This window comes from Saccostrea cucullata, unplaced genomic scaffold, assembly GCF_032062105.1.
Source record: "Saccostrea cucullata isolate Sc308-1 unplaced genomic scaffold, CSIRO_AGI_Scuc_v1 ctg4458, whole genome shotgun sequence".
In the NCBI taxonomy this organism is placed as follows: domain Eukaryota; kingdom Metazoa; phylum Mollusca; class Bivalvia; order Ostreida; family Ostreidae; genus Saccostrea; species Saccostrea cuccullata.
In genome coordinates this window covers 43,126-175,871 of record NW_026920784.1, presented here as the reverse complement: position 1 = coordinate 175,871, position 132,746 = coordinate 43,126, and the positions used below count along the sequence as shown (strand labels likewise).

The 132,746-nt window shown below is 32.8% G+C and overlaps 3 protein-coding genes, 1 long non-coding RNA gene and 1 pseudogene across 8 annotated transcripts; 4 read left to right on the top strand and 1 right to left on the bottom strand.

Annotated features, from left to right (window-relative positions):
- Nucleotides 1–35,349: 35,349 nt before the first annotated feature.
- Nucleotides 35,350–49,106, top strand: LOC134257727 (collagen alpha-2(VIII) chain-like). The gene is made up of 3 exons (XM_062740329.1): nt 35,350–35,587; nt 47,776–47,865; nt 48,652–49,106. The coding sequence occupies exons 1-3, from the start codon at nt 35,356–35,358 to the stop codon at nt 49,044–49,046; spliced, it is 717 nt and encodes a 238-aa protein (XP_062596313.1). The 5' UTR covers nt 35,350–35,355; the 3' UTR covers nt 49,047–49,106.
- On the top strand, nt 44,755–123,505 carry LOC134257739 (complement C1q tumor necrosis factor-related protein 3-like). 5 transcript variants are annotated; one of them, XM_062740358.1, is made up of 4 exons: nt 44,755–44,840; nt 99,759–99,842; nt 100,432–100,492; nt 123,076–123,505. In XM_062740358.1, exons 2-4 carry the CDS (start codon nt 99,771–99,773, stop codon nt 123,468–123,470), a joined length of 528 nt encoding a protein of 175 aa, XP_062596342.1. In that variant the 5' UTR covers nt 44,755–44,840; nt 99,759–99,770; the 3' UTR covers nt 123,471–123,505. The 5 variants fall into 5 exon arrangements, with proteins under 5 accessions (XP_062596342.1, XP_062596327.1, XP_062596349.1 ...); XM_062740343.1 differs by having other exon boundaries at nt 100,429–100,492; XM_062740365.1 differs by lacking the exon at nt 123,076–123,505 and adding an exon at nt 101,386–101,840 and having other exon boundaries at nt 100,429–100,492.
- On the top strand, nt 70,567–72,339 carry LOC134257661 (uncharacterized). The gene has a single exon (XM_062740256.1). The coding sequence runs from the start codon at nt 70,567–70,569 to the stop codon at nt 72,337–72,339; it is 1,773 nt and encodes a 590-aa protein (XP_062596240.1).
- Nucleotides 74,089–77,960, bottom strand: LOC134257705 (uncharacterized; annotated as a pseudogene).
- On the top strand, nt 111,687–122,123 carry LOC134257701 (uncharacterized). The gene is made up of 3 exons (XR_009989983.1): nt 111,687–111,741; nt 121,118–121,201; nt 121,855–122,123. It is a non-coding gene; the product is annotated as an uncharacterized LOC134257701 (long non-coding RNA).
- Nucleotides 123,506–132,746: the final 9,241 nt, after the last annotated feature.

Here is a 132,746-nt window from a genome sequence, read left to right as displayed (position 1 = left end):
GTAAACTAGAGCAAATATTGTTGCAAAGCAACGAGTAGGTCTTCTGTCCTGTTCGACCGCAAGAAACTTTTAATTTAAAAAGAAATGAGTAATGGCCTCTCCAATGATCTAAATAATCCAAATATAATGACTATGTCAAAGAAAGCCATTTTTGGTTCGACCGGAAGTGACGATGACGGACGGAAAATTAAGTTTTGGGTTTTCATACTTCAGTGACATGTATTACCTGAAAACGTGTCAATAAGGGCAAAAATATGCATTTTCTTACAACTTCAGGTTAAGCAGGAATTTAAGTCATCAGACGTATTTTGATTATCTGAATAAATTTATCTTGACATTTTGAACAATTTTGCTTCTTTTGTGTATAACAAATTGTCGATTCTAAAAAACTTCAGGACCCACTAAATCCCTCATTTTAGGGGTCAGTTCTTTTTTCGAGATATCATTCAAAAGATCTTGGAATTCTACACTTCTTCTGTTGTATATGTTTAAACAAAGTATGTCCAGGTAAAAATATATCGTAGAAAAGGGTTTACAAAATTTGAAATTTGTGATAGGTCTATTTTCGGGCCATAGTGAGCGCCAACGTGCGTCACTTTCGATATAAATGAAATACCTTAAGTTACGCATATCTGTAGACTTAGTTCTATCATGCCTGAAAGTTTTATTAATGATATTATGCGAAAGGAAAAATAAAATCTTAAAGAAGGCATGTCTCACGAGATTGTCATACTTGTACAAGAAGGAATTCGATTTCGATATCGATAATATTCTGTCAATATCGTATCGATATCGATTATGATCATCACTATTAATTGGAAATAGCTGGTACTATATTTGAGACTCTATATTATGTCGATGTCGTCGATATCGACAATATCATGACGACATCGTATCGATATCGATCTTATTTGCACAATTTATTTTCACAATGAGGTAAAACATAATTTACAGTCACAAGTGAAGTCAAAATTGATTCATTCTTGACATGAATATGAAAATAAATTATGATTAAGAAAGTATTAGGGTTGCTATCATTTTATATTAGTTAGGGTGACAATTCTTGAAAATTCTTTAACAATCATAATTCGATATCGATACAATATCGTCGATGTCGACGATATCGACAGTAAGGTAAAGTTATTAAACACAGAAGTGATGTAAAAATAAATAAAGTTTTTGTATTAGGGCGAAGGTTTGTAAAGTAATATGCTTTTAACAATCATGTTTCGATATCGATACAATATTTTCAATATCGATGATATCAATGGCAGGTGCGGAAAATTTTCGTAAAAGTAAAGTAATTAAACATAAACACATTCAAAGTAACAGGGAAGGCATTTACCAAGAACTGAGCAAGCATGATTCGATATCGAAGCGATATCGTCGATCGACACTACAGGGAAAATTTTATAAAGAAGGTTTTAAGTAACCGTTATTAAAAACACAATATTAAGAATGGGAACCATATTTCTTGGAACAACCATGATTCGATATCGACACGATATCGAGGATATTGACAGTAAGGAAATAGTCTTAAGAAAAAGAAAGTATTTTAATAAACACACAGAATAGAGAAATATTATAGAAAACCATAAAAAGAAAAATGTAATGTGTTGATATCGTAACTACATCGTGTCTTGGACATAACTCAGTTCTGCTATCTGACTCATCATTTAATACACATGTACAGTTTTCAATAAGCACTACAGGTTTGCACGGCATCCCGAATTCCAACTTTGTTCCAAAATGCAGTCGCAACCTTGGTTTCAAATTTGTTTCAAAATAGTATCTTTAAAGTGACAATACGGCGCATCTCTTCAAAAACAGACTTGTTAAAATTTTCCTATAGAATTTGAAATTTTTTCATACTCAAAAATGTTTACACTTTCAGAAAATTACAAATTTCATAAGAAAATAATTCTGATTATTTCATTAGAATTAATAATCAGGATTATTTGATTTTATATCAAATAGTCTGTATTAATTTTGGGACACCCTGTATTGAGTTATCCTACAAGCTTTAACTACGTACGAGTTCATTATGCTCATTATCCGGTATACCCCTGCTGAGAACCCCACAAGTTTTATGATTTTAGAAGCAGAGCATGCTGCCTGTAAAAAAAATAGACAGAAATAACTATCGAAAGAGGCCTACGGGTTCGCCAGCTCGGACAAATGGAGGAAAAAATCGCCACTGCCGAAGCCCCGCTGAGGCATATATTCATAGTGCCCGGAAGTGGTGCCAGTTCCCGAGGAGTCCAAAGGCCACCCCCCCCCCCCCCCCTGCAGACGTGAGCATCTCAACAACAGACCCCCCGGGAGTTACTCATTCACATGGCAGGTTTACCACATCAGCAAACTTCCTCTGCGGGCAGTATAGCCGCTCATGTACCACATAAGCTAAAATTGAAAATATGGGAGTGTCAATTTATATAGCTATTCCACTTGACGCCATTTTATCTAAAAATAGTAACCTATGGAAGATACAATTCGTTCGAATTTGTTATGTGAAGTAATCATTGATATGAACGTGAATACACTGGATCTTAAAAATGTCAATTGGAAGTAACTTATTAAGTAAGTAGCAAGAAGTTTTTATAATATATATTATTTCTCTTATTGAACATAAATTAAAAATCAGTTCATAAAGATAATTTGATTGATTGATTGATAGATTAAATATTGTTTAACATCCCTCTCGAGAATTTTTTCACTCATATGGAGACGTCACCGTATGCCTGTGAGGGGCTTCAAATTTTGACCTTTACTCGGCACTCAGGGCCATTGAGCAGTGAAAGAAAGAAAGAATTACAACTCAACTGAATAGCTGGGCCTTTCACACAACCCCCGTCTTTGCGTTTCAAAACCTCACCACACAATTACAGCATGCTTACTAACAATATTAAGCAAGACTTCCTTTTTTGGCAAGTTTTACTGCAGTCTATAATGGTGTTTCAGTGATCAAAACCCAATTTTTAGATAATCAAACCATCCAACTTTTCACTGATTGTGCGGGGGGAAGCAACGGAGGTTTTCGGCATTTATTTTTGGGGGAATAGGCATTTGGGTCCTGGCCTCAGTCCTGGGCTAATTTCGGTATCATCAGAGACATGACATTTCTTGAAAAGTTTCCAGTCATGGTAGCTATTACACTGTGGCATGGGTGTTTACAAAACACAAAAAATCCTCTTTATTATTGACAACACGGCAGTAGTTCATGTCCTCAACACACTATCGTCTAAATCAGACAGAGTTATGAATAGAGTTATGTCAGAGAGCTTGTATTACTTTTACTGCAGAATAATATTCAGATAACAGCAAAATACATACACATGCAAAGAAAATTGCATTGCTGATGCATTATCTCATTCTCAGTGGGCCAGATTTCGACGACTTACACCAGAGGCAGACCTGTGGCCTACACTGCTACCACGTCACATTTGGGACATTTAGAACAGGAAGCTTCAAGACTTTTGTATAGGTCGTTAGCACCCAATACTCAACAGGCTTACATGTATAACACTGCATTTAGACTACAGCTGACAAGTCCCAGTTTATCAGCTGTTACAATCTGTTGCATACTAGTCAATCAACAACTTTCATGTACAGAACTATATGCCTATACATAAACGCAGTACCGTATTATCACAAAACCAACGAGCTTCAGCATATATAATACAAAAATTTTAGTGTTACAAAATCTGTTGAGGGTGTGAGGAGGTCACGTAGTTTAAGTAAAGACATGCGAATCCCCATATCATTTCAGTTGTTTGGATAATTATACACACCCTGCATATCAGTAAGCCTCTTACCATTCGAGACTTGGTTAAGACCCCAAAATATAGATACATTGTTTGTTCATGTAGATGGCACATTGATTAATCGTTTTCAATTTCAGGCAGTGTTAGATAAGTCCCTCTCATTTCTCTAAGTGCAAGGTCACTATAGGTCTGATAGTTTCCGTATTGGCATGGCCACGGAATTGGCAAACGGCGGAACCCCTGATACACAGATTAAAGAAATGGGGAGATAGAAATCCGACTCATTTTGACTTGCATCCGCCCGCAATAAATTGCCAGCATATGAGTTCACTCTACATATTACAACTGCAAGGTTTTTACACAGATGCCACGCATACACCACACTCACACTCCAAAAACACCATACAAGCAACACACACTAAAACTGTGTTCAAGTAACTTTACAAAAGCATTTCGGATAAAACAATATGAATAGTTGGATTATCAATCATATACTGGGCCGGACTGGCTGTAGCTTTCAGGCTGGGTGGGAAGGGGAAATAAAATCAACAAAAAAAAACGTATCAGAATCAAATGTATGAGAAATTTCATGGCAGGCCAAGTGCAGGGTCTGTACATTAGCCACAATCACAATATTAAAGCCTCAGAATTAGTGCTTTTCCGAACAGATGGTTCACACCTGTGGGCCATAGGCAACAACATATACTTTAATATTATTCAAGCTGCCTTAGAACATTTTATTGGGGGAAGGGGTAGTCATTACCCACCATCTGACCTTAAATTCAAATTGCATATTTATCAGCCATATTAGAGTTCTTAAGATTGATCCATTTAATCTAAATTAAATACAAAGTCAGGACACAGGTAACTGTGCCATGTAAATTAAATTAAAATATACGTATACAAAGTCAGGACACAGTTAACTGTGCCATGTTGTCAGTATTCTAATGTTTTTGTCATAGTGGGGCCCACACCGGGTCTGGCTGGGGCCACATTCAGCTCACCTGAGTGAGGAGATGCTACGGGCTGGTGCATGTAACAATTGGCTTGTGTATGCCTCTCCGATGCAAAACTTAAACCAGGTAGCACTACAGGAGACAGGGCGAGAAGGGCAGGTCAAGCCTGCCTCCTTAGAACGCTGGTGATCGTTCAGGCTCGGGCACTGATGTTCACGCAGGCCCCCAGTGTGTCCCTTACATGTTAAGTTAAACTGGCGCATTGGTAGGCTCCCCAATTTCCCCACAAAATATGTTAATGCGGTCAACATCCACCAATTATTATTATTAACGCAATAAATGTTGAAATAGTAGCTTGTTTTTCAGTTATTTCTTTGTAATTAGTATGTAGAAAAATATGATAACCCTAATGTAGATTTTCCAAAGGGTTTGGAAAAGTTTTGGATTTCCATGGAATTCCAATCATTTCTATACCAAACTGAAAAGTTGTCTGTAAGTTTTTGGAATATTTTGGAATTTGAAAGAAAAAAATTGGACTTAGACATTTTTTGGTTTGGAAAGTAGTGGAATTCTTTGGAAAAAATGATAAAATGAGAAACTTAGCATTTTCTGCGCTGGAAAACTGTGGAAAATTACTTAGAATTTTTTAACTGTCGAATAATAATACAATAACATCGGGATCGAAGTCGGGCTCGACGAACAATTAATTTAAACAACACGCCGAAATTCAAAAATATCGAATGCCATGTTGATGTTGGAAAAAGAGCACCAAAGACCCAGATTTTGACATCATTTCCTGGTTGAACAAGATGAAGCAGAGTAATAAATGGGTAGGCTTTACCTGATTGGCTGAATTGAGGTATGTAAATATTTTCATTTTAAAGCAAAAATATTAATGTTTGAAATAAATGATGGAATGTGGGAATATTACAAAAATTCTAGAAATACCAGGGGAGATTGTAGGAGTGGGGATTGATATTTTTGGCAGGGTGTCATTTACTGCCGATCTCTGTAAGTTCTAAATAACTGCAAATTTGACCTATAAACGCCGCGGAACGGTATATTTTTTTTCGTGTTTTTAATAAGTGCTTAGAACGAACTTTCAAATAATACCAGTGATTTGTTTGAACGGGAATTAGTAAATTACTTGGAGGGCAAAAGGTTTGTATAGAGTTCTATGGGAAATTAATTGGTACTCTTTTCCCTATAGAGACCCCATTTTTTAATAAGTAAAGTGAAGTGAAAGTCATGAAAAGTTATTTTTAGCAATTTATTTGAATATTGAAGACATTTCGAGAGAAAAATTAGCAAAAATTTGAACTGTTCATTAGTCTGGACACCACATATAAACTGCCCGACGCTGAAATCGTTAGTTCTCTATTTCAATTTTGTAATAATTTAAGATCATGGATTTTAACTCGAATTTCCTCATTTCACGTTTGGGATCGAACTGATGTAAAGCATTAAGATAACATTTACAGAGTATGATGTACAATGTCATTAATTATATATTTTAATGCATGTTCATGATCATTTTCAGCTGAGACGATCCCCACAGCGATGGCGTTTGATAACTTGGTGGATGTAGATGCTAAAGGTAGCCAATCAGTCACTAGGCTTGTGAATATGGTGAGAACTATTTCAAATTATCATTCAAACCAAGTAAACTAACTTTGATTTTATTAATCCATGTCTATTAGCATAAGATTAAAAAAAAAATTATTGCAAGTTTGCCATGTAAACAAAATTTAAAGGTTTATATTCTTAACACGCTTATATTCCTTATTCTAATAATTTAAAACAATGAATTCTGACAGGTAATCTAAACATGCTAACTGCACAGGCATGCATAATTATTTTAGATCAAACAGCAATCATCTACTATGAAGTATCCATCCATTCTACAGGAATCCCGATGCTCACAAGGAGAAGAGCTGTATGAAAAAAAAACCCAAAAGGTCAGATTTCTTAATTATTTTCTAAATCAATAAAATCACATAGTCAGGCATTGAGCTTGAGCTCTAACCTTTTCGTTTTAGCTCATCTGAACCATTTTAAGGCCTAAGTGAGTTTTTTGATCAGTGTCTGATGTTGTCTGTCATCTATAAACTTTTCATATTTTTACATTTATCAGAATTAATCCTAATTTGAACAAAAAATTGCAAGATAGTGAATTCATATTCTACGGTAATTCGGTAAACTGATTTGCCAGGTCAAAAAAAAAAATTGTTTTGTATAGTTTTAGTTTATTATTTGTCATATATTTATATGGATATCAATAATGATGCATCTTAATGGTCATCTTTTCTTTCAGAAATTGTGCAAGGAAAGTTTGAAGTGTCTGTGGGAATGATCATCATCCAACTTTCTGAGCCTTCGTACTGAAAGTGAATACGTTTGTGACACCAGTTATCTGTCAACCCTATAACATAACCATTTACTAAATTCATGGGATATCAGTGAGGAAGTGATTCTCTAGCAAACACGTCAGAAGTTTTGGATCTTCATTAATTGGGATCTTTGGCACGTACGTTGGGGGAAAATGCTTTAGCATCTGTTGATTTTATGTAGTGATGGAACGATTGTTGCCGACAATCGATTGTCGGTCGTTAGAAGCTCTTCGATGCTACTAATCGATTATAAAATAAATGTCGCCGACATCGCCAACAAAAAATAAAATTGTCATGCTTTAATTTTATTACCAAATCCAAGTGCAAAGAGCATAAAAGTAGTGATGAATGTTCAAAACATGGAAGGATTCCGTGTCTTGTTGATACTTTTACCGCCATGATTAAATATGGGGTCAGGCTAAAACCAGGAAACGGTGATTTTGCAAGGTTTTACTATACTAAGGAAAACATAATTAGTCTAGTCAATCTTAAAACGTAATTATAATCAGAAATACAAGTCTTACTTCTGGATAACTACTTTTAAAACTTGCAATTTTAACTAATTAAAACTAATTTTAAGAAATAAATACATGTATTAAATGAAAGGTGGGACTAATATCAGTAAAATACCCATTGCATGGACTTTATTTAAAAAAAAATTCCATTCTGTTTTTAATAGTCCTATATTGTTAAAAGTAAACAAATTATTATTTTCCACTTTTTAAAAAAGAAATTTCAATTAACATTTTAAAATATTTTATGTAAGTAAATGATTTTTTTTTTGTAAAAGTCTGACAGAAATCTGAATAAGTGTTAACCTTTCTATATTGATTTCATTCAAGTTCAAAATTTCGATTATAATCGATTATTAATCGATTATGCCCAGCCGATTATTACCGATAATCGATTCTGATTTTTTTCCGATTCCCCATCACTAATTTAATGGGATCTTTGTATCAATATAGTTGTACATATTTTTTGCATTTAATACATGTGTTTGTCACTCTAGTCATTAACTTTGTACCAGTACATAAGCCACTGGCAGTTCATTGTAAATGTATACTCTGTTGAGGTTTCAATGACCTCTCCAATTCCATGTCCAATGTCATTTAATAAAACTAACTTCTTATTTTAGAAAATGCAGACTGGAGTATACTAAATACATGTATATCTTAACATGATTATCATTAATTTAATCAAGGTGATTCTCCAGTAATCATATTCATCTCTGGATATTTTTGTAAATAACCTTTGATGTAAAATACTTTCAGTGAGAATACATTTAAAAAGTGTGCTTATATTGTACATCTGAAAGTATATGCAATATTTGTTTGAAAAAAACATTGTAAAACAATGAATTTTTTATTTTGAAAATATAGATTTGATCTATGAAAAATTGTGATGTTATCAATTTTTTTTTGTAATTATTTGGCACTTATTATTTCAATTTTCATTGTACATGTATTTGGAATTTGGAATCTTGGAATTCCATGGATTTCCATGGAATTCCTTAGATTTACAAATATCCTGGAATTCCATGGATTTCCTCCGCAAATTTCCATTCTGGCATTGTTCCGCTCTTTTCCAGGCTAGATTAAAAATTCCAAATCATTCCGAAAAAAGTTCCGTCCCAATACTCCGGAGAATTCCTAAGAATTCTGCGGAACAAAAATTCCATGGAATTCCATGGAATATGCTTTGGAATTCCATGGAAGTTGCGGAAAATCTACATTAGGGAACCAAGTGAGTTAAAAAAGCAGTGTCTTATGGGAATTTTGTGCATTTGGTGAACTTAATAATTAATTATATATTGTACATAAACATATACATCGCAACGTGTTTGAGGTTCCATATTCCATGCTATACTCACATGCGTATAGCGTTCATAAACAAAACAGCATGGTAGGAGAGAGAAGCTGACAAAGACGAACAAAACGAAAAACAAAACCAAAAATAGGACTTGAAAATAAAGAGCAACTATCCTGAAAAAATTTAGTTGGGATATTATTATAATCATTGGATGAAGAAAAACGGGATCTCGGCGACATTCACGTGGCGCTCGAGAAGGTTCTACCCTACAGTTTCGTCTAGTAATACACCACTGAATTAAACCTTTCCTTAAATCTAAAATTAAAAGAGAACCAGACTTAATTCAATGAACTATACTCATTTCAAAAACATTTTTTGAAAGAAAAAAAACAATAAACAAACAAAAAAACCAAACAAACAAACAAAATACGTTACTTTTCTCTATATATTTTATGAAGCATAAAACTGTGATCAAGGAAATTAGTGTAAAAATGTATATGTGTAAATCCGGGACAATGATCAAAGCGCCTCCGGGCAGACTAAATTTAAAAGGTGTCATGGACTTTAGAGTTAAAAACTTGAGTAAACATTTATCTCTGGACAATGCAAATAAATGATTAATCGAGTGATAAATAACTCTATTGTAAATATGTAATTGTATGCAATTTGCTGTTTTGTACGAGGGTTGATCCAAAAGTCATGTCACAATGTCCATATCTTTTATATTTGGCGTCATATTATCAAATACAATATACCAAAAGATGCGCAAATATAAATCTAATTAACAATGAAATTTTGATTTAATAATCTTTATTTGAATTTTTTTTTTATAGATGTTTAAAACATAAAGCATAGGAGGTGTCGCCGCGTCACAACGGAACGTCATGTCTTAAAGTGTATTTTTCTCAGAATGAAAAAGTCAAACATATTAAAAAGATTCTAAAAAAGCACAAATACTTCCAATTTTTTAAAAGACTCAATTCTCGTCATTTTCTAGTCTTTAATTGAAAATTAAATGACGACATTGGTATTTGTGATCATAAACGTTGTTTTACTCTGTTATATTTAAACAAAGGGATTGTCGAAATGGGAAAAAACGACTCGACGAGTTGTAATGCATTTTTGCTTCAAAATATGGGAATCATCAAAAGCAAGATTTACGTTAATTAATCAGACTCACAGAATAAAGAATGTAAATAAGAGACATCTTAATAGATGGTTTCAGCTATTTTGGGCGGGTGATTGGTCACTGAATGATCAGCAGAGGAGAAGAAGACCGAAAGATAGGAGATCGGACGGAAACGTTTAACGGTGTCTGACGTTGTCAAAAAAGACAGACGAAAAGAGTGACATGTGAATTTTTAAGCTTGTCTTATGCTACTGTTCAAATAAATTTTGACAGAGGGCTTAATTATGAAAAGAGTGGGTGTATAATGGTACCAAGGATTCTTAAAGAACGTGGAATTGGTGTAAGTGTTTGCGAATCACAAATATTTTTTAATGAAACGAAGGGGAACCGCTTAAAAGTATGCTTAAAAGTACAATAAATAGATTTAACGAGGAAAAGCATTTAAAAGGTTGATTCTAGAATTAATGTATCAATGGGGAAAATCTAATTTAATTCCCTTAAAAATCTATTTTTTTTCTAATATTGGTAAAAATTCTGATTTTATATTTTAACAAGCAAATACACCTGTCCTGTCCTTTATAGATGTTCATTAATTATTGTTTATACAGTAATTGTATGTTTTCATATTTGGGGAGAATCCGGTCTTTTCCGCCCTCTCATTGCCAGCGAGTGCCTACCCAGTGACGCAAATTCCCCAATATCAGCGTAATGGAGGTTCTCCGGCCGGATAAATTTTGTGCTCACACCATTGCAGATGCGGATCCTTGGCTTCAAGTGTTCAAGCTGTATGGATCACTTCGGCAATGGAAAGATGTAGAGGTCGTAAGAGCTTTCCCATTGTTTTAGAACACTCGGCCATAGTGGGGTATATGGGACTTAACGCGAAAGTTAAGAGTAATTGTGAACATCTATTCAGGACCTTCTTAAATCGTTACGGACCAACTTATTTTGACAAAAGCGATGCTATACAATACTATTTCCAGAACAGAATGAGCCCGCGTCTTATTTGGCTGGACTCGAAAGATACGCGCTATGGCCGGAGAAGGAGCACACAGATGCCTGAGCGCCGCGCTTACAAATGGACTGCGACCAGAACGTCGGCAGGATTTTTATCTACAGTACCACATGTACAGAATCAGGATAAACCAGATGCAGTGAAAGTAGCCCGACATTCTGAGGAAATTCGCCGCTTCCAAGATGACACTGAGCGGGAGAAAAAAGAGGAGACAGAAAAAGCTGTCATTGACGCCTGTGCGAATGCAATAGACAAACTACACTCCCATATGTGTGATCAAGATGAAAATAAATGGAGTAGCACTAACATTGATTCTTAAGGTAAGTCACTCCTGAAATTTGTTAAATCAAGGATTTTTTGAGAAGTATATTTTGGATAAGTACTCATTAAGTGTAACTCAAAATCGCAAAGAAAATAGGGGGTCAGTGTGCGTCCTACTGATCTACGGTACAATTAAATTGACCTTTTTGCACTAAAAAATAACATATTTGGGGTATTAAAAAACTTAATAGGCAATAAAAAATTTTCTTATATCAAACTTTTTACGACTTAAGTGCTGATCAGTCACAAGTATCGAGTAGTTTAAAATAATGAAAGAAAAAGGTGGGGTCAGTGGTGTTAATTTTGAAATATTTGTCAAAATATGTGATTTTCAGGCAAGAAAATGTAAATTTGATCTTGACTTCTTTAATATTTTTTCATTTTTTGGAAAAGTTTGTTGAGGGAAGTAGTAAAACTTAGTCTAAAAATATAAATTAAGACCTATATTAAATATTTTTAGCAATATCAAAACGGAAAATATTCTCCGAGTAAAATTATGTGAGGCTAAATTTCCATTACATTAAATTCTATAAATGTGCAGATTTGCTGAATTTTCTGCTAAGTATCCTTCTACCAAAAGAAATAGTCCCTCATAAATCTTGCTTCTTTGTAGATTTTTGAGCAGTTTTTTCGTTGAATGTTAAAAAATTTACATTGTTGAATTTAAATATGTTATAAAGATCGAATTTTAGTAAGTAGTTTTGAAGTAAAAGCTTCTGCGTAAACTTTTCTAAAAAGCTGACGAGTGACATACTTTAATTCCAAAAAGTTCAGATGAAAACTAAACGTAACTCTGCTCAAAATGGGCAAAGTCAGTATACTCAGAGTGTAGCAGCTGTGGGGAAAGCACTTTGAAAAAATTACGCACTTTGAAAAATTTTTTCAAAGTGCGTTAAAATTGGGACAAAATCAACGCACTTTGAAAAAAAATTTAAATGTGCGTTAAATTTGGAACCAACTCAACGCACTTTGAAAAAAATTTTCAAAGTGCGTTAAGAGTCTATATCAATATATTTTACCATGGAGACACTTAACGCACTTTGAAAATAAAAATCATATTTTAGTAATGGAGATATTTTATTTGTTATTTATTTTTCAAAAAACTAACCCTAACCCTAACCTCAAAAATGAATTGATTTACTCCCGTCGGAAAGAGGAGAAGACGGGTGTAAGATCCCTAGCCTCAGTCCAAATCTTTATCTTTCCAATACATAGGTGTCAGTAACAAACGGGGGAGGCGAGCAATAAACCCAAAGGGTGTAAGCTGCATTTTCAATGCTTATACGATGTATTATATATATATATCCAAAATAATTGAGGGACTTAGCCCCCCCCCCCCCCCCACCTCCGCTGGCCCTTCGCCCGGCCTCGATGTCTATGTTATACTCAAAACATTCATATAATTATGTATTTACCTAACTGGTATGACGTTGAAAACTTTCAATATTAAATGAGTTAACTAAAGCAGATTTTTAAGTACAGTTAAACGTATGAGAGAGAAAGAATTTTCATAGTTTTGAACAATCAAATTGCCTCCTTTTTATTATGATAAATGCTAAGTTGCTAAAAGCTGTCCACTGTTAGTGCCCCTTTACACTTTTATATTTATTTATCAAAGACTAGAATTTAAAAATAAAGAAACGAATTAATGATCTTAAACAATCGTCACTCTTTTTTTTCAAGACCCTTTTCCCTTTTACTTTATCGAAACCTCAAATATTTAAGACGTTAATATCTCAGGTCCTAAAGTGACTTTAACATAAAAAGTTATCCAACCAGGATGTTATTTATCATACCGATTATTTTCTAGAAATATTGATCAATCTTTACTTTTTTTTCAAATTGCGTCAATATGGTCGATATTAAGGCACTTTGAAAAAAAATTATTTTTTCAAAGTGCGTAATTTTTCAAAGTGCGTTGTAACACAGCTGTGTCAGGTGTTTCTAATTCAATAAAAATGAACGAAAAATGAGTCAAAATGAACCTATGAAATTTGTACATGATTTCCTTCAGAAGCTTACAAAAGCATCTCAAATTCCAAATATCTCAAAACAAAACGAACCCCCCCCCCATTATCTGTAGATTCAAGCAGCACTGATAAATGCAAAATAAGTGTAAAAATTGGGGATCAGATCTTGTCCGCTCTGGTTGATAGTGGTGCTGTTATTTCTATTCTGCGATCGCGAGAGACCTTGTATAGAAGGTCATAAACCACAATTTTACATGGTCAGAGGTGTCAGTGGTTCAGTCAAGAGAGAAATAAGAGCAGTGTCCCTACCAATTCGCAAAGGAAATTTAGACATGGTGCAAGAATTTCACTTTATTGAAAATTTAGGCATCTCAATTATTCTCGAACGAGATTTTCCGAAAGCGCCAAAAGCTAACTTAGACTTTTCCAAACTTTAGTATTAAAGAGTGGTATTACAGAGGTCCAACTATTGGACACTCAGTCTAACGAGGATGCCTTAAGTTTAGCCAAAGTCATAGCTAAGGTTACCTTGGTCCCAAGGTCACGCATATATATATGTGAAAAAATTAAAGATATCACAGAAGGTCACGTGACAGGTGTCAAAGAATCTAACACTAGGCTTATTGTACACAACAATGTCATGGCCGCTAGGTGTCTGGTGCAATCTCGAAGCTCAGTCAAAACGTGTTTGTATTGAATTGCTTAATCCGACCAATTGAAATGTTGTTTTACCAAAGAATTGTGTTGTTGGTAATTTCTAAAGAGTTGAAAATGAAATGCTGGAAGGTGAACTTCACGACTCTGCTGTTGACATAGCAGTTGTGTCAAATACAAATGAAGACAATTGTCTATACTTTCAAAATGTTGCACGCGAGCTAGGCGTAGATGTAAATAATTCTGACCTCTCTGTAGAACAGAAAAGTCAGTTACTGTCACCGATAAAAAAAAAAAAAAACGCTTTTGCTAAAGATGTTTCAGAGTTAGGGAGTTGCAATATCTGTAAACACCAAATAGAAACTTCCCATAAAAGCCCATAAAACAATTTCCGTACCGCGCAAATCCTAATGTTAAGGAAGAAATTTCAAGACAAATTGACGAAATGGAACAAAACGGTTACATTGAACAGTCTATTTCGCCGTGGCAGAGTCCTGTCATTATGATGCATAAAAAGAATGGTTAGCTGCGGTTTGCTGTAGACTACCGGAAGTTAAAATCCGTTACCCGACCTATTACTTGTCCGTTACCGCGTTTGGACGATGCTTTAGCCACTTGGGGTGAAAGCAAAGATAAAATTTTCAGCGTTCTAGATATGAGGCAAGCTTTCTGGCAGATAGAGCTAGATGAAAACTCAAACAAACAAGAGGCCCAGGGGCCACATCGCTCACCTGAGCAATTGGCTAGGAAAAAGCATACATCAGATCAGAACTGAAAGTTTACTGGTGAGGGGGAGGGCTTGAATTTCAACCCCCCAGGGAGTCATGATTTGAACAAACTTGAATCTACACTACCTGAGGATGATTCCCTATATATATCACTAAGCATAGGTTAAAAATACTTGAAAAAAAGATTTTAAACGTTTCCCTAGATATTCCTATGGAAAACTTTTATCGGCCATTTGGCCCCACCCTACTTTCGGGGGTCATGATTTGAACAAACTTGAATCTACACTACCTGAGGATGATTCCACATGAGTTTCATCTTTCCTGGACCAGTGGTTCTTGAGAAGAAGATTTTTAAAGATTTTTTCTATATATTCCTATGTAAAACTTTGATAGGCCATTTTGGCCCCACCCTACCCCAAGGGGTCATGATTTGAACAAAGTTGAATCTACACTACCTGAGGATGATTCCATATGAGTTTCATCTTTCCTGGCCCAATGGTTCTTGAGAAGAATTTTTAAAGACTTTTCCTATATATTCCTATGTAAAACTTTGATCGGCCATTTTGGCCCCAACCTACCCCCAGGGGTCATGATTTGAACAAAGTTGAATCTACACTACATGAGGATGATTCCAAATGAGTTTCATCTTTCCTGGACCAGTGGTTCTTGAGAAGAAGATTTTTAAAGATTTTCTATATATTCCTATGAAAAACTTTGATCGGCCATTTTGGCCCCACCCTACTCCCAGGGGTTATGATTTGAACAAGCTTGAATCTACACTACCTGAGGATGATTCCACATGAGTTTCATCTTTCCTGGACCAGTGGTTCTTGAGAAGAAGATTTTTAGAGATTCTTCCTATATATTCTTATGTAAAACTTTGATCGGCCATTTTGGCCCCACCCTACCCCAAGGGGTCATGATTTGAACAAACTTGAATCTGCACTACCTGAGGATGATTCCACATGAGTTTCATCTTTCCTGGACCAGTGGTTCTTGAGAAGAAGATTTTTAGAGATTCTTCCTATATATTCTTATGTAAAACTTTGATCGGCCATTTTGGCCCCACCCTACCCCAAGGGATGATTCCATATGAGTTTCATCTTTCCTGGCCCAGTGGTTCTTCTGAAGAATTTTTAAAAGACTTTTCCTACATATTCCTATGTAAAAATTTTGATCGGCCATTTTGGCCCCACCCTACCCCTGGGGGCCATGATTTGAACAAACTTGAATCTACACTACCTGAGGGTGATTCCATATGAGTTTCATCCTTCCTGGCCCAGTGGTTCTTGAGAAGAAGATTTTTTAAAAATAGCATGAATTTTTCTCTAATTCATAATTATCTCCCCTTGGAAAAGGACATGGCCCTTCATTTGAACAAACTTGAATTCCCTTTACCTAAGGATACTTTGTAGCAAGTTTGGTTTGTAACGCACAGAGGCATTCATCAGTTTATGCGACTTCCGTTCGGACTAGCAAATAGTCCATTCTCTATCCAGAATTATTTTCCTCTACGCTCACAACACCTCCGTGACCGATCGCGAGTAGATTTAGACGGCACTAGGATTTTGTCTGGAACTGCATCCGTTGTTTGCAGAACGAATGGGGTGAGGGAATATTGGCGTAGAGGGTACGAGGTATAAGGTAAAGGCGCCGTGTGGCCGTAAGGTAAAAACGAAGAATATGTGTGCCGTATTCCCGAGAGGTTCACCAATATACATTCCAGAGATAAAACAAATGATGGAGGATTCCGTATTTATTAGATAAGTCTCAACGATGGCAACAGTTTATACTAGATGCTGTCATGAGACAGTAATACCCGCACTAAGGTGTTTGCCTCTAAATACACGCTCCTACATATTGGGCGGCTTTCCAAGGAAAAAGTCAAAATAATTCTATAATTTACATCTATTCATCAAATTGAGTATGAAATTCTCAGACCCTGTGACCTATAACTCAGAACCTCTTATATTTATTTTACATGCTTAATTCATTATATACCAGTTTGAATTCTATTAATGATGTAAATTAGATTTTGATAAATGTTTTGCTCATAATAGGACCTTTTTAAATTTACTAATCCCCCCCCCCCTCGACACTACAATCACACAGCACATACTTTTTGGAATAGGCCAGATGGAAAAGTTTTGTTAAAACATCGTTTGTTATGAATTAATTTAAAATATACATGTTAACATGTAAATTTCTACATCACATCACGCTGCGTCACCCATTATCATATTTTTAGATTAAACACCATTTGGCACATCTCGGCCGATTCCCACTTCATCTGATAAGGTGACGGAATCGGCCGAGGTGTGCCAAATGGAATTAGCACATGGCTGCAGTCTGGTGTGCATTGGATTAATTCATTTTGTGTTATAATTGGATTTATTTTTCATGAAGTTGACGAGACCTATGGCAGTCGGTAAGTACAAGTTTAAGTATAGTGGGGGGTAAAATAAACCCAAACGATTAGGTTAAAGTTCAAAAAGGGTCAAAGATCATCGCATGCACCACTAGACGAATTTCATATTGTGAAGTTATCTCCCGTTGTCGATGTGACATTCAGTTACTGCCAATACTGGTGCGGATCCAGAATTTTTTTTTCAGGAGTAGGGAGGGGGGTTCACATCTCAGTCAAAAAATTCCAGCCCAGAATTTCCTGACAAGCAGGAGAAAAAAAACTGAAAACAAATAAACAAAATAAAAAAAATGATAGTGGGGTGAATGTTTTCTAAGTTAGGGGGAGGATGTCCAAAGTCATTTTTTATTTGCTTCAGTATATAGTCTTGTTTAAATAACAAAGCAAATTCCGGGGGGGGGGGATGGGGGGATTCCAATCTCCCTACCCACTCCCTGTCCCTGAAATAACAATCTATTTTGTGATTCCAATTAAATAGTATATTTTTTTCCATTTGACTAATTATACATATTTTGTTTCTTGTGTTTATATTATGTCTGTCTAAATTATAACTTTGCCCATAAGTTTTAAGTGGGATGGGCTATACAAATGGCTTCCACATTTTATAGGTTTATTTCTTGTGACAATTAAGACCTTTTATTTGGGTACCATTAATTTTTACCTCTGATCGCTTGACCTAGGATACACATTTTTACAAGAAAAATACCAAACTTTAAACTTGGCCTAAATTTTGATCAGTAGGTGCTAGGGCTTTAATGCTTAACATGTGTATTCATTGTGAACTGTCAACAGGTATAAATATGTTTGACCTTGACCCTAGAGTTGGAACCACTTAAAAAAAAAATTAACCATGGCAATTAACTTTTGAACAGGAATTACTAGGGATTTCTTTATTTCACATTTGCATTCCTTGTGACAAGACTTTCTTCTGATACTAACAATTTGAACCCTTTGACCTTGACCTTTGAGTTTGACATATATTTGAGAAACTTCAACCTTCGCCATAGGCTTCCATACAGGGACATCAGTGTTTCACAAACACATCTTGTCTTCATTATTATTTGGTGGTGTCACCATATGAGGGAAAAATTCCCAAGAGAGATGTATTCACAACAAACAAACAAATTACTAAAGAAAATATAAAACATGAATATGTTGGTCATGCATATCTCTGCATGAAAAAAACAGCTTTTCAAATACTGCAACCATATTGTAACCCTTTCAAAACACTCATTTGAGCTTTTCTGGTTTCCTTAGCATATAACGTCTGTCGTGACGTATCGTCCATCTGTTTGTCTGAAAACTTTTTACATTTTTAACTTCTCTAGAACCACTGGGCCAATTTTACCCAATTCATATAGAAATATGTACATTTGTATGTCAGACTGTCCATCTGTCTCAATAAATTTAACCTTGGTCATCACGGTCATATCTACTGAATGAGAAGAGACATTCATATTAAACTTATGTATTAGTATTTACCTGTGAGAATGGCATGGTTTTTTTTTTTTTACATGTGACCTAGAAGTTTGACCTACTTGCAAAAAAATTAAATTGTTATAAATTCATCATTTTGAAAGAGAAAAGTTAGGGCATTCATATCATAATGCATGTATATTATTACCTGTGATAAGACCTTTCCAAATAAATCATGACTTTTACTCTGTGACCTTGACCTTGAAGCGGTCAAGCCTAACCTACTTTTCAAAAATGTTGCATTTGCTTATAACTTTTGATTGAGATGAGATATGACTCTCACATCTGACATGTACATTAATTACTCATAAGAATTCAAGGTGTTTCCCAGCATGCGATGCTTTTTTACCCCTTGACGTTGATGTTTTACATAATTTTCAAAATATTTAACTCTCCTAAAAGATGATTAGGCTTCTGAGGAACATTAAGGAAGACTTCAGGGAAGACAGGGCTTTTTGCACAAAAAACGTCATTTTTCAACCCACATTTGACCCCCCGGGGCAAAATCTAAATTCCAAAACCTTACTGCACATCTACCTGACACCACCAACCATCTCCCAAAAGATGATTAGGCTACTGTGTAAAATGTAGGAGAAGTTCAGGGAAGACGGGGCTTTTTGCATAAAAAACGTCATTTTTCGACCCACATTTGACCCCCGGGGCAAAATCTAAATTCCAAAACCTTACTGCACATCTACCTGACACCACCAACCATCTCCCAAAAGATGATTAGGCTACTGTGTAAAATGTAGGAGAAGTTCAGGGAAGACGGGGCTTTTTGCATAAAAAACGTCATTTTTCGACCCACATTTGACCCCCCGGGGCAAAATCTAAATTCCAAAACCTTACTGCACATCTACCTGACACCACCAACCATCTCCCAAAAGATGATTAGGCTACTGTGTAAAATGTAGGAGAAGTTCAGGGAAGACGGGGCTTTTTGCATAAAAAACGTCATTTTTTGACCCCCATTTAAACCCCTGGGGCAAAATCAAAATTCAGAAACCTTACTGCACATTTACATGACACCACCAATCATACCCCAAAAGATGATTAGGCTGCTGAGTAAAATGTAGAAGGAGTTCAGGGAAGACGGGACTTTTAGCATAAAAAACATCATTTTTCAATCCCCATTTGACCCCCCAGGGCAAAATCAAAATTCCGAAACCTTACTGCACATCTACATGACCCCACCAACCATCTCCCAAAAGATGATTAGGCTGCTGAGTAAAATGTAAGAGGAGTTGAGTGAAAACGGGGCTTTTTGTATAAAAAACGTTATTTTTCGACCCCCATTTGACCCCCCGGGGCAAAATCAAAATTCCGAAACCTTACTGCACATCTACCTGACACCACCAACCATCTCCCAAAAGATGATTAGGCTACTGTGTAAAATGTAGAAGGAGTTCAGGGAAGACGGGGCTTTTTGCATAAAAAACATCATTTTTCGACCCCCATTTGACCCCCTGGGACAAAATCAAAATTCCGAAACCTTACTGCACATCTACATGACACCACCAATCATCCCCCAAAAGATGATTAGGCTGCTGAGTAAAATGTAAGAGGAGTTCAGGGAAAACGGGGCTTTTTGCATAAAAAACGTCATTTTTCGACCCCCATTTGACCCCCCAGGGCAAAATCAAAATTCCGAAACCTTACTGCACATCTACATGGCACCACCAATCATCCCCCAAAAGATGATTAGGCTGCTGAGTAAAATGTAGAAGGAGTTCTGGGAAGACGGGACTTTTTGCACAAAAAAAACGTCATTTTTCGACCCCCATTTGACCCCCGGGGCAAAATCAAAATTCCGAAACTTTACTGCACATCTACATGACACCACCAACCATCTCCCAAAAGATGATTAAGCTACTGTGTAAAATGTAGGAGGAGTTCAGGGAAGAAAAGTGTGACAGACGGACGGACGGACGGACGGACATGAGTAACAACAATATACCCGAACTTTCTTTAGAAAGTGCGGGTATAATAGATCAACAAACAGACATATAAAATGATCGAGTCGGATATGGCCGAAGTGGCTCCGGACTCAGATCTAGAATCCCGACTAGTCGGACGTGGCCGAGGTTGGCCTCCGTTTTTTGAACGGATTGAAAGACTAAAGATTGAAATTATACAGAACTGTTTATAAGAATGTACATAATGAGTAAATAAATGACAGGTGCTGACATTACGTAAAATGAGTGAAAGATTCACAGGTATGGAATAATTAAATAAACTCAATACTCTTTGACGTTTGTACATGAAAAACAGATAATTACACAATGTTGTTATTAGATTAACAGTTCTTGAGACATAGCACTCTGTCTTTTTTTAATTACCGATTTAGAGTCTAAAAGTGTCGCTCGTAAATTAAACAATTAGATTCACAAGAATGTTGAAAGAAATAAAATATGGCAAAAATATGAGTTTGAAAATAAAGTTTAAAATATAGTTTATACTTTTAGAAACGGTGAATTTTTCACTGTGATACCTCTATCAACGCTTGCTGTACAAAATTGTTGTACAAATTTTAAACTGCAAAGATTCTAAATTTAAATAATAATTAGTTATTGTGAATATTAATAAAGATGATAATTCATTATTTATTTTAAATCTATAATCACTCAGAAAGACTTATTTTCAAAGATTTAAAGGATCTACTTTGCAGAGTAAAAATTAAAATCTTAATTAAAACATGCTTTTAAGGTGAAACAAATTAAAATAAATAATGTTTCCCGATAAGAAATATAACTATAAATACAACTTTTAATCAAAAACGATTTTTCCAAGAATCTTGTATAACAAGTGTTGACAGATGTGTATGTGGGAGAGAAGCGGGAACGACAACTCTGGATAGAGAATGCAAATTATCCTGGCACTTTTTCAATTGTCATGAATGAGGTTTGTGCGATTTGAACTGGAAATGCGCCCTTGTCTATGTTGACGATATTCTCATATTTACCACACAGTTTCCAAACATTTATTTCATCTATCAGCTCTTTTTAACAAACTTCGAGAAGCAAATCTAAAATTAAATCCTGCAAAGTGCAAATTCGCATGCAAACAAGTCGAGTATTTGGATCACGTCATTTAAAAAAAACGGCATTGCGGTTGATACTACACAAAAAAAAAAAAATGCAGCCCAAACATCCATACATTTCCGCGACCAACAAATGTCAAAGAGGTTCACATGTTCATGAGGCTTTGCAATTATTACAGAAAGTTAATTTAAAAAATCGCTAAGACTGCAACACCTTTATATCAGTCATTATCAAAAGACCAATGGTATAAAGAATGTCAGTCAGCTTTCGAAACCCTAAAACAGAAATTAGCCTCTCCCCCAGTTTCTAACCAAGATTTTAAAAAGGAAGTCATTCTAAACACGAATACACACCTCGGGTTGCCAAAGGGAACGTTCTGGCTCAAATAGATGCGAGTGGACGCGAACGCGTAGTAGCTTACGGTGGCCGTGCGCTTAGGCCGGCGGGGGGTAAGTGGGATGTCAAAGATCGCGAATGTTTACCACTCGTCGAAGCGATAAAACAATATCATGTGTATCTTGCGAATGCGAAACACGTCTATACAGATCATATTGCTTTGCAGTATTTGCACAAATTCAAAGAGAGTAGGGATCGCTTGAAAAGATGGTCGATTTTTCTTCAAAATTACAATTATGAAATTCATGATCGTCCTGGCGAGATCAATTTAAATGCAGATGCGCTCAGTCGAGTTTTTATGCTGAGCCAGTTTCGGTAGAAGCAGTTCAGTTAAACGATAAAAAGAATGATTTTATGAAGCTTGGATGTGCGCAGGGTACGGTCCGACGGCGCACGGTCCAAAAACGATCAAAAACAAGATTTATTTGAAAATACACCAGTATTTAGTCAAAATAAAAGTCTGAAAAAGAAAAGACTGGGGTAAAAATTATGCTAATTTGATTCCATAATCCATTTTGTCGGCTTAAAAAAAAATTGGTTAATTTTTGACAGATTCCCATTTGAAATTGGAAAGTGATAAACACATACTCTATATTTTATAAAAAAAAAAAAAAGATATGATAGATTAACATTTATTAATGTTTTTCACTTAGTGCGCCCATTATTTTTGGGAAAAAACGCTTTTTTTCACGATTTTACCAAACAACCCTCGTACCATTCAAATACTTTTGACCTGAAAGCAGGAGAAAATTACAGAAAATTGTAAGACGTTTGAAAATTGACATTACAAATAAGAAATCCCGCATGATGTAGATGTACATCACCATCCCCATCCACTTTTTGTAAAAACCTGAAAAATAAAAATTTCTCAAATAATGTTATTGACGTTTATAAGAAACTTTATACATTGTTATTTATTTTGTACTTCAGATGATCTTATTTAATTTGCATGAAGGATAAAAAGTTATTATACATAATTTACAAATGAAATGAAACTTTACGTATGAGATGATGATATGCAGAGGAAAAGAACAGGATTCTTACAGAGTTCCATTAAACAGCTGTATCTATAATGATAAAGAAGGGGAGTATATTGTCACTTATTTTATTGCAATTGTGGTGCACAATTAATATTTTTATTCCCCCGAGATTGAAGATCGGGGAAATGTTATTTACATCTCTTCTTTCTATCCTACAGTACAGTCAAAAACCTTCATAACCTCACAAAATTTAAATGTTACAGAGAAGAACTTATTTAATTAAGTGAATTTATAGATGTGTATGAAAGCTGAAATATAATGTATTCAAATCTAACTTTTTAATGCGAAATAGATTGCACTTCTTTAGGAGGTGAACATATTTCTCGGGCATGTAGAACACCATAATGACTTTAGATATAACTCTTTAACAGCCTTCTTCCTTTGCAAGGAGATGCCAGTATCTTATCACATTTTTTTAAACGTCGTATACTAGGGTTTAAATAAAGGATTTCCTTTTTAATCAAGTTTGAATTATTAGCATTAATCTTTACATGTATATATATATATATATATATATATATATATATATATATATATATATATATATATATATATATATATATATATATATATATATATATATATATATATATATGTTGACGTAAATATAGTTCGTAATGAGGACCTTAGAACACATTTTAAAAGGTCCTAAATATAGGGAACCCCGATCCTTCAACTGCCGTCAGAATTTCATAAATATTATGAATTCTGTTGAAAATTACGCCAGTAGATGGGCCAGATATGAAAAAGAAGACGTTGACACCTTGTCAGAGTGGACAAAATGTATCAGATCCATGTCAAAGTCACGTATTAAAAAAAATTAGGGGCAAAATGAAAACCATCTATCCTTCTGTGTTCAATAAACCAGAAGTGAAAAAAGAATTAGATAGATTACACGATCAGTACGTACTGGTTCCTGCCGACAAAGCAGGTAACAACACTGTCTATGTTTGTAAGGCTCATAATATAAATTGCATTCTAGAAGAACTTGGATTTAATTCTACAAGTGGTAATCCTAGTTATAATCATACTTCCCTTCCTAAGGAAGACATTCTTCAAAATCACCTGTCAGTTTTGAATACTTATAAAATTCCTTAGAGCCAAAATTTAATGAATTTGAACTACCTTATATATATCAGATTCCGAAACTTCATAAAAATCCTTACAAACAAAGATACATTGCAGGTTCCAGTAAGTGTTCAACCAAGCCTTTTTCGTTACTCCTAACTAAGATATTGACAGTACTGAAGGAAAAACTTCAAGAGTACTAAGCAACTATATATTCAAGAAGTGGTGTGATTCAGATGTGGATACTAAAACATTCTAAAGAACTTTTGGACCATTTGAAATCACAAGACTTTACAAAAATCAACAGCTTAAAAACTTACGACTTTTCAACTTTATACACAACCATTCCCCACGACAAATTAAAATCCAGGCTTTTTGATATCATTGACAGCTGCGTCTTCAATAAAAATGGAACTCGTAAATTTACTTATTGGTCATTTGAAAAATTATTTTGCTTAAACAGATTCTGATTGCACACATACATGTAAGTACTCTGAAGTTGACAAAGAAGATGCTTGAGTTTCTGATTGACAATATCTATGTGGTTTTTGAAGGCCAGGTATTCCAACAATCTATTGGAATTCCCATGGGTACAAATTGCACTACTTATTAGCAGACTTATTTTTATATTCATATGAAGCAGAATTTATGCAAAAAACACTTGCTGTGGCCTTCAACTCGACATTTAGATATATCGACGACGTATTGTCAATTAATAATGGTAATTTCCATTCCTACGTCGATACGATATATCCTGCTGAGTTTGAGATAAGAGATACCAAAGAGTCCGAACTTGTGTTTCATACTTGGATATTTTACTTGAAAAAGACACAAATGGTAATCTAACAACCAAGCTATATGATACACGTGATGACTTTAACTTTTCTATCGTCAATTTCCCTCACTTATGCAGCAATATACCTTCATCACCTGCATACGGAGTATATATATCTTAGTTGATTCGATACGCAAGAGCATGCTCTACGTATGAACAATTTCTAAAACGAGGTAAATTATTGACAAGCAAGTTGACAAAACAAGAATATCAGCAGTCTCGTTTAAAGTCATCATTTCGTAAGTTCTATGGTCGATACAATGACCTTGTCAGCAAATACAGTTTATCATTGAGTCAAATGTTGACTGACGTTTTTCATACCAATTGTTAGTCCATTATTTATACACTGAATTGACGACGGATTTTTCCGTTATTTCCTGACAAGGACAAGGAGCACAAGGCGGGTCTGAACGGTCAGCAGGGGATGCTCACTCCTCCATGGCATCTGATACTACCTTTGATGTTTCGGGGGTCCGTGTTTCCTCTGTTCTAATTTTTTATTTTTTATTGTTTTATGGACTTTGAGATTGAATACTGTTCGTTATATCCTTATCCTTCCTTAAATGAAGAAAATGAAACGGTTAAACTTGATGTTTGTTCTGTTACCCAGTGACAGTTAGCTTGGAGAGAGATATGTGCTTTGTGAAGTAATTTGACATGTAATATCGCCAACTTTCAGTTAGAAAAATTGTTGAAAACAGTATAATTTTTAAATCCCTAAGATATCGTTTACATTAAATTTCAAACATATCAGATATGATAAGGAGGAAACATCCATACTTTACCACATTGTATGAACGGCGCTCCAAAAACAAGAACTTAGGTTATGATAATAATCTTACTCAATCAGGAAAAGGATATCCTGATCCGAGATTGTGGCTTTATACGACAATTCTAATTTTTTGTTTTGACTTGCATGGTAAAAAAAATAAGAGTCGGAAAAATGGTTTAGCTTCTTTACATCGTTGGAACGGTTACAGATTCACGTTAATTTTGGAGAGGACTGCTTTTGAAAATTTTGACACTAGAACAATATATCATTTCTTTTGGGTCAGCGATCTTTTTGAACGCCCATCGTGTGTAGCAATGCGCCTAAATTAACTGCATATATCTCCAAGTCGATTCAATACTCAAGAAAATAGTCCATGTAAGAACAATTTTTAAAACAGAAGCAAGCTTTCGTCAAGGAAGTCGATGAAACAGGAATATAAGCAGTCTCGTTCAAAGTAATAATATGGCATTTTTTTTGCTCGTAACAACAATTTTTTTTATAAAAAATATCCATCATTAAGTTGAATGATGACTGCGTTTTCATACTTATTGTGGTGCCATTAAAATACTTGAATATTAGATTAACTGCGAATCATTCCCTTTTCCGACATTAAGCACAAGGTGTATGTGACCAAAAAATTAAGGTATTTTTTAAATTTTGATTCAACTATCGGATCATCATTTTTTATCACTTGAAGAAGTTTTTTTTTCTAAATCTTATGAAAAAATAAAAAATTTATTATGAATTAGTATCATTTATTTTATAAAATTTTAATAATTATTTAAAAATATTTTAAGGTACCCGAATTTAATCACGATAAGATTAAAGAAAGGACACAATTTACATTAAATAATAAATCTTTATTCAAAATGTTGCTTCATTGTTAAGGGAAAATATCTTATTATGAATTACGAAAAAATCGCTAAATTTAGACTAAAATGTTACTGAAAGACGACAGAAGGGTCACTGAAAATCGACAGAAAGGTCAATGAAAGTTGACTAAAATGTGTCCGCTGAATGGTGACTGAAAGGAACCTGAAATGTGACTGAAAGGCAACTGAAAGGTCAGTGAAATGTACATGTATGTGCCACTGAAAATTCACTGAAAGCTGCCACTTAGTTTTAACTAAAAAGTCTAGTTTCTTTTTGTGAAAATTAATACCGCCTCAGTGACAGAAGTGGAGAAAAGGTATTAAATGCAATATAAATCTAAATATTGTATTCATAAGTACATGTCATCATTACTTTGTCTTCTTAGAGGGACAAACAGGTAGAATTAAGCCTAATGTATAAAGGTTTTTAACATCATCAGACATTACTTTATAAAAATCTTTTCTCTATATCCTCAATAAACATTGTACGAGGTTTATCAAAAAGAAAGGGGAATATTTTCAATACTTCTTTGCGTTACATTAATATTTTAATGAAAAAAATTGGCAAGCTTTCATAAAAACAGAGTTTTCATATAATGCAGAAAAATTTCAGTAGGATATTTCTATGAGTAACATCTTTCCCTCTGGTAAACAAATCAATTCAAAATAGCTGCCGGAGCAACACCGACGTCGTCAAAACGTCCCTCAGGGAAATTTTGAATTTGTTAAGGATCTAATCGTGCATCTTTAAAAATTCTATAGCATAAATATGATACGCATTTTATTTTATTTTACTTACTGAGTTATGCATTTCAAACATACTACAGTTAAGAATAATTCATGGAATAAATTCTTTTATAGACCATTTCCTAGTCCCGATCATAAATCTAACTGCTCGAATACTTAACGATGATCTCCATGCATGAGTCCAGCTGTATAGCTTTTTCAGTTTATCTCAATGTTTGTTGGTCAGCCAAACACTTCTCCCATCGGATAACGCATTAAAAATAAGCACAACGTCGCCATGTAGGCAATATCTAAAGAATAATGTTAGGGCATATAACGTCATATTTTTATTATTTATGATTTCAAAGCATTGATATTTTAATTTACACACGAGCACTCTAGATCATAAAGTTTCTAATGATATAATGTTTGTTAAATTAGTTGTCCGATTAGCTGTCAATGCTTTTTAACAAGTCAAGAAATTGCCGTGCCCCAAGCACCGATAATAAACACACTTAAATTGTTGTTTATCAATGCATATGGCATTGAAATCTTACATATTATGCAGCCAAAATGACCAAAAAGAAAATATTATTCCAACATTATGCCAACAACAAAACAAATAATTTTGGTCGGGTAGTTTATGAAACATTTAAAAAGTTCACATTTTTCTGGGACAACCCTCGTATATCAAGGTGGGATTCTTCTCATATTTTTTGTATTTAAAAATTAATGAAATTTTCACAGAATCAAGAAGACAATATCAGTAAGTGACAGTATCAGTGAGATTAAATTTGACCGTTTTATATTAAATTCAAGGTCAGGTCAAGGTCATTATCTTTTTCCTTGACATTATGAATAAAAAAGGACTGTTGCCAATTATGTGATGACTACTTCTATTTCAAAAAATTAAAGATTGTTTCTTTTTCAGAAAACCGTTTACGGTAGCTCAGTCGGTATAGCGCTCTCTCCGTGAGCGTGAGGTCGCGAGTTCGTATCTCGGCTGCGACTGACCCAGTCGATAAAATGAGAAGCAACTGTTCCTTCGCCATGCGCTCAGGACTTTGAAGTAAAAGTTGCGGGTCCTTCGGATGAGACCTTAAAAACCAAGGCCCCGTGTCAACGACAGGCGTTGGCACGATAAAGATCCCTCAATGCTCAATGGCCCTGAGTGCCGAGTAAAGGTCAAAATTTGAAGCCCTTCACCGGAATACGGGTGTCGTCTCCATATGAGTGAATAATTCTCGAGAGGACGTTAAACAATATACATTCAATCAATCTTTTTCATAAAAAATTAATATATATGATCTACAGAAAGATATTACCATATTAAATTTACATAAATAATTTAACTAATCTGGATACTCGTTAATCCGAATTTTGTCTGTTTTTCTTATTTTTTTTAGGATATATTTGTTATTTTCTTATGCTTCCTATATTTAACTTTTTCTTATTTTCACATATAATAAAGTTGTCTTATAAATGTACATAATTATACAAAAACAAAAAGTTTTTATCGTTTACTTAGAGAGAAAAAGTACTTTTTATGGATTTTTAGCTCAAATCTGTACTTTGATAGGAAGCGCTTAAAAGCCTACATAGTTCTAGTTTGCTTGAAAATTCATATTCATTTGATATATTTTGAAAGTTTAGTCCCTTATACTTACATTTGAAAATTTCTTCAAGTCTTTGATTGTATAATAATTTTAACTAAATTCATTGTTCTATCATAATTTTGAGAGGCAGAAAAGAAGACATTTTCATACGCCACCTTTCCGCCAAAAATATAGTCCCTGCTAGTTTTCAAAGTCAGTGTATTATTTCTATCTAAAATTGTACAATTCTGACCAGAAAGGAAAACTATGGTCTTTTAAATCCTTTACACCTAAACATATCAGACACATAAGCAAATATCCTTTGAATGTTTCATCTAGTCTGAAACCACAGATGAATCCTACCTTAAGTAACATGTTACATGTTTGTTCAATACTTTAAGTTTTCAGAAATATGACTCAAACGTTTACATTGATAGTTTCAGTCGATACGTCTTTTATTCAACTGTTAATGTTTTTGAAGCAGGTTGTTTTTGAAACATACAATTAATATTAAAATCATTAAGCAGACCAAAATAATTTTGATCCATAGAATATTATCTTTTATTTCACACGCACAAGTAACAGGTGGGTAATTTTACAAAATTAAAAATAATTGAAAAACCATCAAATTTTCCGGCAAAGAAAAACGCTTTGCATAATTAGTATGAAATAAAACAAATTTGTTTTGATCTAAATATAACACATATGATAAAAGGTACTATTGATAATAAGGCAGCAGGTGGCAGAAGAAAATGCTTGTGAGTGGCAAAAAGTATGTAAAGTGAGTATAAAGTATTAATCTTAAGTTAAATCTTATTCTTTTTGTCATCTTACTGTCTGTTTGGTTCATCATTTTCCTTTATTATCCCTTAATTAAGTACTTAAGAAATGAATTCATGTTCTTTAAATTCGTATCAACGAAACATTGACAGACTTTATCAATGTGAGACGCATATTTATGAAAAGAGGTTTTCAATGTGTGTTTTAAAACCTTCACAATTCTCTTTCATATCATTAAATATATGTCTTTCAGTGAAATATTTCAACAAGAAATAAGATGAAAAATGAATAATTGTCCAACACGTAGTTTCATTTTAATGATGTTTTTAAGTAAATATGCATCCTTATATTAACTGACAAAATAAAAACCTCAAATAATGGAACCTGGGAATTTTCAACGGAAAGCAAATCTAATCAAAATTAGATGTTCCGAATTCGCCATAGTTCTCAAACTAATTAGAATTAGATGTTTCGAGTTAGCTACCGCTTAAATCCCAGGCACATTTTCAAAAACGACCAACGGCCAACGGGTTTTGAAGCAAAAATGGGATTCTTCGGGTGATAGTCGTCAGTTCATCGGCCGTTGTCTTGGCCGATTTTTACCTATTTCTGTCGGCCGACCAATTTTATGTTCATCGGTCTAAGTTATAATTTTTCATGCGTCGGTGGCCGATTTCTTCAAGTGTTATCTGTCGACCAACCTTCGATCATCGTCCGACCATCGGTGGTCAGTTTAATTTATTAAGTCGGTCATCCGTTGTTGGACATTAATGCCTAGGTCACATTTCCCGGCCGGTAGCCGTAGACCGGTGGTAATCGGTGGTAATCCGTAGTGTTAACGATGCCCCAACATCGGTCCACATCGGCCTAGTAGTCCTTAAAGTATCAGTTACATTATCCAGCGATGGGTATACAATGGGCAGCCAATGCGTTTTATGATAAAAATGGCGTGGTTGCCGGCCGGACTTACAAAGGCCCAGCGATGCATTGCTAATCAAAAAACGATGTTCCAGGATAATCGGCCGATGTATATGACATCGCTCATACATTGGTGAACATCGTTCGTACATCGGTCGACTACGGGCCAATGTTTGGTCGAACATCGACCGGTGATCGGCAGTTATCTGTTGAACACGACTCAACCCCTTATTAACCTCTGATTCAGCGGATATTGGACGATGCTCGGCCATACATCGGCCGATCCTTGAAAGATGTGTTAATGATGGGTTACCGATGAGATGCGATGTGAGGCATCGTTGGAGACATCGCTAAATTTTAACTACGAATTATTTCCTACCGATGTCCCCACCGATTTGCAAAACGGCCTCAGTCACCGTCCGATCACTAGTGGTGCCCGGCCGGCAACCATGCCATTTTCATCAAAAAACGCATCTGTTTCTCATCGTATACCCCATCGCTGGATAATGTGACTGATACTTACGGGTGTTGAAAATTTCGGCCGACGATTAAAATCAAACTGTAGCTCAGAGCTCGATGATCGGGCGACTATTGGCCGATTTGCGAATATTTAACCTATTAAGGATACATAACACAAATAAAATTTTGATGCAAGAATTGATAATTTTTTTTTGAACGGAGATAACATTAATAATTAATCCGTAAGATATAAAGAAATCTTAAGGATTCTTTGCTGCTTAGATATGCACCATTTGTCGTTTTTATGTAATTCCATACAAATTTTGCACACATTTGCAACATTGAGTCACAATCTTGAAAAATCCTGCCACTTTGCCTTGCAAACATTACTCACGTCACCTATCTGAATATAGATATATGAAAAAATATTGCTGATTTCTAGAGAAAAGGATTTTTTGTTTTATTTATCCAAGTCATCGGTGTCCCTAGGAAATAATGTGACTGCTCCGTATCGCCCGATACTGTGTAGGCCGATACTGTTCTTTCAGCCGACAAGACCAGAAAAATTTAGTCGCCCGACCATCGGCTTAACTATGACCTAGGCAATAGCGGATTCGGAACAACTCATCTTAGATTGAAAAACAGTTTGCATTTCTTAGAGAGTGACCCACAGACATGAAAACCTTTAAAGAAGCGTCAAAATATATCAAATGTAAGCTTAAAATGCCTTCTCTTTACTTAGACCTAAAGTATCTTTACCAGTAACAGCATCGAATACATGTACAGTGAACCTTCAGATATCCAGACGCCAGATATCCGGATGCTTCAGTATCCAGACGATTTGTCATTGGAACGGATCTTTTTAATGTTATTTTGTCTTGTTTAACTGGTGATTCAGGTATCTGGACGCTTCACTTATCCGGACAAATTGACTGGGAACCAAAGCGTCCGGATAAATGAGGGTCCACTGTATACAGTATAAAACCCAGGTACTGCCTAGGTCACATTTCCCGGCCGGTAGCCGTAGACCGGTGGTAATCGTTGGTAATTCGTGGTGTTAGCGATGCCCCAACATCAGTACACATCGGTCTAGTAGTCCTTAAAGTATCAGTCACATTATCCAGCGATGGGTATACGATGGGCAACCAATGCGTTTTATGATAAAAATGGCGTGGTTGCCGGCCGGACTTACAAAGGCCCAGTGATGCATTGCTAATCAAAAAACGATGTTCCAGGATAATCGGCCGATGTATATTACATCGCTCATACATTGGTGAACATCGTTCGTACATTGGTCGACTACGGGCCAATGTTTGGACGAAAATCGACCGGTGATTGGCAGTTATCTGTTGAACACCACTCAACCCCCCGATGACCTCTGATTCAACGAATATTATACGATGCTCGGCCATACATCGGCCGATCCTTGAAAGATGTGTTAATGATGGGTTACCGATGAGGAGCGATGTGAGGCATCGTTGGAGACATCGCTGAATTTTAACTACGAATTATTTCCTACCGATGACCCCACCGATTCGCAAAATGGCCTCAGTCACCGTCCGATCACTAGTGGTGCCAGGCCGGCATTCATGCCATTTTCATCAAAAAACTCACCGGTTTCTCATCGTATACCCCATCGCTGGATAATGTGACTTATACTTTAAGTACATGATCATTCCTGACAGAATGCTGCGCTCACTATCACTTAAAGATTTAGATCAGATAAAAAAAAACTACAAAGGAATAGGCTACCTACTATCAAGGTAAATTTTGTTTTGACTTTGTATCAAATAATGAATTTATTTGAAAGCTGGTTATTAAAAGAGGTCAATAACTCTGTGTTCAATGGAATGAACACAACACCAAAAACCAAAAATTTTTTAGACATTGTTTAAATTCAAACATGCATTTTCAATTGAAGGATAAATTCATCTGTCCCTGAAATCACTACGACTCACTACAACAAAACAGTGTAGATTAAAAAAAAATTTGAAAGATTTTTTTAACCTTAAATCTGATGAAAGAGATGATCAATATATTCAGCGGGTAAAACAAAGAAATGCTCTTTAAAATATGTCCTGTTGGTTCCTATGAACGGTTGCTGAGTTATATTTCCAACGGAAAATACAACGCTGCGATTCCAATAAATTGCTTAAACCAGGTGTTTCCCGTTTCAAAATTTATTTTATAGGAATTGAAAGATCGAGTCTATTAATTTTCATAAGTTAGGAAATCACATGGAATAAGAGCATGTGATAGTTTCAGTGAAATGGAAAATTGCAGTGTATGATAGTTTTCTAGGATGGGAAACTACTTGGAAATATCTAAATTTACCACTAGTTTTCTTGAATTTGGTAACAGCCTGGTATTGGAGCTTAATAGTTTCTTGCTCAACAAACTTGAAGGGAATCTTCCTACGCCTGTTTCAAACAAAATGAAACTACTTTTAGTTTAATTGAAAAAGGACACTTTATTGAATCATTATATATTTGTTTCCATACCTTGGACATAAAGGGAATCTTGAGCACTCCCATAATGAAAAAAGGATGATTCATAAGCTTAATATGTCATATTAATTTCAGAAAGACAACATAATATTTGTTAGACTGTCTTACCTGTGCCTGGTGGGCTTGGTTTTGTTCGTGACTTTGAAGACAGTTCTTTTGGAAAGAAAGAAAGAAAGAAAGGAAGGAAGAAAGAAAGATGACTTGAAAGATGCGTGAAAACTAGTAGTTAAAGCGTTCAAAAATCCTGTTTAAGAAAATGTTTAGGTATCCATGTGCTTATAAAATATGAAATAGATATCGATGAATATTCTGCAAAAAAAAACTGTTGTAATACAAATAAAAAAACAAAAGTCACTATTAAAGTCAGAATGAAGAGCATAACTAGATTATTGTTATGTAATTGATAATAATATCTCACAGTTGTTTTCATATGCATCCTCTCGCTGACAAAGTTCTTATGCATCTGTTTATTGACATACACAGGAAGAAGATGTAAAGAGTCCTGACACCAGTGCACTTTTTAAAAGAAAGTTGAAGAGAGAGGTATGTAAATAGTAAGGGCGTTCGAAAAGCTTGTTTCAAAAAATGTTTAATGTGTTCTAAAATCATGAATCATAAAGAACAATGATATTCTGCAAGTTTACTGTTTAAATACATTTGACAACAATGTACAGTCAATTCTCGAATTATCGCCATTCGATTCATCGCCATTTTCGCAATACCGCCATGATTTCCCAAGAACGTTTTTCCTGCTATATAAAATTCTCGTTATAACGCCAAATTCGCATACCGCCATCCGCCACCCTGTTTTCAGAACAAACGTCCATTTTTAAGTGTCAATTATCTCGATGTACCGCCACAGGTGTATGTGGTCAGTGAAGCGCGGCTAATTGGTTGACACTATCCCTGTCGTAAAGCATGCAAAGTCAGACGAGGTTCTTGCAATTATATAATTAAATAAAAATTAAATAAACAATAATTTTAACTTGAACTGTTATAATGATTTCGTTTCCTGTTTAATAAAAATCATTTAGTCAGGGCTTCGCCACGAAAGCAGTTGTTGTTAATTTTCGCCAGTAATGATATAACTTTGATTATCTCTGCTTTAAACAATGCAAAGTTTGCTTAAAAAATAATTATATGGTAGAAATTGTGAACGTTTCATTAACTATGATGCCATAAACAATGAATTTATTGAAGAATTCATTTTAAGTACTATCCGCAATACACCACGACGATCGAACCAACATGTTTTTTTCAATATCAGACGTGCAGATTTACATGCATTCACATGTACTTATCTTTATTTCATAACTGCATATTTTGTTTTAGCGAAATTGTACATAAAAAGTACTAGAAGTATTTTCAAATTTAGAGATATGTTTTTATATACATGTACATGTAATAATAAGAATAGATATGCTTAATGGTATTTCTAAGAACGATGATTTTACTTCTTGTTTCCTAAAAGATGAGAAATTCAATTCATCGCCAAATTCGTTATACCGCCATGATTTCTAAATTACAAAAGGTGGCGGTTTAACGAGAATTAACTGTATTTATTAAAGTCACATTGGAGAAAATAACTAAATTATTATTATTATTCTCTTATTGATAATATATTTCACAGCTGTTTTAAAATGCATCTTTCGGTGACATTTATAATTTTCTAATGTATCCTGTTTGTTAATATACAAGAGGAAGACAGTATGGAAACTCCTGACCCCAGACCTACTTTGAAAAGAGACAGCATTGAAACTCCTGACGCCAGACCAACTTTGAAAAGAGACAGACTGAGTATGGAAAGTCCTGACGCCAGACCAACTTTTAAAAGAGACAGACTGAGTATGGAAACTCCTGACGCAAGGCCAACTTTTAAAAGAGACAGACTGAGTATGGAAACTCCTGACGCCAGACCAACTTTTAAAAGAGACAGACTGAGTATGGAAACTCCTGACGCCAGACCAACTTAAGGCGGTTAAGGTGGAGAGGTTGTTTAAGCAATTTTATCACTGATAAAGTGCACACTGTAAAAACTGCGTTTAGAAAATAAACACTTCCATTACATGATTAGACCTAAACATGTTTAAGATTGTGTTTAACGGCTAAACACTTACCTCTTAGCATGTATTATATCTAAACGTGTTTAGATTTAAGACATGTTTAGATTTAAGTGTTTAGAAATTGAACACTTTCTGTGACAAACAGAATTATCTTCCCGGAAATGACGCGTAATATATTTGAACGTTAATAGAGCGGTTATCGAAACAAAGGAAATTCCAGTGTAAGCCAAAGAAGATGGATTAAAGGTAGCGAATCATAACCAAAGTGATAACCTGGAAGGGATTGTGAGAGGCATGTGAAAGGCAATATTACCACAATAAAAGGTCTGCTTACCTTTATTATTTTGACATAAATTGACTAGAATGAGAAACGTAAATAAACATGCAATTACACAATTGTAGATCAAGATTTCCTTCTTTAATTTTTGCATTCTGAAAGCTAGGAAGAAGCTATATAGAATGTAATTGAAAATATCTCTATCGATATCAGTATTATACATGTGTATGTACATAATAGTTAAATGGATTTCAATAAAAGTTGCATAATATTAGTTAGTTTAGCTATCAGTCAGCAAGGGGCATATTTTTAGTATAATTTCATTCTTTCTGACAGGATATGGTCCAGATCAAAGCAAAAATACACGTCTCAGAGTAGCTGGGTCCATTTCCAAGTCCACGCAATTGTTGGTACATCTTCAGCACTTCTTGCATTTTGGAGGAAACTGAATTTTGTTAAGTCTATTGTTTGGTATAGTTTTAAACAGCCACAAAACATTCGTATAATGGAAATGGATTCCTTTCTGGCAGTCTTGGACGAAAACATATGATCGTGTGTTTCCAGTGAAAGACTTGCAGGAAATTAATAAAGTTGATTAAATTTAATTTGTGAAAGACATGAGGAATTGCATGCTTGCTGAGCTGAATAATATGTAAACGAGCAAAAAAAAATTTACATGTTTGGACCTATATGTACATTGAATTTAAAATTCTTCAAAATAAATACAAGTTTGAATATTCAATAATGTTATGGTTAGCTGTTTCTTTTTCTGAAATATGGGTACTTTTCAAGTTCAAAGTTTGGTTTTTGTACAAACATGTAAACACCAGTTCTTAAACATACTAACGTATTTATAGGAAACTTATTTAATAAATATAAATGTTTTTCTTTTAAAAATATGTTTTTCTGCGATAGTTTATAAAATAAACTATTGCGTTGGATCTAATGTTGTGGAACTAATCATGTTTAGCAACTTAACACTTAAATGTTGATGTGTTTAGAAATGAGACGTGTTTAGGGCTAAACGTGTAAAAAAAGTGATACAAAAATGTGTTTAGATATAAGTGTTTAGGGATTAAACATGTTTAGCAACTAAACACATGAAGTCTAACGTGTTTAGAAATGAGACATGTTTAGACCTAAACGTGTAAAAAAGTGATACAAAAAATGTGTTTAGATTTGCGTTTAGATTCTAAACACAGTTTTTACAGTGCATATCAATAACAAAATATCTGTATGCTGCGTAGTCCATATACAACATCTGAAATACAGTAAATATTTCAATGCATCATTTCAAATGAATTTGGTAGAAATGCAAAAAAGATTTCTTAATTGAAATTTGGTTTTCAATGCACATATCATCATATGAATCACATTGTTTGCCATATTAAAGTATTTATACATCTTTTCAACCTTGAGATCAGAGAATGAAAGCAATAAGCATTGGCGTTTATATTTGCGTATTGTAAAGAAGTCCGTTTCTAAAAACCATAGTTCAAAGACTAGTACGCTAAAAAATGTGAGACAAAATAAAAAAAAAAATCAATATTAAGCTTTATCTCAAGAATAATTTAAGTAGATAAAATATTTATAAAATATTATATATCTATATGGTATTAAAAAAGAAAGAGAATTAATCTCAAAAGACGAAAAGATCTACAAGAAATATAAATCTGAACATGTAGTTTATATTCTAGGACATGGCAGCTGATCCTATTTTTTATCTTTCGTAGGTCCATGCCTGCTCTGTTCCTATTTTATACTATTTTAGGGACTTTCAAGCTCGAATACTCTTCGCCATCCCCACATGTTTCACTTTTAAAAAAAAATAATCATCATAATTAACCTAACCTGGCTTTTCTATGAAATATGTATTTTTGTGTCTTAATCACTATCAAACAATATGCATATTTATAGGCTACGATTCGTGTTTTGTTTTTCTAAAATAATAAGAATTTTTTTTTAGGAAGAAAGGTGGCCTTCACTGCATATCTCGGTAACTAGAAAAATAAAGAGTAACAAGCAAACCACAAGATACTCTCGAATAAACCTCAACATAGGGAGAGCGTACAGACGTGGTATTTTCCGCGCCCCCGTATCTGGAGTGTACGTCTTCTTCTTCACATCCATGCCACAACGAGGCAAAGGAGACGCTCTTTGGTTGATGAAAAATGGAAGACGAGTAGTCGAGTCTGTGTCTGAAAGAGTGCGATTAGCCTACAACATGGGTAGTAATATGACAATCCTTTACCTAAGGCGAGGCAACAAGGTTTGGGTTCAAACTTCCCCGACTTGGAAATTATCAAAGATATACAGATACCAGTAGGCAGCCAATTCCTTTTCCGGCTTTCGTCTGTTTTAGTCAGTACTGTGACAAAAAGCTGATGCACAATATAATAAATGACTGATCATTAAAAATAAATATTTGTTTCGTTTTATTTGGTAAGAAAATCTTTAAAACTGTAAAAGTTTTATCTGATCTCTAAGATCTTATAGTTTTTATATTTTCATTAAAGAATATGTGTAAAGGAAAGATACTACTACCGAAAAAGATGTGTAATTCATAATTAATTTGAAATTGTGTTTTAATGGTGCTTAGACACAGATTTGATATTTTCACAATCTTTTCGTTTGAATATCATGTTATGATAGCAATTAAAATGAAAATATATTGATATCTTTTTCTGGAAGTTACTGAAATTTTGAATTACTTAACGACTTTGTATCGATACATCTTTACACTTTCACAAGTTTTTATTTTATCATTAATACTTTAAAAGAGTATGAATTTATTTGTATTGATGAAAAATACACTGTATTAAAACTATCACCCATAATATTCTGAGTGGAAATGTGCGAAAGCAAACCATTCCTCAGGAATGTCAGCCCATGCTTAATGTTGTGTACAGAGTTTAATAAATTGAATACACCCATGAAACATGCACATTTTTCGTGAACAGGGCACGAGCTCAGCTCTGTTAATGTTGACGTTTTACCAGATGTATTTCATTTGTAAAACTCTGCACGCACCACTGACCACGGACTGACAAAACTGATTTGTTGTTTTTTATTTTTTACATTTCTACTTTTAATTTTCTGGATGATAGTTTTTATATTTTTCATTCATACACAACGAAATTGGTACATTATTTAAGTATGAAGAATAAGATTAAAAAGAGAATAAAATTGTAAAGGTTCAAGGATGTGTTAATCAAATGCGTCTAGAAATTCAAAGTTTCAATAATTAACTTTCAGAAAAATAACATTTGGGTTATATTTTCGCATGAAATTCTCAAGCAACATAAAAGTTTCGAAATAATAGAAAATTAAAGAAAATGTTAACATTTAATATGTGTTTAAGCTCTTTTAATGTTAAATTTGAAAGAAATATGCATCATCTGGCCTGATTCGTAGTGCACTCTTTGGAAAAAAAACACACTGAATCAGAGGATCATGAGATTTAATTTTAGGAAAAAGGCCTATATATTATTGGAATACAATGTTGCATATTTTGAGTGATCAGAAATTTCTATTTAGAATTTGTTTTAACTGTAACAACAAACCATATCAAAGTTTTAAAACTTTATATAACTTGTCATTATGCTTAATGGAAATACATTCTGTTGGCGTCATTATCTCTTGACACAGCCAAAACACTTTTACTTTACCTCTGGGCAATGGCTGAAGAAGCTCCATTCAATAGCATCAGCCCAATTTGCAAAATCCTAAATAATAGTTACATATACGAGGGGTGATCAAAACGTTCGCTAACTAATTGAATTACTTCCAAAATAGAAATGATACATTGCTTCAGTGTTGAAAATTTTTCAAAATAGCCCTCCTTGTACGCGGTCAAGTCACGTGCTCCTTAGCTTTCTGTCAAAGAAGCTTAAACAATTTTCCGCCTATTATATACCTTACTATTCAAGTTATTTTTTTCTGTTCATGTCCATTTGTCAGAAATGGCCAAATCTTGGCAGTAGTATGGGTTGAAAATGATATCCTTTTCCAGAATTAGCACGTCTAAACCTAACCTCTATCTTTGGATCGTAATTTGTTTAATGTGGAGTATGGATTCACAACATAAGAAAGCTTGCACATTTATAACTTTTAATATGCAGAAAAAGACACAGACAATAAATCAAAATATGGTGGAAAAGGTGGCATATAAAATATTTGTGGGGAACTGGGGAGGCAGCCAGTGTTCCAATTTAACTACCCAATGTAGGGAACCCACTGGGAGCCCTATGTGAACATAGGTGCTCAGAGCCTGAACGAGTCATCGCGTTCTGAGGAGGGTAGTGATGACTTCTTGCCCGTGTCTTCAGAGCTATCTGGTATAATGCATGAAAGGGAGGACCCAGTAGACTGTCCTACGGTTGCCTCCCAAAGAACATGCCCCAGCCTGTAGCATCCACTCCCTCGGTAGGGAGGTGGATGAGGCACCAACAATGGACTAGCTGTGAGCCTCTCTATTACAATTAACCTTTAAGTACTGATTTTTTACAAACATTTTCAACCTACTTGATAGTAAACATAATACATGCCCAATTTTTTAGTAGCAGGTGGGAGGAGACAACAGGTTTTGAAGCAGAATTAGTGATCAGCTACCGCAATGCGCTCCTCAGTCCCGCCACAGACATTGAACAATATGTCCCCTACAAAATTATAACAATGGTCTGTGTTTAACATAAAAAAGTAAATTATTTAACTATGAATATAAATGTCTATGCTCTAACCATCCATGCATTTACTACTGTTTGCATATCGGGAAAGAAAAGTCTCTGTTTCACTGGCTTGTGGCAGGAAAAATTCTTGCGTTTTTCCTCAAGAAAAACTGCATTGCTGCTAAGAGATAATTCAAAAATATTTTGTTGCCTACATTAGATAAGTGTGTGCCATCAGTACGGTAGAGGTCAATTTCTGTTGCTTTGATATTATGATCATTTTTAATAACACATCCCTGTACTTCCTTAATCATATTTTTTTTATAAACTTAATTATTCCAATCCTTTTCATATTTATTTTTGACCCGTCCCCAAGAGTTGCATAATGCCAATAACGCCTTGGTAGTAAACATGAACAGACTAGCTTAGTGTTAGGCCACAGTGCATTGTATCTGAAAAATGTGCATTGTGCCATATGTGAGAAAGATTTCGAGGTAATGTCACCAGAAGTCAGATCATTGGACCCGACATGAAAAAATAACCAATCAGGGCGAGGAAATTTAACAGACAAAGTTGCTATGGTTTGTTCAACATGATGCCACTGAAGTCCCTTTACACCATTCCAAGTCTTTGAAGCTGGTAAGTTCAAATTAGTACCCCCAGGCCTATGTTCTGCTGCTACTCCTGCCCAGTATGGTATTTAGGATCCAATTATCTAGATGGACACACCTGGAAAGCCTTTCTAAAATTAGTAGGGACTAAATGTTTAAAGTGTTAAAGCATATCAAAAACTATAACATTCTGAAATATAATTCTACAATTGTTAATTAATAATAAGTTGTTCCCAACTGAGACCTGAAAATCCGTGCGAATGTAGGTTTGATAAGCATTTGAATTCCATCTTACACAGAAGGAATTGCCATCATAATGTCACCAGCTACTGCCGATGCACTGACTGAATGGAAACCAATCTCATCAAGGATTATGACAGCAAGATTCCACTCCAAATAAAGAGAAGGAACTGTAATCTAATGTTACTCACGAATAAACTCTGCAAATGAAGAAACAATATTGCAAGCAGCAGTGGCCAAGACACCAACGCGACATATGAAAATCTTGATGGATAACATGAATACAGAGATAAAGACCAGTAAAAGGCAAGGAAGACAAGGCTCTAACAAAGGAAGAAGATCAGAGAAAGCACTTGGCAGAACATTCCAGAGAACTCCTAAATCGCCCAGCACTAGAAACAACACAAAACCTACCACAAAGACATTCTGAACTAGGAGTGATCACCGCCCCTCCCATAAGGGATAAAACTATCAAGGCTCTGAAGAAACTTAAGAGTGGAAAAGAAGCTGGACCTGACGGAATTCCCCCAGAAGCCCTTTAAGCAGACATAAAGACTTCAGCAAATATGCTACTACCTTTCCTGCAGCGGATAAGGTCCGAGAGGAAGGTACCAGTTGATTGGAAAAAGGCCCCCTAGTGAAGGTACCAAAGAAAGGAGACCTGGGACAATGCAAGAAATGGCTTGGCATTATGCTTCGCTCGATCCCAAGCAAGATCCTAACAGAGAACAGGCAGGCTTTAGAAAAGACAAATCCTGTACAGACCAGATCGCCACTCAAGGTATAATAATCGAACAGTCACTGGAGTTGCAGTCAACACGCCTCCTACTTCTATCAACCTCATACAACAATTGTATGGCGAGGCAACATGCTTAGTCATCCACGATGGAAACCTTTTGAGGTGCAGACAGGGGTTAGACAAGGCTGTCTACTGTCATCAATGATTTTTTTTCTAGTGCTAGTGGACTGGATCATGCGAAAGACAACTAAAGATAGTAAGACAGGAGTCCAGTGAACTTTCACCCATTGTTTGGAAGACGTCGACTTTGCAGGCTTCATGTCCCAGAAGTATGAGCATACACAGCTCAAGACAAATAGGGTTGCCAAAGAAGTAGCAAAGAGAGGTCTAAAGGTGAACATCGAAAAGACAGAGGTAATGCGGCTCCATAACAAACAGCAGACACCAGTTACGCTTAGAGAGCACAACCTTTAAGATGCAGACTCCTTTAAACATTTAGGCAGCATCATCACAGCCACTGGTTGAATAGATGCATCGAAGTAATAAAAGAAAGAAGAAGACACTTTAAAAGGAACAGACGGAACCATAGGGAGTTTCTACTATGGTATAAAATTTAACTGAAAAAGCCCGGCACTTCTTGAAATATCGTGCGGAAAAGAGAGTTTAAAACAAACATTATTTATCATTTTTTTAACAATGACCTTTGAACTTTTGATCTCCGTATCAATAGGGGTCTATTTTAGGCAACAGGGAGTTGTCTTGTAAAATTTCTTTGAAAAAGCAGGGATATCAATATGTATTTGAAGCACGTTTATCAAGATATTGCGAAGAAACATAAGGATCACTGACAGAAGGGCTGAAGGACGGATAGACAGACAGACTAAAATTAATACCCTTACTTTAAGCAAAACGTATTCAATGCAATATAGATCCAAAATTATATATACAATATATAGGTTCATGTCACCATTGCTTTGTCTTCTTCGAAAGACGAACAGGTAGTATATTAAGCCTAATATAATAAGATTGTTAACATCACCATTACTTTATTTAAACTGTGTCTCTATATCCTCAATATACGAGGTTTGCCTCAAAATATGCGAATAATTTCAATATTTTTTTTTTGTTTTTCTTATGTTATAAAGTTAAAAGTTGATATGCTTTAAAACAACAGTTTTTGATAATTCTCAGAAACTGTAAAATATTTCCTTAAATGACATTTTTCCTTTCGGTAAATAAATCATTCAAAATAGCTGCCGCAGCAACAACGATGACGTTAAAACGTAGCTCAAGAGATTTTGAATTTGTTAAGGGTCGAATTGTACGTCTTAAAAATTCCATAATATAAATTCGATTCCGCATAGTATTATTTTTAGTTACCGAGTTATCAATTTCACACGTACTACAGAATAAATCAATGAATGAATTTTTTAATAGACGATTTCCCACTCCCGATCATAAACCTAACTGCTCGAATACTTACCCTTGATCACCATGTATGACGTCTAGCTTAAAGTCCTTTCAGTTTGTCGCCATGTTCGTTGGTCAATCAAACACTTCTTCCATCGGATAACAATACATCTTTAGACCTCTCTTACAATATGTTAAACAGTGATCGATAAATGTATTTGGGCCGTTCCCTCGTCCTAAGCTATTTTTTTCGTGTGAAAAGGAGTCAAACCCTGCTCTCTACAACAATGAGTAAGAATTAAGATCGCGGCATTATCGCTCAAAGACTCTGTTTTAAGCAATATCTAATTAATAGTGTCAATTACGGTATGCATCGTCCTATTTTGACCATTTATGATTTAAGAGCATTGATATTTTACACACGAGTAGTCTAGATCATAAAGTTTCTAACGATATAGATTTTGTTACATCATTTTCCGCATAGCTTTCAATGCCTTTTTTTTCAAAATCAAGATATTGTCATGCGCCGAGCACCTCTATTTAATACCCTTTTAATGCTGGTTTTAAATGCATATGGCATTAAAACCTTACATATTGTGTAGTCAAAGTGACACAAATATCATTCTTCAACATTATGCAAAAATTTATTAATTTCGGTCGGGTATTTTTTATGAATCATTACATGTATAAAAGTTCACGTTTTTTCTGGGACAACCCTCGTATATTCATAAATGTAGTAACATGCTGTTTATTTCCTTTTTGTTAATAAAAGAAATATAACTCAAATGTTAAAAATGTTTTAGTTTCAGTCGATAGTCTTTTATTCAGTTGTAAATGCATATGAAGCAGGTTGTTTAGAAACGGACATTTCATAATAAAATCATTAAACAGACCAATATAATTTTGATCCGTTGAACAATATCCTTTATTTCACGTGCACAAGTAACAGGTGGGTAATTTTAGAAAATTAAAAATAATTGAAAAAACCATCAAGTTTTCCGGCGAAAAAACACGCTTTGCATAATTAGTATGAAATAAAATAAATTTGTCAATTAGTTTTGATCTAAATATAACACATATAATAAAGGGTTTTATTGATGATTAAACAACAGGTGGCAGAAGAAAATGTATAAAAGAAAGTGATGTTCTCTGTTCATATGAGTTGCTGACAACCAGAGAAGAGACGGGTAAATATGATATTATTCCACTTTTTCAGAATTTTAACTTGATATTTTCAAATGGTTAAAAGTATGTAAAGTATCAAATATTAACCTTTAGTTGCTTTTTTTTGTCATCTCATAAACTTTTTGTTTCATTTTTTTCCACTATTTTCCCCTTAATTAAGTACTTAAAGTAACACAATGAGTCAAAACCATGTGTTTATTTTACGATATCTGAAGCATACAAACAAAAACTTACGAGAATTATGCGTATATAGCTCAGATATGACAATTAAACTGCAAGAAAAACATGTAATATAACCCGGAAAAGTACAAAAGTTGTATTCCTACAGAAGGATTTAAATTTCCCGTGTATGTCAAGTTCACGGCACTTTTATTTTTAAATTAATGTGTATATTACATTCAATCGGGAGCATGCAAAAATCAAAATTTTATTTTAAAAAGATATAATCTTAAATTTAAAGTCCAAATACAATCATTCCTGAGTAGAAAACTGAGATTGTAAAAGTATGAATAGAAAAATTAAATGTCTTTTGTCAACTTTTCAAGTGCAGCATACTTTCATTTTTCGAGGAAGAAAATGAATGTCAATATTTTTGAATTCCTTGTGCAAGAAATTATTTTAACTTTTATTTTCTTACATGGTAATAATTTTTTTAGGTTTAGTAAAATTGTAGCGGGATTTTTTTAAAATAAACTTTTAGGAATTGAAAAAATAAACACTGGCCAAAAAAAGCTTCATTTGTCAATTTTCTACCTACTGTGCAATGGTGTGTTTTGTTGATTTGTATTCCTTAATTCATTTGAAAGTATCTAAAAAAACATTGACAGAGGCCTATCATCAACTCTCTGTTCATTGGAATGAAAAGAGGTTTTCAGTGTGATTTTTAAATATTAACAATTTTTAGACCTTTCATTGTTTTTCAATGATAAGAAATGAATATTTAATTAATTGATAACATTCATCTTCCCTGATAATCAGTTTTCACTACAACAAAACAGTGTACAATAAAAAAAAACTTCAAAATTTTTACGTTAAATCTAATGAAGGAAATTTTGATCAATATATTCAGCTGGGTTTTTGCAGAACTGCTCTTTAAACTATGAAAACTTTTTTTATGAACAGTTGCACAAAATATCAAAACAATTTAAACATCAATGTCCAATAAGTTGCTTAAAATATGCCAACTTTCCGCGGGTTCAGTTAATTGCTATTTTACAGGAATTGAAAGAGTCAAAACTTAAATTATTTTTATAAGTTTTTTAGGAAACCACATGTAACAAAATCTTGTGATAGTTTCAAAATTTAGAAGGGATTTAAGAAATTAGAATCAATCCTTTCTGTAGTAAAAATGGTTTTACATTCTAAATGCAAATTATGACGTCTATTTTCCAGTATTTTTCTTGAGTTTGCTAACAGCATGGTATTGAATGTAACATTTTTCCTTGCTTTACAAACTTAAGGGAAAAAATGGTTTTTTAAACAAAATTTAAAACTACTAATTTTTAGTTTAATTGAAAAAAGACACTTTATTGAATCAAAATATACTTGTTTCAATGTCATAGAAACTTGCAGATTACTCCCATATTGGAAAAAAATGAATTGATAAGCTTTATGTGCCATTTTAATTTCAGATAACAGCAACATAATGTTTGTTAGAGTGTTTCCTGTGTTATAAAAACTTGATAGTTTTGTTCTTGACTATGGAGTCTGTTTCAAACAAAAGAAACTACTTGAAATATGAACTGAGAGATGTGTGAAAACTATTTGTTAAAGCATTATTAAATCCTGTAGAAAATGTTATTTCCCATGTGCTTTTTAAATATGAATTAGATAACGATGCATATTAAAAAAAAACCTGTTGTAATACTATTAAAAGAACAAAAGTCACTATTTTAATTTCAGATAATCAACATGATGTTTGTTATTTATTACACACTTAGTAATAAATACAGGTTTTTGGCATATGGAGACAGTTCTGGCTAACGAAAATAACCGATAAGCCCTGGAGGATGCATGAATAGTTAAAGGGCTGAAAAACCTTTATCAGCCCCGCATGTTCAGGTACCCTGCAGGCTGAAAGTTGTCAATCATATATAACGATATTATCACACCCTTAGTAAATTAAACCACAAAAAGAGTACGCTTTTGATCATACACAATTTTTGGTGGGTTCATAAATAGATTTTAACTTTTTGAAAATAAGGTAATAATAATTTACAAATACATGTTTTAGGTTATTTTCAAATTTTCTAATATATCATGTTTGAAATAGAAGTAGAAACAAACCCATATAAATGGACAATAGACCATGTGCACCTTTATATGAAAATTGAATCCATGTATGATTATTTACTTAAAAGCTTCTTCTCAACTTAATGTATGCTGTATTTTATTACTAAGTATGTAATAAACATATTAATAATACCCTTTTCCACATCACATCCTTTATCATACATATACATTTGACAACAATGAATTGGTGTCTGATACAAAATGTGATATGGAAAATGGTATGTATTATTCTCTATGTAAATGATAATAATAATATCACAGCTATTTTGACATGCATCTTTTCGCTGAAAAATTTCTAATGCATTATGTTTATGTTTATTGATATAAACAGGAAGAAGATGAAAAGAATCCTGACACCAGCGCACTTTTTAAAAGAAAGTTGAAGAGAGAGGTGTGTAAATAGTTAGGGCGTTGGAAAAGCTTGTTTCAGAAAATGCTTAATGTGTTCTAAACACATGAATCATATAGGATAATAATGATATTCTGCAAGTTAACTGTTTACATACATTTGACAAAAATTTTACAAAAGTCACATTGGAAAAATGAATTAGATTATTGTTCTGTTATTGATAATATATTTTACAGCTGTTTTGTAATGCATCTTTTCGCTTTATCTGAAGTAACATATTTATTAATATACAGGAGGAAGAAAATACGCCAGATCAACTTTTAAAAGAGACAGTATAGAACCTCCTGACGCCAGACCAACTTTTAAAAGATTGTTAAGGAGAAGAGGTTGTTTTAGCAATTTTATGTCATTGATAACTTGAATATCAATAACAAAATATTAGAACTTTTCTGTATGCTGCCTAGTCCATATACAAATCTGAAATACAGTAAATATTTCAATGCATCATTTCAATCGAATTCTGTAAAAAAACAAAAAGACTTCTAAATAGAAATTTGGTTTTCAATGCACATATCATCATATGAATCACATTGTTTGCCATATTAAAGTATTTACATATCTTTACAACCTTAAGATCAGGGAATAAAACAATAAGCATCGTCGTTTATATTGGTTTCTCAATTTTTGAAAATTATAGTTCAGTGACTAGAAATGCTGAAAAGTGTCAAAGACAAAATTAAAAATGAATGTTAAGATTTATTTTGAGAATTATTTAAGAAGATGAAACATTTATATTTTATATAATAATATAATATATTTATATAGTATTTAAGAGAAAAAATAATCTCAAAAGAAGAAAAGATCTACAAGAAATAAACATCTGAACATGAAATTTATATCCCAGGACATGTCACCTGATCCTATGTATGATGTTTGGGAGGTCCATGCTTCCTCTGTTCTTATTTTAAACTATTTTATGGACTTTTAAGCTTGAATAATATTCGTAATCGCCAGGCCATATATTTCAGTTAAAAAAACATAAACATGATTAGCTTAAATTTGCTTTTATTTGAAAAATACATTTTTGTGTCATGATCACTATCAAATAATATGCATACTTATAGACTACGATTTTTAATTTGTTTTATTAAAATAATAAGGATTTGTTTCAGCAAGAAAAGTGGCCTTCACTGCATACCTCGGTAATCAGAAAATAAAGAGCAACCAGCAAGTCATAAGATACTCTCGTATAGCCCTCAACATAGGGAGAGCGTACAGACGTGGTATTTTCCGCGCCCCCTCATCTGGAGTGTACGTCTTCTTCTTCACATCCATGCCACAACGAGGCAAAGGAGATGCTCTTTGGTTGATGAAAAATGGAAGACGAGTAGTCGAGTCTGTGTCTGGAAGAATGTCGTCAGGTTACAACATGGGAAGTAATATGGCGATCCTGTACCTAAGGCGACGCAACAAGGTTTGGGTGCAAACTTCCCCGAATTGGAAATTCTCAAAGATATATAAATACCAGTACTCAGCCAATTCCTTCTCCGGCTTTCGCCTGTATTAGTCAGTACTATGAAAAAAAGCTGATGCAAAATATAATAAATGATTGATCATCAAAAATAAATATTTGTTTCGTTTTTTTTGGTAAGAAAATCTTTACACTGTAAAAGTTTTATTTGACCTCTGAGATCTTATAGTTTATATATTTATTTAAAAAAATATGTGTAAAGGAAGGATACTAATACCAAGAACGACGTGTAACGTATATTTGGGAAAAAATTGTATTTTACAGTGTTTTAATGGTGCTTTGACACAGATTTGATATTTTCACAATCTTTTTGTATTATTTCTGGAAGTTATTGAAATTTCGAATAACTGAAATTGATGCATCCTATCACCTTCACAAGTTTATACTTCATCACTAATGCTTAAAAAGAGTAGTAATTTTTTGTATTAATGAAAAATACACTGTATTAAAACTTTCATCAAGAAAATTCAGAGTTGAAATGTTCCTAAGTTATGTCAGCCCATGCTTAATGTCGTTTGACAAATTGAATACACCCATGAAACATAGTTACACAGTTTTCGTAAACAGGGCACGGGCTCTGTTTTTGTTAATTTTTACGTTTGCAATTGTAACAACAAACCATATCAAAGTTTTAAAACTTAATATAAATTGTCAGACTGCTTAATAGAGATACATTCTTTTGGCATCATTATCTCTAGACACAGCCAATCACTTTACTTTTAAGTTACCTCTGGGAAATGGCTGAAGAAGCTTCATTCAATAGCATCAGACCGATTTGCAAAATCCTAAATAATAGTAACATATACAACGGGTCATCAAAATGCTCGATAACAAATTAAATGATAAAACAAAATAACAGAAAAGAAATGATACATTGTTTCAGTGTTGAATTCTTTACAAATTAGTCCTCTTCCATGCGCATGAACAGATCGCATGATATAGGCGGTCACGTGACTTGCTCCGTAGCTTTCTGTCACAGAAACGTAAAGATTTTTCCGATTTTTATAATTCTAACCATGCAATTTATTTTTTGTAAGAGAAAATAATCCATTTGTCAAAAATGGCCAAATCTCGGCAATAGTATGAGTGGATAATGATATTCGTACTTTTCCATAATGAGGATGGTGACTGTCGAAACCCTGGTCCTTTTGTCTGTGGAGCGTCGTTTGTTTTATGTTGAGTATGGGTGCCTTCATTTTATCACTCTGATATGTTTAGAGTTTAAAGTAAACGATATTTTATGGATTTAATAATTATATAATTGTTAAGATATTCAATGTTTTTCTAACCAAAAGTTTGCGATATTATATATCAAATTCCTTAACAAAGGATACATCTCCCCCAAGTTTGTTTCTACTAGGCAACAGAGCAAGCATCATTTTTAAACATATCCCTTAATTCAATAAAACAATCAATCCAATGGTTAATCTTATGTCCTCATAAACCTTGTACAATTTAGTATCTGCTTCTGCAATTAAATTTCCAAGATATACGTTTAACTTTAAAGCCGTTTGTTGCACGAATACGACTGAGTCAAGTCAACCATATTTTGTTTCAAGTGGTCTACACTTTGGCGTCATTATCACAAACACGGGTCAAAACATTTTACTACATATGCTTTTTATAGAACACGTGTCTAACTCTATATACGTCAAATTTCACTCTGATCTGAATTGTAGTTTTGTAAATATAGAGATAACTTTTTAATCACCCTCGTATGTAAGCATTACATTCATGCAGAGAAAAGTAAATAAATACAATATGCAATTATAATACATGTACAACTACATCTAGACTCTAATGCAATAATGAGAAATGGTTCTCGGAAATTTGTTCGCAGCAAACTTTCACCTATACAGTGGATATCTCAAGGCATAATCCATCCGAATAGGGTATTGCTCTACACTTTGATTTACTTTTCGAGGATTCCTAAAAAAAAGTCGAAAACCAAGGAGATTTCTCTTACACGGTTTAATTATGAAATGACGGTAACTGTCATCAATTAAATGTCAGATAGTTCTCTTAAATTATACAAAAACTTTTATTTTTTAAAGACTAACTCCTGTTTTTTAAATGGTGCTTAAAGACGCATCGAAAGAAAATGAAAATTTTTAGCATGTTAATATGAAAAATAAGTAAAAGTTTTGTAGAAATAATTATTGTATGTGTATATGTTTGGACAATTAATAAACAGGTGTATTTCGTTGATAGAATGGACATGAAAGAGTGAAAGTAATTTTTACGGATTTAATTAAACTTGAGGCATTTTAAGTCCTATAAAGCTTCGATTCGGTACCACTAAGTATTAACTGACATACATGCATCTTAATTCTGCTTCAAGGACAATGTACAAAAAATCACAAAATTACGGTTTTTCAAATAAGTAAACATTAATCGCGAAACAATAGGCTAATGTTTTTATTTTAAATACGCCTGAAATTAGGAAAATATTTTAAAATGTTAATATTTTCACAAATGTTAATGTGATTTGGTAATTATATTTTCCAGTCTCCTGGAAAACATGTCCTGGTGTTTCAGAAAGGCACATTTAGAATTAGAAAGAAATCCTCATTTAAATGGTGAGCACTGTTTGTATTCACGCACGAAGCTTCGGGGGACATGAGGGTCTGTCCCAACTTTTTCCAGACATATTTTTATATTGAAAGTGGAGGGGGGCTGTCCGAGATGAAACACACTCAAATTAAGTCCCGAAACCTGAGAAAAATACTAACCTAAAGAAGCTTGGCACACCAAAAGAAGGAGGATTGGGGGTAGGGTTCCAACTTCTTTAAACATTATATTTTCTTATATTATTTGACAATACTGCAACAAATTAAAGGGGTGGGGGGCAATTGAATATTTTGTGAAAATTTATAAATTGCTTTTTAAACGAAAATTAGTTTGTTCTAGTAGATTTAAATTTTGCATGATGTATTTTTAGATTTCTGAAAAATTCTTAGACCCTGTTTGATAAGTTCTTTATTATGCTTTTTATATTTAAAAAATGGCGGTGTAACGACGAATAATGGCCCCCATAGAATGTGGATAGGGTGTCATTTTTCTACGTAGAATATTGATCCTCTAGTTTGAGATGTTTTACTTAAATTATTCAAATTATCGAACTTTTTTTTACCTTACTTTAAAAAGTCCCAACTTGTGACACAATACAATTTAATTCAATCGAACATCCCTTTTATTCATGGATAAGAGAGCATGAAACTGATTGTTGCCAATGTCAATTCAAACCTTTCCTATGTACTGAACAGTCATGAAATCCGATGAAGACTATTCTTACGTCCTAAGTTACTTTGGAGAGGTTTGGATGTACTTTTCAAACACTTTTGATCTGAAAGCAGGAGAAAATTACAAAATATTATAAGACGTTGGAAAATTGACATTACATATAAGATGATGATTTGTTGACGAAAAGTGCAGGATACTTTCAGAGTTCCATTAAACAGCTGCATCTTTAATGATAAGGAAAGGGTGTATATTGTCACTTATTCTATCGCAATTGTGGAGCACTATTAGTACTTTTATTCCCCCGAGATAGAAGATCGGGGAAATAATGTTTAAATCTCTTCTATCTCTCTGTTCTACAATTATTCGGTCAAAAACCTTCATAACTTCACTAAATGTAATTGTTGCAAAAAAAACTTATTTAATTAAGTGAATTCATAGATGTGTATGAAGGCTGAATTATTATGCAATCAAATCTTACCATTGCCTATTTTTGGGACAAGGCGTATTAAACTAATGCGAATTCTACTACAATTATTGCCGAGATCAAAGAAATGCCGCAGACATATTTCTCCAATGAATTAAGAAAGTCATCAAATAAGTATCCGATCAGAAACATGTATCAAAACTGTGCAGTTGAAATATACATTTGAGTTAAGAATGAAATACAAATTTAAACTACATCGATGTGTAGTCTTTTGCAATTTAAACACAGTTTATTGCAGAAAGTAGCTGATGAATGTAGGTTTCTAAAGCTAAGTGGGACTGTTTCACGAAGCTCCCTAAACTCCGTGTTTTTACTGATAAAGTGGTAAAATAGGAAACTGATTTTGTTATAAGTGTTTACTTAAAAAAGATTTATCTATATAAGCTACGAACAGGTTTCTGATGAATAAAAGGATATATTTAATGCGGGAAAAGCCCAATCCGTCTGCATTTTATTCACAGGTCTACAAACAAATTTAAGCACCGGTGCTAAACGGAACAGAGTTATTGCAGCATGATGAACCGATTCGTTTCTTTACAGGGAAACGATCAACCGTATTTTAAAGCTGATAAACACGAAAACTTGAAATGGTGACATGATTTGTCCTTGTTTCTAGTGTTTCAATGATATTTTATTATGTATAGTTATATTAGATAAAAAGTAAAGTAACTTAAAATGATTTTTATCATAAATTCTGTAGTTATTATAACTTGAAAGAAAACATGAATGATCACAACAAATTTGAGTGTCCATGTCTGAACGTAACATTTGTTTTGTTTCATAAAAAAAGTTTTTTCAAACAACTAAGAAGTATATAATATATGTATTTAAGATACATGTGTTTTCAATACCACTGGCTCATGGTCTATTTTGTTTTATATATATATATTTTATTTCTTTCAGATTTACAAGAAGTGACTGAATTATGTTCGTAAGAATGACACAAAGATCCATAATACTCGAAATAGAAGACCTACATGTAGTATGTTTAGCCATTCATCTGACAAATTACTAATCTGCATTTATTCTATTTGAAAGCTAGTCTATCATTGAGCTTTGAAATACAATATTAAAAGTATTAAAGACAAGTGTTCGACTGTCTTGTTATCTTTTTGTTCCTTTATAAAGCCTTAAATTCAGAGTTAGGTGTCCATATTATTTACATAATCACTCCTTTTTTGAAACTTTAAATAAAAATTGTGAAGTTTTAGATAAATTCCATTTGATTAAACATTAAATATGTTCTTGTTATGAAAAGAAAGGTATTGTCACAAGAATTAAATATGTGAAGTATGAAAGCACTAGCCCTAATCCTTTAAAAGTTATGGTGAAGGTTTGCTTATTTAATGTAGGTCAATCTCAAAGGTCAAGGTCAAAGGGTCAAAGTTCTTGGTATTTAATGAAGGGTCTTCTCACAAGGATTACATATATGAAGTATGAAAGCCCTATCCCTTACTGTTCAAAAGTTATGACACAGGTTAACGTTTTTTCACAAGTACAGAAATCTACAAGGTCAAGGTCAAATGGTCAAGGTTGTTGGTATCCAATGAAAGGTCTTTTAACAAATATTACATATGTAAAGTATAAGTATAAATGTCCTGGTATCTCCTGGCCAAAGTAAAAGTTTAAAATGTTCATGTAAAAGTTGGTCAAACTCCAAGGTCAAGTTCGAAAGGTCAAATTTGGTGGTATTCAAAGAAAGGTCTTGTCACAAGGAATACACATGTGAAATATGAAAGTCAAAAGTCATAGCTCCACTATTAAAAATTATAGGCAATGTAAAAGTTTTGCGGAAAACAATTCCAGTTTTTCAGTTTTGGAATTAAAACACCAACAAGCAAAAATTCCTTGACAGTATCCATATTTAATATTTGGGGGCACAGGCATAAAGTAGCTATGTTTTATATATTATAGTACAGTAAAACTTCTCTAAACCGGCCAACTGCCGGACTGAATAAAATGGCCGGACTAGAGGGGTGGCCTGTTTCCCGAGAATCTAACATACTGAAGAAATGCAGAACTTCGTGACAGTTGCTAGGAAAAGTATATAATTAATGTCTTTTATAATTATTTGTCAACAAATTTATTATTTATCGGCAGACAAGTAATGTATTCTTAAGGTCTAAAAAATGGAAATTATTATTAGTGAGGATAAATTCGACATACATATTGATTTTTATAAAAAGAAATTAAAAAATAAGAACAGGAAAAACATGGAAAGCTACTTTAATAACCATTTGCGAAGAAATAAACCAGACCCTTTACCTTAACTGAACTCTATACAGAATACTGCATATGTGTATCTGTGTATCGCTTACATTATTTCATTACATGTTTTCATTAAAAAAATTGTTTGTACTTCAGTTATAGGTAAATAATTAAAACATTTCTGAGCAAAACTTTTGTTAAATTTGTTTAATTATGAAACGTATATTTTGGTAAACATTTAATTTTATTTTTTTTTCTTAGCATTTTTAACAGTGCCCAATTTTAAGGCCGCTTATGTGTATTTTAAAAAGATGGTGCAATATGGCGTGCGACAATTTGTATAATTCATTCTGTGATTTAAATTTATTAGTTGCTTGATATATTTAATATTTTATTAATTCAAGTTTAATTGATGTTAATCATATGTACACAGCTAAGACCGGCCATTTACGTAGTCTTGCATGATGACTACCCCTTCAAGACGGCTAAACAATGGAAAAACCTGGGAGGCCATATTCAGTTTTTCACATTAGGTCAGAAAAATATTGAAATTAACAATTTATGTGGAATTCTTGACAATATTAAAGAAGAAGAAATCGATCTAGATTTTGTTGACAAAATTGTAGACGATACCTGTAACATTCTTATATCAAGTGCAAAGGAAACATTTGGGATAAAAAATAATCGAAGAAAATCAAAGATAGATTTTCACCAACCATGGTTTACAATAGAATGTTACCACGCACGACAAACATTTCGTAAGGCTAAAAAACGCTACCAGAGAAATAGATGTAAAGATCTCAAAGACGATATGTATAGTAAAGAAAAAATATATAAAAAATTGTTGAATATGTGTGTAAATAACCATAAAAATCAAACGAAAAAAAAATTGAAAAAACTAAAATCAACAAACCCGAAAGAATATTGGAAAATAATAAACTCTGGCCAAAAAAATAGAAAAAATGTAAATGCATCTGCTGAGGAATTATATGAATTTTTTGAAGATTTAAATATGGAAAAAAATAATGAAATACCTGACTTTGTTTTATCAAATGAGGATATAGATATTCTTTCTAATTTACAGTGTAATGAGTCTATAAATGAATCGATAACTTGTGATGAAATAATGCAAAGTATAAAAAGTCTTAAAAGAAACAAATCATGTGGAAGTGATGACATATACAATGAATATATTAAAAGTTCATGCAACATAATGGTGCCCCTCTATCAAAAAAATATTCAATAAAATTTTTGACAGCGGTTGTTTCCCCTCCGATTGGTTGTGTGGTGAAATAATCCCTATCTATAAGAATAAAGGTGATGATACTGAACCCAAAAATTATCGCCCAATAACTCTAATTAGTTGTATTGGAAAGCTATTTACATCTATTTTAAATAATAGACTTAATAGATATTCAGAAGAATTCAAAATAATACAGGAAAACCAAGCTGGATTTCGTAAAAATTATGGTACAACTGATCACATATTTACTTTGCATACAATCATCGAAATATTCAAAAAGATAAAAAAAAGAATTTATTGTGCCTTTATTGATTTTGAAAAAGCTTTTGATTCTGTATGGAGAATAGGACTCTGGAATAAAATACTATTTGATTGTAATATAGATGGAAAATGTTTTAGAATAATTAAGAAAATGTATGAGGGTATCAAGGCAAAAATTAGAGTAAATGGTGTTCTTTCAGATACTTTCCCTTGTCAACTTGGTGTAAGGCAGGGTGAAAATTTATCCCCTTTTTTGTTCTCGCTCTATTTAAATGATTTAGAATCATTCCTCACCATGAATGATATAACTGGTTTAGAGAAAATATCTGAAATGACTGAGACTGAACTTCATGTGTATATTAAGCTTTTCGCTCTGTTGTATGCTGATGACACTGTTTTATTTGCTGAAAACCCTGAGTCATTACAAAATATGTTGAATTGTTTTCATGAATATTGTATAAAATGGCGGTTAAAAGTGAATGTTGACAAAACAAAAATAATGATTTTTGGAAGAGGTCGAATAAAACAAGATTTATATTTTACATATGATGGTTTAAGTCTAGAGATTGTTGATAGTTATAAGTACTTAGGAATATATTTTTCAAAATCAGGTTCTTTTAATCAAAATATAAAAGAACAATACAATAAATCTGTAAAAGCTATGTATGGAGTGATATCAAAATGTAAACAACATAATCTTTCTATGGATTGTCAGATAGATTTGTTTGACAGAATTGTACAACCAGTTTTGTTATATGGATGTGAAATATGGGGATTTACAAAAAATACTTTAATCGAAAAACTTCACTTAAAATATTGTAAATATATACTAGGTTTGAACACTAAAACGCCAAACTACATGGTGTATGGGGAACTTGGCAGATTCCCACTTATCATTAATATTAAGGTGAGAATGATTTCTTTTTGGGCAAAACTACATTTTTCTCAAACGATGGATAAATTTGCTACAAAAATGTATGTTCTAGCTTCAAGGCATAATTTGCCTTGGGTTAACTATGTTAAAACTATTTTAGATGATTGTGGATTATCTTATTTATGGACAACACAACAAATGTACAATGTAGCATGGGTAAAAAATGAAGTAAAAAGAATACTTGTTGACCAAAATATCCAAAACAGGCAAAGTAATGTTTTTAACTCATCAAAGGGTGTAAATTATCGTATTTATAAAGAAATACTAGAACCAGAAAGATATCTCGTTAATCTACCTAGAAAATTTTCAATTTTGTTATGCAAATTTAGATGTAGCAACTTTAAACTCCCTATTGAAACTGGGAGATGGTTTGGTATTCCAAGAGAACAAAGAATTTGTACTTTATGTGATTTTCATAAGATTGGTGATGAATTCCATTATGTCTTTGAATGCACACAAAAAGAAATTAAAGAGGCTAGGTTAAAATATATTTCAAACTCTTTCACATGTAGACCAAATATAGAGAAATTTAAACAACTTTTTACAACAACAAATTGTTCAGCATTGAAAAAATTATGTAAATTTTTATTGATTGTCAAACAAATTATAGATGAAAATAATTGACATGAACTTGAACATGATACTTTGTACTGTTTATAATGCATGTATTATATTTTTTGTATTGTGTTTGTACATTTTCCTACCTCCTCTCTACAATGTATGTTCGTACATTTAAGAGAATAAATCATTGTCATTGTCATTGTCATTGTCACCTCTAACTTCTCGTTCTATTTTTCACACCTCCAGCCGTCATTATTACCCCTCTGGCAAATGACAATTAAATTTCTTGCAATCAAAAAAGTGGCCGGTATGATGAGGGGGAATTTCCTATGTTTCTTAACTTTTGTTCCTCGAAAAGTGGCCGGTGTCCGGTTTTCAGATGTGGCCGGTTTTATGAGAGTTTATGTGTAATGAAATGTTAAGAATTTTGCCGGGACTTATAAATTTGACCGATGTTCAGGGAGAACCGGTTTCCAGGGGGCCGGTTTGGAGAAGTTTCCCTGTATACAGTTATTGACTGGGTATGAGGGTAACATATGATTTGTAGGACCTGAAGGTGAAAATGTTGCCCGAGACCGCAGGCCAAGGACAACATTTTCACCTTCAGGTCCAACAAATCATATGTTGCCCGAATCCCAGTCTATATATAACTGTTTTGTTAAACCCTTCACTGCTCACTTAAGATTGATCAATTTAATCAATACACGCTATATTATCAATTACTTTATATGAAATATTATGGCTTCTTCAGTAAATATAAAACATCAAGCTGAGAAAGAACAAAATCAATTATATATCTATTGCATATCTATCGTATCACAAAAATAATTTATCACAAAACATACTCTTCCTTTCTTCCTTACCTTGCTGTTAGCAACAATTCTTGTAGATCTAAACTTTGAATGATTATTAATTAATTGTGACGTAACAGACGAGTGACGTTGCAGTCTAACAATTCTTATGTAAGACCATTCAATAGTGATATTGTTAGACCGTTGTAATAAACGGTTCTTTTTGGACTTTTTATAAGTAATAAATACATATGATATTTATAAGGGTATAACATTATTCTATATGTATATACATGTATATGGACTTTTCCTAAGACACTGACTTTGACACATCCCTACCATAGGCCTTTAGATCGCTTAGAAAAACAAATTGAGGTGTTGAAAAAAAAATTAAGGTATGGAACTTTCTTCATCGGGTACCTACTTTCGCCAATAAAATTCTTTTAAATCAAATGCTTTACAATTTTACTTTCTATCCATATTTATATATATATAAACAATCTTCATTACTTCCAAAGTTCTGTAATGTTTGGTCATTTCAAGTTTCCATATTTTATTTGTATTTAGAATACAAATATTGGCATATTAATTAAATCCTATGAATGATTTATAATTTGAGTAATTTGACCGCATGTATTGTATATTTATAAGGTGATGTTCAAAAATTGGATTCACAACTTTTCATGTCTTCGTATGCAAAGTGAAAGTAGAACGAGTATATGTAATACATGCATGTCCTTTCGTATTTAATAATGTCCTTGTTGAAATAATTGCATAAATGTTGTAAAAAGAGTAAGATCTACTAGATGTTTTGATTAAATTACGTTTTTCACTAATATTTTACCTGTATTATGCAAGCACATGTTGTAAACTGCAGACAGTCTGTTTTCTATTTACATGGCGGCGCAATGCATTATGGGTGAATTTTCGTTTACTTCTTGATCCGCGCATCTGATATTTATGCGCTGACCGATTTTTGCCTTTACATGGAGAAATGAGCTTTAAGGTAATTAATTATGTTTTATGATGCATTAATGAATTCGAGTTATTGTTTATTCATATTTCATACTTGTTAAAGTAATTTTTAATAGACGGGAACTATTTTCCGTTGTATTTTCCTGCTGGAATTCCGTTGCTTTCCAACGGATTCCGTTGTGTTTTAGAACGGGACCGTTTCCCGAGGGTATATAAGTGAGCTACCGTTGTATAACGGGGACTCCGGATTATTTTGGGTTTAAGATAGGATGTAGGTGAAATTTTAATAACTTTGGGGAAATTTTCTCAATCTTTTTAATTCAGTAAATTGGAGAAGTAATATTTTAGCATTTATTTATTAGAGTCGTTTTAGAAATTAATTATGTCTTAGGGAAGCTCAATATTTTTGGGTAAATTTAGGGTTTAGGGACGTCTGCAGCCACTTTGATTTTTTTAATTGTACTTTCTTGATTGAATCTTGTAAGTGTTTGAACTTTAATTGATTTGTTTGTTAAGAGATTAAGTCAAAATAAACCATCATCTCAAGATATTTGAATCTTATTTTAATTATTTACGGAGTCCATCATTTAATTTAAAAATCAATTGGTTTAAAAAAAGATCAGAAAGTTGTCGGGGGTCAAAAGTATCATTTATTGAGAGCCATCCAGTTACTTATATTTACGGTGTCAGATTTAAGCGCTATCTCGCTACATTTTATTTGGTGTCAGAAGTGGGATCCACTGTTTTAAGGCGTGGATCCAGCGATACGGACTTGCTACAAATGTTAAATTTTTGATTGTATGGCAATTCAATTATGTTTACAAGACGCCAGGCAGCTTTGAGAGAACGAATGGACACGAGACAAACCAAATTATCTGTCCCACGGAAAAAGGGAATTTCACAGAAGAAAGTGAGGAGGAATTTTTAACAGAATATGATGAGGACAACTCCACATGCAACTCAGATGCAGAGGATCATTCAAACACAGAGGATCATTCAAACACAGAGGGTGTACATGTACTGTACCCTGAAATTATAGTACAACCCCCACAAAAAGTCAACAAATCTTCAATTGCAAGTCCTCTCATTTCTAAGAACAAGAGAAACAAGACATACACTAAAAGAATGTCAAGACCCTCAAACCTCACACAAGATAGGAATACTCAAAATGAAGGAAAAGATCCTGACAAGAATGAAAACTCAATAAATCAAAGCCAAACAAATATGTTAGAAACATTTGCTCAAATGATAAATGGAGCACTCAGCAAGATGACCGAGACCATAGGGAATATTTTCAAAACTACTTTAAAAGATTTCAAAGAAAACCCCCATGTCAATAAAGAACACAACAAATCACAGACAAAAAGTATGCTCAACAAGAGTACCAACAAGGACTCAAACAGTGATGAGTCAAGTGATGAGTCTGACTCAGGTGACAATGCAAGTTCTGTGTCTACAAACAGGATTTTCAAAGAAAAACAAGTTTCAGTAAAACTACCTGCTTTCAAAGGAGACCCAGATGAAAGTTGGAAAGCCTACATCAATAGATTTGAGGCTGTAGCCAGTCACAACAGATGGACAGACAAATAAAAGTTAGGACAGCTCTTGCCGAGATTACAAGGCACAGCAGGCGAGTTTGTTTTTGAGGAGCTAAGTTCAGAAATTTTGACAAGCTACAGGAAACTGAGAAGGGAACTTGGGAATCGTTTTGGGGTTTATGAATCTCATAAGACCTTTCAGACAAAATTCAGGAGAAGGGATCAAAGAAATGGAGAATCTGCCCAGTCTTATGGAGCAGCATTAAAAAGCCTCTATAGTAAGGCTTACCCAAATAGAGATCATGTTACACGGCAAGAGGATCTAGTTTCACGGTTTTTACTAGGTCTCATGAATGAGAAGGCTAGAATTTATGTCGAGCTGAACAAAGACCCCTCTACCATTGAGGAAGCTGTCAAGTTTATTATTGAGTATGAGGAGACAACTAGGTACCCCAGAGCAGATGATGAAAATGACCGCTATCACAAAAGGAAACAAATACGACAAGTAGGTCAACAGATGAAACCAGTTAGCTCTCCAAAGGCCACAGACAAAAATCCTAAAATGAATCCTAAAGAAACAGAAGGCCAACAAAAACAAACTCCTGAACAGGGCAGTAGAGTCAAACAGAGTCAGAAAAATTCTGATTTTATAACCAGGGCAGAACTAAAGGACATCTTAAATGAAGTCCTCTCCTCAAAATCCTCTTCAAACATTATAGAACAGCCCCGTAAACAGAAGTACCCCCTGATATGTTACCGCTGTGGTGAACAAGGGCATTTTGCAAGGAATTGTTCAAGCGAAAAGAAGGTTCAGAATGGAAATGTGGAGAGTAAACTTAATCCTAGAGCTGCTGAATTTAAATCTTCGTCAAACTAGAAAGGGTCAGCTCTGAGGGCCAAGGGATGACCCGGTTGAATTTTAAAAATGGCCAAACTTTTCAAAATTGTTGTATAAATGAGAAGCGAAATACCTGCTTTGATTTCTCTGGAAGCACAGAGGCAGTAGAGGATAATTTGCAACAAATTAAGGGAGATCACTGCGATTTAGATGAAGATATATTTTATGATGCTGAGAGTATAGGTAGTGGGCCTTGTAAATCTCATGATCAGCGAAAACTTTGTGAAGTGGAGGAGAATAGGGTTGTTGGTTGTTTGGACACACTTGGAGACAGTTTGGTGGACTGTGATGTGGTGCCCATTGTTAACCCTAATTGTGAAACTCAGACATTTAGTGAGTCTGATACTCAACTTACATCAAGTGAGATGCTTGATACAAATGCTAGCAAATTACTTAATATGCGTGAGTCTGACACTCAACTTACATCAAGTGAGATGCTTGATACAAATGCAGGTGAATCCCTTAATACGAGTTGTTGCACGGATGTTGTTACTAGTGTTTTAAGACAAATCAATAGCTGTCCAGGAGTATATAAATGGATCTGTACAAGGAGTAGATTTGGTATGGACTACAGATACTGGTGCGACAAGATCCATTATATCAAAGAAAACTTATGAGAGAATTCCTCAAGACCAGAGACCAAAGTTAAATAAATCTACATTGTCAACAAGTGTAAGTGGAGAACCACTGAAAGAGTTTGGAAAGGCCATTTTTGAAGTTCAACTTGGTCATCAGACCTGCCAGGAGGAGATAATTGTGGCAGAAATAGAGGACCAAGCACTTTTGGGATTAGATATACTGTTAAAACCAGAAAATGGACCAGTCAATATAAACTTGCATGATAATACTATCAATTTTGGAGGAACAGAAATTGAATTTAGACAAACACTCGACAAAACCAGGAGGGTTATAGCAGCAGATGATTATGTCATTCCGGCTTACTGTGAGAAGCTGATAGATGTTTTTATTGACAGATTTGAGTCTGACAAGGATTTACAGAGTACTATCTTTTGTATAGAACCTACAAGTGATTTCAATAATCGGTTTCCTCTTTTAATGGCTTCTTGTTTGACAGACATGGAGAATACAATTTCAGCAAAAATTAGAGTTTTAAATCCATTCAATACAGAATCCAAGATACAGCAGGATGATGTTTTAGGAGAAGCAGAACTTGTCCATCCCTTAAATATTACAGAAGTCTTGTCGTCAGAAAACAAGGATCAATTAAGTAGAGAACAAGTTAGGAAACTACAAGTAGATCACTCTGACAAGGGAGACAACTCTTCAGAGTCAATTGTTCCTGATCATCTTTTAGAATTATATAACAGAGCAATTCAAAACAAAACTCATGAAGAATGCAAAGAAATTGCAGATCTACTTTCTAATTATCAGTCTATCTTTTCAAAAGACGATACCGATTTAGGAGTCACTACACTTGTACATCATGAAATTGATACAGGGAGTGCCAAGCCTATTAGACAGCCTCCAAGAAGAGTGCCTTTAGCATTTGCAGAAGAGGAACAAAAAGTGGTCAAACAAATGATGGAACAAGGAATAATCAGAAAGTCCAGTTCTCCTTGGGCTAGTCCCATAGTATTAGTTAAAAAGAAAAATGGAAAAACCAGATGTTGTATTGACTATAGACATCTTAATACAGTAACTCTCCAGGATGCATTTCCACTTCCTCGAGTTCAGGACTGCTTAGATACAGTCCGAGGAGCTGTATACTTTTCTACTTTTGATCTTACATCCGGATACCACCAGGTACCAGTAAAAGAGGAAGATATTCCTAAGACGGCCTTCATTACCAAATACGGACTTTACGAATTTACTACAATGCCTATGGGTTTAAGTACAGCTTGTGCCACATTCCAGAGACTTATGGAACTTGTTTTGCAAGGATTAAACTGGCAGACTTGTATCATCTATCTCGATGACATTGTTGTTTTTGGATCATCTTTCCAGGAGCACCTGAAACGAGTTGAAGATGTATTTTTAAGAATAAAAAGTTCTGGAATGAAACTTAAGCCAGAAAAGTGTAATCTTTTCCAAACAAGTGTCACATTTTTAGGCCATGTGGTATCAGCTGAAGGAGTGCTGCCTAATCCCGATAATACTTCAAAGATTTTACAGTGGCCTCGCCCAACGACAGTTACTGAAATTAGACAACTTCTAGGGATGGGGAGCTACTATAGGAAATTTATCAAAGATTTTGCTAAACTAGTAAGACCTTTAGTAGAATTAACTAAGAAAGGGAGGCCATTCATTTGGACAGAGGAATGTGAAAAAGTATTTACACAGTTAAAGGAATCCTTTTCTAGTCCTAACATTTTGGCATACCCTTTAGATGAAGGAGAATATATCCTAGACACAGATGCTAGTGATGTAGCAATTGGAGGCGTCCTGTCCCAAATACAGAATGGCACTGAAAAAGTTATTGCATATGGGAGTCGTTCATTGAATAAGTCAGAGAAAAATTATTGTATTACCGACAAGGAATTACTTGCTCTAAGATATTTTGTAGAGTATTTCAGGCAATATTTGCTAGGACGTAGATTTACAGTGCGAACTGACCATCAGGCACTTGTCTGGTTATTCAAACTCAGGGAACCAAAAGGGCGTATTGCCCGTTGGTTAGAAATTCTTTCTTACTTTAATTTTTCAGTACAATATCGCCCAGGTCACAAGCATGGGAATGCGGATGCTATGAGCAGATGTGAAAATCCTGCAGACTGTACTTGTCCTGAAACAGACAACTTAGAATATTTAAAATGTGGACCTTGCAATAAATGTCGGAAGAGATCTTTTGAAATGTGTAGTTCTTTCTTACAGAAATCCAGCATGGAACAAGATCCCTGTTTCCAGGCTTCTGGCCAAAGTTTGGAGGCATGTGATCTTGGGGGGCAGGATCAACAAATCAGGGCAGTGAATACTAGACAACAAACACAGAACAAAGAGAAGGGTTATACTACATTTTGGACAAAATACGGTAGAAGTCAATTACAGAAAGATCAGCTAAATGACCCAGACATAGGTCCCGTGTGTGAATGGGTGAAGAACCAGACTAGGCCTGATAGGTTAGAACTTTTAATGCAAACACCAGCTGTTAGATACTACTGGCAGATGTTTGACACTCTTCAAATTAAAGATGGACTATTACTAAAAAAATTTCACAAGAAAGACAATTCTGGATCTCACTTGCAATTTGTAACCCCCAGAAAATTAAGGAAGGAAGTAATTACCTTAGCACATGACAATTTACTGAGTGGTCATCTGGGAAGGAAAAAGACCCAAGATAAAGTTTCTCGGAATTTCTTCTGGTTTGAAATGAAAGAGGATATTACAGCTCATGTGTCAGGTTGTAAAGTCTGTGAGAAAAACAGGAAACCATACCACAAACCGAGAGCAAGTTTAGGATGCATGACTGTAGGAGCTCCTATGGACAGATTGTCCACTGATATACTGGGTCCATTGCCAGAGACCCCAAGAGGAAACAAATATATTTTAACGGCAACTGATCATTTCAGTAACTGGGTTGAAATTTTTCCTATTCCAGATCAGACAGCAGTCACAACAGCTAGGGTACTATTAAATGAGGTTATAAGTCGGTTTGGTTGTCCAGAGTCAATACATTCAGATCAAGGTCGTAACTATGAAAGTAATCTTTTTCATGAATTATGTGAACTTCTTGAAATAAAGAAGACTTGAACTACCCCACGTCACCCTCAATGCAATGGGAAAACTGAAAGGTTCAATAGAACACTCCTCAAAATGATTAAGTGCTATATCAAAGATGACAAAACAGACTGGGACTTGTATTTAGGATGCCTTGGTGCAGCATACAGATCAAGTGTACACGAATCAACAGGTATTTCACCAAATCTTTTGATGCTAGGACGCGAAGTGCGAATTCCTACAGAGATCATTTTTGGCAGTAGAACAAAGGAAGATAACTCTGTGGTAGACTATGGGGAATATGTGGAATCACTAAGGGATCGTTTACAACAAGCACACAAGATAGCTAGGCAGCACTTAAATAGCTCTGCAGAGAGACAAAGACACTTCTATAATCTGAAAACTTTTCTCAATAATTACAAGGTTGGAGACAAAGTTTGGGTTCTAAATGAATTTGACACAGGGAAACTTAGTAATTGTTACTGGGGACCTTGTACTATTGTGGAGAAAATCTCAGATCTTACTTACAGAGTGAAATCCCTTGACAAGCATACCCAGAAAGTCATACATCATGACAAGCTTAAGCCCTATCATGACTAGACACCTACGGATGTTGTTGCCTGAATTATCCTTCCTATGAGGAACATAAACCATGAACTACAGGTTCAGAGGGGAACTATAATTTCAAAGAGATGAGGCACCTAGGAGATTGAGATCACCAGACAGGAATTCATGAGATGAGGAACCTGGAAGATTTACGAGCTCACCCGTTAGGAACTACAGAAAACAGCCCCTTCCAAAACTACGGACCAATTAAGAGATTCAGGAAGTGAAATGTGAACAGTTTAGTTGAAAGGTTATTAATTATCACAGAATGTAATATGGATGTTTATTTTTATTGTTCATCATAGATTTTTTTAATGTGTTAATTGATTATGTACATTTGAATTAACAGGGATCAATTTGACAGTTTAGATGGGTTGGTGGGTGGTTTTTAACTATTATAAATTATGTGCCATATTTTGAAAGATGTGCCATCTATGAATTTCATTTTTAATTAATTGTACTCATTAAAAGTTGAGTTGTATGCAGTATTCATGGTATTTGAGTAGGGCGAATGATGTATTCATTATATGCAGTGAGTTCACTGATTATGTATCATATGTTATAATTTGTTATAAAAGTTTGTTGTTATTGAAATATTATATGATTTAGTGTTCATGGGGACATGAAATTTTAAACGGAGGGGTAAATGTAATGTTTGGTCATTTCAAGTTTCCATATTTTATTTGTATTTAGAATACAAATATTGGCATATTAATTAAATCCTATGAATGATTTATAATTTGAGTAATTTGACCGCATGTATTGTATATTTATAAGGTGATGTTCAAAAATTGGATTCACAACTTTTCATGTCTTCGTATGCAAAGTGAAAGTAGAACGAGTATATGTAATACATGCATGTCCTTTCGTATTTAATAATGTCCTTGTTGAAATAATTGCATAAATGTTGTAAAAAGAGTAAGATCTACTAGATGTTTTGATTAAATTACGTTTTTCACTAATATTTTACCTGTAATATGCAAGCACATGTTGTAAACTGCAGACAGTCTGTTTTCTATTTACATGGCGGCGCAATGCATTATGGGTGAATTTTCGTTTACTTCTTGATCCGCGCATCTGATATTTATGCGCTGACCGATTTTTGCCTTTACATGGAAAAATGAGCTTTAAGGTAATTAATTATGTTTTATGATGCATTAATGAATTAGAGTTATTGTTTATTCATATTTCATACTTGTTAAAGTAATTTTTAATAGACGGGAACTATTTTCCGTTGTATTTTCCTGCTGGAATTCCGTTGCTTTCCAACGGATTCCGTTGTGTTTTAGAACGGGACCGTTTCCCGAGGGTATATAAGTGAGCTACCGTTGTATAACGGGGACTCCGGATTATTTTGGGTTTAAGATAGGATGTAGGTGAAATTTTAATAACTTTGGGGAAATTTTCTCAATCTTTTTAATTCAGTAAATTGGAGAAGTAATATTTTAGCATTTATTTATTAGAGTCGTTTTAGAAATTAATTATGTCTTAGGGAAGCTCAATATTTTTGGGTAAATTTAGGGTTTAGGGACGTCTGCAGCCACTTTGATTTTTTTAATTGTACTTTCTTGATTGAATCTTGTAAGTGTTTGAACTTTAATTGATTTGTTTGTTAAGAGATTAAGTCAAAATAAACCATCATCTCAAGATATTTGAATCTTATTTTAATTATTTACGGAGTCCATCATTTAATTTAAAAATCAATTGGTTTAAAAAAAGATCAGAAAGTTGTCGGGGGTCAAAAGTATCATTTATTGAGAGCCATCCAGTTACTTATATTTACGGTGTCAGATTTAAGCGCTATCTCGCTACAGTTCATTTATTCTAAACTCAATGAATTTTTGCTCATTTGCATTCAAGCTTTACAAGGTTTTTCTTTAATTTGATCATATGGTGTAACTAAGTTACAAACAACATTTTAGCGGTCTAATTGTTTTGAAAATTGAAAGGTATATAATGCATTCCTGGAAAAATTCGTTCTACCATGGCTTCATTTACATTCATAATCAACATGGCGGTAGTTTTGATGTGGACGTTTTTAAAATAATTTTTCTCGAAAGGAATATTATTACGGACTTAACGTTAAAATCTGGAGTAAGAAATCAACTTTAAATTATTGAAAGATTTTGCAAATACTATGCAACTCTTCGCCGCACTTCAAACACCGTCTGTTTACATGTGAATGACCAAGGGCCTAAGCTAATGTCGAGTAAAAGAAAGTAGTTCATTTTTGAAATTGATTTCAAAATATCTCAAGAAATATATGGAATTTCGGAATGAGCTTTGGTAGAATTGAAGAATGTTTATCTATAAATAGATTTAAATAGAAAGTAGAATTTTAGAGCATTAGAATAAAAAATATTTTATTAGCGAAATTAGGTGCCCAGTGTAAGAGTTCAATACCTTTATTTTTTTTTTTTACACACACAATTTTTTTAAGCGATCCAAAGCCCTGTGACCCCTACTAATGTTATTGTGATTTAAACTAAGACACGTGGTTTAGGTTTACCTCAAAGGTTATAAGGTAGATCCGGTTTTATAAAAAAAAATTGCAGTAAACAGGAAATTGCTATAGTCTGTTTCTTCTGAAAACATGTCCTGTGAAAAATGTGTGTAAAAGGGGGGGTTTAAAATACAATAGATACAACTTATAGTTAACTGCAAAAATTATAGCTCACAAACGACCGAAACGCTCTTACAAATGTGTAATTTCATGTGCACTGACAAACCTTTGTTTGCCTTATATGGCTATTGCTATTAATGCGCACAGAGGATCTTACCATGAGCAACTGACCAATTGTTGATTGAATACGTCTACGCCAAATACATGTTTACTCGTTACTTCGAACACGTGGTTCAGGTCAAACTACGAGGGGGTATTTAAAAGTTCCTGGACTAGCGTCATAAAATTAAAACCGCTTTAGGCACATCAATGAATTTTAAAATATCTAGTAAGCATCATACTTTCTTTCTATAGAATAAAACTCAAATCATTAATTTTATTTTATAATAAATTAGTGATGTTTTTGTAAGCAATGTTATGTCCAGGCGGCGCAAACTGAGAAAAAATCTTTTGATATGAACATTTGACCTCCAAAAATCCAGTTAATTCAGGTATGTGTTGAAATGCTATCGTTCCATAAAATATGGAATCTATACCCGATTCTAGAAGTTCTATAGAAAATTATCGTAAATTTTACATGGAGTGTCCAAAAAATAAGGCCTTGAAAATGACGTCAAAAAGGGAGAGGGGTTTCCTTTTCCGATATTCTATAAAGTTTTGCCGATAAAAAAAAATGGTTAAGACCTAAGAAATGTTTTAACTGGCTACGGAGAAAAAAATGCATCCAGAGTACTTTTTTAATGCCAAAAGAGAGTCGGAGAGAAAAGGGATGCACAAGTAATGTCGATTTGTAGTCGAGGTGTGAAAAATCAATCAAAAAATGACGTCGATCATATGTTGTAGAATTTAAACTCCAAAAATCAAAGTATATGTTTGCACAATCAAGCGAGGATCTCTCCCAAGGTATGAATCCAATAATTTTGAGATCAATATTTTTTCACAAAAGAGCTCCCGTATATTTTTTTGGTGTAAAAGTAAGCCATCGATTGTAAAAGTCAGTGTCTTCGCAAAAGTTCTATTATAGTATACTGTTTTTCTCTATTGAAAAGTTGACGAATCGTTTTGATATACCCTCTCAACAAACGGCCGAATAATGGCATATCAGAAATCTACTAAAAAGAGAACCAAACCGTACTTCACTTTGATGGATATCGAAATCATAGACTTATTGTTTGGATACACAAATACTATTTTGCGATATCATAGAAATGCAATTAAAATACCAATTCCACTGACTTATACATTAATTTTAAAAGGCATTACAGGATCGACTTAACAATATGAGATCCGTTGGCCACATCGCCCACTTGAGCACATCGGCTAGTTAAAAAACACAAATCAGCTCAGTATTGAAAAGTATACATGCGAGGGGAGAGAGGGATTTGAATTTTTTATTTCTTTAGGAAGTCACTATATCAATTAAGCATACATGTGTAATTTTGCCACACTTGAAATAATTTTTTTTAAAGAATACTCTACTTCATAGTATTACAGCGCGTGCTCGGCTTTCTTGGAGATGTCGCGAGAGATTACGTTATTTTACACGCTGGGTGCGACATGTCGGACGCTGATCATGCCTGATGCCGGGTTGAAAATAGCAGCTAAAAGTATGGGTAAAAACGACCATTGTTGTGTGGTTAACTGTTCAAACAGGAGGTCCAATTTGCCCAAAGGGCACGCTTTTCACCAGATACCGGCAGCACCGATTTCCCGTCGTAATGCCTGGATAAGAGCAACGGGCAGGAAGCTTGGTAAGAAGCGAGGAGAGTTGACAATTACAGAGAATACAAAGGTGTGCGGTTTACATTTTGTGTCGGGTAGAAAGAGCAATGATCCCACGAATGTTGACTACATTCCCACTCAAAATTTACCGATTCAGATAAGTACTGCCTCTAAAAGACGAACGAACAACAGCGAACGGGCTCAGAATTATTCGACAGCAGTGAATAAAGCCATTTCTGATAAACGAAAAATTTTACAAAAGTCTGGAAAATTTTCATTTCCACTCGATTTAAAAGATGTGCAGAATGAAATTGAAATATCTGATGATCAGAATTCTGAAAATACAAGCAATGTATTAGTGGAGTTCCCTGTATCCCCTGGTACCACGCCTGATCATACTTACTACAAATTTTGGGTGACACCAACCAAATTTAATTTAGACAGTGCAAATTTCTGTACAGACACTTCCTCACAAGCTGTGTGTGAAACTGGAAACACCTCAGTACAGACTGAAACTGTTATTAGCTCTACCTCATATTCTACAGTTGTTCAAGTTGACACTTTTGAAGGACATACTACTAACCTCACAAATATTCAATTTAAACATCACCAAAAACTTATTAATGAACTACAAGAAAAAGTAAAACTACCTGCTAAAGAAAATGCATGTTTAAACAAGAAATTGTTTTGTGTTGAAAACTTAATGACTTGTAATGAAAATGCCCAGTTTTACACTGGTTTACCACATTTAGAAACTTTCAATGCTTTATTTACCTATTTTGAACCAAAAGCATCTAAAATGACCTATTGGCAAGGAAATGAAACTACAGTTCGAACTCATGAAAACAAAGGCCCTTCCAGAAAACTGAGCCTTAAAAATGAATTTTTTGCAGTGTTAGTACGTTTAAAACTTGGGCTTTTAGTTGAAAATATTGCTAACCGCTTTGATATTTCTGCATCTCTATTTTCAAAAATATTTAACACTTGGATTCGTTTTCTACGTCTGGAGTTGGAAGTGCTGTTTCCTTTTCCTTGTAGGGAAAAGGTACAGAGTTTAAGACCAGATTCTTTTAGCAAGTTTGAAAATACTAGAATAATACTGGACTGTACTGAAATTCCTATCCAAAAACCTTCAGCTTTAAAAGCTCAGCGAGAAACATGGAGTTCTTATAAACATCGAAACACTTACAAGGCGCTGGTTGGAATAACTCCTGATGGAACTGTGTCCTATGTGTCAACTTTGTATGGAGGAGCTGCATCAGATAAATTCATTGTTCAAAACTCTGGCATAGTTGACCTCATAGAACTGGGTGACAATGTCATGGCCGATCGAGGCTTTGAAATTGATGCGGAGCTAATTAAAAGAGGTGCTAGTTTAAACATTCCCCCATTTCGCAATGGAAATTTTCAGTTGTCCAGTGAACAGGTAGAAACTACACACCGAATTGCTGAGGTTAGAATCCACATCGAAAGAGCGATTCAGAGAATAAAAACTTTTCACATTTTAGACAGAACTATGCCTCTAAGTTTGCATATTGTTGCTGATGATATTTTTAAAACTTGTTAATCAATTTTCAGACTCCTATCATAAAATAAATGAAGTATAGTTTTTGAGATTTTAGGTAATATCATTTGTTCTGCACTCTTGACAGTTGATGAAATAATGTACATTCAGTTACTCTGTACAATGTAAACCGGACATATGCATATTATTACCTGTAATGGTCTATTCAAGGAAATCAATTTTTTTCCTAGCTGTCATGCTTTATAATACTTCACTTTATTGTAATGCATGTTTTGCTTTGATATTACAAGAAAAATGTTTTTTGCTACATTAAAATCTTTGAAATGCAGAGAATTTTTGTGCATTTAATTCTCAGATTGCATAACTGTAAATTAAATTTATACAAAATTTATGAGTGATTTGCAAAAGCATTCAATTCAATTGGCTGACTGAAATTACAGTAAAACATGCTTCTAACAAATGCCAGGGACAATTTTGCTTTGTTGTAAGTGTAATTCATTTTATACAATAAGTTTACAGTATTATTTCTATATGGGGACTGAAAATCACTTTGGTATGAGCATCAATTTATTATAAGGGTATTCGCTGTAATCATGGTTTACTGTACGTATAGTGGGAAAGTTATGCCACTAGCTGATAATTGTAAGAAACAAATAGCCATATTTCCATCCAAGTCAGTAAAGGTCTGCAGTTTTCCCACCTAGACCATCAGTAAAAATATTTTTGTTTGATGTACTACCACCCACATTTTTCAAGGTTGGTAGGTAGGTATTAATTTCATTTTTTTTTTTTTTTGCTTTACAGTATTGGACAAAATGATTACTGTCATAAAAGTCAGACTCAGAAATTTATTGATGTTTGCATTACATGGATAGCTTAGTATACAAATTGATTATTTATTGCTATACAACTTTAAATCAAAATACATCCTAGAAAAATTCTGGTATACTATAGAAACTAAAAAAAAAATCAAAGTGCTGAAAAAAATTAATGGGTAGGGGCAATTTCAATGGGTTGGTCGGAGGACATCAAACAAACATTTTCTTTATTGGTGGCCCTATACTTAGTATATCCTATGCATATAGTAAAACTTTGATCTCCTATTGTGATCCCAACATACCACCAGTTGTCTTGATTTTAAATAATAATTCTTTACTACACAGTAATGTCTTATCCTTTCAGAGTCAGGGGTCACAATTCTTCAGAGTATGTAAATGTAAATAGTAGAAGATAACAGACAGAAGCCAATTTTCAATCAGAAAAACTTCTTCAAGCTAAGGTTAGGCCTAGAAAAAAATATGTTTGTTTCCGCTTTCAGGCTGAAAAAAAATTATAGGGTAGATTGGTAGGCAATTTTTTTTTTTTTTTTTTGAAATTTTTTTTTTACGTCTTTAATCAAAACGTGTATAGAAGTAACATTAATGACAAAAGAAATGGTGTTTTCAAGCATTTCTGTGACTTAAACTTATAATAGAAAGGTGACTCAAACTTCTTTCTGTCTTGAAAAGCTTACGAAGTTGGAGACTATAATTCCCTGGGTGAAATCTTGCACTACATGGGACAAAAGCATTAGAAAAATTTTAAGGGTCGGCACTATAAATTAGGGTAGGTCGGGAAAGCGGAAACAAACATTTTTTTCTAGGCCTTACCTAAAATGACCTCTAAGAATTTAATTACCAGTATAACTGTAATATAAACTGACATACTTAAATGTGGCTTTCAATATTTTATTTTGACCTTGACTTATTCAGAAAGGTCAAATAATTATTCATTTAATCTAATTACTATGGTACAAATGTTAATGTGTAACATAAAGTTAATACAACATATATGTGTGAAACAACCACAATGTTCAATGGATCGACAAATATGTACTAAATGTTACATAATTTAAAAGAGGGAATCAACTTTGGATAATACGAGAATTCATTGCGTTTTCATCAATATCTCATTTAACTTCTAACAAGATTTGAAAAAAATCACTAACATATGGAACACCTCTCCATTTTAATATGGAAAAAAGTAAACATGGTATTCTTAATAATATACTGTATATCAAAGCATGATGTAATCACTTATGTATTGTAACACAAATACATGTAATGATCCTAGATGTAGAAATTAAGTTGACGTCATGCACTACACACATTGTTATTTGAAAGTTCACTTCTCTTTTCTCTCGCATAAGTACCATGAAGGGATTTGAATGGAGAAGGAGTCATGACACTATATATGTACAACACCTTGATTCAAAATTTTGATATATCAAAAGCTGGCAGACCAAATTTCACAGAGGGGTAAACAATTTCTGGTAACATGAAATAATCATAAAACTGTGTAAGTTTACGTAAAACCCTCTCCCAAAAATGTTTGTCAAATGTAACCATCTCTATATGAATGTCATTCTTAGTGCACAAAACAAAGTAACATTTTGAAATATTTAAGATTCCCATTTGTCCCTGAATCTGAGTATAATAAGAATGTTTTACATTGAGACAGACCTCATTATTTTCATTCATTTTCAAGCAGGGCAACTTCTTTGCTGCTGATGGTATGTCCATGTCCCATGTTGAAGCAGGATTTTTCAGTTCTAAAACGAATTGTTCGCCATTTATCAAAGCAATGCCATCAACAGAAGCCCCTAAAAATGTACAGTGTGAATCAACAACCAGGCCTTTTTGTTCAACAATAACGTCATGTATACCCTGTTCTACCAACTTAGATTTGAATTTCTCAGTAGCTTTTTTTTCTTGCTGTAGTCCGAACAGCATTGCATTTGTCGGTTTCATTTTGTTATATAAAAAATATCTTAGAAGTTTTGATGGATCCGTTGTACTTCTGCGTACAAACACTTTGTGAAAGTCAGATGCAGTGAGTCTGTATTTTCTAGCGCTGTGCCATTCTTGAGAGCTTGACTGACCCCTTGTTCTTGATTCCAATTCAACTATTTCATTACCATCCAAATGTAAAGAGTCTTTAAAGTACATGCAAGCATTTTTTAAGTCTAATATATTTGGAGGCAACTCAAAATCTGTAAAATGTTTAACAGTAGACACTATTTCTTTGGTGAGTAGAGAAGACTCAGTAACGTTGGGAACATCAGGAACTGGCTTGTTATACTTAATTAAACCACACGTTGGATTGGCACCTTCCAAAGCTTCAGTCAAACGAGATTTGGATTCCTCTTCTTGAAGTTGATCTACAGGTGGGCGAGGATCAAACTTCAAGGATGCCAAGGTCTCCCTCCCTTTCACCACTTTTCCTGGCTCCTGCCTACAATAATAATGAATTATGTAGTATTTCTTTACTAGCAGTGTGTGCTTTTCAATCAATATTTTCAATGAAACAAAGAGATCAATACTGCTATATTTTTTGTACTTAAACTTGCTTTAATTTTTATGGTTATTTACATGTGTGCTCATTGTGCCAGTCCCACCTTACCCCAGGGGTCATCATTTGAACAAACTTAAATACAGTAAAACCCGGTTATAGCAAAGTCCTGGGGACCTGTGAATTTAATTTGCTATATCCGAAATTCATTATATCCGTATCACAAATTTGTATAACCAGTATAGCGAATTTGCAGTATGCATGTTTTCCTTCAAGTATTATTACCTACTATGTTAGTGAAGCAAGTATTACAAAATATATCTTCAATAACTATGGTTTTCTTATGAATAGAAATATATAGACAAATGCTAAAAGGAAATAAAGTAAGTTCAATTTATCAATTTTTTAATAATCTTTGAAATTTCATTATAAAACATGTAAATTTCATTATATTTAATCTCAACGGGATTCAAAATCAGTTTGCTATATCTGTAAATTCGTTATATCAGACTTCGCTATAACCATAAAATTTTACAATGATTTGTTAAAAATTTTGCCGGGGACCCAGGAAAAGTTTTTGCTATATCCGTGAGTTCACTTTATCCGAGTTCGAACTAGATGAGTTTTGCTGTATCTGAACTGTGGATGTTTCCAAACAAGTATCATCTTTCCTTAATTTATTCCTATAAATAGTAGAACCCTTCAACATGTTCATTGTCTAGTGATCTTTACTCCTTAATCATAAAAGTACATACTACTCGACAAATAATAATGAATGTGAATTACTCATTAATAATGACCATTCTTGACTATCCTGATATTGTGTATAGTTTTAGGCTCTGTCTTTCTCTTTGCTGGTTTGTTTCATTGGCACAATTTTTCTGTAGAAGACCTGTCCTCTGGTAGATCTTTCAGTCCCTTAGCAACAAAGTCATCCAGTGCAAACAGCAATGCTGCTATATGGCTGCATGCCTCACCCTTCCTACAAATTATAGTCTAAAATAATTAAAATTGTCATGTCGGGCCTCAAAGGGCAATTTTTTAAAACCAAATATCTCATGCCCATAAGCAGTACATGTATTCATATTTTGTATTTATTTTCTCTAGCACTGTGGAATCTTCAATATCCATGGGTATCAAACCCATATCCATGAATTTATTCTAAATGTATTATATTTTATTTGTTTGATATTTGGCAGAAATTTATGTTTCAAGTTGGCACAGATTTGATTTAGCACTATCTCAATATTTGTGCGCGATATAAATCTACATAAACAAGACATTTAGAAATGTACATGATTTAGCAGACAATGTTTTCTGCTGAATAGAATACACTGCTAAATAAAATCCATTTAAATATATAATAATCTATGAAATAATGAAGTATTGTTTAAAAAAAAGTAGCTTGATTTATACAACAATTAAGTGTTGTTTGATTTTCTTTGTTTGTTTGGTACCTGACACAATTTTTCTTTTTTAAGGTCATTGAATTAAAAAAAATATGTTTTCTTGCCCTCTTCCAGGATGAAAGAATGGGGATGGTAGGGCCTCGGGGAGAATATGTTCCCAAAACATGCAAAAAAAAAAGTTTCAAATTCAATATGCTGAATTTTCAAAATTTGAAAATGCTTCCTGATAGTTAATTTTTTTTAGTTGATCAATTTTTAGCCAGTCGACGGGGATAAGGCAACCAAACATATATATTTTTTTAATGTCCTTATATTTATTTTTTTTTTACCAAATACAGTGCTTAATAACAGTGCCTGAGTAGTTTATAAATTAAACCACTGCCTTGCTGGATGGTCTGTTAAAGTGTATTAATAAAACAGGGAAATTCCATGCTCAGGGCTCATTATTTATTCATGAAATAAGTTCTCACCCTGCGACACAATCACAGGATCCACCCTGGACATCCCTTTCGAGACTTAGACAAACGTACGGTTTGTACACTCTTTGTGCCATGGAAGCCATCACCTCAGCCCGTGCAAGGAAAGAGTTGTCCATCTGCAGTGACGAAATCTTCTGCACATACCCCTCCTCAAAAAACTTGTACGCTTTTAACGATTTGTAAGCTCTCATATCTTCTTTGTCAAAAGTCTTGTTTCTACTTTCAGTCAAATAATGCTTTAATTTGCCTACATCGAACTCAGGAATTTTTGATAACGTACGAACCCAATCCCCCTTTTGATGCAGAAACCACTCGCGAGTAAATCTGTCTGTTTTCTCCATCGCAATGGTTGCTGTTATCGTGAAAGTAAGATAGATCTAAATTAAAAGCAATGTTGACAAAGTTCGTTACGCCATCTTTGCACGTTGCACCCAGTCTGTACAAGTCTCGCATCATCACGCATGACTTGCGGCGAAGCGCATCGGTGATGCTGGAATCGCATTCGATCAAATGTTTACCATGAACTAGAGTATTTACCAACATATTACGAGATCTCCCATTGTGACCCCTTGCTCCAAAACTCCACTAATTGCAGATGCTTACATGTCAATCTGACTCAACAAAACGTTTCTGTTCCGGTGATTTTTTCCTATATTCTTATGCAAAATTTGATCCCTTCTTGTGGCCCCATCCTACCACCGGGGGTCATGATTTGATCTAACCTGAATCTACACTAGGTAAGGATACTGCCACATAAGTTTCATCTTTCCTGGCCCAGTGGTTCTTGAGAAGAGGATTCTTAAATGATAACATTATTTTTTCATTAATTCATAATTATCTCCCCTTGGAAGAAGGATTGGTCTTTCTTTTGAACAAACTTGCATCTCCTTTACATAAGGATACTTTGAAGCAAGTTTGGTTGAAATTGGCCCAGTGGTTCTTGAGAAGAAGATGAAAATGTGAAAAGTTTACGACAACGGCGCCAACAACGACGAAAGATAACGGACAAATTTTTATCAGAAAAGCTCAGCCTTTGGCTCAGGTGAGCTAAAAACTAGTGAAACCAAAATAAAACGGGCAAGAGAATAAGAATTCATTTGTAATTATCTCTCAAATGATCACTGCCATCAGTAGCGATAACATTACAAGAAATAAGACATTTTAGCTAATAACTATTTTATTTACTTTTTTCTTGATATATACAGTATATATTATACTTTTCATGTATATGAACAATTCAATGATCTTTTCAGGTTGTATTTAGCGTCACAGTACAAAGAACAGTTGGTCTTCTCAAATTGTGGATTACATTCTCTTGACATTTGCTCACACATGTTACAAACTGCCTCTTCTGAAATAAGAAAAAATAAATTTATTTGATTAAAAATGTGCCTTAAAAAGTATTTTCTTTAGTAGACAAGACAACAAATAGCTTTATATAGCCTTTTGTGTAAGATCTATTTTTGGGATAAATAAATGCATAGTCACCATAAGAAAATTAATGTTTTTATACAAGCAATGAATAATTTTTAAACTTTTTTTTTTTTTAGAAATTCAAGAAATTTTTTAGGTTTAGTTTTATGTCTTTTTCCAAAATGCTTATAGTGAGAATATCGATGTTTTTGTGTTCTTTCCACTCAAAAGGTTTTCATTGTTTAACCCCTATTTTTGATGACGTTTTTAACGAAAAAAAAATCAACAGCTATCGTACGACAGGAAACTAAGGATAAAAGTTCTCATAATTTCAAAACTTCTTCTCGCAATGAAATAGCTGAGTGAAAGAATAGTTTGTGTCAAAAATACACACAGAGACATTTTCACCCACTGACAAGTTTTGAACGCCCCGGATGATGATGGGTTTGTTAATAAGTGGTCAGTTTTACAGAAGAACTTGCGACTAATTTAAAGACAAAAATTGAATTCTGCTTAAACATTGTAATTTACAAATTGATAATGATTTCAATTCTTTTTTTAAAATCTTTTTCTTTGGTTAATGTAGATTCTAAAATGTTCAAATCATGATTCCGTGGGTAGGGCGGGTTCACAATAGGAAATCCTAGGTTTTACATTGCAATTTTTAATCTAAAAAACTGCTTGGCCAGTAAAGCTGAAAATTATGTGGAATCACACTAGTACTTAAGTAGTGTAATTTTTTCTTTATCCAATCATGATCTCTGGGGTGGGATGGGGTCACAACAGATATTACAAGGGGGAAATCTGGTAAAGAACAAAATGGCCAAAGTTACTCAGAGAGCGATGTGGTCCACGGACTTTTGTTCCTTTTGTAAAACTGGCCCCTGGTTCTTTACGTCGTTTAAATTTTGCTAAACGGCAACAGATTGCTTTTAAACACCTTTTATCACTGGAATAAATAGTTTGCAGTTTTCTGTTTTGAATATTGTTAAAATTGATAAAATACCGAAAGAAAACATGACATTTTCAAGTTACCGTATAAGTGGAAGTTTTTGCGAGACGCAAATTTAGCAAAGTGTCCTTTAAAATTGTTATTTTATTTTTAGGGAGATGTAATTTTAACGATTTTAAAAAACTCACTAAAAAGCTATTACAGATAAAGCGCAATTAATTTAAAGCGATATTGGTATCCTCGCTAATAATGCCAAAATTAAATCTTCGCTGAAATGTCTGCTTATACGGTATTACAAGTGGAACTTTGCTGCTATTAACAATCAGCTGCAAATAAGTAACAAAAAGAAACATACGTATTCCTGCATTACTCAGTAGATTGATTCCCGCAAAACTCATAAAGACTGGAGCAAGCAAGGCAATGCAAAGTACAGTGTTGCACTTTTGATACATCATAATTGTGCATAGCTTTACAAAGTAATAATGTTTTATATTCTCAATCCCCCTACTTGAAAATCAATTATTTGAAAGTGTAGATAAAATTTGATATCTAATGTTGACAATGTACCAGTAAATTTTTTTTATTCTCTTTAAAACTACTGTTAAATATATCTTCAATCATCATATCAAGATAATAAACTAGAAACGAAACTCGTTGCGAGCATGGAAAGGTCTTTCGTCCGAATAACCATTTCTATATGAGATATTTCTGCATGTATGAGGGTTGATCCAAAAGTTCATGGAATATTTTATCTATTTATTGGCGAAAATGGTTGAAAATTACAAATGAGAATATAGACACTAATTAAATTTTAAAAAAAATAAGAAAATATTTTAATGATTTCTATAATGATAAAAATTATATGGCAGTTGTGACCTAATTGGTAATTGGGTAATTGGAAAATGGTGAAATTTTCCACTATTGTAAATTATGAATTTCTCATAACAGATTATGGCGTGTAAAAAGGTTCTTTTATTCGATAATCTTGTAATGTATATTCTAAATCTTGTGATGCATGTTTAAAATATTGTGATGTATGTTCAAAATCTTGTGATGTATGTACTAAGTTGTGATGTATATTCATAATCTTGTGATGTATATGCAATAACTTGTTATATATATTCCAAATTTTGTGATGCATGTTTTTTAATCTTGTGATGTATGTTCTTTAATAGAATATTTTCCGAAAAAATAACAAAACATGTTTCTTGGATGATAAAGGCCACAGCTTTAATAATTGTTTCAATGACAAATATCAGGCAAGCATTTAACAATCATTGGGTGCCACACACCTAAATCGATAACGGGCGTTATGGCACCTCGCCTTCTAGGGTAATCCATAGCAAGGCGTAACAATATTTATAAATCGACTCCTAGGGTACCCCTTAGCGAGTCAGCTGGGAAATGTAATTGCCTCCTAGGGGATTCCTTAGCGAGGCTACTACCTGTTATACCGAACAGGTAAGCCCACTATACCGAGTAGGGCAAAAATAACCACCCGTTATACCGAACGGGGTATGAGGTTACTGTTATACCGAACAGATCCCTCACACAAGCTCCTAGTGCACTCCATAGCAAGCTTGTATTGGCTCCTAGGGTAGCCTTAGCGAGCCACAACATGCTCTACCAATCATAAAATAGATAATCATACATAAACAATAATTAATATAATGATGACAAATGTCTCTGCTTGTCTGACATATCCGCCACTCAGAGATGTCTATACATCTCTGCCACCCCCTCAAAAGTGCAAAATCGCTGGGAAAGCTAACAAGCAAGAGGAGGAAAACGCCTCGTGCGCCCCTCTTTTATACTCGCGGCAATTGGGGGAAAGTGTCAAAAGACATACCCCCTGTGTTTTTCGGAAATCAATTAAATGCGTTTAATTAGCAATTGCTTTAAACGACCTTAATTTTGTGATGCATGTGCCATATCTTGTGATGTATATGCAAAATCTTGTGATGTATGTTCTATAATCTTGTGATGTATATTCAATATTTTCGTGAAGTATGTGCAAAAATTGTGGGAATTTGACGCAATAGTGTTCTGGTGAAGTTAGGTCATTTTTCATTTTTTGGAAATTTTGCATGTGCATCCACCTGCGTGTGCGTGCAATACGTTAATAAATGGTATATAGTTGATACATGTATCACTGAAGCTTTTAGAATTCTTTCATGAAAAACTTCGAATCCTTCGATATTAAGCATATTTTTAAAAGACTTACAGGAAAATGGCACAAAAATGGAGTTGGGGAGAGTTTGGGGAACATCTGTAACGATCCCGTTACAATTAAAACTAGTTATGTAATGCCGTTGTGCACCTGCTATTTCACTTTTTGGTTCTGACGCTCATTTTGTTTTTCCCAGAGCAAAACATGGGCATTATTATCATATGGGAGACGGGAGTATTTTTAGTGAATTCATCAGTGCTCACAATACCTCTAGTATAAATCTTGTTTTATTTCATTCTCTTACCGAGTTCTGGGAATATTTTAGAAAGTTAGATATGAAGATAAGAGCAAACATTTTCATTTTTGTAACCTTTTATTTAACAGAAGCAAAATATGAAATTTTAATTTAAGACCGTTCCTTTTTATTATAATACTTCGCAAATGTACCTGTTAAGTATCGAAACAAACCATACACACTTGATCAAATTTAATCTAGAGAATATGAGGGGTATGAGCTCACTAGATGATGACCCACACCCCGTCTCCCATATGATTATAAGGACAAAGTTCAACTCAAGATGTGTTCGTTTTGTTAGAATGTGTGTATTGGGAATGGAATTGAGGAGTTATTTTGTCATTGCCTTGATGAAAAAACTCTTTATTGATATCAAACAAAACGTCATGAATAAACATTTTAAAATTTAGCATTAATATTTGTCTGAATGGTTGTTTTTAGGTTTTAATTTGTTTTTATTTTTCATTTATAAGATATTCATTAATTGATGGTTTTATAAAAAAAAAAGGTTGCTTGCATGAACTGCTCCCCAAGATAGGCGAGCATAAGACATGGAACCAAAACATATTGAGTTTCAAGATATGCCTTAAGAACTAAAAACGTGTATAATATTTTTAAAAAATTTAAACAGTAAATGTGTTCTGAAACACACTTTTTATTATTGCAGTTGTAAATGGTAAGGATCGTTTTCTATTCTTTTTATAACAGAACATTGGCATTATCACATATCATGACAAAGATCCACAATATCTGCATGTTGCATGTCCATTTTAGTATCTGGCAGCATTTAGAGAATAATTAGGCATTTTTGCTTGTTGCACGTGCATTTGATTTAATAATTCTATAATGATGCTACCATTTTTGATCTTTCTTATTAAAGTAAACAGAACAATAGCAAGCCAATGCTTTACTGTTTACATGATATATAAATTTATATTTCTGTTATTAAATGTAGTATTTTATCAATAAGATATATGTCCAGTGGAAATGGTTGTCCTTTTCAGTTTATCTGTTTAAAACAATAAACAATGTGAATTGAATTAAATATAAAACTATGATTTCTGCTTTTCAGTAACTCTGTTAAAACAATCACTTTACCAATGATGTAGGTTAAAAAAAGTTGACATGAATACCAATGATCAGAAATACATGTAATCAATTAATTATTAATTAGTATAATGTGATAAATCATGTAAATCCTCTGAACCAAGATTTGGGTTGTAAAGGGTCAAAAGTTACAAATGCATTTTGATCTATTGAAATTATACATAATTACAAATAAAGAATGCCTACAGAAAAAAATACAGCTAAAAAACTCCATGAAACCTATTGATGCAAGCGTCAAAAATCGGCCGCAAACCAATTTATCGGCCCTTTCAAGAAGAAATTAGAAAAGGAGTGAAAATGAGATTACAAACAGCAATGAAGCACAAAAATTCCATTAAAACTGAAATGCTTGATCTATTATTAAAATATCTTATATTTATACATGCAACATAAAACATTTGCATGTTTGATACCAATTAAATATAAAACTAAAGTTTAAACTTATTATAAGTGGGGTTCCTCGATCATACACGATGTATTTATATACACGTCATTTTAAAAATATTAGACAAATCCTGTTTATTTAGAAAAAGTAGAACTGTTTGTTTATACACGCGATCTTTGTTTTAGACTATTATCCTTGCGGTCGGTGTTACTCAGAGTCGCTCTAAAAATAGAATTCTCAAGGTAATGAAAAACAATTCCACCGATAGATGGTGCTTGGAAAATCTTTCCTGTTTACATTCCATGGGCAAGACAATCCCTATTATGTGTTCTGAAACACACTTTTTATTATTGCAGTTGTAAATGGTAAGGATCGTTTTCTATTCTTTTTATAACAGAACATTGGCATTATCACATATCATGACAAAGATCCACAATATCTGCATGTTGCATGTCCATTTTAGCATCTGGCAGCATTTAGAGAATAATTAGGCATTTTTGCTTGTTGCACGTGCATTTGATTTAATAATTCTATAATGGTGCTACCATATCTTCATCTTAGCAAGCCAATGCTTTACTGTTTACATGTTATAAATTTATATTGTATACAATAAGATATATGTCTTACGTAATAAAGTGAATTGAATTAAATTGAAGCCAGGAGATCTAAGTTATCACGTTGAACTACCGGAAACATATTGACTGTGGACCTCTAGCTTGTGATGATGCCCTATCTTATATACACGACAGGCGCGTAGCATCGTTTTTGGAAGTGGGGGGGCCAACCTGAGAAAAATTTTTTTTACTTACCTGAAAAAGTTGACAAGCAAAAAAAAAAAAAAAAAAAAAAAAAAAGTTGCCCGAAGTCGAAAATCCTATTTCGTGGGGGGGGGGGGGGGGGGGGGGGTAATGGCTAACTTTTTTCAAGACCAACTATCTTTCAATTCAAACTTTTTGGGGTTAATTTTCTTATATACAAATGTGGGGGGGCCAACCTTCCTTTCAGTAAACATTTTCTATAGTAAAGGTAATGTCGGGAGAAAAAGTGGGGGGGGCCTGGCCCCCCCTGGCCCCCCCTGATACTACGCCCCTGCACGATGACCACATTGAAAATTATATGAATATATACGGAAACTACGGAAGCCCATTTAGGACATATCAAAAATATATTTGAATTCGAATTGTCGAATTTGTTAAAACGAATTTAATTCCTTATACCAAATTTCTGGAATTCGTTATAACAAATTCAATCTGTTATAACAGGTATCTTTAATTCGTGAGACGAATTCAAAAAACTGAAATAATGAATAGATTTCAATCAAAAAGATTCTAAAATTCGTTAGAACAAATTAGAATTGTTATAACAATTTTTAAATTTGCTATAACAAATAAAATTCGTTATAATAAATTAAATTTGTTAAAACGAATTTGTTGAATTAAGAAATAAAGTCCGTGTTGTCGTGAATGTTGCAGGATAACCTCCGAGGTCGAGAAATGTTGTTTGTTTGAAAGATAAAGGCCGAGGCGTTAGCGGAGTTTCTGTTGTAGACTCTAGCCTGTCTCTGATCCATTAATTTTTTTGATGACGTTCGTGATTTATTGGAGAATTATGTCCATGGAATTTCTTTGATGTCTGCAATAATCATGGTAGAATTCGTTATAACTTTTCTATAGGCCTCAATTGTCGAACTCGATTAAATGACTTTTATTCGTGAAAACAAATCTTTCGAATCAAAAAATATTTTTAATAGGTCCTAAATTGGATTTAGATTTGGCTTTCGTAGATCTGTATACACTTCAAATTTTGTCAAAATTAGAATTTACTATGACAAATTAGTAATTTGTCATCACAAAGTAATACTTTGTTTAAACTAACAAGTAATTTGTTTTAAAAATTATTAATTTGTTATAACTAAATACTTATTTGTTTTAACAAGGTATTAATTTGTTTCAACAAATAAGTAATTTCTAATTACTGATTGGATATTCAAATATATAAATCACCATATTGTGATAAATGCCTTAAATACCAGTGCAAGGACGATAACTCGTGCGTTATAGGTAGTGGCTAAACATTATCGAGACTATGGGTTTTGAACAGATGACGCAATATTTTCAAGCAACTGCTGACCCAGATTTCCATATTCTACCAAAAAAGCTAGAAGGGCAGACATGTTGCAAAATTTCATCTCATAGAAATATAACAAATATCCACTGCCATCGGGCTGTAATGGGGAAAAACTGTTACAGCAAAGCGTATAAGCTTAAGGATACCAAGTAAATGGTTGGTCGAGTAGCATCTAGGAAGGGGATATGAAGCTTAAAGCATGCAAAAAAATGTTTCAATATATGTTGCTATATTTGTATTTCGTTTTTGCTCATTTGAACCCTCTCCCTCTCTCTCTTTCTCTCTTTCTTTTGTCTTTGAAAATCAATTTTAAGAGAACAGTGCACATATATATTATGGATATTATACAAGTTCTAGATAAACAATAATAGCTTGAACGTATGGCACATTCATTCAGTTTTAACTAAAAAATCAATCATTATGATCACTGGTCAAATTAAATTACACTGCTAAATAAATCAAACTGATTCATTTTCTCTAATTAAGGATCATGGAAAACATGTCACAATTCAATGTAAAAAAAAACAAGTGACAAACGTATTTTTATCTTTAATAAAGCAATATAAGCTGCATTGTTTGAAAATTTTATTTTGCTACTTAAATGTGCAGCTCATATTGCAGCTCGTAATTGAACTGAAAAATATATTTTTAAAAATTGCTTTTTGCTTTCAACTTTCAACCTTTTTTACATACTGTGGTTTCATCAATTTTCGTGGGCATCAATTTTCGTGGATTTTATTAAACAGACGTTTTCGTGGATACGTAATTTCGTGGACAAAAGCATTGCTTATACAAATGAATGGCATATTTCTTAATTCGGTGAACATTTGAATTCGTGGATCTGTTCAACAACGAAATCCACGAAAATTCGTGCTCAACGAATATTGATGAAACCACAGTAATTTTATTATATCATTTTAATTACTAATATATTATTTTTAATGCTGCGTATTGCAATTTGTTTTGTTGTTATTGTTTAAAAAAAAAAGATTTATTTCTGTGTTCTTTACGTTTTTCCAAGCTCCATGATTTTTCTTATGTTTCGACATCAAAAAAATTGTGTTCCGAAGTGATCCGTGAATAATACAGTACCATGAAGTCACATGATCCGGAAATGGAGAAAATGATTTGCACATTAACTGGGTAAGCTACGCCTTGCAAAAATAGCCTGTAAATAGTGTTCCTTTTAAGCTAATTTTGAAAACAAAAAGAGTTTTTGTTGACGCACTATTTGTACTCTCAATGATTATATTACATAAAATATAAATGATCAAATATGCAAAATTTCAACGAAACACCCTGAAGTGATCCGAAATTGGCGACTCCACTGTACCTTTATTTGACAATGCTCCAACCAAAAGTTGGTGGTAGGACTGGACCTCCAACAACAATTTTTATATTAAAAACTTATGTCCGAAAAAGGGGACAGCCCTTCCCACTTCATTCTACGTGCCTGACCTTAACTGCTTGTTTAACTGGCAAAATAGCGAGAACGTACCCTTCTCCTTGTGGTCGATACAAAGTCGATCTGATAAACACCTTTCAAGTAAGCATGGTGTTGTATTGTTGTTTTTATCTGCTTTTAATGAATAAAAATTTCAATGCTCAATGAAAATCATTGTTAATGTTGATGCAATCACAGACTGAAACGTTAAATAAAGGCTATTTAGATCCAGAAAAGACAACTTATAAACTGTAAAACCTCAACCCACACATAAACAATAGTTTATCATCACATTATTTTTTTCTGTGTGCTGATCGAAAGTTTCGTACTCGTTACATCCTGAGGGAAAAAAAACAAATAGGAGGAAATTGAAACCATTGTAAATCTTATAGACTCTAAGAATATGGATATGTATATGGCAAAATACATATCCCTACCTAAACTATATTTGATATCAGCAAGAAAATTCCTTGTCCGAAGAAAGAGAAAGTTCATTTATCAGAAGTGGTTTTAATGAACCGCATGTTTATTTTATCCTGGGCAACAAATATGGGGAATCAAATATTGAAATAATTGAATATTTGGCTAAAAAACTGAGACTTTCTATTCCTTTTCACGTCGATCGTCGGGTGAGAATATATCAGGTTTTGTTTTAATTCTTAAAGTATATGAAATTGAATCATCTACTTTATCTTTACGAATCAATGCAATAACTTTACACAAACTTATTCGTTTCCAAATGTGGTTGTGGCCATTTTCAGACAATATTGGTTTTCTTTTATAGGAGAGCTCCATATCAAAATTTGCAAAAATAATCAAACAAAATGGAAGATAAGGAAGACGAAGTGCCTATTGTGCGACAAAAATAAGGTAAAAATTGAATCTCAATTATATCCAAATTTCATCTAATATTAATATATACATATTGTAAAATATCTTCAATTTACAAAAATCTCACAAAAGGTGAAATCACTGCCTAAGAAAATACATAGTTTACAAATACTATTTTTTTCTCTCATACTTTTCAATAAATTTTCAATATGAGTGGATCTTTGCTCCATTTTTTCGAAAGAATCCTAAACGTTTTCAACAAAATATATATTTTTATCATAAAGCAATCACCCACTATACCTTAAAAGTACAATTTTAAGATAAAGCATTCGTATCTTTCCTGGAAATACTCCAATTTAATTAGAGGTGCATAGACACGGAATTTTGAAAAGTGTTTGAGAAAAATACGAAGAATAGGTACTAATTGAGTATTTCCATTCTCACATTAACACACAAATTCAGTTTATACTGCTCACAAAGGCTCTACAAGTAAATAAGACTCTAGTTTTTAAACTCGATATATTCGTAAATTTGCCATGTAACTGGTTGAATTAGTTTTTGCTCAGTTACTTGTTACCATAAATTTAAAGTTTATGCATTTATTTTAAAAAAAGACTTAAGTTGCTTTTTTTTTCAAAAATACCTCTATATTGATTCTTATGTGCGTTGATCGTAGAACATGTATTGAGTAGCATAATGTATGTTTCTACACGTTGTAAACATTGTCAATACGTGAGCACACATCAGAGTTGGTTGCTTTTTGTACCGAGGAATAGTCTCGTGAAATTGTTTTTTTCACTGCATGACAGTACAGCACGAGGAAACTGTAAACAAACGGACCTGTACAATTGAGTGGGGAAAACTCTAATTTTTTTCATTGTTAATCATTTGTATGTAAATGTGAGTATGGGATTAGTAGATAATAAATTAAATGCATTAAGCGTGTAAATGCATGGATAAAAATGCCTCATCACGTCTTTCCGAGAGCGATTTAAAAAAAATAGCCTTTTCGAAAAACACATGTAGTATTTTATGTAGTAATCCGTAAATGCATAAAATGCAACTCATTGAGCTGATTGGTCAATTTGTCAGTCATGTTGGTTCCTCACTGAACAGACTTCATAGAAAAAAGTTTCCTCAACCTAATGATTCTCGTGATACTTTCCCGCGCACATGCGCAGATCCAGCATAAACGTCAATCCTTCATTAATATTCATTAGAAAATCATGTTCTTTTCCCGACCAGTACTTTGTTAATACCGAATAATATTTCGTCGAATTTGCAAGAATGCTTCATTTTTGATAGCTTATCAGACTTCAGAGATTTTTGTTTGGTTTCAGCCGTGCAAAATTACGGTTTAACACGGTATACATATCTTAAATATCTTTTTATACAGCTTTTAGTTAACACGATGAAATCTGATGAAGAGATGACAGACACAGATGTGATTTTTAAAGGTAACTCCAGACCCCTTTGAAAAGAAGTAAATATAACGCTCTTGTGAAAGTGGATGGAGGAAAGCAAAATATAGGTGCAAACAAAAATTGAATGTACGATAGATAAAATACTGCGAGGAATATTTAGTAAAGATGATGCAAATGAAAGCATAAATCCGGAAGATGTAGGTACAGAGGGAAAAAAGAAACAAATGAAGCTCTAATTTGTGGCATGATTATGATGTTTTCTCTCTCTCTCTCTCTCTCTCTCTCTCTCTCTCTCTCTCTCTCTCTCTCTCTCTCTCTCTCTCTCTCTCTCTCTCTCTCTCTCTCTCTCTCTCTCTCTCGTATAATGAAGAGCGCTAAAAAACATTTATCAATAAAAATAATATATATTGATTTTTTTAAATGAAGAAATAGTATGAAGAAAAATTAAAAAAAACAGAACAGAAAAAAATTTAATGTAGATGTACATGTTTTGTACAGTATAATTTTTTTCAAATACTACTTATACTGGATTTTGAATGACCTTTTTCTGAACGTGTATGGAAGAAACATTTTACAAATATTAAACAGTTGTGCATATTTGTTAGAAACTTGTTGATATTTTTTTACTATCTAATTTATTATATGAAGAATAGCTTTATTTTGATGAAGAAAAATACAGCTTACTTATACATATACACATGTACAGTACGTGTTTTTTGCCTTTTCCTATAAGTTTGGAAGGGGGAAGTGCTAACAATATTTTATGTAACCTACAATGCTGTTTTACACTATTTTCTTATAGATGAATTATGGGTTATCTTTATACTAGTAACAATTATAGCTAAAAAGAAATGCAATGAAACCAGGAGTCTTCGTGAAAATTGATAATAAATACCTAAAACACATTTTAATATCATAGATATGGGTTTTTCATATTTATTTATATCAAAGATGATTCAAATTCAGAAAAATGGTCTATCATGGTCAAAAAATTGTTCTATCCTTCTCAGAAGCCTGGGCTCAAAAATGGAAATTTTGCCATCTATTTTTAGAAACTGAATTGTCAATGCCTTTTCAAAATATCGAAAGGGCGAATCGTACTCTGTGTGACATTGTGTGTATTTCGTATAGGAATTTGGATGATTTATTCTGATTGCTTTTATGCTTTTTCCTTCTGGTCGTTGGATCCATTAAACTTGCACTGTCTCCAAAAATATGTCCCCTTTTATAGCGTTCTATGTGTGGCTCTCAAGGCTGTTTGATTGTAAGAACGTGTAAGTTACAAGTAATTGTCAAGTTACAAGTAATTGTCAAAACATTTATTCACTCATTCGATCCTGTTTTTATTTATTTTCTAATTATCATTTTTCTTATTTCTTTCTGATTTACGATTAGTGTTAAATTTTTGTATGGAGAACCCCATACACAGCACATGTTTGACATTTAATCGATGTTTTCATTAGACCTTTAAGGTCAGTGTGCACCAACCCGTGTAGGTGACCAAACGTCTTATATATGGAATTGAAACCGTATCACATGAAATGCACAAAACGCTTTATATTCTTGTGCGATAATTTTAAATACACAATTTTCAAATTGAATATGATTTCCTAACATCTGAAATTATAGGCATTTTGCACGCCTTGTTCCCCCATGTTCTTTTAAAACTAAAATGTATTAAATTTTTCTTTTCCATATTGATATTTACAGCTTATGATTATTTGGACGTATTTTACTGCTTAACACAAAAAGATCAAAAATAATTTTATACAGCTTACAGGTTCTTAGGTTAAGATTAACCATTCAAAGAGAAAGATTCCCTCGCTTTAGTACATGCGTTTTTATTCAGATTAACATTTTAAATTTAAGAATTTTAGTATAGATGTAATACTGAAAATTTGAGAAATATAAATATTGTCTCATCTTTCCAAAGTACAACGTCTTTACAATCAAAATATCCAACAAAGGGAGTTACATATGTATCTTATATCTGTTCATATGTACAGATTTAGATTTAATATTTTTTGTTATATATTATCACGACATATACATGTATATTGGATTAACATTTCACAAGAAAATATATTAAAAATCTTATTTCATCTAAAATGCTTTTAAATTGCTACTTTCTTACATATAAAGAATAAAAATTAATTTTTGAAAGTTCAAGGATGTGTCAATCAAAGCCTTCAAAACCTGAAGTTTCAATAACTTTAAGAAAAATATTTTTTCATATATTTTCGTGTGGATTGCTATTGCAGTGCGGAAACGAGAATCTTGCATCAGACATAATGTATCCTTTTTTAACCATGCACTTTTGATCTCCAAATCATTAGAGATCTATCATAGGCCACAGGGGGTTGTTATGTAAAACTTAATTGTAAAAGAAGGCTTCTCGAGATATTGCGAGGAGTCTTTAAGATCACAGACACCTCAACCCCCTACTTTCAGTGAAAAAGGGGGAAAAGTATAAATATGCAATTTAAATCCAAAACTTGTATACATAATTACATGCCATTATTGCTTTCTCTTCTGCGAAGGACGAACAGGTAGAATTAAGTCTAATATTTTACTGTATATAAAGGTTATTAACATTATTAGACAATTTTTTCTTAAAATCTTTTCTCAATATCCTCTATATACGAGTGTTGTCCATAAACGTTAATGTTTTGAACATTTTTTGTTTAACTAATATTATGATGTTAAAAGTTGGCTTGCCTTAATAGAAACAGAGATATTTTTATACTTAACAGAATTTTTAGTAGATATCTCTATACATGACATCTTTCCCTTTGGTAAACAAATGAATTCAAAATAGCTGCCGGAGCAACACCAATAACATCAAAACGTACCTCATGGAGATTTTGAATTTGTTAAGGATCGAATCGTGCATTTTTAAAAATTACATTGCATAAATTTGATACAGCATTTTTTTTTTGTTTTAGTTACTGAAATATCAATTTCACGCGTACTATATGCAGTTAAGAATAAATCATGGAATAAATTCTTTAATAGACAGTTTCCCAGTCCCGATTACAAATCTAACTACTCGAATACTTCACGGTGGCCACCCTATACGAGGGACGTTAAATAAATAATGTCCTCGGTGCTCAGAAAGAAGCAAACGCCGCTTTTCAATGATTTAGTCTTCATGATTTTACTTATTAATCTCTTTTAATTCAAACAAATGTCTGTAACATTTTTGTCCAATTTCTGATTGTTTTTAGCTCATTTTTTGGTTTGACCCTTAGTATACTGGAAAATGTCAGATCCAATGATTTCCTGGACTTGTTTTTTCCTTCAAAAAGGTGGGTTTTTTTTCAAGTTTGGAAATAGAAACATGTCAAATGGTCAAAGATCTGGCAAATATTGTTAATGTGAAAAAACATTAACTTTTTGTTTATCCCGAAAACCCTTTTACTCTTCAAGGCATGCGGGTTTGGACGCTGTCATGATGAAATTCAGTGTCTTGAATTTCTGATTCTGGGTCCTTCCTCTAATAAACCTTTCGATCTTTTTGCAAAAAAATTGCTTTCCAGACTCCTCCAGATATTTAATTGTCTCCCCAAATACGAATTTGAACAACAATACCGCTAATATTTAAGAAAATTGCATATAAATCTGTCTTTGTGCTCTTGCATACTTTTGCTTTTGTCAGACCTTCGCCGTTTTTATCAAGTACATCTTATGGTAAATTTTGTTTTGATGATTTTAAGCAAAAGATTCATGTTCCAATATCTGTTTGAATATAAAACAAACGCAGCTAACTACAATTACTGATATTTTAAAATAATTGTTAAGACTTTCACACACGCAGTCTTTTTCACTCATTTTTCAAAATATAGGGTGACCTTTGAGTACCAAGCATTTTTTACTGTCAAATGTTTCTTAAAAACAGTGTAAACTACTCCCGATATGATGTCTACCAAATTTGCTGTGTGTCTTAAAGTCAATCATACATCATCAAATATTATTTGTTGAAATTTTACAAACAATAGATAAGTTGTTACAATTTTTGTTGGCAAGGAGGGTACCCATTTTTGATGTCCATTATATAATTTTTTATGATTGAAGTCCACCTGCTGATCTGTCTATAAAACAGGCATCGATTGTTGTAAATGACACATATTTCACTGAATATTTGTTTGGGATTTTTAACAAGTTTTACAGCAGCTTTAATGTAGCCCTTATTTTCTCTCTAGTTTACTGATTCTTTACCATTTATTTATAATGCATTGTCTCGAAAAGCCCTTGTTTCCCAGCTTGTCATGATGAAACTATGTGATGAAAAGTGGTCACATAAACTTTTATGAATTCAGTAAAGATTCAATAATGAGAGAAAGTGATATCATATTATATCTGTATTGTTTGTCATACAGTTCAGGACATTATTTATTGAACAGCCCTCATATGACGTCTAGCTCTGTAGTCTTTCCAATTTGTCGCCATTTTCGTTGGTCAATCAAACACTTTTTTCATCGGATAACAAGTGATTTTTTCTTTTAACCTCTTTTACTATGTTTAGACCGTAAAAGATACATGTACTTGAATCGTTCCCTTATTAGTAGCTGTCTGTTCGTTTGAAAAGGAGTCAAAGCCCGCTCGACACAACACTGCGTGATAATTTGGAGCGCGGCATTATCGCTCAACGTCGATATCTAATTAATAGTGTCAATTAAGGCATATAATCTTATAACGTTATATATTTATTATTTATGATTTCAGAGCATTGATATTTTAATCACGAGTACCGGGTACTCTAGATCATACAGTTTCTGACGATATAATTTTTGTTACATTATTTTTCTGTATAGCTGCCAATGCTTTTTTTGAAGTAAAAAAAATTGCCGTGCACCGAGCATCGATATTTTACACCCTTTAAATATTTTATATAAATGCATATGACATTGCAAACTTACATATTGTGTATTCACAATGACAAAAATACCATTATCCAACATTATGCAAAAATGAAATGATTTTGGTCGGGTAATTTTTTGAAACTTTTAAAAAGTTCACATTTTTCTGGGGAAAACCATCGTGTATTAAATAACATGTAATATTTTTATTAGTTTACAAAAGAAATATGACTCAAACGTTTGATATAAAAGTTTCAGTCGATACGTCTTTTATTCAACTGTAAATGTATATGAAGCAGGTTGTGCTTAAACATACAATTAATATTAAAATCATTAAGCACGCCAATATAATTTTGATCCATTGAACATTATCTTTTATTTCATATCCACAAGTAACAGGTGGGTAAATTTACGAAATTAAAAATAACTGAAAAAACCATAAAATTTGCAGGCGAAAAACATGTTTTGCATAATTAGTATGAATTCAAATAAATTCGTCAATTTCTTTTGATCTAAATATAGCATACATAATTAAGGGTGCTTTTGATGATGGAACAACAGGTTGCAGAAAAAAATGTCTAAAAGAAAGTGATGTTCTCTGTCCATTTGAGTTGGTGACAACCAAAGAAAAGACAGGTAAATATGATATCATTCCACTTTTTCAGAATTTTGTTTTAGTACTAAGTTTGAAAACTGTACATAAATGGTCAGTATGCTTAATGGAGATACCCTTTGTTGGCGTCATTATCTCTTGACACAGCTAAAGACTTTTCTTTACCTATTGGCAATGGCTGAAGAAACTTCACTTTTCTTTACCTATTGGCAATGGCTGAAGAAACTTCACTCAATAGTAACAGTCCAATTAGCAAATTCCTAAATAATAGTTACGTATACGAAGGGTGATCAAAACGTTCGCTAACTTATTGAATAACTTCCAAAATAGAAATGATTCTTTGCTCCAGTTACCTTGAAAATTTTTCGAATTAGCCCTCCTGTTAGGCGGTCAAGTGACTTGTTCCTTAGCTTTCTGTCACCGAAGCTAAAAACAGAAGCTTGAAACTTTTTTCGACTATTATATTGCTTACCATACAAGTTATTTTTTTTCTGTACCTGTCCATTTGTCAGAAATGGCAAAATCTTGCCAATAGTATGGGTGGAGAATGATATCCTTTCCTAAGTACTATTTTAGAAACGTCACAAAATATCAAAAGTAAGTTAAAAATTCTTTCTTTAAAATCAGTCAGAGAGCATATTTACCAGTAGCATCAACGAATACATTTTATAAACCCAGATACAGCACATGATCATTCTTAAATTAAAATTGGAAGCGAATTTACAATTTAAACATCAATGTCTCTAACGCGCTTCTTGATAAATATGCCTACTTGGAGCGTCGTAATTCAGTCCGAGTGTTACTAAAGGTCGTTAGTTAAAACATAATTTTTTAAAACTGTTTTCGAAGAACAAGGTACTATTTCAAAACAAATCAGGTCCTATATTTTTCCAACATTTAGAAGGGATATAAAATTAATCCTTTCTGAATTATTGAAATTCCATGCAGTAAAAAATGACGAAACGAATGGTTTTACCAATATTAAATAAATATGACTTTCTAAATGCAAATTGTGAGATCTATTTTCCCGTATTTTCTTTGAAAGCTGCAAAACATTTAAGAAAAGAATGTACTATGTTTTTCTTTGACCGACGTATCAACGAAAAAAAAATAGTCGGAAAACGTTTTCTGTCCTTTTTTTACTTTGATTCGTCTGTCAAAGAAAAATAAATATTATTTTAACTTATCATTTAATTATAATGTTGAAATAATGACATAAAATTTTCCTTCACTTTACTAAGACATTGCATACAAATATATCATAAGAACGATGCTGGAAATCAACATGACTGAATGTACAGACATACGCATATTAATTAACTTGATACATCAATTTTATCATTTAACTTTTATCTTTCAAAAATGCGATCTAACTTGAGAACGAATAACTGAATGTCACACACACACACACACACACACACACACACACACACACACACACACACACACACACACACACACACACACACACACACACACACACATATATATATATATATATATATATATATATATATATATATATATATATATATATATATATATATATATATATATATATATACACACACACACACACATATATATATATTCACTTGTATATATATATATATATATATATATATATATATATATATATACTGTACATATCATAATATTTGCATATCCACTGCTTTCTCCCACTATGAGCATGTAGTCAACTACTGCATTCATAGGACTATAGACGCAACTGCTTCTACTATGATTGCAATTGCTCTATCACACTCGTGTAGAACAAGATCTACTACACTTATTTGCCGTTTTGAGAAGTATATATATATGCAATGTTTTATAAGAGGAATAGAAATAAGTTTTTAATAATATTCTTTGAAAAAAAAAAAGAAATTCAGAATAATTAAAATTGCTTATTTATATCTTTAAAAATTTAATTTTGTTCAATGTATTTAATTGTATAAAAAACTTTTTAAATTTAAAGAGCACTGCCATATTTTTTATTTTTTCGTATCATGCATATTTGTACAAAGAAGGATAACTCTTCACACTTGGGTTATAACATTCAGAAAGAGAAAATTTCTTTATATAGTATATCTATTTCAAGAATGATTTCAGCTATTAAAAATAAAAAAAAATAAAAAAAAAAAATCATAGAAAATCATTCTGGAGTAATAATCATTATAAAAGCATGCTCATTTTTCATCATAGTGTTAAATTATTGATTTTTGTCCGAGGGTTTTAATAACGTTGATCGATGACGTCACAACTGCATTAAAACAAAAATGTGATGACGGCGCTGCTTGTATCCAGATAACTGTGTTTGAGAGGGAAATACTTTATAAATTGTTTGTGATTTATTAGAGAAAAGGAGCATTGATCAGGTTTACTGATTTTAAAGCCGTATGTTTTTCTTTACTGAAGACAAGAAGCTGCGTACTTATGTAAGTCAGGATTTCCTCTGATATTCTTGAACAAAATCAAAGAATGCAAATATAAGTAATAAACAACGAATATTCAGTGAACATGGCATTATGAATATCAATAGCTCTGCTGGCACATTTTCCATGATGCGCTAGCGCGCATCATGGAATATGCCAGCAAAGCAATTGCTATTCATAACGCCATGTTCACTGAATAACGTTGTTTATTTCTTAAATATGTCCATGCATAGCACAACATGCTGTAAAATCTGTTTCGGCTCTTTATTAAAAAAAATCCGTCCATGCGCAGTGTCTTTTCTCAGTGCATTCGTCTCCCAACATTAACAGATAAAGAGCTTTTCCCGACTTTAGTAGCCAGGACATAGTTAAGCCCAAACAGTACCTTCTTTTTTGCAAAGAATCTCAAGGAGAAATATTTCTGATTGCAAATATTATTTGATGTAATTTTTCCTGCAGTATATACATACATGTACAACTGCTTTATGAAAACAAATTATTTCCCGAATCAACTAGGTACTTACGTGACTTCATGGCGTCATTGTGAACATTGATAAAACAGAGCTTATTTTTATCACTTTTAGACGTCATAGCAGGATTTTGCATGTGTTTATCTACCTTTGTCATACATACATGATTACTTCCGCATTTCTGTGTTAATATTTTTAGTTGACTTTGTAACTTTTCACCTAGAGAGCGTAGATCTTTTGACTAGTATGACGACGAATGAGTTCAGATTTTGACGCTTAGAACAAATCAATTCTACTTATGATTCAATTGTTTTTCAAGTTAACTTGCTTCAAAATTCTATAAAATATCAGAAATATGGCCAATTACTTTAAAATTAATAAGTATATTAATTAATTGGCGCATCCAAAAAAAAAATTTGTTTGTAAGGAGCGATATAAAAGAATGTAAAGTGGAATAAAATCGGGCACTGGCTGAGAGAAAAAATAGAAGAATTTTGAGAGTATGAATAGAAAAATCAAAAATATTTATTGTCTTTTGTCCATTGTTTGTCAAATACAGCATACTTTCATTTTCGGTTATCTTCAAAGAAAAATTATATTTAATGTAAAGAAAAAATGTTAAGATTGTGCGCGAATTGTGGCAAATATCTAAATTTTCTAAAATGTTAATTAAGCAGTGTCGGTTTTTAGTTAGAATCGTAGGATACTTTATTTTATAAACTATCGATTCAAGATAAGATCGGATAAAAGAAAAATTTTAAAGAAATGGACCATCAATTATCCAGGATAATCATGTTTTGACTTTTCATCAAATAATGAATTTATTTAAAAGATTGAAATTTAAAGAGGTCGATAACTCTGTGTTCATTTGAATGAACACAACACCAGTAAGCAATTTTTTTTCAGACATTTCTACAATATTGCTTAGAACCAGGCATGTATTTGAAGGATAATTAATCTGTCCTTGAAATTACTACAACTCATAAAAACAAATAACTTAAATCTGATTTGAAAAAAAAGATAATAATTATATTCAGCGGGTAACACGAGGAAATTTCTTTGTGAGAAACTACAAAAAACCCTTGGGTTTCTATCCTTTTTCCCGGTAGTTCCCATAACGAATGTTGCTTTATCTTTTCAACGGAACCTAAATCGCTGCGATTCTATTAATTAAGTTGGCACTTGCTTAATCCAGATGGGGACCACAGATCAACCTTATTGAGACTTGTCCTTTACACGGGTCATGCCAAAATTCTACGTTTATCAATTTTCCCATTTCTGCGTCACGGTGTCTCTTTAAACCAGATGTTTCCAACTCTCAATAATGTTTTTATAGAAACTCAAAGATTCTACTGATTTTATAAGTTGTGAAACAGATGGAATCAGAGCATGTGATAGTTTCAGTGTCATAGAAACTTGCAGGGTATCGTAGTCTTCTACAATGTGAAACTACTTCAAATTATCTGAATTTACCACTAGTTTCCTTGAAGTATGGTCTTGGAGTTTAATAGTTTCTTTGCTATAAAAACTTGAAGGGAATCTTCCTAGGTTTGTTTCAAACAAAAAGAAACTAATAGGATTCTTCTAGATCATTTGAAAGAAGAAACCGTATTGAAGCATTGTATAGTTGTTTCCATACCGTGGATTTAGAGGGAATCTTGAGCACTCCTATTTTGAGAAAAAAGATAATTGATAAGCGTTATGTGCTATTTTTATTTCAGATAATCAACATAATGTTTGTTAGAGTGTCTTACCTGTGTCTGGTCGGCTTGGTTTTGTTTGTGGCGTTGGAGACAGTTCTTTCGGTAAGAAAGAAAGAGAGAAAAATGGAGATATGTATGAATAGTTACAGTTTTCAAAAAGTTTGTTTCAGAAAATGTTTAGGTACCCATGTGCTTTAAAAATGTGAATAACGATATTCTGCAAGATTGCTGTTGTAAAGAATCCTGAAACCAGTGCAATTTTTAAAGAAGGTTTAATGAAGAGATGTGTAAGTTAAGGTTCGAAAAGCTTGTTTCAGAAAATGCTTGAAAACGTGAATCATATAGGACAATGATATTATGAAAGATCGCTGGTGCTATACATTTGACAACAAAAGTCTTATTAAAGTCCAAATGGAGAAATTGAATAGATTATTGTACTGTAATTGATATTATTATACTTTCATGTTAAATACTAAAATCTGATTGGTTTAGACGCAGTTAACAATCCGTTCGATTTTAGCAACACACGTGACAACGGGTAACACAACGACAACAAAAGTTAACTTATTAAAGTCCAAATGGAGAAATTGAATAGATTATTGTACTGTAATTGATAATATATTTCACAGCTGTTTGAAAATGCATCTTTCACCATATAATAATCTAATATGTGTTTATTACTTTACAGGAGGAAGAAAATATAAAGAATCCTGACACCAGTGCACTTTTTAAAAGACGATTGTCGATGAGAGGTTGTTTCACCAATTTTATTTCATTTTAACATGAATATCAAAAAAAAATATTAGAGCTTTTCTGTATGCCGCCTTGTCCATACCCAAAATCAGAAATACTAACAGTAAATATTTTGTATATCATTTCAATCAATTTCGGTAAAAAAATTGCAAAAAAGAATTTTTAATTTAAATGTGGTTTTTAATGCTCTTATCATAATATTAGTAACATTGTATGACATATACAAGTCTTCATATATTTTATAAACGTTAAAATCAGAGATTGAAAGCAATAAGCATCGTCGTTAATATTGGTGCATTGTAAAAAAATAAAGTCCGTTTCTCAGCTTTTGAAAATCATAGTTCATTGACTAGAAAATGCTAAAAATTGTTAAACAAAATTAAAAATCCATTTTAAGCTTTAAATTGAGACTTATTTAAGAAGTTGAATTAATTATTCATTATATTATATAAAAAAATAGATTTATATTGTACTTAAGAAAAAATAATTAATCTCAAAAAAGGAAAAGATATACAAGAAATTAAAATCTGAACATGTTATTTATATCCCAGGACATGGCACCTGATCCCATTTATGAGTTCCGTGCTTGCCCTGTTCCTATTTTATAATATTTTATGGACTTGAGCTTGAATACTATTCGTAATCTACATATATTTCAGTTAAAAAAAAACATAATCATGAGCAGCCTTAATTTGTGGAGAAAACGATCATAGGCATTTATGCCTGCTGTTCAATCCATTTCTTAATGAATAAAATATATTTCAAACTAGCCTAAATTTGCTTTATATGAAATATGCATTTTTGTGTCTTAATCACTATGAAATGATATGGATATTTACAGACTACAATTTTTATTTTGCTTCATTGAAATAAAAAAAAGGATTTGTTTCAGGAAGAAGGGTGGCCTTCACTGCATATCTCGGTAATCAGAAAATAAAGAGCAACAAGCAAGTCATAAGATACTCTCGTATAGCCCTCAACATAGGGAGAGCGTACAGACGTGGTATTTTCCGCGCCCCCTCAAATGGAGTGTATGTCTTCTTCTTCACATCCATGCCACAACGAGGCAAAGGAGACGCTCTTTAGTTGATGAAAAATGGAAGACGAGTGGTCGAGTCTGTGTCCGGAAGAGTGTCGTCAGCTTACAACATGGGAAGTAATATGGCAATCCTGTACCTACGGCGACGCAACAAGGTTTGGGTTCAAACTTCCCCGACTTGGAAATTCTCAAAGATATACAGATACCAGTACTCAGCCAATTCCTTTTCCGGCTTTCGTCTGTATTAGTCAGTAGTATGACAAAAAGCTGATGCAAAATATAATAAATGATTAATCATTAAAAATAAATATTTGTTTTGTTTTATATGTTATATATCACCCTCTGGCTGATATTGGTGTTTCGGACTGATACAGGATTTGATATGGAAAAGGGTATGTTTTGTTATATTTATTACATACTTAATAATAAAATACAGAACACATTAAGTTGAGAAGAAAATACGTAAATAATCATGCACGGACTTCTTAAAATGTACACAGTCTATTGTCTCATACAGTTTCGGTTTGTTTCTGTATGTACTTCTCTTTCAAATGTCCTCAATTCGTTATTTCGAAATAATTTATTATTTATCAGTTAGATTATCATTTCATTCAAAAAGTTAAAATTAAGAGAATTATGTAACCCCCAACGTATGTGTATGATCGAAAGTACTATTTTTTTTAGGTTTAATATACTATGGGTGTGATATTGATCCGTATCAGCCCTGCAGGGCTGATAACCTATATCAGCCCCGCAAATCCATATCAGCCCTGCAGGGCTACGGCTATTAATACGTCAGCCATATCGCATATGCAAAAATCCTGTATTTATACTAAGTATGTAATAAATGGTAAGAAAATCCTTACACTGTAAAAGTTTTATCTGATCTCTTACATCTTATAGTTTTTATATTTTCATTAAAGAATATATGTAAAGCCAGGAAACTACTACAAAGAATAACGTGTAATTCATATTTGAAAAGACATTGTGTGTTAATGCTACTTATACACAGATTTGATGTTTTCTCAAATTTTCTGTTTAATTTCATGACTTATATGTTGCTGTAGCAATTCATACAAAAATATTTTTAAAAAAAACCATTTTTTATATTTTGAATTTCTAGAGGCGTTTTATTGATGCATCCTTCAAATTTTACAAATTTTTACTTCAACATTGATACCTTAAAAGAAGTACATGTATCATTTTTTTGTATTAATGAAAAATATTGAAACAATCATTCAGAAAATTCAAAGTAGAAATTGTGAAAGCAAACCCTTTCCTCATCAGTAATGTCAGCCTGCGCTAAATGTTTTGTACAGAGTTGAACAAATTGAATACACCCCATTTCTTAAAAAGGACATGAGCTCTGTTGTTGTTTATGTTTACGTTTCAAAGGATGTGTTGAATTGCTAGACTCTGGAGGCACCACTGAGAACGGGATAACAAAACTAATGTATTGGTTAAGATTTATATCTACTCTGAATTTTCTTGGTGATAGTTCTTATATTTTCATTAATACACTACAGAATTGGTACTTTTTGTAATTATAAAAGATGAAGTTTAAAATTGTGAAGGTGCAAGGCTTTGTCAATTAAACGCCCCTAGAATTTTTTTTTCGACTATCTGATTATCTTACCATGCAAGTTATTTTTGAAAAACGAGTGCATTTGTCAGAAATGGCAAAATCTCGGCAAAAGAATGTCTGGATTATGATATCCATTTCCATAATGAGCATGGTGATTGTCAAAACCCAAGTCCTCTGTCTTTTGAGCATCGTTTGTTTAATGTGGGGTATGGGTGCCTTTATTTTATCATATCTGATATGATTAAAGTCAAAAATAAACGATGATTTATGGATTTGATAATTATTTTATTGTTAAGATATTCAATTTTTTTCTAACCGAAAGTCGGCAATCTTTCAAATCAAATTGTAAAAAAAGAAATATCTCTTCCCAAGCTTGCTTTCACTTTGCAACAGAGCAAACATCATTTTGAAACATCTACCTTCCTTAACGAAAACAGTCAATCCAATGGTTAGTCTTTTATCCTCATAAAATGTGAACAAATTAGTATCTGCTTCTTCAATGGAATTTTCAAGGTATACGTTTAACTTTAAAGCCTTTCGTTGCGCAAATACGACTGAGTCAACCATTTTTTGTCACAAGTGATCTACATATTGACGTCATTAACAAAATGTGACGTCACAAACATTGGACAAATCATTTCATTATATATGCTATTTATAGAACATGTGTATGACTCTGTGTGTTCCAAATTCCACTCTGATCTTAGTTTTTTTTTTTAATATAGAGATATTTCACAAATTTTGATCACCCCTCGTATGTAAGCAGTATACTCATACACAGAAAAGTAATAAATGTCATCTACAAATATAAATGTACAACTACATCTATACTCACAGGCAATAATGAGAAATATCTCTCGGGAATTTGTTCGCAGCAAACTTTCTCCTATACAGTGGGTAACTCAAGACATTATCCATAAGTGTATCAGAACAGTGAATCGCTCTAAGCTTTTACTTACTTTTTGAGGATTCAACAAAAAGGCCGAAAACGAAGGAGGGATTTCTCTTACATAGTTTAGTTATGAGCTGACGGCAACTGTCATCAAGTAAATGTCAGATAGATTTTCTCCGCAAACTATAAAAAACTCATTTCTTTCTCAAATTTGAATAGATATATTCTATATTTAATTATGACTAAGTTAGAAACCTTTTATTACAGTTACTGTACGTGTATATTAAGCTGAGATAATTAATAAACGGATGTGTTCCCTTGATAGAATGAACATGAAAGAGTGAGAGTTATTTACACGGAATTAATTATACTTGAGGCATTTTTAAGTCCCACAAAGCTTTGATTCTTTAAATTGATAGTTTCACTAAGTGCCAATTGACATATCTTAATTCTGCTTCAAGGACAATAAAAATCACAAAAATACGGTATTTCAAATAAGTAAATACTAATTGCAATCAATAATGTTAAGGTCTTTTATAAATACGTCTGAAATTAGGAGAATATATTAAAAAGTTGATTGTTTTCACAAATGTAAATTTGGTTTGGTATTTATATTCTCCTGTTTCCTGGAAAGATACATCCTCATTTAAATGGTGAGCACTGCTTGTATTCACACACTAAGCTAGCTTGGGGGACATGAGGGTCTGCCCCAATTTTTTCCAGACATATTTTTATATTGGAAGTGGAGGGGGCTGTCCGAAATAAAACACACTCAAATTAAGTCCTGAAGCCTGAGAAAAAAATACTTACCTGAAGAAGCTTGGTAAGCCAGAAAAGAAAGGATGGGCGTAGGGTTCTAACTTCTTTTTGTATTACATTATTTGACAATACTGCAACCAATTAAAGGGGTGGAGAGCAATCGAACATGTTGTTAAAATTCAGAAACATTAGTTGAGTTCCAGTAGATTCAAATTGTGCTTGGAAAATGTATTCATGGGTTTCTAAAACAATTCTTTGACCCTGTCTGATATGGGTCAAAGAATGCTGTAGCAATTCATACAAAAATATTTTTAAAAAAACCCATTTTTTATATTTTGAATTTCTAGAGGCGTTTTATTGATGCATCCTTCAAATTTTACAAATTTTTACTTTAACATTGATACCTTAAAAGAAGTACATGTATCATTTTTTTGTATTAATGAAAAATATTGAAACAATCATTCAGAAAATTCAAAGTAGAAATTGTGAAAGCAAACCCTTTCCTCATCAGTAATGTCAGCCTGCGCTAAATGTTTTGTACAGAGTTGAACAAATTGAATACACCCCATTTCTTAAAAAGGACATGAGCTCTGTTGTTGTTTATGTTTACGTTTCAAAGGATGTGTTGAATTGCTAGACTCTGGAGGCACCACTGAGAACGGGATAACAAAACTAATGTATTGGTTAAGATTTATATCTACTCTGAATTTTCTTGGTGATAGTTCTTATATTTTCATTAATACACTACAGAATTGGTACTTTTTGTAATTATAAAAGATGAAGTTTAAAATTGTGAAGGTGCAAGGCTTTGTCAATTAAACGCCCCTAGAATTTTTTTTTCGACTATCTGATTATCTTACCATGCAAGTTATTTTTGAAAAACGAGTGCATTTGTCAGAAATGGCAAAATCTCGGCAAAAGAATGTCTGGATTATGATATCCATTTCCATAATGAGCATGGTGATTGTCAAAACCCAAGTCCTCTGTCTTTTGAGCATCGTTTGTTTAATGTGGGGTATGGGTGCCTTTATTTTATCATATCTGATATGATTAAAGTCAAAAATAAACGATGATTTATGGATTTGATAATTATTTTATTGTTAAGATATTCAATTTTTTTCTAACCGAAAGTCGGCAATCTTTCAAATCAAATTGTAAAAAAAGAAATATCTCTTCCCAAGCTTGCTTTCACTTTGCAACAGAGCAAACATCATTTTGAAACATCTACCTTCCTTAACGAAAACAGTCAATCCAATGGTTAGTCTTTTATCCTCATAAAATGTGAACAAATTAGTATCTGCTTCTTCAATGGAATTTTCAAGGTATACGTTTAACTTTAAAGCCTTTCGTTGCGCAAATACGACTGAGTCAACCATTTTTTGTCACAAGTGATCTACATATTGACGTCATTAACAAAATGTGACGTCACAAACATTGGACAAATCATTTCATTATATATGCTATTTATAGAACATGTGTATGACTCTGTGTGTTCCAAATTCCACTCTGATCTTAGTTTTTTTTTTAATATAGAGATATTTCACAAATTTTGATCACCCCTCGTATGTAAGCAGTATACTCATACACAGAAAAGTAATAAATGTCATCTACAAATATACATGTACAACTACATCTATACTCACAGGCAATAATGAGAAATATCTCTCGGGAATTTGTTCGCAGCAAACTTTCTCCTATACAGTGGGTAACTCAAGACATTATCCATAAGTGTATCAGAACAGTGAATCGCTCTAAGCTTTTACTTACTTTTTGAGGATTCAACAAAAAGGCCGAAAACGAAGGAGGGATTTCTCTTACATAGTTTAGTTATGAGCTGACGGCAACTGTCATCAAGTAAATGTCAGATAGATTTTCTCCGCAAACTATAAAAAACTCATTTCTTTCTCAAATTTGAATAGATATATTCTATATTTAATTATGACTAAGTTAGAAACCTTTTATTACAGTTACTGTATGTGTATATTAAGCTGAGATAATTAATAAACGGATGTGTTTCCTTGATAGAATGAACATGAAAGAGTGAGAGTTATTTACACGGAATTAATTATACTTGAGGCATTTTTAAGTCCCACAAAGCTTCGATTCTTTAAATTGATAGTTTCACTAAGTGCCAATTGACATATCTTAATTCTGCTTCAAGGACAATAAAAATCACAAAAATACGGTATTTCAAATAAGTAAATACTAATTGCGAATCAATAATGTTAAAGTCTTTTATAAATACGTCTGAAATTAGGAGAATATATTAAAAAGTTGATTGTTTTCACAAATGTAAATTTGGTTTGGTATTTATATTCTCCTGTTTCCTGGAAAGATACATCCTCATTTAAATGGTGAGCACTGCTTGTATTCACACACTAAGCTAGCTTGGGGGACATGAGGGTCTGCCCCAATTTTTTCCAGACATATTTTTATATTGGAAGTGGAGGGGGCTGTCCGAAATAAAACACACTCAAATTAAGTCCTGAAGCCTGAGAAAAAAATACTTACCTGAAGAAGCTTGGTAAGTCAGAAAAGAAAGGATGGGCGTAGGGTTCTAACTTCTTTTTGTATTACATTATTTGACAATACTGCAACCAATTAAAGGGGTGAAGAGCAATCGAACATGTTGTTAAAATTCAGAAACATTAGTTGAGTTCCAGTAGATTCAAATTGTGCTTGGAAAATGTATTCATGGGTTTCTAAAACAATTCTTTGACCCTGTCTGATATGACCCCCCCCCCCGGTAGAATGTTGTCTGGGTGTCATTTTTCTACATATCATATTGATCCCCTAGTTTGGGATGTTTTTATTAAAATATTCATTGAATTTTTTTATCTTAATTTTAAAAAATTCAAAATTTGGACCGTAAAGAAACATTTAAATTTTATATAACAAATCCAGCCCATTTAGATATCTAACAGTGACACAATACAATTTCATTTCATCGAACACCTCTTTTATTTCCTGGATTAGTGAGCATGAAACTTCTTGTTGCTAATGTCAATTCAAACCTTTCCTATGTACTGAACAGTCATGAAATCCGATGAAGACTTTTCTTACGTCTTAAGTTACTTTGGAGAGGTTCGGATGTACTTTTCAAATACTTTTGATCTGAAAGCAGGAGAAAATTACAGAATATTATAAGACGTTGAAAATTGACATTACATATAATATGATGATTTGTTGAGGAAAAGTGCAGGATACTTTCAGAGTTAAACAGCTGCATCTATAATGATAAGGAAAGGGTATATATTGTCACTTGTTCTATCGCCATTGTGGAGCACTATTAGTACTTTTATTCCCCCGATATAGAAGATCTGAGAAATGCTATTTAAATCGCTTCTATCTTTCTATTCTAAAGTTATTCGGTCAAAAACCTTCATAACTTCACAAACTCTAATTGTTGCAGAAAAGAACTTATTTAATTAGGTGAATTTATAGATGTGTATGAAAGCTGATATATAATGTAATCAGATCTTCCCTTTGCAATATTTTGGACAAGGCATGTAAAACTAATGTGAAATAGATTGCAATTCTTCAGGAGGTGAACGTATTTCTCGGGATTGTAGGACACCATAATGAACTCTTTAACTGTCTTCTTCCTTTGCAAGGATATGCCAGTTTCATATCACCTTTTTTTCAAATGTCGCATAAATACAGAAGCCCAATAGTGCAAACCAAATATAAATAAAGAAAAACGAAATTATTAAATAAAGAAAAACAAAATATAACATAAAGAAAAACGAAATGATTAAACTCTGGGATCGGATGTCCATCTGATAGACAGAAAGTTAATGACAAAATACTTATGAATCATAAGGTTAAAGTTTCTCCAAATTTATTGTGTATTAAATACTAAAATTATTCATATCGTCTAGCGGGTTTTCTGGTGGATGTAACATTTTGCGTTTTGTCTGCTCAAAGGTATGCAAATAATTTTGGATAAATTTATTTTAGCCAACACAGAGGAATTTCTTTGGTGATACTGGTGCTACTGAAACCTGTGCTAGTTCTGTCTAAGTGACATCCATCGGTATCTATTTTGAATGAGCCATGACGAATTTACAATACTTTTTTCTGCAAATTAACAGCTGCTGCATGATGTCTTAATCACATGACATGATCAAGGGAGATAATAGTTCATGTAGGAAAGAAACATGCTATTTTGACTCTCAGTAAAATTCATTTAATAGCAATCAGTACAGCAGTCAAACACCAAATTTTACTTAAAAAAATTAATACTGGAAAACAACTTTTACAAATACACCAGTATAATTATATATACTTAATATGATTTTTCCAACGTCAACCAATTTCAACACAAATCAAATTATACCAACGTCAACTTCCCTTATTTACGAGGAGTGATAAAAATTTTTTGCAAAGTATCTCTGTATTTATAAAAAAAAACAATTTAAATCTGAATGAAATTTGGGACACGTAGAGTCAAACACATGATTTATCAATAGCATATGTAATGAAATGTAGTGCTTCATGTCTGTGACGTCACAATATGAAAATGACATAAATATGTAGATAACGAGAAAAAAATGGTCAAGACTAATTCATACTCTAATACTCGAGCCATAAACGGTTAAAAAATAAACGTATGTCTTGGATGGAAATTCCGACAAATGTACTTTTTCGTTTTAAAAAAAACTTGCATGGTAAAAAAAATTAGAGTCTTAAAAATGTTTTAGATTCTGTGACAGAACGCTACGGAACATGTCAAGTGACCGCCTATATCAAGTGATCCGTACATCGGCGGAACGGTTACAGATGCACGTTAATTTTGGAGAGGACTACTTTTAAAAATTTTGACACGAGAACCCTATATCATTTCTTTTATGGAAGTTATTCAATAAGTTAACGATCTTTTTCAACACTCTTCGTATGTAGAAGTATGCCTAAATCAACTGCATACTTCTCCCAGTCGATTCGATACGCAAGTGTAAGAACAGTTTTTAAAACAGAAGCAAGCTTTCAACAAACAAGTTGATGAAACAGCAAGTCTCGTTTAAAGTATGGCAATTTTTTTGCTCGTAACAACAACTTTCATCAAAATAATCCATCATGTATTTGAATGATGACTGAGTATTAATACTTATTGTGATGACATTTAAATACTTGAAAATTTAATTAGTTGCGAATTATTCGTTTTTCGACATTAAGCACAGGGTGTATGTGACCGGTCGACAGAGGATGTTTACTGGTTCATGGCACTTGATCTCCCTCTTATGTTTTATAGAGGTCTGTGTTCCCCTAATTAACATAGTACACATCTATATGTATTGATTCAATATACTGCTTAACTTTATTACCGTTCGTTATCTCCATACATATATTATCCCCTGGTTTAGATAGAGAATCGGTGAACAAGACACTTTAAGAGGACTATAATGAGTTTCTTATATGGTATAAAATTTCATTGGAAAAGCTAGAAAGTTTTTTTGAATTATCGCGCTGAAAGGAGAGACTTGAAACAGACATATTTGTTTTACCATGACCTTTGAACTTTTGACCTCCAAATCAGTAGAGATCTATCATAGGACTGACGGACGGACAGACAGACTAATATCAATACCCCCTACTTTCAGTGACAGCAGTGGAGAAAAACTATTAAAAGCAATATAAATCAAAATTTTGTATACATAAGTACATGTCATCCTTGCTTTGTGTTCTTTGAGGGACGAACAGGTAGAATTAAGCCTAATATAATAAAGGTTGTTAACATCATCAGACAATACTTTATAAAAATCTTTTCTCTATATCCTTTATATATAAGGGTTGTCCAAAAAGAAACGCGAATATTTTCAATATATTTTTGTGTTACACTAAGTGTAACTAAGGATCTTATTGTGTATCTTTAAAAATTCCTCAGCATAAATACCATACTGCATTTTATTTTGATTAGTTACTGAGTTATCAATTTCACACATACTACAGTAAAGAATAATTCACGAAATAAATTCTTTAATAGACAATTTCCCAGTTCCGATCATAAATCTTACTGCTCGAATACTTAACGGTGGTCTTCATGCATTAAGTCAAGCTCTATAGCTTTTTCAGTTCATCTCAATTTTTGTTGGTTACCCAAACACTTCTTCCATCGAATAACGCATTAAGCACAACGTCGTCGTTTTAGGCTATTTCTAAAGAATAGTGTTAGGGCATATAGCGTCATATTTTTATTATTTATGATTTCAAAGCACTGATATTAAATTTACAGACAAGTACTCCAGATCATAAAATTTCTAAAGATATAATGTTTGTTAAATTAGTTGTCCGATTAGCTGTCAATGCTTTTTTTTGAAAGTCAAGAAACTGCCGTGCACAAAGCACCGATATTAAGCACACTTTGCATGTTGTTTATCATGCATAGGGCATTGAAACTTTACATATTATGCAGCCAAAATGACAAAAAAAAATATTTTTTCAACATTATGCCAACGAAAAAGAATTATTTTGGTCGAATAGTTTATGAAACATTTAAAAAGTTCACTTCTTTGAGGGGGGGGGGGTTAACCCTGATATTTTGAATAACATGTTACATGTTTGTTTAATTATTTAAGTTCACAGAAATATGACTCAAACGTTAACATTGATAGTTTTAGTCTACACATCTTTTATTCAGCTGTTAATGTATTTGAAGCAGGTTCTTTTTAAACATACAATTAATATTAAAATCATTAAACACATTAATATAAGTTTGATCCATAGAATATTATCTTTTATTTCATATCAACGAGTAACAGGTGGGTAATTTAAGGAAAAGAGAAACCGGCGAGAAAACATGCTTTGCATAATTGGTATGAATTAAAATCAATTTGTCAATGTCTTTTGATCTAAATATTACAAATGAAATTAAGGGTACTATTGATGATAAAACAGCAGGTTGCAGAAGAAAATGTATATTAAAAGAAAGTGATGTTCCTTGTTCATATGAGTTGCTGAAAACCATAGAAGACTGGTAAATATGATATTATTCCACTTTTTCAGAATTTTAACTTGATATTTATAAATGGTTATAAGTGGCAAATAGTTTGTCAAATGAGTATCAAATATTAACCATAAGTTGCTTTTTATTTGTTTTTCTTTTGGTCATCTCATTATCTGGTTGTGTCATATTTTTTAACTTTTATACATTAATTAAGAAATGAATTCATTTTTTTTTTTTGATCGGGATATCAAATAAAATATTGACAGAAGACGCTATCAATGTGCGACGTACGTTTATGAAAAAGAGGTTTTCAAAATGTGTTATTTAAAACATTTAAGACTTCTTCATAACATTAAAAATGTGTCTTGCAATGATGGGAAATAAGATAAAGACGAATGATTTTCCAAAACAAAGCTTCACTTAAATAGTTATTGACTAGATATTCATCCTTAATACTTAGCTAAAAATTTAAAACGTCAAAAATGGAACTCCGAAATTTTCAGCAATCAAAAACAGCTCGCATTTCTTTAAGAGTGACCCACAGACATGACATTTGTTAAAACGTCAAAATATATCAAAAGTAAGCTTATAAAATCCCTTCTCTTTAAACAGTCTTAAAGCATCTTTACCAGTAACAGTAACGGATACATGTATTAAACACAGAAAGAGTATATGATCATTCTTGAATCGAAATCGGAATCGAATTTTCGAATTTAAACATCAAAGTCGCCAACGCGCTTCTTGATAAATCTGCCGACTTGGAGCGTGCTAATTCAGTGCCGATTGTTACTAAAGGTCGTTAGTCAAAACTTAAATTCATTTTTAAATGAACAGTTTTCTAAGAAGAAGGTACGATTTCAACACAAATCAGGTCCTATTTTTTTCTAAAAAAAAAAAAAAGAAGGGATGTAAGAAATTAAAATTCATCCTTTCTGAATCATTGAAATTCCATGCAGTAAAAAACCAAATGGATTTATATGTACGACGACTATGAACATGCAGTGTTATGTATTTTGCTATATCACAATAGGTATAAGTCACCGATGAGTATATTTTCTTCGGTAAGCTGATATCTTGGTCCGCACATGAAAGGGGAAGATACTCAAATATCCTATCAGTTTTAGGTCATAGAAATTTTTAAGTTTTATTTGTGCATCTCTATATCTGAATTTTAAAGCGATTACACTGTACATCTCATAATCTGTCCATGCAAAGCATAACATGTTGTAAAATCTGAAAAAAAAGTCTTTTTCCGACTGTGTTTTAATACGAATCCGTTCATGCTCAGTGTCTTTTCTCAATGCATTCGTTTCCAAAAATTTAAGAGATAACTGTCCTCGAATTTAACGGTCTTAAACTGAGTTTTACCGGCGACGCGTAAGCGGAGCCGGTAAAACGGATGTTTGCGACCGTTAAATCAACATTAACGGTCTCAAATACCAAATAAAAAAAATTAGTTACTCCCATATTCTAATGCAATCCATGCATTTTGTATGTTGTTTATGTCTTATTTTGTTGAATTTATTTATATAAAATACGTCAAGGAGCATTGTATTTTTGCGTTGCTCTATTATGGCAATAAGTCTTTAATGATTTATCATATTCATCTGCTCAACTCATCTTTAAGCCAATTTCAAAACCTTTTGAGAACATAAAATTTTTAAGACACAATAAAGCCCAAACGGTACTTTCCTTTTTGCAAAGAATCTTAAACACCCAATTTTATGTTAACGCCCCCAAAATCTACCTGATTAAAGATCAATAATTTACCGCCTGTCAATCATTAAACATAGGCGTAGTCACAGGGGGGGCAGCGGGGGCTCTAGCCCCCCCCTCCCCCCACACACACTTTCAGATCTGGGGGCAAGAGTATGTCTGTGCCCCCTACTTTTTAATAAAGAAAAAAATCACAGCTATTTTCCCCAACATTACCTTTTCTATAGGAAATGTTCATTGAAGGGATAGTTGCCCCCCCCCCCTCACTTTTTGACCCTATTATATTTATATCAAGAATTGTGGGAAAAAAAATTGGAATTGAAAGTAACTTGCCTTTGAAAAAGTTGGCCACTACCCCCCCCCCCCCCCCGAAATAGGAGTTTAGGGAACTTTCAATTTATTTTTTTTTTTTTGCTTGTCAAAGAATTTCTGGAGTTGAGCCCCCCCCCCCCCCACTTTTAAGTTTGTGACTACGCCTCTGTTAAAAACACAATAGCTTCTGATTTGATTGACAGGTCAGCTACCTGTCCCTCTTGATAATCTGAGTTTGCATGTTTTGAAAACAATTACCTGGTCACGCGTCAAACGCTTTCATGTACCCGCATAGTATACACGCGGGTTAGAAAACGTCATATATGTTTGAATTTTTAAAAAAAAAAATCATTGAAAATAGATTATTAAAACATTGTCATAATAAAATATTTCTTTTCTATCTTCACTGCTGTTTGTTACTTGTAAGAGTTACATCGTCCACGTTATCTGTAGAAAGACCGCGTCCACACAAACCGGCTCTATTTGCCGTAATTGAAGTCCGACAATTTAAATTATTTTTTAAGAAATGGGATATCAGAAAAATATTCAGCACTTATAAACGGCATAGCATAGTTTTCAAAAGATGTTTTATTTTGTACTATGGCAACCATGCACACGATGTTGTCAGAAGTAATGCTTGAAATTCCTCTAGCGTCTGTATATATACGTAATGAAAATGTGAAGATAATTAATAGTGATCGATGTGAAAAAAATCTTTCTAACAATAAAATTTTGTTAACGCACGAAGAATAAAAAATATGGAATATTTTGGACAACATTGTTGGCCAGGAAAAAAACCCATTCCGATCGCGGTAAATGCATGCTCACATGCATATATAGGTGAATTAATAATAATTAATATTCAGACTTTTTTAATCAAGTGATTTCTTTAATTGAAGATTAAAAAAGATAAATATTATTGACTTGAAGTTTTTACTCATAAGGAAAACATTTCAAAAACGATATACACGTATCTTATTATTTTTTCCATCAAAACATTACATGATTACGATGAATGCGTTTACAAATAAATTTCATATCAAAATTATTATTTTACGTAGTTTTACTCAAAACTAGACACAGAACACGTAATGTTGACCCAGATTACCAAACACAGACTTCCTGTGTAATGCTACGTATACAGATTTTTGAAATCTTGAGTATTGGGGGTCTCCAGGTAAATAACACCACTGTTACTTCGACCACTCCCCCTCCTCAGGTAACCGTACGGTAAAAAAAAATTGGGTCTTTAAGAAGAAATAATCCTAAATGCAAAATTTTAATATAATTTGATGTAATTTTGTCTGTTGTATATACATCTGTTTTATGAAAACAAATAATTTCCGAATTTCAAAATTACTTACCAGATGGAATTGCGTCCTTATGAACATAAGAGATGGAACTAATTTTTTCGCCTTTAGAGGTCATAGCAGGAATAGAGATTTCGCCTGTGTAAATCTGTCTTTGTCCTAGATACATTATTATTTCCATATTTCTGTTTATATTTTAGTCGTCTTTGTAACTGATTTCTATTAGAGAGCCCAGATCTCATGACTAGTATGGGGGCAAAAGAGTTAAGATTTTCACGCCTATTATAATTTCATTCTACATAAGATTAGAATGTTATTCAAGTCAAATTTTCAAGTCAACGAGGTAAATTATTGACAAGCAATTTGACGAAACAAGAATATCAGCAGTCTCGTTTAAAGTCATCATTCAAATGCTCAATCTCAAAATCCATTAAACAGTATACAAAATAAGAGCAGAGCAAACACGGACCTCCGAAACATCAGAGGTGGGATCAGGTGCCATGGAGGAGTGAGCATCCCCTGCCGACCGGTAACACCCGCTGTGTGCTCGTTGTCATGATCAGGAAATAACGGAAAAAATCCGTCGTCAATTCAGTGTATAAATAATGGACTAACAATTAATATGAAAAACGTCAGTCAGCATTTGACTCAATGATAAATTGTATTTGCTGAAAAGGTCATTGTATCGACCAGAAAACTTACGAAATGATGACTTTAAACGAGACTGTTGATATTGTTGTTTCATCAACTTTTTTGTCAATAATTTACCTCGTTTAAGAAATTGTTCTTGCGCATCGAATCAACTGAGATATATATACTCCGTATGCAGGTGATGAAGGTATATTGCTGCATAAGTAAGGGAAGTTGACGATAGAAAAGTTAAAGTCATAACGTTTATCATATAGCTTGGTTGTTAGATTACCATTAGTGTCTTTTTCAAGTAAAATATCCAAGTATGAAGCAGAAGTGTCGGACTCTGTGGTATCTTTTATCTCAAGCTCACCAGGATATATCGTATCGACGTAGGAATGGAAATTATCATTATTAATTCACAATACGTCGTCAATATATCTAAATGTCGAGTTGAAGGCCACAGCAAGTGTTTTCTTCTTTTCACGCATAAGATTTTGCATAAATTCTGCTTCATATGAATATAAAAATAAGTCTGCTAATAACGGAGCGCAATTTGTAACCATGGGAATTCCAATAGATTGTTGGAATATCTGGTCTCCAAAAACCACATACATATTGTCAATCAAGAATCTCCTTGATGTCAACTTCAGAGTACTTATGTGTGCAATCAGAATCTGTTTTAACAAAATAATTTTGCGAATGACCAATGACGAGGTCAGTAAATTTACGAGTTCCAATTTTATTCAAGAAGCAGCTATCAATGATATCAATAAGCCTGGACTTCAATTTGTCGTGGGGAATTGTTATGTATAAAGTTGAAAAGTCCTAAGTTTTTAAGCTGTTGATTTTTGTAAAGTCTTGTGATTATTTAAAATTGTCCAAAAGTTCTTTAGAATTTTTAAGTATCCATATCTGATTTACACCACTTCTTGAATATATAGTTGCACAGTACTCTTGAAATTTTTTCTTCACTGCTGTCAATATTTTAGTGAGAAGTAACGAAAGAGGCTTGGTTGAACATTTACTGGAACCTGTAATGTATCTTTGTTTGTAAGGATTCTTATGAAGTTTCGGAATCCAATATATAAAGTAGTTCGAATTCATTTTGGCTCTTTGGAATATTAAAAGTATTTAAAACTGACAGGTGATTTTGAAGAATTTCTTCCTTAGAAAGAGAAGTATGAGTATAAGTAGGATTACCACTTGTAGTTCTAATTAAATCCAAGTTCTTCTAGAATGCAATTTATATAATGAGCCTTACAAACGAAGACAATGTTTTTACCTGCTTTGTCGGCAGGAACCAGTACGTATTGATCGTGTAATCTATCTAATTCTTTTTTCACTTCTGGTTTATTGAACACAGAAGGATAGATGGTTTTCATTTTGCCCCTCAATCTTTTAATACGTGACTTTAACATGGATCTGATACATTTAATTCTGACAGGGTGTCAACGTCTTCTTTTTCTTATCTGGCCCATCGTCTGGCGTAAATTTCAACAGAATTCATAATATTTATGAAAATCCTACGCCAGTTGAAGGATCGGGGTCCCTTATATTTAGGACTTTTTAAAATAAGTGATCTAAGGTCCTCATTACGAACTATATTTACGTAACCTGTAATAACGTGTCCAGCAGGACTATAGTTATAGGGCGAAGAAGACCATGAACACAAAGGGGGATTGTTTTTCAGATAGTCGATATCCAGGCCATGTAAAGTGTTTTTGTAATTGAAAAGTTTGGAAGCAATGGTCGATGTATATTTGTAGGAAATGCAAGGTGTAGTCTTTAACTTGAAATATGGTGGAATACAAGACTGGACCCTTTTGTGTTTAAAGACGCTTGGTCCGATTCAAATCGCTAAAAATATATATTCGTTTTTCTTCTTGAAAAATAATTGTCTATAAATTGTTACAACTTTTGTGAAATTATACCCCCAAAGTCTTTTTCTTTTAAAAGATATCAAAACTCAAAAGTTAAAAAAAATAATTTTTGTAAGGTCACACAAAAAATAATCCTATATACGAGGGTTGTCCCAAAATTTCGTAGACTGAGCTCATATCTTTTGAGGAAATTAATGTATCTTTATAAAATTTTCAGGGTGGATAAAGTGTGTTCTTGGCAGATAACTTACGAAGTTTTATCATGTTTACTTGAAAACTTTTTGAGTAATAACATTTAAAGTGATATGGTTGTCTTACACCCGGAGCAATCTGCAACGTCAAAAAATACAAATGTCAACGGTGTAAATTTGTGGAGAAAATATCTCAATTACCAGAATCAAAGTCTATATATAAACGAAACGGTTATAGTTATAAATATAAAATATCTTAATAACTATGATATGATCAAACATTAAAATATGTTACTAAGTATATGCACGTACAAGTATAAAATAATGATACTTTGAAAACACTATAGTTCTACGGGGTTTTCGTCTGTTTTCTCTAATGGATTTGGACAATGGACCTCTTGCCCATTTCTTAGCCCTGTCTTTTATTTTAGTTACTGTCATTCACATATACATAGAGAAACCGCTTTAGTCATTTTAAATATACTAAGGACTAGAAAAACTTTCCTAGACTACCAAACATTTATGACTGGTGCATTTTTGTCAGAGTAAATTCAGGATCAAAACACTTGATCACAGTCCAGTGCGCCGCCTGGGCAAACGCAGCCGCCATTTTTCAAAAATTTGGATTTCAACCCCATGTATTTAAACCGTTATAAAATTCGTATTTATCAAAGCACAAGCACCAAAATTTGTGGAAATATAGTTAATAAAACAATATTAAGAATTTTCATTTCAATTAAAAATATATTGGGTAGTAATTACTTTTTCGTAGGATTTTAAATATAATATACCAAATTTTAATCGCGACTTTTGGGTATTGCGCCGCCTTCCTGCACCAGACAATGAAATGTGTCTTTTAAATTGGAATAATTTGTGTAGTTACTCCATATTTGTACAAAAATTTATTAGATAGTGTTTGTAAAATATATACGAAGTTTCATTAATGTATGACATAGGGTTCCTACAAAACAACGCTTGTCTACGGAATTTTGGGACAACCCTCGTATGTTGATATCGCGTGAAATCAACTTCAAAAATTAAATTTATCGCTTACATGTTTATCTTATGAAGAACAAACCCGAGCATTTTTCTCACAACAAAGTACATATATACCTGTACACGGACAATATTTTAGTTCCTTTAAAAAATCTTTTAAAATATCTGATTTTCCTATATTCGTAAATATGCATATTAATATAAAAATTACTATGGATTATATTCAATTAATTTCTTAATTTTTAAAAGATGTTTTATAACTAAGGCTTCTACTAATGGATAAAAAATACTCGGGTTAGAATTATCTTCATTATAAGATATAACCGATAAATTAATTTTTTTCAAAATTGACTTCACAACAGATCTTAACTGCCCGTCATGTCAATAAGGTTTTTGATCTGCGTTTTCCATGTAAGGATTGTTGTAATTAACTATAAAATCAATCTTATAATTTATGTTTATATGTTATCTATGTAATGGCGTACTTTTATTGTGTAAGATAATATGTGCCTGTTGCGGATTAAGCGGACTTAAGAATATTTATTTACTTATATTAACCGCGTCAATTCCTTAATTGGCATATTGAAGTTTAATGAAAAGACGGATTGTTTTAGCTGCATTTTCTTTCGTGAAACGTGCGGGTTTAAAAAGCCTATGATATGCAATATCCATAATCAGCTGGAATGAACACAACACCAGAAATCAAACATTTTTTTAGACATCGTTTAGATCCAAACATGCATATTCAATTGAAAGATAAATTCATCTGTCCCTGAAATCACTACAACTCACAACAACAAAACAGTGTAGATTAAAAAAAACTTGGAAATATTTTTTACATGTACCTTAATTCTGATGAAAGAGATGATCAATATATTCAGCGGGTAAAACGCAGAAATGTTTTTAAACTATGTCCTGTTGGTTCCTATGAACGGTTGCTGAGTTATATACTCATCGTCAATGAAAACGCAACACTCTACTTTTAGGGTGAAACATTATATACGGGATATAACTATAAACCATCTTTTACTTTACCAAATCAGTTATTCACTGGTTGAATGGTTTTCATTCCATTACCGAAAGTTGATTTTTTATCCCTCTTAACAGATAACATTTAAATAAAACACCCCCTTTCGACCATTTGATCTAAACATGCTAGTCCGCCATGTACAACATACATGTACGCAGTCCGATTTCTACCATGCATTAAGTTTATCAATGTCTTTATCTGATAAATATAATATATATTCTTGGGTATTTTTAATTGTCTGTTGTTCAGATACTATGGTCGAATTTTCCCTAACTTGCCGTAGTGTAGTAACTCTTGGACTTTCGGTCAAGAAACTGTTATTTATGCTATTGAAACACATGAACCTGATGAGTCGTTAAATAGTGTACATTTGCATCTGTCGCTCTTTTCTTCTTTATTTTGAGAATCTCCAGCATTAGCAATGAAAATCAGTCATTTTGAGGAAATATAGGCATCCCATCCGGTAAAGAAAGAAGGATTCTTCCCGGGAGTTTAGTACAATACTCATGATAAACAGCTACAAAACCTTGAAAACCAAAAATATTGTTAAAATTTTATTTACAAATGCAAAAATTTGATTTCTGTTAAGAGGGCTAAAAAGCAACTTCCGGTAGAGGAAAGAAATTCATTTAACTGTTAAATAACTGATTAGAAAGAAATTCATTTGACTGTTAAATAACTGATTAGGCAAATTAGAGTGTTGCGTTTTCATTGACGGTGAGTATATTTCTAACGGAAAATAAAACACTGCAATTCCAATAAACCAGGTGTTTCCGGTTTCAATAAAGTTTATTTTATAGGAATTGAAAGTCTATTAATTTTTCTAAGTAAGGAAACCACAGGGAATAAGAGCATGTAATAGTTTCAGTGAAATGGAAACTTGCAGGGTATGGTAGTCTCCTAGGATGGGAAACTACTTGGAAGTATCTTAATTTACCACTAGTCATTCTTGAGTTTGGAAACAGCATGGTATTGGAGCTTAATAGTTTCTTTGCTTAACAAACTTGAAGGGAATCTTACTAGGCTTGTTTGAAACAAAATGAAACTACTAGGATTCCTTTAGTTTAATTGAAAAAGGATACTTTATTGAATCGTTATATATTTGTTTCCATACCTTGGACATAAAGGGAATCTTGAGCACTCCCATAATGAAAAAAGGATTACTGTAAACCAACTTTTATTCGTATATATAAGTTCTTTAATTTTCGCGATCAAGCCTTTTTTGCCATTAGACATTAATTTCACGAGAAATATTCGCAATAACAATTAAAATTTCTCGCACGCGAATAAAAGTTGGTTTACAGTATATATAAGCTTTATATGCCATTTTAATTTCAGATAATTAACATAATGTTTGTTAGAGTGTCTTACCTGTGTCTGGTCGGCTTGGTTTTGTTTGTGACTTTGGAGACAGTTTATTCGGTAAGAAAGAAAAAACGAAAGAAATATGAATTGAAAGATATATGAAAACTAGTCGTTAAAGCGTTCAAAAATCTTGTGTAAGAAAATGATTTGGTTCCCATGTGCTTTTAAAATATGAATTAGAAAACGATGTATATTCTGCAAAAAAACCTCTTGTTATACTATTAATAAAGCAAAAGTCACTATTAGAGTAAGAATGAAGAGCATAACTAGATTATTGTTATGTAATTGATAATAATTTAATTTTACTTGTAACGCGTCATTTGATTATATAAATTGTGTGACATAACTTGCCTACGTCACAAAGAGTTACGTTAAAAAAGTATTACTCCGCTTGACGTTACTTTTAAAATTTAGTCAATGTGAAGCCTTATTCTTGGGGGAAAATTGTATTATATTCTGCACTGACATTACATTATAAGGAATGAAGCTTATTTCAACTTATATTATACGATTTAACAAAACTTGGGGTAATTTACGCTTTTTTATAAACCGCTTCGCAGTTTATAAAGCGTAAACTGCCCCAAGTTATGTTATATCGTATAATATAAGTTGAAATAAACTTTATTCTTTAAATAATATCTCACAGCTGTTTTGATATGCATCTTTTCGCTGACAAATTTCTAATGCATTATGTTTGATTTTATACACAGGAAGAAGATAAAAAGAATCCTGACACCGGTGCACTTTTTAAAAGAAAGTTGAAGAGAGAGGTGTGTAAATAGTAAGGGCGTTCGAAAAGCTTGTTTCAGAAAATGTTTAATGTTTTCTAAATACATGAGTCACAAAGAACAATGATATTCTGCAAGTTTACTGTTTAAATACATTTGGCAACAATGTATTTATTAAAGTCACATTGTAGAAAATAACTAGATTATTGTTGTGTTATTGATAATATATTTCACAGCTGTTTTAAAATGCATCTTTTCGCTGACAATTTTCCAATGTATCCTGTTTATTAATATACAGGAAGGCAGTATGAAAACTCCTGACGCCAGACCAACTTTTAAAAGAGGCAGTATGAAAACTCCTGACGCCAGACCAACTTTTAAAAGAGACAGTATGGAAACTCCTGACGCCAGACCAACTTTTAAAAGAGGCAGTATGGAAACTCCGGACGCCAGACTATCTTTGAAAAGATGGTTAATGAGTAGAGGTTGTTTTAGCAAATTTATGCCATTAATAACTTGAATATCAATAACAAAATATTAGAGCTTTTCTGTATGCTGCCTAGCCCATATACAAAATCTGGAATTCTGTAGAAATATAAAAAAGATTTCTTAATTGGTTTTCAATCCAAATATCATCATATGAATCGCATTGTTTGCACTATTAAAGTATTTATATATCTTTTAAACCTCGAGCTTAAGATCAGAGAATGAAAGCGATTAGCATCGTTGTTTATATTGGCGCATTGTAGAGAAGTCCGTTTCTGAAAACCATAGTTCAAAGACTAAATTCGCTAAAAAAAATGTTAGACAAAATTAAAAAAAAATCAATGTTAAGCTTAATCTCAAGAATAAATTAAGTAGATAAAATATTTATAAAATATAATATATCTATATGGTATTTAAAAAAAAGAGTAATTAATCTCGAAAGACGAAAAGATCTACAAGAAATATAAATCTGAACATGTAATTTATATTCCAGGACATGGCAGCTGATCCTATTTATGATCTTTCGTAGGTCCATGCTTGCTCTGTTCCTATTTTATACTATTTTATGGATTTTAAAGCTCAAATACTTTTCGCCATTTCCACATGTTTCACTTTTAAAATATAATCATCATAATTAGCCTAATTTGGCTTTTTTGTGTCTTAATCACTATGAAATTATATGCACAATTATAGACTAATTTTTTTATTTTGTTTAAGGAAGAAAGGTGGCCTTCAGTGCATATCTAGGTAATCAGAAAATAAAGAGTAACAAGCAAATCATAAGATACTCTCAAACAACCCTCAACATAGGGAGTGCTTATAGAGGTGGTATTTTCCGCGCCCCCAGATCTGGAGTATATGTCTTTTTCTTCACATCCATGCCACAACGAGGCAAAGGAGACGCTCTTTGGTTGATGAAAAATGGAAGACGAGTGGTCGAGTCTGTGTCTGGAAGAGTGTCGTCAGCTTACAACATGGGAAGTAATATGGCGATCCTGTACCTAAGGCGAGGCAACAAGGTTTGGGTTCAAACTTCCCCGTTTTGGAAATTTTCAAAGGAATACAGATACCAGCATACAGCCAATTCCTTTTCCGGCTTTCGCCTGTACTAGTCAGTACTATGACATAAAAAGCTGATGTAAAATATGATAAATGATCGGTCATTAAAAATAAATATTTGGTCTTTTTTTAATTTGTTATATGTTTGGGAAAATCTTTGCACTGTTAAAGTTTTATATAATCTCCTCGATTTTATAGTTTTTATATTTTCATTAAAGAATATATTTAAAGCAAGGATACTACTACAAAGAACGATATGTAATTCATATTTGAAATGAAATTGTGTTTTAATGGTGCGTGGACACAGATTTGATATTTTCACAATCTTTTCTTATGATTTTATGTTGCTATAGCAATTTATACGAAAATATAGTAAAATTTTTTTTTCTGGAAGTTATTGAAAATTCAAATTTCTTGACGAGTTAAATTGATGCATCCTTACACGTTCAGAAGTTTTTACTTTATCACTTAATATTTATACTGTATCATTTTTTATTAATGAAAAAACACTGTATTAAAACTATCATCCGGAATATTCAGAGTGAAAATGTGCGTAAGCGAACCCATTCCTTAGTAATGTCAGCCCGTGCTAAAAGTTGTATACAGATTTTAACAGATTGAATGCACTTCTGAAACGTACATAATTTTCATAAACAGGGCACGAGCTCTGTTGTTGTTTATGTTAATGTTTTGCCTGATGTGTTCAATTGTTAAACTCTGCACGCACCAATGAACACGGATTGACAAAACTGATGTGTTGGGTTTTTTTTCTCGCACATTTCTACTCTTAATTATCTAGATGATAATTTTTATATTTTTCATTTATACGAAACTAAATTGGTGATTATGTTAGTATGACGAATAAGTTAAAACATTGTGAAGGTGCCAGAATGTGTCAATCAAACTCGTCTAGAAAGTCAAATTTTCAATAATGCGCTTTCAGAAAAATAACATTTGGATTATATTTTCATATGAAATTCTAAAGCAGCATAAAAGTTAAAAAAAAATTACAGAAAATTAAAGAAAACGTTTACATTAAATATGTTTTAAGCACCTTTAATGTTAAGTTTAAAAGAAATTTGCACCACCTGGCCTTATTCTTAGTGCAATTTTTGCCAGTAAAAACCGAAACAGAGGGACATGAGATTTAATTTTAGGAAAAAGGCCTATATACCTTTGGAATACAATGTTGTATATTTGGAGTGTTCAGAAAATATTTCTTAGAATTTGTTATAACTAACAAGAATTAAACCATATCAAAGTTTGAAAACTTTATATAAATTGTCAGATTAATGTATGCCAAATGGAGATACATCCTGTTGGCGTCATTTTCTCTTGACACAGCCAAAACACTTAACTTCACCTCTAGACAATGGCTGAAGAAGCCCAATTTGCAAAATCCTAATTTGGCGGTTAAGTCACTTGCTCCTTAGCTTTCTGTCAAAGAAGCTTAAATATTTTTCCGACTATTATATACCTTACTATTCAAGTTATTTTTTTCTGTACATGTCCATTTGTCAGAAATGGCCAAATCTTGGCAATAGTATGTGTTGATAATGATATCCTTTTCCAGAATGAGCATGTTAAAACCCTACCTCTATCTTTGGAGCGTGGTTTATTTAATGTGGAGTATGGATACCTTCATTTTATCACATTTGATATGTTTAAAGTCAAAAGTAAACTACATTTTAGGGATTTAATAATTAAATTATTGTTATGATATACCACATTTTTTTCTAACCGAAAGTTGGCGATCTTTCATATCGAATTGCTTAACAAAGGACATATCTCTTGCTAAGCTTTCTTTCACTTGACAACAGAGCAAATATCATTTTTAAATATCTCTCTTCCTTAACTAAAACAATCAACCCAATAGTTAGTTTTTGGCCTCATAAGCTGTATACACTTAAATTAGTGTATGCTTCTGCAATGGAGTTTCCAACATATACGTTTAAGAGTCGTTTGTTGCTCGAATACGACTGAGACAACCATTTGTTTTGTCACAAGTGAACTACATATTTACGTAATTATCACATGTCATTTTATGACGTCACAAACATAATTAAACCATTCCATTACCTATGCTATTTACAGAACATGTGTATGACCCTGTGTGAGCCAAATTTCATTCCGATCTGGTTTTGTAAATATAGAAATAGTTTGCGAACTTTTTGATCCCATCTTTTATGAAATCATGATTATATTCATGTATAGAAAAGTAATAAATGTCATCTGCATATTTATATGTACAACTACATCTATACTCACAGGCAATGAGAAATTGTTGGCGTGAATTTCTTTGCAGTAAATGTTCTCAATGTCAGTAGGTATCTCAGGGCAATATCCATATGTGCATCAGAATTCTTTATCACCTGGTGATAGATGGTATCCTCTAAGCTTTGATTTACTTATCGAGGATTCCTCTAAAATGAAGAAAACCCAAGGAGGTATTTCTCTTACACAGCTAAATTATGAGATGACGGCAACTGTCATTAATAAAATATCTGATTATCGCCTTAAATTATACAAACATTATTTTTTTCTCAAATTAAAATGGATATATTCTAATTTTGACCAAATGAAAACCATTCAGTTTTAAAGCCTTTATCTTTTTAAATAATGCTTGTAGATGTATCCAAAGAACAATGGAAATTTTTACCCTGGAAAAATAAGAAAAGATTTTGTGGGAACAATTATATTATTAACTTCTGAACTCCACATTTAAGCATACCTTCAGTTTCTGCATTCGTTCATTGTATCTTAAACGTCTTTCGCCCTTTTATTCAACATCTGTGTTAAAATTAGCCCACTAAATTAATGAAATTCGCACAAAGTTATTTTCTGACGTCATGGCATCAGACATTGCAGTGCTAAATTTATTTTAGTTTTCTGAAAGCATGAAATAAATGTTAAAGTCTACATTAAAAAGACTAAGTAGAAAAAATGTCATGATCTGATTTTCCAATTTAGAAAAGCTGATACATGTGACCTATCATGAACTGACGCAATTATAGTCGGAAATAGTCGAGAAGAGATGGTCCAATTGTCTCACGTAAAAATAAAGCCTCCGTTAATCCCTTATATGACATATACGAATTTCTATACATCTGACTTGAAAATAGAGTATAGTGTAAAAAAAATTCATAACTTCATTAATACTGCAAATATCAGAATACTTCTTGCACCGTTTGAAAGAAAAAATAATTACGATAAAATAATATACAGAAATTATTTTTATTTGTTCAACCTGGTTTTTGCTGGCTTGAGTTAAAATTTGCAAACTATTTAAGGATAAATAACACAAACAAACTTTTTTCAGAAATCAGCATTATTTTTCATAGATTTACATTTAAATTGACATCCTGAATAATGTTTACCAAGTAGAGTGAGAGAATTATATAAGATTTTGTCATAAGGTTAAAAAATTGTGCAAAATTTTGTATGGAATTATATAGAAAGCAAAACAAAATTTCATATCTAAGCACTAAGGAAAACCTACGATTTCTTAATATTTCAGGGATTTATTATTTACGTCATTGCAAATCAAAATCAGTCAAAAAATATATATCAACCCGCGCATCCATTTTTTGATTGTGGTAAGTACCCTTAAACGATTTTGCTATTATCGAAATCAATGCAAGGGTAACACATTATATGAAATAATACTAAATCCTGGTGATTACCTTCCAACCCCATCCCATCCCCCCAAACAACTTAAAACGTACAACATGCTCATAAATTGAACATAACAATAAAATATTTTTAATATATATTTAACTAAGCAATAAAACTAGAATGAAACTCACTATTGAATAAATGGAAATTCCAGCATGATTATGGTGTATTTTGTTGCCATGGCAACAGAAATGAAATTTTTATAATCATTTTCAACAAATAAAATAACACCTGCTTTCGGAATATATAGACATTGGTATATACAAAAATTACAAGAAATACTCCATAAATGCATTGAAATTTTAATATCAATTTTTGTAGAAATGCTTAAAATCTTTGCCATGGAAAGGGTTGGATGAAAAAAAAAAGAAATTAGACTTTCTATATATGGATATCTTTCACAAGGGGGTAGTTTTATATCATATTATACATATACCAATACGTTCGGGCCATGAATTACTATTTTAACATTAGTTTATCAGGTCGAGACCACTAGATTTTCTGACGTCAGAATAAATTTGCATGTAAATTAGTTAATATGTTTACTTTACCTACTGCTGAATGAGCCGCAATGCATTGTGGGCTACTACAAGTACCTTGCTGTGTTGAAAATTGAAGGCAACTTGAATTGTCCCTTGGAAACTTATTTTCCATTCTTTTTTGAAATTTGTGAAAGAAATATTTAAAATAATGTATAATCTTTCTTTTTATGCTCACATTTACAAGATTTGCTTTATGAAGCTTTACATCGGCCTAGTATACCATTGTTCAAAGAGACGTATAAGTGCTATCGTGTCGATAAAACATTGATTTTTTTCACGTGATATACGTGTACATAGCTTTCGCAGGTAGTATATAGGTCCTTGTTTTTAGACAGCAGGAGAAAGTGTGCATTTATTATTTAACCCCTCAATATTATCAGAAAGTTTTTTATGTACATGTATATGCAAAAGTCAAAGCGTTTGTACGATATTCGAAGCAACTGTTAATCATCTAAAAACAACTCCAAAATTAAATGTGAGCATGGAGCAGTGTCTTTAGAATATAATCTTTCAATTTTGGTCTAATAAAGTTATAAAGAAGCTCTACAGTTTTTCCGGTGACGAATTAAATTTTGTGCAGTAAACCGAAGAAAACCACGTGTAGCCATTGAATCGTAAACACGTGGTAATCTGTTATGCTTTGGGACTCTTTCACTTGATTGGAGAACGGGCGTTACAAAGACATCGTCTCGTGTTGAAAATTGCCTTCCATATAAGGTAGTGGTCTCGACCTGTTTATGCAAACAACAGAGCGAGGACTTAAACCGGTTTCCTGGAAATAACACGCTCATAATAGAGCTTGTAGATGGTTTCTAACAACCCTCGTAAAGATGTCAGATTGCCAATGATTCAGATTTTTTAAAATATATAATCGCTTTAAGATAATATTGACAATTTTAACTTTGTTATAGTAAATTGTAAAGAGGAATTTTTGCGTTTATTGTTATCATTTGATTAAAAGTTAATGTTATAGCTCATGTCCATTTTTAATTTTAGATTGCAAGTATATCCTTATCGATTTTCAATGTAATACGTATACATACGAGTACTTTTAATGAATAACATTACATAAAATCTCAAACAAAATAAACATGACATTACCCATTCATGGGAACAACTGCCCAATTGTTAGTCGAATTTGGAAGTATGTAGTAAAACATTCATCTAATCTTGAAACAAAGAACTTTTTTGATATTAAACTCTAGGAGGAATTCACAATACTATTTTCTTACAGAATATTTTGTCAATTGAAAAAGATATATTTAATAAATTGCAGTTATTTTTTTAAGATCCTTTCATCCAACTGGAATAACGCTGGTGCAATATATTTATATGTATATATACAGTATCATTGGCCCAACAAGTTACCAAGAGTGGCAATCAAAATAACTTAAGTCCAATGCAAGTCCAAAGGATAATGCTTAAAATATACAGTTATTTTTTTATCCTTTTTTCAATAAAATGTCGAATAAATATGAATAATTACCTGACACCGTGTACATGTAACTGATTATCATTAGGATTTTACTTAAAAATTGTGGGATTGTAAAGAGACTCACACAGTGCACAATCAGAAGTATAATGAAATAAAGGTTTTGATACTCGTTCAACTTAAATTGATGAATTTGTAGAAAAAAATAGGGTTTTTTTATTTTCCATATGGAAATAGGATGGGGGTAATGAAGTAAACTATTTTGTTTAACTGAGTACCAAGCTTAATCACCATCACTAACTTACTGATTAAATCTGATATTTTCACTGATTTTACTTCGTTCAATGTAATTTATAAACCTGAAGAAGCTGATAAAGACAAGAAAACATCACCTTGATGTGTCAAAGTTTTTATCAGATGCTGATAAAGACAATAAAATAACACTTTGCTTTATTCATGTTTTTATCAGATGCTCCTGTATCGCCCACTGAAGAGAAAAATTGTTTTCTTCTATTTTTGTATTTTAAAATGACAAACAATTGACATTTATGCACTTTTATTCACAGTCATCTTCTTCCATTTTGATTGTTGTTTGCAGATTGATGCTGTAATTGATACAGATTGATACCTTTAAGCCCAACATTTGTTCATGAAAATTCTAAATTCTTTAAACAATTATGTTCCACTTAAATTAAAATTTTGATATTTATTTACCTCAGGTAGTCACCTATAAGAAATCCATAAATATCTGGAGACAAAATGGTCATCTGTTATCCTCTATATCTAATAAAGTAACTGTAAACATGTACTTGTCCCGCTTTTTTTTCTCTCCGATATAGAATCATCAACCGGGATTTTGATATATATATATATATATATATATATATATATATATATATATATATATATATATATATATATATATATATATATATATCAGTTTCATATCATTGCTTATATTATTATTGTCATTTTGTCAGGTCCTGTTGTTTTTTTTCAACTTTTAAATCACATATTTACAATTTTCATCATTTAAAAAATTGTTATAATCCATTCCTCTGTTGAAAAAATGATAAACTTTACATTGGGCATTTTTATAGACTTTAATATTTTAATATCCATTTCGTAAATTAATTTTTTTTTTTTACTTCATGATTTAACATTGAAAATTAAGAAGTAGTAACATAGGACAGATACAAAGTATTATTTAAGTGTGATAAATATTTTTAAAGCATCTTCCTGTTCACATTTTAAAAAATAAGCAGCCAAGTCCTTAAATTTATATCCATATTGGCATTTTGCTTCCATAAAATAATTTAATAATTCCGCAGAAAAGGGCGGATTTGATTTTGACATTCATCTGAGAATCCTTTTTTTTCCTTAGGCAGGGGAAAACAATTCTCTGTTTTAGACATTGATTTGAAATATTAATTAAAAGGTTTTTGAGTGCAATAAGACACAAGACCCTCGAAATTTTCATCGAGAGGAAATTGCTTCACGTGACTGATAGACAATTTTAAGGAGAAATACACTAAATAGTGAAAAATGAAAATACCAAGGTGGATCTTTCTAAAAGAAAAACTTTAAATAATTCAACATGTAAACCATGATAAAAAGACCAATGGATACACCAAAGGTGATATCTGATACTTAGTACTCGTGAACACCACTGACATTATCGATCTTCAAAAATCTTTAAAAACAGTTGACAATAAAAGATAACGGTATATGGTCGTATTGGTAACAACCACATAACAATCATACTTCGAGAAACTTTGAAGCAGTATGCCACACTTTTGTGGCTCATATTCATTGAATACTATTTTCTTTTAATTTTTTTTGTATTTTCTGTTTAATAAACATTACGAAAAGATAGAAGAGAAAGAAGTATTAAAAGCTGAAATAACTTGGCCCTCCGCTTACCTTTTTTTTCTATGGTAATACATGAAATTAAAACTCTTCAATTTTTTTACAGACTTGAAAGCTGAAGTAAGCATTTAACCGCTTCTATTGATATTTCATTCTGATTCTAATGTCGTTTTAAAAAAATGGTAAATAAATAAGAGATAATATTGAATCATTATTCATTAGTAAACCCTTATCATTAGACGATAAATTTTATCTACACCTTCTTAATAATCAACAATTGATTTTTAATTAGGAGCTGAAAGAATTGAAATGTATAAATACGAGGACCTTTCATGTGACAAACACTACAACGAAAATGCTGAGCCGAAAAAATTCCATTGTATTATTTGTTGTTCTTTTTGCTTGTATGGTGATACTGATCGCTGATGCTCAAAAGAAAACGGCAAAAGTTGGTATATTGTACTGTTTATAAGAAATAATAGCTGTTAGGTAACTTCATACAAAAAAAATCAAATTTAAAATTTCGCTTAAGTTAATAAATTTACTGAAAAAGACGCGTATCCTTTAAAAATTGATGCAAATATAAACTTATCTTGTAGTCTAGCAAAAAAAAGTTTGACTATAGGAGGGCACTAAATGTGTTCTCTTACAGGTCGACCTGTTTTTAAATCCCCCTGAACCAGAATTTATAGGGGAAAAAACTTTATACGTTAAAAGGAAAACATGGCAATCAGCTTGACGTCAATATGAATCAAGACGTTTAATTAATTAAAAATAATATTTTTATTCATATACTGTAAACGTATTACATTTAGCGGTGTATTCTATTTTGCGATTTCGGCCGAAAGCAGAGTCCGCTAATTCAAGTACATCGCTATATGTCTTGTATATTAACTTTTATAATTAGCAAATTAAGACAGCGCTAAATCAAATCTACGATTACTTGTTCAACATTGAATTTTCGCCAAATATCGTACACGCTAAATGTAATACATTTACAGTTTACTGTTAAGTTAATATTTCCCGGTGAACTTAAAATAAATGATATCACCGAGTCTGTCACTTCTGATTAATATTTGGATGTTTTACGCACTAAATATAGACGTTAAATACCAACTTATAACTACTTTTAATATCAACAATATGACTTCTGCTTTTCATTCGTCAATTTTCTACTTACTTCAGCTATCAGCTACATAGGGTGTAAAAATCCCTTAGCTTATTTGATACTTAAGTGTTTGATCTAAGCCATCCCAGATTTTAATCTAAAACTCACTTTTCACACAAAGTTGTTACAAAGGGATCAAATGAGCATTTTTAAAATTCTATTTCGTCCAATTTTGACTGACATATTTTATAGCAAATAGTAGGTCTAATTTGACTACGGAAATATCGTCTACTCGACCAGTAGGAGAATATATATGTATATCTTATTTCAGGAAATATGGTGTGTGCAAGTTGCTCCATAGTGAAAAATGCAACACTCCAGGAGATTTGTATTAAAAGATTGTGTAGCATGCTGTTATCACCCAGAGCCCATGGCGATGATTTGTTATAAATGGTAGTCTTTGAAACAACTGCCTTATTTGAAATAAAAACTAATTTATATAAGCTTGTTTTCAATTTTTCAGCGTTCTTATGTTGATCGTTTCACAAAGTATACTTGTCATATATTTAATCAAGTTTTTGTATAATCAATCTGCGTAAGGGAAAAAAGCCATCTATAGCAAATTGTGTTAATCTTGTGTTAATCTTCTGCGCAGATGATATATTTTAGGGTAAAAGTTTTTAGCAAGTGAGTTAATCTAAAG

Bases quoted from the DNA above. Each gene is read 5' to 3' on its own strand.
- LOC134257727 (XM_062740329.1), top strand. From the start codon at position 35,356: ATGGAAACTCCTGACCCCAGACCTACTTTGAAAAGAGACAGCATTGAA. The intron at 35,588-47,775 runs GTATGGAAACTC...AATATACAGGAG, and splicing joins TTTTAAAAGAGACAGACTGA to GAAGAAAATACGCCAGATCA. The intron at 47,866-48,651 runs GTTGTTTTAGCA...GATTTGTTTCAG, and splicing joins AAGATTGTTAAGGAGAAGAG to CAAGAAAAGTGGCCTTCACT.
- LOC134257739 (XM_062740338.1), top strand. From the start codon at position 122,180: ATGAAAACTCCTGACGCCAGACCAACTTTTAAAAGAGGCAGTATGAAA. The intron at 122,358-123,075 runs GTTGTTTTAGCA...ATTTTGTTTAAG, and splicing joins AAGATGGTTAATGAGTAGAG to GAAGAAAGGTGGCCTTCAGT.
- LOC134257661 (XM_062740256.1), top strand. From the start codon at position 70,567: ATGTCGCGAGAGATTACGTTATTTTACACGCTGGGTGCGACATGTCGG.